This window comes from Nicotiana tomentosiformis, chromosome 1, assembly GCF_000390325.3.
Source record: "Nicotiana tomentosiformis chromosome 1, ASM39032v3, whole genome shotgun sequence".
Lineage (NCBI taxonomy): Eukaryota > Viridiplantae > Streptophyta > Magnoliopsida > Solanales > Solanaceae > Nicotiana > Nicotiana tomentosiformis.
The window spans coordinates 9176359-9320537 of record NC_090812.1 but is presented as its reverse complement, the minus strand read 5'-3'; the positions used below and the strand labels follow the sequence as shown (position 1 = coordinate 9320537).

The following is a 144179-nucleotide window of genomic DNA, read 5'->3' as shown; positions in this document are numbered from 1 at the left end:
CTCTGAAAGGGGCAAGAACCGATACTATTATCCTCCGAAGTCTATAACACATGCGTGGAGCATATCCTCCAAGATTTGAATAGTACACTCGAACTGTCCGTCCGTCTGAGGATGAAACGTTGTGCTCAACTCAACCCGCGTGCCCAATTCATGCTGTACTGCCCTCCAGAAGTGAGAGGTGAACTGCGTACCTCGATCAGAAATGATAGATATGGTCACACCGTAAAGAAGGACGATCTCGCAGATGTAAATCTCTGCCAACCGCTCCGAAGAATAAATAACTGCCACATGAATGAAATGTGCTGACTTAGTCAGCCTGTCCACAATGACCCAAATGGCATCGAACTTCCTCTGAGTTTGTGGGAGTCCAACAACAAAGTCCATAGTGATACGCTCCCACTTCCACTAAGGAATCTCTATCTGCTGAAGCAAACCACCGGGTCTCTGATGCTCATACTTTACTTGCTCACAATTTAAGACACCGAGCTACATAAGCAATTGTATCCTTCTTCATCCTCCTCCACCAATAATGCTGCCGCAAGTCCTGATACATCTTGGCGGTGCCCGGATGAATAGAATATCGGGAACTGTGGGCCTCCTCAAGAATCAACTCAGGAAATCCATCCACATTAGGCACACAAACATGATCCTGCATCTTCAAAACTCCGTCATCTTCTATAGTAACCTGCTTGGCACCACTGTGCCGCACTGTGTCCCTAAGGACTAATAAATGAGGGCCTTCATACTGTCGATCTGTGATATGCTCAAACAAGGAAGACCGAGCGACTGTACAAGCTAGAACATGACTGGGCTCTGAAATATCCAACCTCACAAACTGGTTGGCCAAAGTCTGAACATCTGATGCAAGCGGCCTCTCACCAACTGGAATGAATGCAAGGCTGCCCATACTCGTTGCCTTTCTACTCAAGGCGTCGGCTACCACATTGGCTCTCCCGGGGTGGTACAAAATACTGATATCATAGTCTTTCAATAGCTCTAACCACATCCTCTGCCTCAAATTGTGATCCTTTTGCTTGAACAAATACTGAAGGTTCGATGATCCGTGAAGACCTCACATGACACGCCGTAAAGATTATGCCTCCAAATCTTCAGCGCATGAACAATGGCTGCCAACTCTAAGTCATGGACCGGGTAATTCTTCTCATGAACCTTCAACTTCCGTGACGCATATGCAATCACCTTGTCCTCCTGCATCAATACCGCACCAAGCCCAACACGGGATGTATCACAATATACCGTATAAGATCCTGAACCTGTGGGCAACACCAACACCGGTGATATAGTCAAAGTAGTCTTGAGCTTCTGAAAGCTTGCCTCACACTCATCTGACCATCTGAAAAGGGCACCCTTCTGGGTCAACTTGGTCAACGGGGCCGCTATAGATGAAAACCCCTCCACAAATCGGCGGTAATAGCCCGCCAAACCCAAGAAACTCCTGATCTCTGTAGCTGAAGTAGGTCTAGGCCAGTTCTGAACTGCCTCAATCTTCTTAAGATCTACCTGAATTCCCTCTACTGATACAACGTGCCCCAGAAAGCGACTGAATCTAACCAAAACTCGCACTTTGAAAATTTAGCATATAATTGGCTGGCTCTCAGAGTCTGAAGTACAATCCTAAGATGCTGCTCGTGCTCCTCTCGACTGCGGGAGTAGATCAAGATATAGTCAATAAACACGATCACAAAGGATTCCAAATAAGGCTTGAACACTCGGTTTATCAAATCCATGAATGCTCGTGGGGCATTTGTCAACCCAAAGGACATCACCAGAAACTCATAATGCCCGTACCGAGTCCGAAAAGCTGTCTTAGGGACATCAGATATCCTAATCCTCAACTGATGATAGACAGATCTCAAATCAATCTTCGAAAACACCTGGGCACCCTGAAGCTGATCAAATAAGTCATCAATCCTCGGCAATGGTACTTGTTCCTGATGGTGACTTTGTTCAACTGCCAATAATCTATGCGCATCCTCATCGATCCATCCTTCTTCTTCACGAATAACACAGGTGCACCCCATAGCGAAATACTAGGTATAATGAAGCCCTCATCAAGCAAATCTTGCAATTGTTCCTTTAATTCTTTCAACTTTGGCGGGGCCATACGGTATGGCGGAATAAAGATGGGTTGAGTGCCCGGAGCCAAATCAATACAGAAATCAATATCCTTGTGGGGTGGCTTCCCCGGTAGGTATGCAGGAAACACTTCTGGAAACTCACAAATAACTGGTACTGAATCTATGGAAGGAAACTCCGCACTAGAATAGCGAACATAAGCCAAATAAGCTAGACACCCCTTCTCAACCATACGCCGAGTCTTCATATAAGAGATAACCCTGCTGGTAGAATGGTCAGGAGTCCCCCTCCACTCTAATCGAGGCAACCCCGGCAAGGCTAAGGTCACTGTCTTAGTGTGACAGGCCAATATAGCATGATAAGGTGACAGCCAATCCATACCCAAGATAATATCAAAATCAACCATATCAAAAAGTAAAAGATCTACACTAGTCTCAAGACACCGAATGGTGACCACACACGAACGATAAACATGATCTACAACAATAGCATCTCCCACAGGTGTGGACACATACACAGGAGCACTCAAAGAATCACGAGGCACAACCAAATATGAAGCAAAATAGGATGACACGTAGGAATAAGTAGAACCCGGATCAAATAGAACTTAAACATATCTACTATAAAATGAAACAGTACCTGTGATAACAGCGTCAGATGACTCAGGCTCATGCTTGTCTTGAAATGCATAACATCGGGGCTGGGCCGCACCACTCTGAACTACATCTCTAGGACAGGCCCTAGTTAGCTGGTCTCCACCTCTAGTGGCCTGACCTCTACCTCTAATGGCCTGATCTCCACCTCTAGCTGCCTGACTCCTATCTCTAGCTGGCTGAGAGGGCGGTGCAGCACCCGGTGCCGGGACCATGGCACGAGAACCCTGATGTTGTGAGCTGCCTGATGCCCGAGGGCAAAATCTAGCAATGTGCCTCGGATCACCATAAGTATAACAAGACCTTGGCTGCTGTGACTGCTGACCATGAAACTAACCCTGTCGACCTGAGTAACCACCCTGAAAACTCTGGAGTGGAGGTGCACTAATAGGAGCTGGTGGTGCACTAGGCAAGCTGGTCGAAATAAGGCATATGAGGGCCACGACCACCTGAGGCACCGTGGGATGCCTGGAGTGCTAAATGAAATGTCCTGGGAGGATGGACTCTATCAAAAGTACACCTGCCTCCAGATGAGGCACCGCTGAACCCCCCAGAATGACGTGGTCTCTTGTCAGACCCCTGCAATCTCGACCCGCCTAACGACACTAGCAGCCGCCTGAAAAGAAATCTCACTCCCAGTGTCCTTAGCCATCTGCAATCTGAGAAGCTGAGCAAGTCCGTCAATAAACCTTCTCATCCTCTCTCTCTCGGTAAGAAGAATAATAAGAACATGACGGGCCAAATCAACAAAACGGGTCTCATACTGAGTAACAGTCATACTGCCTTGCTGGAGATACTCGAACTGACGGCGATACTCCTCTCTCAATGTGATAGGTAGAAACTTCTCCAAGTAGAGCTGAGAGAACTGGTCCCAAGTAAGAGCAGGCGATCCAGCTGGTCTGGTCAACAAATAATCTCTCCACCATTTCTTGGCAGGACCTGACACCGAAAATGCAGGAAAATCGACCCCAATGGTTTCCACTATACCCATGTTCCGTAGCACCTCATGACAGCTGTTAAGATACTCCTGGGGATCCTCTGAAGGAGCTCCACTAAAGTGAACTGGGAAGAGCTTGGTAAACATGTCCAATCTCCATAAAGCCTCAGAAGACATAGCTGACCCATCGCCGCCCTGAACTACTCTGACTGGATGAGCTGCTAGAGTCTGATACTGGGGAGCCATCTGCTCCGGAATGTGGGTAGCGGGAGTCTGTGCTCCTCCTCCAGCCTGAGAGATGGCTGGTACCATGGGGAATGCGTTAGTCTAGGCCACACTCTCCATAAGGCCCACCAAACGGACCAAAGCATCCCGAAGCACTGGGGTGCCAATGAACCCCTCCCAGACCTGAGCTGGTCCGACAGGCACAGCCTGGGCTAGAACCTCCTCATCAAACTCTACCTGAGGCTCCACCATTGGTGCTGCTGCTCGAGCCTTGGGCTGAGCTCTGCCCCTGCCTCGGCCTCGACCCTTGCCCCTCGTATGAGCTGCCACTGGAGGCTCTGGCTGCTGCTCAGCTGAAGATGCGGTATGAGTTCTCGCCATCTGTGGGAGGACAAGAATAGAAGAATTCAATCAACAATGATAGAATAAAATCACACGACAGAGGAGAAAAGAAGTGAAATGATTCCTAAACTTCATAACATCTAGAAGATAAGCACAGACGTCTCCGTACCGATCCTCCAAAATCTACTAAGCCTGCTCGTGAATTGTGAGACCTAGGTAACCTAGTGCTCTGATATTAACTTGTCACGATCCAGAATTTCCACCATTGGAACGGTGATGGCGCCTAATATCCCACTTGCTAGGCAAGCCGACGTTAGAGAATTATTAAGCCAATCCTTATTCAATTCAGTAAATAACAGCAAGGAAGCTAAAATGAAATACAGCGAGTGCGAAATAATATAACAACTTCACTAATTACTACCACCCGGATCTGGAGTCACAATTCACGAACTTTTAGGATTTACTACAAGTAAAAATCTGAAAGAAATACATATGTTTGAACGAAAGAAACAGTAAAAAAAACTGAAAAGATAGACGGGGACTTCAAGGTCGGCGAACGCCAACAGATCTACCTTGAGTCTCCGATGAACCAGTCCGAGCTGCTACGCCTCTCGATCAACTGGGACCAATACCAAAATCTGCATAGGAAGTGCAGAGTGCAGTATCAGTGTAAATGACCCCATGTACTGGTAAGTGTCGAGCCTAACCTCGACGAAGTAGTGACGAGGCTATGACAAGTCACCTACATAACAAACCTGTGCAATTTAACAGTATATGTACAAATAAAAGCTAGACATGTACTATTGGGAAGGGGAACATGCTGAGGAGAATACGAGTTAGAGAACTACAGCAGAATGGTAACTTGAACAGCCAATATACTATGAACCAATAAGAACAAGTAAACATAGTAAAGGATAAATGCACGGCAGTACCATTCGTGCATTAACTCTCATAACATGGCACGACATCACCCTTCGTGCATTAACACTCACGATATGGCACGGCATCACCCTTCGTGCATTAACACACACAATATGGCATGGCATTACCCTTCGTGCATTAACACTCTCCCTTACCATAATGCAATCAACAAATAACAACAGGGAGATAGAATAACAAATACAAGCCTTACTTCAACATTTGGTTCCACAAAATCAACCTCAACTTTGGAATCAATACTCAATTATCACCAGAAGATTCGTAAACATGATAAGAACAATCAATTTAACAATACTAGTCTAAACACTGATAACATAAACAAAGGAAGCTATAATTGCAAGAAACCAAGCCCCACCCGCTTGCTTTAACCCGACTACAACGCATAAGTACTTGTCACCTCACATATACGTTGTTCCCCAACATTTAAACATGTAGCAAATAGACAAACAAGTCATATTCCCACATGTCAAGCTTAACCACGACACTTACCTCACTCCAAAGGCCAATCAATGCTCAATTACTGCTTTTCCTCTAGAAACCACCTCCAAACCACTCGTATCTATCCACAAATGATTCAATAATATCAAATATTGCTAAAGAAATAATTTACAATGCATAAATTTAGATTCCCCAAACTTTCCCCCGAAAAGTCAAAAACTAACCCCGGGCCTGCTTGGTAAAAACCCGAGGTACGGACCAAAATCCATTCACCCATTCACCCCCGAGCCCGATTATGTAATTAGTTTCGAAATCCGACCCCAAATTAAGGTCTAGATCCCTAATTTGCAAAAAACCCCAATCCTTTTTAAATCCCTAGTTTTCTACCATGAAAGAACAAAGATTAGGGCTAGGAATTTAATGGGTGATGTTAGAAATGGAAGAAAATGTGTTAAAGAGTACAAATCTATGAATTAATGTTGAGTTTTCTCTTCAAAATAGTTCCTAGGCCGAGTTCTAATGGAAGGGTTATGAAATTTTGGGAAAATCCCGCTACTGTTCTATTTTAAGTCACAGGCATCAGGCCTTCTTCGCGTTCGCGAAGGGCCTGCCGCGTTCGCGATGAGCAGCAGTCCGAGTGGCTTTCGCGTTCGCGATTCCTCCTTCATGTTCGCGAAGGTTGTTCCCCCTGGCCTTCGCGTTCGCGGGCCAATGCTCGCGTTCGCGTAGAAGAATGACTGACCCCTCCCCCAGGTCCCTAAAGCTTTGTGTTCACGAGAAGCTGGTTGCGTTCGCGAATGGTAAGGCCCCCATTCCTTCGCGTTCGTGACCTAGGTACCGCTTTCGCGATTAAGAAAACCACCCTGTCCTAGTTTACTCTTCGCATTCGCGAGAGTACCTTCGCGAACGCGAAGAAGAAGACACCAGATAACAGTTGAAGCACAAAAAACCAGATTGTCTAAGTTTCAAAATACCCGTAGCCTATCCGAAACTCGCCCGAGCCCTCGGGGCTCCAAACCAATTATGCACACAAGTCCAAAAACCTCATACAAACTTGCTCGCGCGAACAAAACACCAAAATAATGCCTAGAACTACGAATCGGACAACAAATCAAATAAAATTTTCAAGAAAACTTTAAAGCTTCTATTTTCACAACTGAACGTTCGAATCACGTCAAATCAACTCCGTTTCTTACCAAATTCGATAGACAAGTCATAAATATTATAGTGGACATGTACCGGACTCCAAAACCAAAATACGGACCCAGTATCAACAAGACCAAGTATCAGTCAATTCTTAAAAACCATTAAACTTTCAGACTTTCAATTCTTTTAAAAAAAAATCATAACTCGAACTAGGGACCTCTGAATTCGATTCCGGGCATACGCCCAGGTCCCAAATTATGATACAGACCCACCGGGACCGTCAAAAGACGGATTCGAGTCCGTTTTCTCAAAACGTTGATTGAAGTCAACTTAAATGAATTTCTAAGGCAAAATTCTTATTTTTATCAATTTTTAACATATAAGCCTTCCGGAAGATACCCGAACTGCGCACGCAAATCGAAGAAGACTAAAATGAAGTTTTTGAGACCTCGAAACACAGAATTAGGTTCTAATAGATAAGATGACCTATCGGGTCATCACAGCATTTCACCAAGATTATTTTTTACACAAGATCTTTAAAAGAATGGTGATATCAATGTGCAACACATTCATTCAAGTGATAATATGGTTGATTTGTTCACCAAATGTCACGACCCAAAATCCAACTAGTCGTGATGGCACCTAACCCAACCCGCTAGGTAAGCCAGTTAACCACTAACCAATTCCAATAACAATCAATAAAACAATTAAGTAAAGAAATTATCTGAATCTGATACATTTCCCAAGAACTGGTAGTACAAATCATGAGCTTCTAAGAATAGAGTTTATAAAACTAAAATGAAATAAATACATCGTCTGTTTAAAAAGTACATAAACAGAGTTTTACAGATCTAAAGCTACCACGAACAAGAGGCAGCTACAACCGGGACGCATGTATATCTTCAATCCAGCTCCCATCGATAACAACAACATCAGCAGCCAACATCTGCATGCAAGGTGCAGAAGTGTTGTATGAGTACAACCATGTACTCAATAAGTAATAAAACTAACCTTAGGTTGAAAGTAGTGACGAGCTAGCAAAAAGGTCGAGTCCAACACCAATATTCCACAACAGTTCATAACTGCATAGTACAAGTAACAAAAGAGTATCTCAGAAATAAAAGGCTCAGTTTGTTCACAGTTCCAGAAAAGTAGGCATTTCTTTTCAAGTATCTCAGTGAAAACCCAAATCTTTTACCGAAAATGCCAAAAATACGAGTAAGTATGAAACTGTGATTTTTCCCAAAATCCTTTCAACAATAAGTAAGATGTTTCATTTTCTGATAGTATGAGGAAAGTACTTTTCTATGCCTACATGTCAAGATACAGGTAAAATCATAAATGTCCCCAAAACTGGGTAGCAGAAGGAAATGCACCTCTATGCATGTATCTCAAGTACGCATGTCAAATGCTATGCATCTCGATGATGAGCTCATGTACTCACACTCTCAGAGTACTCAATCTCACTGTCTCACATTCTCTCTCACTATGCTCAACACACTCAATCACTCAGCGTTGTACAATACCCGCAGCGGCGTGCAGCCCGATCCATATATGACCATAAGGCCCGTTGCGGCGTACAACCCGATCCACATATATATAGTCGACTGCGCTCACTGGGGGTGTGCAGACTCCGAAGGGGCTCCTTTCATCCCAAGTTTTATAATCTGCTTGGCAATTCTCGTGCCATAATATCAATATCTGGAATCGCACGGACAACTCACGTGCCGCACGGACAACTCACTTGCTATAATATCAACATGTGGAATCGCACGGACAACTCACATGTTGCACAGACAACTCACGTGCTATATAGACAACTCACATGCCATAATATCAATATCTGGAATCGCACGTACAACTCATGTGCCATAGTGACAACATCCTCACAAATAGGCCCCCGGCATCACTCAGTCATCAATCTCTCCAGTATCACTCACGGACACACAATGTCATGAAACTAGCCCGACAACAATGATATGATGTATCAATAAATAACTGAGACTGAGATATGATATATATGCATGAATATGACTGAGTACGAAATATCAATAAAATCAGTGAGATGACAGTAAGAAACGACTACTATGGGTCCAAACAGTATCGGCATAATGCCTAATCATGATATCTAACATGATTGACAGCTCAATTACTTTATCACAAGGTGAAAACATGGATATCAACAAAATAGGACCATTATACAGTGCCATAGAAACAACAGAGTCCCAATTCACATGGTGCACGCCTGTCACCTAGCATGTGTGTCACCTCAACACAAATCACATAACACGTATTTCAGGGTTTCATACCCTCATCACTAAAATTAGAAGAGTTACTTACCTCGAACAAGTCAATACCAATGCCGAGCAAGCCAAGCGATGCTCCAAAGATGCCATCCCGCGCGTTCCAACCTCCGAAAGGCTCAAAACTAAACAAAAATAACTCAAATGCATCAAACAATGCTAAAGGAACCAATCCTGATCGAAAAAGATCAAATCTTGAATCAAAATCCCATAATCGGCCAAAAGCCCAACCCGGGCACGCACCTCGGAACCCAGCAAAATTTACAAAATCCAACAACCCATTCAATTTCGAGTCCAACCATACTAGTTTCACTCAAATCCGACTCCAATTCCATGTTCAAAACTCAAAAATTCATATTATAAAACTTTAGGCCAAAACCCCCAATTTCCTCTATAAAAATCACAATCCAATTACCAAAAACGAAGGTAGATTCGTGATATAAGATTAAAAAAAATGAGTAGAGAACACTTACCCCAGTCCACAAGATGAAAATTGCTCCAAGAATCGCCTCAATCTGAGCTTGGAAATGTTAAAATGAAGTCAAAATCGTGAACCCTTGTATTTATCATTTTGCCCAGCACTTTCGCACCTGCGACACATTAGCCGCTTCTGCAGCGTCGCATTTGCGACCAAAAACACGCTTCTGCGGAGAAGCACTAGAGGTCTGTCTTCGCACCAGCGGTAAAATACCCGCATCTGCGCACTCGGAGGTGCGCGCCCACTTGACGCTTTTGCGCTTCCAACCGCTTCTGCGCTCAACTCACAGCATCCGCGCCTTCGTAGATGCGAAGCAATCTCCGCTTCTGCGGAACCCTGCTCCCAGCAAAATTTCCTCTCCTGCGACCCCTTCGTCGCTTCTACGACCCTCGCACCTGCGCAAACCATCAGCAAGTGCAGTCACACTAGAACCAACAATAGCAACATTGAAGAAAATGATCCGAAATCAATCTGAAACACACCCGAGCCCCTCGGGATCCCGCCCAAATATACCAACAAGTCCAATAACATAACACAGACCTACTCGAGGCCTCAAATCACACATAACGACATCGAAACGACGAATCGCACCTCAAATCAAAATCTATGAACTTTGAACTTTCAAATTCAATAACTCGTGCCGAAACATATCAAATCAATCCGGAATGACTTCAAATTTTATGTACAAGTCCCAAATAACATAACGAAGCTATTCCAATTCCCGGAATCATAATCCAAATCCGATATCAAAAATTCACTCCTACTCAAACTTTCCAAAATTTCAACTTCCGCCATTTCAAGCCAAATTCCACTACGGACCTCCAAATCACAATCCGGACGTGGTCTTAAGTGCAAAATAACCCAACGGAGCTAATGGAACAATCAAAACTCTGTTCTGGGTTCAAATTCACAAAAAGTCAAACTGGGTCAACTCTCCCAATTTAAAGCTTCAACAATGAAATCCATGCTTCCAATTCGATTCTGAATAACCTGAAAACTAAAACCGATGATTCTCACAAGTCATAATACATCATAAAGAGCTACTCATGTCCGTAAACTACCTAGCAAAGTGCAAATGCTCAAAACGACCGGTCGGGTCATTACATCCTCCCCCACTTAAACATACGTTCGTCTTCGAACGTGTCCAGAGTTGTTCTCAAAGCCATTAAACTGTCGTATAACCTTGACATGCACATACCCGGGGGTGATCTCATGTCACCCTATCCCATATAGGCCCGACAACACAGCATAACTATATTTTCTTAATTCAACCCAGCCCATAAACCTTAGAATACAATTTCCAACATCCGAAATTTCTATAATATCAGAATCTCGCATCTACACATTGTATAAGTCTGAACAAGTTGTACCAAAAGTCGTAACCATAACTCAAATACTCAAAACTCAAACACCATATAGTCAAATGCTCGAAGCAATGATTTTTAATCACAGTAGCTGCTCAAATCAACCCAATGCCGGTAATAAACCTCATATCAAACAAAACCTCGTTCTAAAAACTTCGTACACTGCCGATGATGAAAGAAACACGCAGAGCTCATAACCATTCATCAAATCAACCAGTCATGGAATTCCCTCTCATTCGACAAGAACTATAGCAAATTCTAAGCTGACTTTCGATATTATCCTTCCAAATGTGTTGTAATCAATTCCGATAGTATCCATCCTAGGTCCAATGATCTCATCTCATCCAACACGACCACTCTAGTGACACGCCACATCAATACAATCTGACGCCATAACCCGTGGAATCCGTGCACTAATAAGAACCCTTCCAAATATACTCAAATCATGGAAAACTAATTCAGACGGGAGAACTGTCCCGCAAGCTCCACAAGTACCACCACAACGTAATGCTAAGAACCTATCACACACCGTAGAACCAAAACACACGAATCTAACACAAAGGGTCATATCTCAACATAACTCCGCTGCAATGTGTGACCCCATCCAAACACAGATCCATATGAAATACCTCAGCCACCGCGCTCAAAATCAATAACCACGCGCAATCCGATATCAAGTACTCAAAGTGAACTACCATAACCATGGAGAAGCAAATTACACAATGCCACACAAAACCCGAAAGAACATAACCAATACTCTATCAACCAAGCAATACCCAAATACTCATCTTGCTCAAATTCCGCTATAAAGCCCAAATAGAACCACACCGTGTGTGCATATAACCAACGGATCACAACTCCTCGTAGAATAGAAGAGGAACTCACAGATCATCTCAAAGCATGAATAAGCTCAACAACAACCGAATGGCACATCCCTCAACAATAGCAGTATGGAGCCAATCAATCCGGCTCGGTGTAGAATACACATCCTAATTGGGCCTACTAATGGACCCCCAAATCACTAATTGGGCCTTCCATTTGATCTCATCCCGGATAAAATCACTATACACCACATACTCCTCACGCCAGTAGGTAATATACCCCTCGAACTGTGGTAGAAACTATTCAGAACCCTTCAAAATCCATTTGCACAAAATCAAGCCATAAGAACTAAATCTCTCTAACTCAACAAAGCCACGCAAGTCACAAAAACCCAAGAGCATTACCACGGAATACCTGTAGAGACTAGCTATATCAGAAGTACCCAAAGAACCGATTATATCCATTACTGTGCTGATCCAATCTACTACCACGCTGTCCTATTTCTCCAAGTCCCTACCAAATTGCCTTCAAATTGATACTTCTCTTTGCTGGAGCACCACGATCCTTAACCAAAATTCACCACACGAGAGACCCTAGTATAAAACCACAATTCCTTAAGGCCCATAAGCCGCTGACTTCCCTCTTAAGCACCCCAAAGCACCACAACCGCTACCCCCACTATAAAGAGACCTTATGTGAACCTAAAACTATTTTTTTTTCACCTTCTCGACGCAGAAATGCATAATCCACAATGGTATAAAAATGCCATAAGTCTCGACACCATCCAATGTAACTCTCAGTTTCTAGCCATATACCAATCTTGAAAATTCCAAATCGCTACATATAATGCTTGAATCCATTAGAACATTCTCGAGAGTCATCCACTCTGCTCAATTCTCAATTGCACTGCCCCAAACGGGCAAAACGACTAGTACCCCATTGGCACAACGATACCCAAAGGAGTAACCCACACTCCTAGCAAATTCCTACTCCAGGTACACTACATCCTTCGTAAATAACCACTCAATTATTTTATGATTCCCATATACCCATAGAGTGTAATATAACTTGTATCCAAAAATTCCTTTACCCGAGTCATCCTCAATCTCAACCCCTGCAGTCATAGTTAATTCATCAGTATACCTCAAACTGAAACCAATACAACACATAATCGTGCAATAAACTCGTCAATAGCAGACTCCCCCACTTGGCTCAAAGCCATAGAACCAAACAATCGATAACATCACGATACCCATACTCTATTGCTGCCAAAATCCCGCACCGAAATTCAACTAAATCCTTCGTAAGCTCATGTAACACAAACCATATAATACCTCAAATCATCTGTAAATCTTACATTCATCCTCGTGATAATCAGGTCAACTGTTACAACCGATCCAAACTCAAATCGCACAAATATACCCAACTGGTAGAAAAGAACGCCTCCATATATCATTATAAAATTCACACATCCATAGATTACCTCGTAAGTTATAACCCACCTGCTCAGCCTCAAACTGGCATCTCTTTATACCCTTTCACAACCACAACTACTAAGCAATCACTTAATCTTCTCGATTCTGAACTCGTCAACAAGACATGAAAATCTACTTCACTCCATAATTAAACAACGTGAGAGATACCTCAACACACCCATATATAACTCGAGACCATACGCCAAATCAAGACAGAAATCAAACACCCCATAGTCCTTGCTACATCTCAAGTAAACTCTTCTCGTCACATTCGAACAATCTGAACACATTTCGCAGCCTCATCATTATCTCACCCCATAGTCATCCAATCACAAATTCCTCTAACATGGACACCACCGGACATATAAGTCCCAAAAACACACACAACCGAAATCTAAGTGCTCAAGAAACCATCAAAACCCGGTCTCAAGTCTTCCAGACTGACCCATCATCAGCACGCCAAAATCACATATCGTACTTCAACCATGGAATCATAAGCCATCGGCGCACAACCGATACCGAGCGCTCCCATGTGCATACGATTGCGTGGAAGGAATTCAAAGAGTTACGCTTCAAGCTAAATCAATGTCGCACGATAAGGAAAGAAAGATGGAAAGTATATTCTAAATGTCCTGAAGCCTCTCGAAGATAGGTATGGACGTCATCATACCAATCCACAAGACTCTACTAAACACTTGCTCATGACTTGTAGAATCTATGAACCTAGAGCTATGATACCACCTTGTCACGATCCAAAACCCAACTAGTCGTTGTCGCGCCCCTTTTTTCTCGCAAAATCGGGCCTCGACGTGTGACAACTCTTTTAAATGAGGTATTAAAAGAGGAGAGTCACCACCTAACGATTTTTAAGGTGCGTTAGGGCACCTATTTGCAAATAACTCTATTTCAACTAGTCAACGCCACCAAAGATCGGGTAAAGGCTCAAGTTACCTCAAAGAGAAAGTGTTAGGCACTCCTCGAGATCCACAACTGTGGGTCCTGGTCAAACTTAAATTATATGGATTAGTCTATGTGATCAAGTAAGAAAAGAGAGTACAAAATCTAAGAATTTTATTACAAAGAGATCTTGAATAGGGAGGTGCAGCTATTTTTTCATTCTAATAGAAAAGAAAGAAAAAAAGGGGGGACCGGAGGGAGGGGTCCTAAGTTTTTTAGCCTAAAGGATCACCCTGTGCAACATAAATAATTCGTAACTTACTTGAGATAGGGTGTTACTCATATTATCCAGCGAGCATAGACTATCATCTCCTGCGACCCGATTACTATGTTAAAGTTGTTTACCTAAGAGCGCTCTAATTCGATTTTAAGTCATACCCTACGCGTGCACTACCCGTCCCATACCTATGGTCCAGGAGGTTTTGGACCTCTATTTGGATGGTTCTAAACCTTATCTAGGCTGCTCAAAAATGCAAAATTAGGCGACAAACAAAACACATATTGGACTTCAAATATGGCAGTTAAGGGCTCAAGTTAGCCTCCACATTTAAGCAACAAATGCACGCGAAACAGGTTTTCATGTTAGGCCATTTCAGAATTAAGAACCTTAAGCCCTATAGACATTATTTCTATGTGACTATGCATTAAAACATACAAGAGGTTTCAAAGGCCAGGCGTTGCTTATCTCCAAATAATTATACGATTGTTGCATGCTGATTTGAGATTGCAGATTTTCAGTTATTTAACCTATAGATGTTGTGTCTAGGTGTGAATCACTAAGTGACAATGAAATCTATTGGAGGAACGCCCGGGATTATTCATGTTTTTTAACAATAGCATACTTGAAAGAGTGTTTGAGCAATTTAACATTAACAAATTATGGCGAGTAATTATATCCTATAGGCAGGATCTCTAATGTTCAGCACTTAGAACTGATTTTATCGTCATACCTTAATCTTATAGGCATATTTTCTAGGTGACAGTGGCAAACGGAATAGTCAGAATACTGTAGGCATGATTTCTAGTGAATGCTGATGCGAATTGAAATCAATGACATTTATTCCTATAGGCAAGTTTTCTAGTAGCACGTAGCAGTAAGCATAATTTGCAGCACTTTGAATTCATGTTTGCTAGCAGACTCTGTGTGTGTGTGTGTTTTCCCTAATGGCATGATTTCTATAGTGCACATAGTGATGGAATAGCATATATATAACAAGAAAATCAGTGAGTCCTATACGCATATTATCTACCCATTTGGTATGCAAATATTAGAAATCTACCCATTCCCCATTTTACTAACACCCCAATCATTTATACAAAGTTATTACAGGCCCATTAATGAGTAAGATACAAATGTTATACAAATAATGACAATAGGCCCACAGTCGGCCCAAATGAAATACCCAGCACTGTCTGGGCCTTCAGCAATTCTCACACAGCATACCCAGACTTCTAACAAGGAGTCGTATTCATCAACACAACCCCAGAATCCATAAGGGAGCCCAAAGTCAATTCACGTAACCATATTGCCAAGCATTGCATCATTTAAACCAACTGACTTAGACGTACAGCAGATAATAGGAAGAAAGGGGTTGAATGGGGGTAGTTTAAGTTTAAGGGAATGACTAAGGACCCAAATCCTAGTGTGTCAGAGTTCACAAGGGCCTCAAATGGACCCCGAGCAGTGCTCACACTAGGGAGGTCAGCAGTAAAGCCTAGGTAGCCCTGGCTTTCAGCCGGCTAAGAATGAGAAATTTTAAGAGAGCATAGGTAACAAGTGAAGGAGAGGACCAAGGTTGAGAGACAGGAACTGAGGGATACAATTATAACTAAAAACAGACATGGCCAAGTTGAGCATATAGAGCAGATAATCGAACAGGTCACAGGATTTAAAAGCATGTTTAGTAAAGATTTAGAAGCAGGTTCGACACTTAGCACATAGGTAGTCACATATTGGCAGAGTTAAGGGAATAACAAGTTTGCAGGATTGACAAAGATTATCATGCACAGATGCCCAATACCAAACAGGTGAAAACCTAAAGGTCCAAATTATGCTAAGTATATATCCTAGTGTCATAAAATAGCCATGTTAATTTCACATCAGACAGCAGAACTGCATTAGACATGATGGGGAAAACACAGATTATGACAATTACTGGTGGATCAAGTGGGCCAAAAATATGTTGAGGGACATATTAACAAGGAACTAGTCATGGTAGGTAGAGAAGAATCTTAACACAGACTTAAAACATACTACATGGCAAGATTACCATTATAGAGATTCATAACAGAATGGGAAAACAAGCTCATGTCAGATAATAAATGTAAACATTCAGATTTTGGACACAATAAATTAATTAACTAAAGAAAGTACAAATTATGCAGATGAAGCATATTCATATAACAGAATTGACATTTTAAGCAGAACTAAACACTAAAGAGATGTTAACAAGTGCAAAGGTCACACACGGCAGTAGTTTAGAAACATTGGCTTAACGGGTTTAAGGGAATCTAAATTGCTCAAATTAGGCAAAGGCATGTTTCAGAGTAGCCACATTATGTGAAATTAAATGCTAAAGAGACCTAAAACTGAGGTAAAGCTAGCAGAATTGCACACAGGGGCAGTCCAGAAACATATTAAGCTATGTATTTCAGATGTGAGAACGTGTACGAATCACAGACACATAAGAATGAAATTGCAGAAGTCCAGTAACTTACCAGTTAAACGAATAACAGTAAAGAGAAAATATTTCACAAGAACCTAGAATCTCAATGCGTCAAAGTTCCCAGGAGATTCGAAATAACTCTGGGCAATGCTCGCACCAAGAGAAGGTTGAATAACAGAGTCTTAGTGGCCTTGGCTTTCAGCCGGCCAAAAACAAAATACAGAACAAGAGAATAGCATAACAAAGCCTCGGGTTTTTAGTGAAAAAATGTCGATTCCAGTCCGTCCTAAAAGTGGAATGGGGAGGGGTTTATATAACAGTAAAAATTGAACGAACAAACAAGGAAACAAAATAAATCAATCATAGAATAAGGAAAGAAGGCATGCAAAATCAGTTCAAAATCAATTTAGGAGATAAATCCGGTAAACCCTAGTTTTTTTAGGGAAAGTGTAAATCATAGAAATTCAAACGAAATCGGACTTACATAATACAGTGTTGAACGTATGTAGACAAAACACTGCTCAAAATCAAAGATTCGAACCCTTTTTGTTAGATTTCGGAGATTAATGCTTTCCATGTTTAGGCAAGCACTTAGGTAACACCACAAACGGACAACTAGTAGTGACAGGAGACCAATAAGGTAAGTGAATCAATGATTGATTCCATTTAAGAGCCGGATTTGGAGAAGTTGAGTGATACAGTGGCTAGGGTTTCTCAGAGAAGAAGAGAGAGTAGAGAGGATTTAGGGGCGGCGGGTTAAAAGAGAATGATAGGGTTTGGGCGGGTTTAGTTAATTAAATAAGGAGAGTGACCGAAGGCCGTTGATCTTGAGAGATCAACGGTTGGTATTCAAAAACGAACGGGGCGGGTCATAAAATCAGGTACCGGGCGGGTATTTTACAAAGGTCGCCTGGTTTGGGCTTGGAGTCTATTGGGCTAAGGATATTGGGCTAATTTGGTTCAAAAATTAGTTTAAAGCTAGGCTATTATTTAAACACACAAAAATAATTTATAAATATGCTTGACAAATAAGTAAAAATATTATTTATACACTAAAATGCTTAAAAATAATACATTTATATTATAAAAATGTAAAATGCTATTTTGACACCAATAATATAAATAAAGAGCATTTCTGTACAAATATAGGCTATTACTGCAAAATTGCGCAAATAGATTAAAAATATTAATGTAATTACATAAAATGAAGTAAAATATTTGAAACATGTATTATAGGTGCAAATATAATAACTTTAAGTAGTTAAGTAATCATAAAATAATTTGAAGGAGTAATTAATAAATATTCAAGCAATTTAAATACAGAAAAATCAATTTTAAAGCTCTTAAAATTATAGGAAATTATAGAAAAATAATTTTATAGATTTTTAAACTAAATAATGATGTAAAAATGATGTTTTGAAAGTATATATATATATTTTGAGAAAATATGAGGGCAAAATTGGGTAAAGAAAATGATGACCGATTTTGACTAAATGAGGTAATTTGAAAAAATGGAGGCCGAACCCTGGTTCCTGAGTTGCCTACATATTCCTGGTGTTACGAGAATCAGGTTGTGTGTAGTTCTAGATCCAACAGTGAACTGAACCGATGGAGTTGTTATAGGAATGGTCGTATGCTTCGAAAAAGGTTTTTTTGGGGTAGGACAGTATCGGATGAATTTATGCGGAGTCATCGATGTGAATCTGAAACGTTATGGATGTATCACTGAGCAAATATCTGAACGGTCATAGAGTAAAAGGCGGGTAATTGATGGTGGTTGGTTACGTTTGAAATAATTGCACGATGTGAACATTGAACGGAAACCGGAGCAAAGATTGCTCCCGTTAAGCGAATGGTTACTTCCTGGATTACCTGCAAAACTTAAAACACGATGCATGCAAGTATATATGGATTATTGTGAGAATTTAAACATGATGCAGATTCCTTTCGGACCATGAGGGTTGTCTTTGAACGGTGAGGATGGTATCCTTAGACCATGACGTCCTGGGCCATGAATCATGTGATAAGGGATTCGCAGGCTATGAAATGATGTCTTCGGGCCATGAGAATGGTGCCTCCGAACCATGATACCTTTGAATAATGATGTGCACTTTTTAGAGATCCTCGGGCGATGGAATGGTGTCTTCCGGCTATGGGGATGATGCCTTCAGACCATGACGCCTTTGGACAAAATGGCGATATTTTAGCCCATGAAATGCAAAATATGATGTTTGGCCGTATGTGAAGATGAGGCAAGACAAGGCTTAGTCTTGGGTAAGATAAGGGCAATGCTTAGCCCTGGGTGAGTAGAGGATAATGCTAGGTCTTAGATGGCGTAATGGAGATAGCATTTAATCACGAGGAAAAGGCAGTGCTTAGCCTTGTAGAATTAGGGAGGCAATACTTAGCCTCACGCAGGTAGAGGAGACAATTCTTAGTCTCATGCAAGTAAGGGAAGCGGTGCTTAGCTTCATGCAGGAAAGGCAGTGCTTAGCCTTATGCAATTAAGGAGGTAGGGCTTAGCCTCATGCAAATAGGAGAAAATGCTTAGTCTCATGCAAAGAAAGGCAGTGCTTAGCCTTATGCAGTTAAGGAGGCAGTGCTTAGCCTCATGCAAATAGGAGACAATGCTTAGTCTCATGCAAACAAAGGCAGTGCTTAGCCTTATGCAGTTAAGGAGGTAGTGCTTAGCCTCATGTAAATAGGAGACGATGCTTAGTCTCATGCAAATAAAGGCAGTGCTTAGCCTTATGCAGTTAAAGAGGCAATGCTTAGCCTCATGCAAATAGGAGACAATGTTTAGTCTCATACAGAAAAGGCAATGCTTAATCTTATGCAATTAGGGAGGCAATGCTTAGCCTAATGCAAATAGGAGACACTGCTTAGTCTCATTGGGAAAAGGAAATGCTTAGCCTTATGCAGTTAAGGAGGCAATGCTTAGGCTTATGCAAATAGGAGACAATTCTTAGTCTCATGCGGAAAAGGCAATGCTTAGCCTTATGCAAGAAGGGAGGCAGTGCTTAGCCTCATGCAAAGATGGAGACAATTCTTAGTCTCACGCCGAAAAGGCAATGCTTAGCCTTATTCAAGAAGGGAGGCAATGCTTAGCCTCATGCAAAGAGGGAGACAATGCTTAGTCTCATGTGGAAAAGGCAATGCTTAGCCTTATGCAAGAAGGGAGGCAGTGCTTAGCCTCATGCAAAGAGGGAGACAATGCTTAGTCTCGTGCAGGGAAAGATATTGCTTAGCCTTATGCAAGAAGGGAGGAAATTCTTAGCCTCATGATGAGTGATAGTGAGAAAGCAAAGTATTTCTTAGCTGGAGATGTTTGCGCTAGATAATTTGTTATCTTGAAGGTAGTGACCTGATGTGTCTGCAGATATTGTTGTCTTACTGTGCCTGCATCCAAAGAAAGATTGTGAGTTTTGTGGTGGAAGGTTGGTTTGTGCTTTCACCTTCTTGCTTTGCTTTTGCTTCTGTCTTGAGATCCTGATTGAGTTACCCTGGGCAGCATCTGGCTGTTATAGAAATAAAAAAAAATCGAAAAATATGCGTGCATTTGATGAGTGTAGTTATTTGAAATATGGTAATATGCAATATTAAGTAATCTAGATGAGCCAATGACTGTGACATTTTTAGAGACATTGCGACCTCCTTGCTTTAGAATTATGAGGGTCCTTCTCAAAATTCTGCCCCAGTTTAAAAAAAATCCTTTGACTGTTCTGCGTATGACAAACTTGGCTGGACTAGCTTTAGAGTTTTGAGGGTCCTCCTCAAAATTCTGCCCCAGTTTCTGACCATGGAAAAAATGAAGATTTTATTAAGATGTGACCGAACTCACAAGGCTGCCTACGCATCCCCTCTTAAATGGGAATCAGCTCGAGCGTAGTTCAGTTACATCAGATAAAGAAATGTAAATAGTCTAAACATAGTATCTCTTGACTGCGTCTGAGTTGATAGGTTTTAGCCAAATTTCTCTGTCCATTTCTGCAAGTATGAGTGCTCCTCCTGTTAGTACTTTGTGAACCATGTAGGGCCCTTTCCAATTGGGTGAAAATTTCCCTTTGGCTTCATCTTGATGCAGGAAGATCCGCTTTAGTACCAACTGCCCCGGTGTGAATTGTTTAGGCCTGACCCTTTTGTTGAAAGCTCTAGACATTCTGTTCTGGTAGAGTTGACCGTGACATACCGCATTCATTCTTTTTCCATCAATGAGATCCAGTTGTTCATAGCGACTTCGTATCCATTCTGCATCAGTGAGTTAAGCCTTTTGTATGATTCTTAAAGAAGGAATTTCTACTTCGGCGGAACTAACGGCTTCAGTACCATAGACCAGCAAATAAGGAGTTGCCCCGGTTGATGTGCGAACCGTGGTATGATATCCAAGTAGGGCAAATAGTAGCTTCTCGTGCCATTGTTTGTGATTATCTACCATCTTCCTTAATATCTTCTTGATGTTCTTATTGGCGGCTTCTATAGCTTCATTCATTTGCGGCTTGTATGCTGTGGAATTCCTATCCTTGATCTTGAAGGTTTCACACATGGATCTCATCAAATCACTGTTAAGGTTGGTGGCATTGTCGGTGATGATTGATTCCGGCACCCCGAACCGACAAACAATACGATCCCTAATGAAATTTGCGACAACCTTCTTAGTTACAGCCATGTAAGATGTGGCTTCAACCCATTTGGTGAAATAGTCTATGGCCACTAGAATGAACTTGTGCCCATTTGTAGCGGCGGGTTTGATTGGACCGATGACATCAATCCCCTAAGCGGAGAAAGGCCAAGGTGCACTTGTTGCGTTGAGACCATTGGGTGGCACTCGTATCATATCAGCATGTACTTCGCATTGATGACACTTTTGGACATACCTAATGCAGTCTGTTTCCATAGTCATCCAAAAATATCCTGCTCTTAATATATTCTTAGCTAAGACAAAGCCATTCATGTGCGGTCCGCAAGTTCCAGCATGTATCTCTTCGAGCAATTTGTATGCTTCCTTGGCGTCGACACACCGTAATAATCCCAGATCTGGAGTCCTTCTATACAGAACTCCTCCGCTTTGAAAGAAGTGGTTGGATAATCTTCGGAGTTTGCATTTCTGAGTATGATTTGCGTGCTCCGAGTACTCTCATTTTGCCAAATATTCTTTGATGTCATGGAACCATGGATTTCCATACATTTCCTCTTCAACGTGAGCACAATAAGCTGGCTGATTATGAATCCCTACTGAGATAGGATCGATGAAATTCTTGTCTGGGTGTTGTATCATGGAAGATAAAGTGGCCAATGCATCTGCGAACTCATTCTGGATTCTCGGAACATGTTTGAACTCTATTTTTGTGAATCTCTTCATCAACTCTTGTACACAGTACAGATATGGTAATATCTTAGTGTTCTTCGTGGCCCACTCTCTTAAAACCTGATATACTAAGAGATCGGAATCTCCAATCACCAGCAACTCCTGAATGTTCATGTCAATGGCCAACCTGAGTCCCAAGATGCAAGCCTTATATTTTGCCATGTTGTTGGTACATGGAAACCTGAGTTTTACGGATACTGGATAGTGTCGGCCGGTTTCTGATACTAATATCGGGATAGGTAATAATAATGTTGTAGAGAAAAAATGTAAAGAATAATAATAAATACTAAAAATAACAATGCATTAAATAAATCTTGAAAATGTCAAACAAGTACGGCTCGATGACTCGAGCAATTATTTCAAAACAAAATATGCTTAAAACAAAATACTGAAAATGTCTTAGATGCTCATAAAATTGCTTTCAAAAATAAATGATGCTAATTGTCAGGCTACCCAGGAACTCGACGGGCCCTTGATGGTGCAGCAGTCCAGTTCTTGAGAAGCTCTTCCTTCTCCACGGTCTGAATAATAAGGCCTTCCTCCTCCTCCTCCTCCTCAACTATCGCACTGCAATCTATGTCTTCATTATCCAGAAACAAATTCTTTATGCCAGCTAAAACTTCATCTTCTTTGGACCCCCACATCATGTCAGCTTGATGAAATGACTGATGCAAATGTGGTACTGGTTGTTCAAGAGGTTAATAAGGACCACGCCATGGTGGCGACCAATTCTGACACTCTTGCCAGGTGTATTCATACCCAAGCCCAAACGTTGTGCCATGACGCTTTAGTTGTATCGGTTTGTTGATCCCTTGGAGATTCTTGCCGAGACCCTTGTTGGGTTCATACCCTGTCCATGACAGTATGCTTTCTATCTTACTTCTCCACTATTTGTCTTTCTCAATTGCGTTAATGCGCTCGATGCTATGGTATGTTTCTCCACCCAACTTCCTTCTATTCTCGACGACCAGAACAGTCTGATTGGTATAAATGGGATTACTTCCGTCTCCATGGATAATCACTTCCTAATAGTTCCACTCAAACTTCACGGCCTGATGTAGAGTAGAAGCTATGGCCCCAGCGGCATGTATCCAAGGTCGTCCCAACAATAGGTTGTAGGTAGCAGATATGTCCAATACTTGAAACTCAACATCAAACCAGGTTGGGCCCATCTGTAGGCTGAGGTTGGTCTCCCCAATTGTGGCCCTTTGAGACCCATCAAATGTTTTTACATTCATACTTCCTGCTCGTATCTCATGCAGGTCCTTCACCCAATCTTTTCAGAGTAGTTAGTGGACATATGTTGAGACTCAAACCCCCGTCTATCAGAACTCTAGCAATGAATTTGTCCTCAAACCGCACTGTGATATGCAGTGCCTTATTGTGACTTAGTCTATCCGGTGGTAGCTCGTCTTCATGAAAAGTGATCTTGTGGCTTTCCAACACTTGCCCTACCATGTTGGCCATTTCTCCACTAGTGATGTTATTGGGTACATAGGCTTCATTCAACAACTTCATCAGGGCTTTCCTATGTGCCTCAGAGTTTTGCAGTAGTGATAAAATGGGTATTTGAGCAGGGGTTTTGTTCAGATGATCAACCACAGAATATTCTCTTGCTTGCACCTTTCTCCAAAGGTCATCTAGGCCAGTCTCAATGACAGACATCTTAGATGCAGCTTCTTTGCTCGTTCCTCCCAAATGCTCGGGTGTATAAACCCTACCTGTTCTGTTCATGCCTTGCTTTGCACCTATTTCTTCCATTTTTGCTTTTCCTTTCCTTTTTGCTTCCTCAACATAACCCCATGGTATAGCATTAGACTTATAAGACGGCGTAGGTGCTACCATCACGGTGAAGGGTGTTGTTACTTCAACATCAGATGGAGTTGGTGCGGCTACCTCAACTTCAATTAGTGCCTAAGTTTGTACCACGATAGGTGTGAGAGTGACTGGAGATGTTTTGGGATTATCTCCTTCTCGAATGAATCCAATTGACCCTTCCAAGTCCCATTCTTTATCGGTCTCTATCACGTTTACCCCTTCACCCCTGTGATGCGGGAGAGGATTATTACGGACATTGGGTGCAACCTCCTTTACATGTATGACATTGGTGTCAATTAATGTCTGAATCTTATCCTTTAAAGTACGACACCTGTCAGTAGTATGACCTTCCATGCCTGAGTGATAGGCACATGTCTTATATAGGTTAATCCACTGGGAAGAGTTTTCCATAGTAACAGCGGGAATGGGAGTGACATAACCGGCAGCCTTTAGCCACTCGTATAGTTGGTCTATGGGTTCAGCAATTGGAGTGTATTCTTTGGGTGGTCTGCGGTCGAAATTTGGTCTTGGTTTTCGGTAATTTTGGCGGGCTGGTGGTGAGTGGTAATATGCTGGTTGGGTGTTATAGGTATGGTAAGTGGCGGCAAGTTGTTGGTATCTGGGAGGTGAAGGCTGATATGTGGGTAGAGGTGTTTGGTATATGAGAGGAGACTTTAGACCTTGGGCTACCATTACTGCACCCACTTCTTTCTTCTTGGAGATACCTCCTGACTACAAAGCTTTATTTGTAGCTTGGAGTGCTTCAAAGTTTGTCATCATTCCGCTTTTGATCCCTTCTTCTATTCTTTCTCCCAACATGATGATGTTAGAAAATTTATGGTTTTCAATAACCATCAATCTTTCATAGTATTGCGGGTCCTAAGCTCTGACGAAGAACTTATTCATCTGTTCTTCTTCAAGTGTCGGCCTTACTTTTGCGGCTTCAGACCTCCACCGAGTAGCATACTCACGGAAAGTTTCCGTTGGTTTCTTCTTGAGATTCTGAATGTAGAAAATGTCTGGTGCATTTTTGTGTTAAACCTGATCCGGTCCATGAAATTCGATGCCATGCTCGCCTAATTAGCCCACTTCTTTGTGTTTTGACTGATGTACCAAGACAAGGCGTCTTCGGTGAGTCTCCTCATGAACATCTTCATACGGATTCGTTCATCCTTGCCAACCCCTACAAGTTTGTCGCAATACGTTCTCAAAAGCACCTTCGGATCATCAGTTCCGTCGAACATTTCAAACTTAGGAGATTTGTAACCCTCTGGCAGTTCTACATCTGTCTGAATACACAAATCCTCATAATTCAAACCCTCGATGCCTTTGCCACCTTCGACACTTTGAACTCTGCCAGTAAGCTTCTTGAGTTCTTCCGTCATGTTCTTGATGAGCAGGTCCTTCTCGGGGAATTCGGGTATATATAGGGTATGTTATAGGGTATGGGGTAAAGTTTCCACATATATGGGATTGCTTTGAAAGACTCCTGGAATCTGGGCAAAATGGTGGTCATTGGTTGAGTTTTGGGGATCATGGGGGTAGGCTGTGGTGCGTTCTGAGGAGTGTGATAAGTGGTGGTTTGTGGATATTGAGTCAGATGGTGATGGTGTTGTGGAGGGGTAGGTACTGGTGGAGGATTATGGTTTTGAGGAGGTGTGGCGTATTGATGAGGCGCGGGAGGAGTTTGCGGATTTTTGTTTTCTGTGTTTTGGGGAAGTACCGGGTTTTGGGCATTTGTGTTTTGTTGGTTGATGTCTGGGACGTTTAGGATGAGGGAAGGTTTGCCAAGTTTCGGGCCTTCTCAAGCTCCCCTTGTAGCTCCAATATTTTTTGTTCCGGACGTAGGACCAAATCATTTTGTGTTGGTGTACTCCGGCCGTCTGAAGTTTTAATGTTCTCTGCGTGGGTAGCATTGTCTTTTCTAATACCACTCATATCATCCATTTTTGCTTTTCCTTTGTTCTTGGGAACACTTGGTGGAGGAGGAGGTGGAGGACCTTTGGATCTAGTGTGATATGTTGACAATACCAGTATGCATGAACCAACCTTGCGGAATGAGAATAAACAAAAAAAAAGAAAAAATAAAAAGGTAACCAAGTCAGTAAGGAGTATTAAAAGAATGTTTGCGATATTGAACATGTGTTGCAGAATTAATAAATTTGCATCCTAATTTGAGGGACTTCATTGTGCCCGAGGTAGGCCTAAGCGACACATAGACTTGGAGACAATAGATGCCAATAATTGTGTCATTTCATTTATGCGAAAATGAGTCAGATCTTTACTAAAACAACAATAATGAGAAAGTCACTAATGGAATTTGCCTTATTACAAAAAATTTGAACGAATCTAGAAAGCAATAAAGACATTGTTTCCTAATCTATTTGGCCCCAGAAGGATCTTATCCATGCTTGGCCTTCTTGGATCCGTCGATCAGGTTCCCCAGGTCGCGCATATCCAATAGTAAGTAAGCCCTTGCTAGATGCCCTCCTTCATTGCCTTCCGTGTTCTGACAATCCGAGAGTCTCTTTCTCATCTTTCCCTCAAGTTCCATTATCCCTTGCTCTAAATATTCCAATCTCTCTGTTGATTTAGTAGCAATTTCTCTCCATTCGTTGATCGCTTCCATATCCACTTTGTGTTGTTCCAAATGCCTAGCTTCAGACTCGAGGACCCTCTTGCGCAGCATCCTATACTTGACTTGTGCTTCAGCAGCATCATCTATAACCCTATTTTTTAGATTAATTCCTGGCTTGACATCCCCCGCTATATCATCTACCAACCATGATGGGTAGAAGTACACATGGCCGGCATGATACCTGTCTGGATCGATAGTATCTTTCTCCATAATGACCTTTTGATTCCACATATGATGTGCCTCGAACTTGAACGGAATTATGTTCCCTTTAAAATCTGCTTTGTATTGGACCATGTTGGAAACCCGAGGTATAACCTGTTTTCTTCCCGCTTGCCTCATTACCCTTATAGGAGCATAAGGATAGATCCCTCTTAACCCGATCAGCACTAGATGAGTAGTTTCTCTTGATCTGATGATGAACTCACTACTAGGGAACCATTCAAACATCCAATGTACCTTTTCGTCAGTCAGATTGCTGGAGAAACGCACCCAGCTCACAGCACTTCCAGGTTGCGCAAACCTATCTGGGATAAATGTCATTCTCTTTGGATGATGGTAAGTTATGTAGTCATTCAATGGTCGTTGCTGAAGCTCTTGGCGATATTCACCTCTCTGAAAATGTTCTAATAACCAAACCTGCAGCAACAGATTACAGCCCTCGAAGTGTCTTTACCCGTGCTTGCATCGATCTAAAGCGCGATACATTTCGGCCAAGATCATGGGGGTGATAGTGTAAATTTGTCCCTCGATTCCTTCCATTAGAGTCCTAGAGACCATGGCTAAGCGAGTGTGGATCCTTCCCCATTTCATCAAAAATATCAGCAATTCCAATAAACAGACAATGAACACAAAAACTCGGCGGTGCGTCCAACCTAAGGAAGTGATGGAAAGTTCATTATGATGAAGGCGATATGACTTGCTATGCCCATAACATTCGTAAAGGAAGTCAAATGGGATGTATGACTTCTTCAGACAGAGTACTCATTATTTTTCTTGAAACCCAACATTTTCAAAAAATCGTGGGGATTGCGATTTTCTGGTACTAATAAACTCGAACTATCATATGGCAGCTTAGCGAAGCCTCCTATTTCCTCTAAGAGAGGAGTCATTTCTATGTCACCAAAGTGGAAGACAGCTCTTTTCTCATCCCAAAACATAGTGGCGGCCTCAATCAATGCCCTATTTGGTCGAATGTCCAATAAGGAAGGTAAATTACCAAGGACCCTTTTCACATGATTCTTGTCACTAGGTGAGAGGTTCTTCCACCAATCAAGCGGCAAAGGTGGGATGTTTTGAATCATGCTGAACATGGGGACTTCGTGCTTCATTTTCTGCAAACAAATAGAGTTAGCCCTTTCCCCCTCTGGATCTGACTATTTACACATTAATGATCAATATACCGGCATGTTTTCTCCAAGTAATGCACATAACGTGATGGTGTCCATTAAGATTATGGAAATTCCGTCGGACTTTGGACAAGGCTTATCTTAGTGGATTATCACGTGGAAAACGTTCTAACCCATACTAGGTTTGACATAATACATGTATAGTTGATATTGGAGTGAGGTTTCTAGAAGCGTTTAGACCGGTACTCCCAAGTGGAAAACTTGAGAGGGAAAGGCACGGGACCGTCGACTGTACCGATGATCGACTAGTTTACCGCAAGTAAGCCTTTCCAATTTTAAAAGGATAATTTTGGAAGAGCGCGGACACTCATCAAGTATCGCTATGTTATTAATCAGGCACGAGTGGAATATGGTGTGGAGCATGCTTTATGCAAAGATAATAACATGTTGCTAAGTATTTGCATGATAAATATATAAAAGCAATAAATACAGTATTAAGGTAAAACATAAAAGACGTAAAAATAAAGACAAAGGAAGAAGTTAGTTCATGGAATATAGGGAATGTAATAAAGTAAGCAAGGGAGTAGGGGTGGGAGAGACATGATGTAGCAATCTTTAAGAAAATGAAGAGCAATTTAGAGCAAATCAAGGTGAATAGGAAAGGGATATGCATGTTATAACCAATTTAAGCAAAGGAGAGTGGAGCATGGACGGGATGTGCATATTACAAAGAATTTAAACAAGTAAAAGGAAAATAGGAGAGGAATGTGCATATAGTAGCAAATAAAAACGGAAAAGGGAAGATCGTTTATATCAGAGAAGACTAATCCATATAATCTAAATTCGCTATGGTAAGAGCCTAAGTGTAATTCCCCAGCAGAGTCGCCATGATGTCGCACCATTTTTTCTCGCAAAATCGGGCCTCGACGTGTGACAACTCTTTTAAATGAGGTATTAAAAGAGGAGAGTCACCACCTAACGATTTTTAAGGTGCGTTAGGGGACCTATTTGCAAATAACTCTGTTATAACTAGTCAACGCCACCAAAGATCGGGTAAGGGCTCAAGTTACCTCAAAAAGAAGGTGTTAGGCACTTCTCGACGTCCACAACTGTGGGTCCCAGTCGAATTTAAATTATATGGATTAGTCTATGTGATCAAGTAAGCAAAGAGAGTACAAAATCTAAGAATTTTATTACAAATAGATCTTGAATGGGGAGGTGCAGCTATTTTTTCATTCTAATAGAAAAGAAAGAAAAAGGGGGGGGGGGGGTCCTAAGTTTTTTAGCCAAAAGGATCACCCCATGCAACATAAATAATATTTCGTAACTTTCTTGAGATAGGGTGTTACTCATATTATCCAGCGGGCACAGACTATCATCTCCTGCTACCCGATTACTATGTTAAAATTGTTTACCTAAGGGATTGAATAGGGGTAGTTTAAGTTTCAGGGAATGACTAAGGACCCAAATCCTAGTGTGTCAAAGTTCACAAGGGCCTCAAATGGACCCCGAGCAGTTCTCACACTAGGGAGGTCAGCAGTAAAGCCTAGGTAGCCTTGGCTTTCAGCTGGCTAAGAATGAGAAATTTTAAGAGAGCATAGGTAGCAAGTGAAGGAGAGTGGACCAAGGTTGAGAGACAGGAATTGAGGGATACAATTATAACTTTAAACAGACATAGCCAAGTTGAGCATATAGAGCAGATAATCGAACAGGTCACAGGATTTAAAGGCAAATTTAGTAAAGATTTAGAAGCAGGTTCGACACTTAGCACATAGGCAGTCACATATTGGCAGAGTTAAGGAAAGAACAAGTTTGTAGGATTGACAAAGATTATCATGCACAGATGCCCAATACCAAACAGGTGAAAACCTAAAGGTCCAAATTATGCTAAGTATATATCCTAGTGTCATAAAATAGCCATGTTAATTTCACATCAGAAAGCAGAATTGCATTAGACATGATGAGGCAACACAGATTATGACAATTGCTGGTGGATCAAGTGATCCAAAAACATATTGAGGGACATATTAACAAGGAACTAGTCATGGTTGGTATAGAAGGATCTTAACACAGACTTAAAACATACTACATGGCAAGATTACCATTACAGAGATTCAGAACAGAATGGGAAAACAAGCTCATGTCAGATAGTAAATGTAAACATTCAGGTTTTGGACACAATAGACTAATTAACTAAAGAAAGTACAAATTATGCAGATGAAGCATATTCAAATAACAGAATTGACATTTTAAGCAGATCTAAACACTAAAGAGATGCTAACAAGTGCAAAGGTCACACACGGCAGTAGTTTAGAACACATTGGCTAAACTGGTTTAAGGGAATCTAAATTGCTCAAATTAGGCAAAGGCATGTTTCAGAGTAGCCACATTATGTGAAATTAAATGCTAAAGAGACCTAAAACTGAGGTAAAGCTAGCAGAATTGCACACAGGGGCAATCCAAAAACATATTAAGCTATGAATTTCAGATGTGAGAACGTATACGAATCACAGACACATAAGAATGAAATTGTAGAAGTCCAGTAACTTACCAGTTAAACGAATAACAGTAAAGAGCAAAAATTCCACAAAAACCTAGAATCTCAATGCGTCAAAGTTCCCAGGAGCTTCGAAAGAACCCTGGGCAATGGTCGCACCAAGAGAAGGTTGAATAACAGAGTCTTAGTGGCCTTGGCTTTCAGCCGGCCAAAAACAGAATACAGAACAAGAGAATAGCATAACAAAGCCTCAGTTTTTTAGTGAAAAAATGTCGATTCCAGTCCGTCCTAAAAGGGGAATGGGGAGGGGTTTATATAGCAGTAAAAATTGAACGAACAAACAAGGAAACAAAATAAATCAATCATAGAATAAGGAAAGAAGGCATGCAAAATCAGTTCAAAATCAATTTAGGAGAGAAATCTGGTAAACCCTGGTTTTTTTTAGGGAAAGTGTAAATCATAGAAATTCAAACGAAATCGGACTTACATAATACAGTGTTGAACGTATGTAGACAAAACAGTGCTCAAAATCAAAGATTCGAACCTTTTTTGTTCGATTTCGGAGATTAATGCTTTCCATGTTTAGGCAAGCATTTAGGTAACACCACAAACGGATAACCAATAGTGACCGGAGACCAATAAGGTAAGTGAATCAGTGATTGATTCCATTTTAGAGCCGGATTTGGAGAAGTTGAGTGATACAGCGGCTAGGGTTTCTCAGAGAAGAAGAGAGAGTAGAGAGGATTTAGAGGCGGCGGGTTAAAAGAGAATGATAGAGTTTGGGCGGGTTTGGTTAATTGAAGAAGGAGAGTGAACGAAGGCCGTTGATCTTGAGAGATCAACGGATAGGATTCAAAAACAAATGGGGCGGGTCATAAAAACGGGTACCGTCCAGGTATTATACAAGGATCACCTGGTTTGGGCTTGGGGTCTATTGGGCTAAGGATATTGGGCCAAATTGGTTCAAAAATTAGTTTAAAGCTAGGCTATTATTTAAACACACGAAAATAATTTATAAAAATGCTTCACAAATAAGTAAAAATATTATTTATATACTGAAAATCTTAAAACTAATAACTTAGTATTATAAAATTATAAAATACTATTTTGACACAAATAATATAAATAAAGAGCATTTCTGTACAAATACAGGCTATTACTTCAAAATTGTGCAAATAGCTTTAAAATATTAATGTAATTACATAAAATGAAGTAAAATATTTGAAACATGTATTATAGGTGCAAAACTAATAACTTTAAGTAGTTAAGTCATTATAAAATAATTTTAAGGAGTAATTAATAAATATTCAAGCAATTTAAATACAGAAAAATTAATTTTAAAGCTCTAAAAATTATAGGAAATTATAGAAAAATAATTGTATAGATTTATAAACTAAATAATGATGTAAAAATGATGTTTTGAAAGTGTGTGTGTGTGTATATATATATATATATATATATATATATATATATATATATATATATATATATATATATATATATATATATATAAAATATGAGGGAAAAATTGGGTATCAACAGTCGTGATGGCACCTAACCCAACCCGCTAGGTAAGCCAGTTAACACTAACTAATTCCAATAACAATCAATAAAGCAATTAAGTAAAGAAATTATCTGAATTTGATACATTTTCCAAGAACTAATAGTACAAATCATGAGCTTCTTAGAATAGATTTTAGAAAACTGAAATAAAATAAATACATCGTCTGTTTAAAAAGTACATAAACAAAGTTTTACAGATCTAAAGCTACCACGAACAAGAGGCAGCTACAACCGGGACGCATGTATATCTTCAATCCAGCTCCCATCGATCACAACAACATCAGCAGCCAACATCTGCACGCAAGGTGCAGAAGTGTACTATGAGTACAACCATGTACTCAATAAGTAACAAACCTAACCTTATGTTGAAAGTAGTGACGAGCTAGCAAAAAGGTCGGGTCTAACACCTATATTCCACAACAGTTCATAACAGCATAGTACAAGTAACAAAAGAGTATCTCAGCAATAAAAGGCTCAGTTTGTACACAGTTCCAGAAAAGTAGGTATTTCTTTTCAAGTATCTCAGTAAAAACCCAAATCTTTTACCGAAAAAGCCAAAAATACGAGTAAGTTTAAAAACTGAGATTTTTCCCAAAATCCTTTCAACAATAAGTAAGATGTTTCATTTTCTGATAGCATGAGGAAAGTACTTCTCTATGCCTACATGTTAAGATACATGTAAAATCATAAATGTCCCCAAAACTGGGTAGTAGAAGGAAATGCAACTCTATGCATGTATCTCAAGTACGCATGTCAAATGCAATGCATCTTGATGATGAGCTCATGTACTCACACTCTCAGAGTACTCAATCTCATTGTCTCGCATTCTCTCTCATTATGCTCAGCACACTCAATCACTCAGTGTTGTACAATACCCGCAGCGGCGTGCAACTCGAAACTAACCAAAAACAACTCAAATGCATCAAAGAACGCTAAAGGAACCAATCCCGTTCGAAAAAGATCAAATCTTAAATCAAAAGCCTAAAATTGGACAAAAGCCCAACCCATGCCCGCACCTCGAAACCCGATAAAATTTACAAAATCCAATAACTCATTCAATTATGAGTCCAACCATACTAGTTTCACTCAAATCCGACTCCAATTCGATGTTCAAAACTCAAAAATTCATATTATGAAACTTTAGGCCAAAACCCCCAATTTCCTCTATAAAAATCATAATCCAATTACCAAAAACAAAGGTAGAATCGTGATATAAGATCAAAAATGAGTAGAGAACACTTATCCCGATCCACAAGATGAAAATTGCTCCAAGAATCACCTCAATCCGAGCTTGGAAATGTTAAAATGAAGCCAAAATCGTGAACCCTTGTATTTATCATTCTGCCCAGCACTTTCGCACCTGCGGCACATTAGCCGCTTCTGCGGCGTCGCATTTGCGACCAAAAATACGCTTCTGCGGAGAAGCACTGGAGTTCTGCCTTCACACCTGCGGTAAAATACCCGCATTTGAGCACTCGCAGGTGCGCGCCCATTTGACGTTTCCGCGCTTCCTACCGCTTATGCACTCAAATCACCGCATCTGCGCCTTCGCAGATGCGAAGCAATCTCTGCTTCTGTGAAACCCTGCTCCCAGTAATATTTCTGCTCCTGCGACCCCTTCGTCGCTTCTGCGACCCTCACACCTGCGCAAACCAGCCGCGGGTGTGGTCACATCAGAACCAGCAATAGTAACATTGAAGAAAATGATCTGAAATCAATTTGAAACACGCCCGAGGCCCTCGGGACCCCACCCGAATATACCAACAAGTCCAATAACATAACACGGACCTACTCGAGGACTCAAATCATGCATAACGACATCAAAACGATGAATCAAACCTCAAATTGAAATCTATGAATTTTGAACTTTCAAATTCAATAACTCGTGTTAAAACATAGCAAATCAATCCGGAATGACTTCAAATTTTGCGCACAAGCCCCAAATAACATAACAAAGCTATTCCAATTCCCGTAATCACAATCCGAATCTGATATCAAAAAGTCAACTCCCGGCCAAACTTTCCAAAATTTCAACTTCCGCCATTTCAAGCCAAATTCAACTACGGTCCTCCAAATCACAATCCGGACGCGCTCCTAAGTTTAAAATCACCCAACGGAGCTAATGGAACAATCAAAACTCTGTTCCGGGTTTAAAGCTTCAAATTTGGTCAACTCTCTCAATTTAAAGCTTCAACAATGAAATTCATTCTTCCAATTCGATTCTGAATAACCTGAAAACCAAAACCGACTATTCTCATAAGTCATAATACATCATATAGAGCTAATCATGCCCGTAAACTACCGAGCGAAGTACAAATGCTCAAAATGACCGGTCGGGTCGTTACACCAAATCTCTACCGACATCAACCTTCGAGAAACTAGTGTACAAAATTGGGATGCAAATGCTCAAGGATGTGAACTGATGCTCTCATTAGGGGGAGTTAATGCGCGCTGTACTCTTTTTCCCTTATAAGATTTTATCCCACTGGGTTTTCCTTGCAAGATTTTTTATGAGGCAACCAAAAAAAGTATTTCTAAATATGTGCTCTTTTTCTTTCACTAGAATTATTTTTTCTAATAAGGTTTTAATGAGGCACATTATCTATGGACATCCAGGGGGTGTTATAAGAAATATCAAATTATGGTGGATATCTACTCTTCCTCCATGATCTTCATCTCAAATGCTTAATGACATATTCAATGACATATTTTTTATGTTTAATGACATATTCAATGACATATTTTCTTCATTTTTTATGCCTATAAAAAGGCCTTGTAATAGATAGAAAAATACACACAATTGAAGAAGAAATAAGAATCTTTTCTCTCTTTCTCTCTATATCTCTTAGCTTGATTTTTCTTATTCTATATTGTTAATTTGAGTTATATTTCATAACGTCCTGGTTCTATGAGAACTTAAAAAGTACGGAAAAGGGTAAAATATGCCCCTAAACTATTGAAAATAGAGCAATTATGCCCTCCGTTTGTATTAGAGTACAAAATTGCCCTTGCCGTTAATAAAGTGGTTCACTTTTGCCCCTCCCCACTAACAGACTCCACATCAAGGATAATTTTATATCCAAATACAAATGGAGGGCATAATTGCTCTATTTTCAATAGTTCAGCGGCATATTTGACCATTTTCTGTATAAAATAATACTTTTTTGCTGAGTTGAAAAGGTTCAAATATGCTCCTAACTATTAAAAATAGAGCAATTATGCCCTCCATTTGCATTTGGGTACAAAAGGAGGGCACAATTTTGTACCCAAATACCCACATAAGAGAAATATAAAAGTAAAATTTGTGATAGTAACTTATAGATGTATCGATATGCGGTTGCAAATTAAAATAGGAAGACGAAACGAAAAGAAATTTACCATTAATTACTTGGTACTCTAATAATAAGATTTTGTATTAAGAATTGATATTACAATGTAAAAGGTCATTTTATTACGGATACATCAATGATGAACAATGGCATTGTATCCTTTGAGCAGATCCGGATTCGAGTCCCTCTAATGGGGTATTGTTTGGTTATCTTACATGCTAGGACTTAGGAGTTCAAAGAATATAAAAATCAAATCACACAAATTTGATCCAGTAAGAAAATAATAAGTAAAAAAAGTGAAGCAGGAGGTTGTGATCAGCTGGCCGGAGGGATTTTTCGGTGAGATTTCTCGTCATTGTAGTAATTACTACGTAAAAGATATGGCAAGACATTCTTTTTCCTCTTTTTTTTTTTACATATAAGACTTTTTCTCCAACATGGATTTTCAACTCAGCAAAAAGGTATTATTTTATACGAAAAAGGGTCAAATATGCCCCTGAACTATTGAAAATAGAGCAATTATGCCCTTCATTTTATTTGGGTACAAAATTATCCTTGATGTGGAGTCTGTTAGTTGAGAGGGACAAAAGTGAACCACTTTATTAACGGCAAGGGCAATTTTGTACCCAAATACAAACGGATGGCACAATTGCTCTATTTTTAATAGTTCAGGGGCATATTTGACCATTTTCCGTAAAAAGTATTGCTTCATTTATGTAGGGAAAACCATTAACTAAAAGTAATCAATTTTCATTAAATATGGGATATATATATATATATATATATATATAGAGAGAGAGAGAGAGAGAGAGAGAGAGAGAGAGAGAGAGAGAGAGAGAGAGAGAATAGTTTCTCCCCGAAAGAAAAGGGGCTTTTAACATATTTGGTGTATCAGTTAAAAACATATTAAACCATACATTAATTATATAATATATATGTATCATATGTATCTTATAAATTATTAATGAATAAGAAATATACATCTGTCAATTATTATTTTTGGGGACGGCTATACTGTAAAGATCTCCCAAAGAAAAACATAAACAAATAAAACCAGAGGAAAAAACATATTTCGTTCGAGGTATAGCTCAATTTAAATTTAAATTTTTATATAGATATGCTTAATTATAAATATATTTACCACTTTTATAGAGGCTCCTTACATATCTTATATATAATTACCAATTGTATACAAAGTAATGTATTAGGCTTTAATCGTTCTCATTTTCTCTTCCTTTCTTTCTTCCCAAAATTCAAACCTCTTTACCCAAAATTGAATACACTAATTCTACCATTAGAACTGAATACACTATTAGAACTGGGAATTATGAAATTGGCAACATACAGGGCAGAAAGGAAATTTTGTTAGGGACCAAATGCATAGCTTTTTAATGTTAAAAGAGTGAATGACTGGGTGAATTTTCTTTTTGCGTTGTAAACTTAGTTGAACTTTCAAACATCCAAATTGGAATTCGCTCTTATGCACAACGTAAACAAAATCGTGATAGTTAAGAGAACTCTATTGACGGCCATTAAAAAATTTTAAAGTTTTCAATGTGAAATTTAAATTTACAAAATTATTATTTATTTGGATTGTGTGTTATTACAAATAATTAAAAATATCCTTTGAAGTTTATATCTCGATTTTGAGATGGTTTGGTGAAGAATGGAGTTGATTTTAGTTGAAAATTCTCACTGAAACTCGAAAAAGAAGAAAAATAATGTTGTATAAATAAGTTGTATGTTATTTTGTATGCAAGTTGTATATTATTATGTATGTTTAATGTATCACTGGACATATACTGATATACACACGACATACAAATGACATATAAAATACATACAACAATATAATAGTATGCAAGTTGTATGCAACAATAATTTTGTATGCAAATTATAGTATATTTTAGCTAGTGGTTGATCCAGTATTTTAAAGTAATGGGTGCTCGCCGACAAACTTTTTGAAAGAAGGGGAAAAATGAATTTAAGTCGTGGATGCTTATTCAATATTTATCCAAATATTTTTATTATTGTCTATTAATTTACTAAATTTGATCAAAGATAATGAGTGCTTGAGCACCCACAGATGACCATGTAGTCTGCCACTGGTTTTAGCTGCTGATTGGTGGGTTTGAAGTGAGAAGCTTGAAGTTCTATACTGGTTTTGTGTTGCTCGTATAACTTACAAAAATTTGTGAATTAACATTTAAAATTTAAACTACTAAGGAATCTATGACTGCAAACGTAACCCCAAGTTGAGCTAAACCTTTTTAGATCGAGAAATTTCAAACTCCAGTTCCTGATTTGAATTCGAACAGCTGCAGATCTATTTTTTTTTTAAAAACTAAAAATCAAGTGGTTTACGTTGGTTTGCTGCTGTTCCCAAATCCTTTATGTGTTTGCCCATTGATTTGGAGCGAAAGTAATTGAAGAAGAGCTTTCTACCATTAATAAAGTTTCAAGGCTTCGAGCTCAATAATTGGATTTTCGAAATTGGCTTCGGTTTTGATTGAGCATTGTGGCAAATAATTGAAAATACTTTAAGGAGCTTATATCAATTATGGTGGATGTTTACTCTTCTTCCATGATCTTCTCAAATGTTTAATGACATATTTCTATGCTTAATAATATATTCAATGACATATTTTTCTTCACTTTGTATGACTATATAAAGACCTTGTAATAGATAAGAAAATATACACAATTGAACAAGAAAATCTCTTTCTTCTCTCTATCTCCATTTCTTGTTCATGTTTTACTAAATTGCTTTTATTTTATACACGTTATCAGCACGAATTGCTCATTTCATGATCTTCTACGTAAAGACTATGTAAATTATAAGCAGACAATGAGATCTAGTACAATGAAAAATGTCTTGGATGATAATACAAAGATAAGCTTTACATCCATCTAAACTCATTCATACTTTCATATCTTTGCATTAACTTTATGTGCAGTGTTTAGTTAAAATATTTTTTTCAATTGTATCGAGTGAAATAAAGAACTGGAAAGGTATGTCTTTATTTGCTACATCTTTTATAAGACAAAGATAATATTCCAACGTATATATATATATATATGTTCTGACCGTTTACATACTATGTTAGATAATTATTAAGGTAATTTAGCAATAATATTTTTACCATCACATGATGTATTTCATTGAAAGCAAAATTATCAAATATGTAGGCGATTTTACAGTACCTTGCAAATTTGATATTCGAACATACAATCAATATAAACTCATTATAGTTATAATTTATAATAGTCACGGTTATGCATTAAGCCTTAAATACTTTTGCTGGAAACATAAGGCTCAGTCCTCCGTATTAGATTTTTTTGGTGAAGTTCTAATAGTCTTTGAAATATAAGTGGTTATAGGTTATCTGCACCTTTCCTCTAATTAATTTATTAAAATATAAAATTGATTGTATCATTTTTTTAAAAAAAAAAAATTGGCATATATCCTAACTAGCATTTTTGTTGCAGAGGAACTGTTTCAAGATTGAAATAGTTATATATGTCTTCTTGAAAGTTAATTTACTTATTCCTATAATTATGAAGTAATAATATTTTAAAGGCTCGAGTGCGAGTCCTAGTGAATTTTGGCCTATTATGCCAAAGATTGAGGGTAAGACGATGGGTTCATGTCCCAACGCACTATGTTGATGAAAAGACATTGGATTCAAGTTCCAACGCATTATGGCCTAGCAGCATTATGGCCTAGCATACCTTTATATGGGTAAGACATTGGGTTTTAGTCCTAATATACCATATTGATAATAATAATAATAATAATAATAATAATAATAATAATAATAATAATAATAATAATAATAATAATAATAATAATAATAATAATAATAATAATAATAACTAAAGAAAAAATAATGTATTTTTCATGAAAAAGTATGAAGCTTGTCCCACTTGATTTGCTCCATTCTTAAAGTGAATGTGATAGCAGTGCATGATAAGTCTAAATAAAGACAAGTGGTTGACCAATGAATGTGGGCGTGCGAAGGGCCATAATAATAGTTATCACTATGGTAATTATAAAAGGGAGAACAAGACAATATTTACCATCAAATTAGTGTGAAAAAAATAAAAATAAAGCACATTGTATGACTATACTCCATTCTTTGAAGAGAATGTGACTTGTGATAAACATTGAGAATGCATACTCATTCTTGAAAGTGAATGTGAAAATATATATGTGATAAAGATTATGCATAATAATGTACTTGTGCATGATTGGATAAATACTACAACTCACCTCTAAGGGAGGTTTGAGACAAAGAAAGATAATGAATATTACTGTGTAGTTACATGAATATATCATTGGTCGCATACATGTGATACGCCAAAAAATATTTTGTCATGCCTTATGAAAGTTATTAAAAGCAAAATTAAAGCAAAAAATTATTTTGCTTATGATGATTTTGAACATGACAATTATTATGATATAATTCTCTTTATGAAGGAGACATTCATTAAATGGATGGTGTGACAAAAGATCTTGTAGTACAAAAGTATTTAATAGCTCTGAAAGAACTAATTTGTTACTACCCGGATGAATAAAATTGTTCATGACATTAATATTGTAGTAAGTCTCAATAAAAATATTTTGATTTGAAAATATATTAGCCAAAATGGTTGGCATATTGAGACTATAAATGAAAAGAAGATTGAATATCTTTATATTACTATAATCAAATCGGGTAAATATGAAAGGTTATCTGACTTTTCTTCTATTTGTACTACACAAGTATAAGCATGATAATGCAATCACAAGCCACAAGTAAACTAGAGGTTTACTGAAATAAATATTAGTTGGCATGACCGGTTGACCATCTCGGTTCAATTATGATGTGAAAAATTAATTGAGAATTACATTGGCATATATTAAAAAAAATATAAGATTCTTCAAGAATTCTCTTGTGCTGCTTATTCTCATGATATACCAGTTAAGGTTGGGATTGAATCCCTTGATTTCTGGAACGAATAAAAGGTGATAAATATATGGGCCCAGTCACCTTCCATGTGGACCGTTTACTATTATATGATTTTAATATATGCATCTATTCTATGGTCACATGTGCATTTGTTATCAACTTGCAGTTTGGCTTTTGAAGATTGATTGCTCAAATTATTAGAGCACAGTTCCAGAATATAATTATGATGATTTATCTTGATAATACTGATTTAAATCCAAGTTGGTTTAGCAGAAATTATATGCCTCCAATTATATCTAAACCATTGGTTATGAGAACAAAACTGCCAAAATAAAATTTGGTATGTGATGTATTATTTAATATACAACATCACTTGTACGCATCTAGCCAAGTTATGATAAGTTCTCCCTATCACAATTGGTTGAGGGTCAGGAACTAAATAATTTCCATCTAGAAATATGAATGCACTATATGATTTAATTGTTCCACCACAATGCACAAAGATGGATCCCCGAATAAGGCTAGGGATATGTGTTGGTGATCCCAATAATATGGAGAGAAAATGGACAGCTGAAAAAGTAACGCATGTAATGAATTATTATGAGTACATCTAGATTCTCGTACGAGAAAATGTGAACTTGAAGTTCAAGTGATAATTCATTTGCAAAATATTGCCAGGCGTATTTGCTGACCCAAAGCTAAATGTCATATTCAGCTGCTAATGCTCCAAATAAAATAAAGTTCATAATGAATAGAGTCTATGGCATGCATGAAGCATAATAGACTAATCGGTTCCAAAGATAAAACTCCTTGAAGAAGGAGAGAGGCAAATGTTCAAGATGGTCAAATTAAGAGGCAAGTGCTCTAGAATAGCACCACGACATAACACTTCATAAAACCTCATGGGAGAGGCTCAGGTACCTGAAAATAATAAGATAAAGAGATCTCAATAAGTTATGTCTTTATTGGGTAATAGTAGAACTGATATAAAATGATCGTCGACGATATTGTTAATATAATGTAGCGCTCAATATTATTAATATTGACGAGGATCTTGAGCTCAAATCTGTCATAAAATTTGGATAGATAAATTATTGGCCAAATGAAAAATACACAATAAAAATTGATTTCACCTGAAAAATATGAAGTTGGACGGATAAATGTATAAATGTGTTCTTGTGCAAAAAAAAAGAAGGTCAAGTCGATAAACATAAAGACGACTTGTGTCACAAGAAGATTTGTAAATATCCTAGCATTGATTATATAGAGACATGTTCTCCTATGGTGAATGTCGCCATTTCAGGTTTTAATCTGGCAATACAAGAAAAATGTGATATACGTATAATGGAAATCATTCAAGGATTTAAATTGTTCTGAAGAATATTAAGGTTTCCAAGAAATTTATTAAATAAAACTTCAAAAATCCTTATACAGATTGAAACAATCGGGGCGCATGTGGTATAATCGCCTGAGTGAGTACCTGCTGAAAGAAGGGTACAAGAATGATTCAATTTGTCCTTGTGTCTTTATAAAAATATCTGGATCTAAATTTATTATAATCACCGTGTATGTTGATGATTTAAATATCATTGGAACTCCTAGGGAGCTTTCTAAAGCAGTAGACTATTTAAATAAATTTGAAATGAAAGATTTGGGAAAGACAAAATTTTGTCTTGGTCTACAAATTGAGTATATGAAAGATGTCCATCAATCAGCATACACTAAAAAGATTTTAAAGCGATTCTATATGGATAAAGCACATCCATTCCAACCTCATGAAAATAATAAAGAGCTTCTTGGTCTCGAAGTACCATATCTTAGTGCAATCGGTGCACTAATGTATCTTTCTAACATTACAAGGTCTGACATAACTTTTTCAGTTAATGTCTTAAAAAGATATAGCTCTACTCCTACAAGGAGACATTAGAATGGAATCAAACACATATTGCGGTATATAAAAGGGATTACCGATATGGGATTATTTTATGGCAATGATTGCAGTCCCGATCTTGTTGGTTATGCCGATGTTGGGTATTTATTTGACCCACACAAGGCTCGATCTTAAACAGGCTATGTGTTTACATATGGAGGCACTGCCATATCTTGGCAATCGACTAAGCAATCAATCGTGGCTACTTCATCTAATCATGCTGAGATAATTGTTATTCATGAAGCAAGTCGAGAATGTGTATAGTTGAGGTCTATAATACACCTTATTCGAGACAAATGGGGTTTGAAGTGTGACAAACTACCTATAATTTTGTATGAAGACAATGCAGCATGCATAGCCCAATTGAAGGGAGGATTCATAAAAGGGGATATGACAAAGCAAATTTCACCAAAGTTATTTTTCACACATGATCTTCAAAAGAATAGTAATATCAATGCGCAACAGATCCGTTCAAGTGATAATATGGCTGATTTGTTCACCAAATCTCTACCGACGTCAACATTCAAGAAACTAGTGTACAAGATTGGGATGCGAAGGCTCAAGGATGTGAATTGATGCTCTCATCAGGGGGAGTTAATACGCGTTGTACTCTTTTTCCCTTACAAAGTTTTGTCCCACTGTGTTTTCCTTGCAAGGTTTTTAACGAGGCAACCAAAAGACGTATTTCTAAACATGTGTACTCTTTTTCCTTCACTAGAATTTTTTCCCATAGGATTTTTTCCTAATAAGATTTTAATGAGGCACATTATCTATGGACATCCAGGGAGGTATTCTAAGAAAAATCAAATTATGGTGGATGCCTACTCTTCTTCCATGATCTTCTCAAATGCTTAATGACATATTCAATGACATATTTTTCTTCACTTTTCATGCATATATAAAGGCCTTGTAATAGATAAGAAAATATACACAATTGAAGAAGAAAATCTCTTCCTTCTCTCTATCTGCATTTTTTGTTCATATTTTACTAAATTGCTTTTATTTTATAACAATATCTAAATTTTTAGGCAATTTGTTGAAGACTTTGAGCAGGTTTAATAGGATTTTCAGTCATAGGTCGAAGGAGGAAGAAAAACGTGCTTCAATTTAATGAATTGTACACATTTTTATAACTGGAATGACCATCCAAGAAATTAATTCATTTATATTTACGCTATTGTTTCTTTCAGTTAGGAGCTACATTCTGATTTTTGTGGTGAGAACCAGTCAAGAAATAGATAATACTTTAAAAAAGCAAAACTTTTGAATTACTAAAATACCTGCAACTGAAATCATCCGAATATATAGAATTTTGTATATGGGTGAAACCAAGCTCTTTGGACGCCTCGGTTCCCGATGAAGTAAACGGAGCACATATGTGACTGTAAGGAACTGGAGTCGGGGCAAGGAGCCCCTAGAGTCGGGGTCCGGGCAATACACCTGCCCTCATAAGAATCGAGGCCACGTCCCCCAGGTCCGATTCGAACCCCAAAACTTCTAAGAGCATTACCAGATAATCGATCACGACAAACAAAGGGTCGTGATATATGTGCCCAGCTGTATATTACGGCGTGAATCTCGGCACGTATCGGCAGAAAATCAGTGATTAGTAAAACGGAAGATTTTTACCTCTTTTGAAATTGTACTTAGGATAACCCACCCCCCTTCCCCCCCCACTACATAAAGGGGAGTCTAACTATTCATTAGGCATCATTGTTGTCACGACCCAAAATTTCACTATAGGTCGTGATGGCGCCTAACGTCACCGTCAGGAAAGCCAACCTTGATTTATCAATTTATTCATGCATTTTATTACCTTGGAATTTCTAATTACAAATAATTTAACAGTATAAAATATAATTTACAGAGTAAATGGTGATAATTATGTGATCTACGATAACAACAACCAACAAGAACTCCTAAAAATCGGTGTCACAAGTGCATGAGCATTTTTCTAAGGAGTACAACAATAATACACATTTGTCCCAGAGGTAATAAGACAGGGTAAAATGAAAGATGCAATGGATACTCGGTGGACTACAGTGCGTAACCTAGATTTGCAGCTCACATAAAGTCTCCCCAGCATGTGCGCCTACACGCCAAGATGATCACCAAGCGACCTGTCAGATCCTGCACATTTAGTGCAGAAGTGCAGCATGAGTACGTAAATCAACGCGTACCCAGTAAGTATCCAACCTAACCCCTGAGAAGTAGTGACGAGGGATCGACATTGACACTTACTAGAGGTCCAAATAAATAAGTGATACGATAATTCATAACAAATATGAAGTGCATAGCAATAGTGGAGTAAATCTGAAATCTCATAATTTTTCTGATTTCCTCTTTTAAAACATAAATCCTTCGATCTTTTATTCTACTATAAGAGCTCAGAAAGATGCCAAGTGCCAATATCAAATAAATAAGAAATACCATAAAAAATTCTGGGCATCAGTGAAAGGTTTATCTCGTGAATATTTGGACTAGTAACGATATAACGCACGATTGTACCGACGTCGTTCGGCCCGATCCAGAGTGGTATGTACACTGTCGAGGGTCGAACGGAACGAAACAGAGATGTACCTCTATATACTACCGAGGCATTCGGCCCGCTCCACAAAAAAGGAAGGAAGTTTCTGAATCACGAGACACGTGTTTACAACATAGTACATGAGCACAAAGTGAATATAACCTTTACTGTTTTCTCAATTTTTCTTGCCAACAATTCAAGTGATAAGATTGGGCCTAAGATGTATGAAATTTCTAAATCAAGTTCAATCATATTTCCAATTAATTAAGTCAACAGAATAAGTTCAAGAAATTCAGATATTGCATGATAAAATCCTAAGTCTACTCGGGCATAAACACGCTTTAGCTACGTATGCACTCTCGTCACCTCGTGCGTACGTAGAACCCACAACTAGTAGCACATGACAATTAATATCACCTAGGGGTAGTTTCCCCCTCACAGGGTTAGACAAGAGACTTACCTCGCTCCGAAGTTCCATAGCCGGCTCCAACGCCACTCTAACACCTCAAACCAATGCTTGACTATCCAAAACTATGAAAATAATGTGAAAACCAATCAAAATGTGTTCTAATACCCATAATTACTTAATTTAAACAATTTTCAACTCCGGTCGAAAGTCGATAAAATCAACCCTCAGACTCACGTGCCTGGATTCCGAAAATATTCGAAGATAAACTTCACCCATAACACCACGAACTCAAATATATGATTTATTCCAAATTCCATGTCCAATTTCATGGTAAAAATCCAAAATTATCAATTCTAGGTATTCTCACCAAAATCCCACAAATTTTCCTAAATTCTCTTCTATAAATCCACATATAAACCTTACGCTCACAATAAGCGGAAAATTACTTACCTCATGTTACATGATGAAAACTCCTCAAAATTACTCAAGAACCGAGCTCTAAAAATCCAAAACGAAGTGGGAAAAAAGACTAAGTTCGACCCCTTAATAATCTGCCCAGTTTTGCTTATGCGGCCAATTATACGCATATGCGGACCCGCTTCTGCGGTTAAACCTCCGCTCCTGCGGAATTCACTTACCCAGCATGCCTCCGCTTCTGCGACCCTTGCCCCGCATTTGCGCAATCGCAGGTGCGGAATTCACCATCGCACCTGCGAGCATTCCGCTCATACGCCCCTAAACCCGCATCTGCGTTCACGCAGGTGCAGAAAATGACCTCGCACCTGCGACTTCTGCCCGCTTCTACGGCCCTCTTCTCGCTTCTGCGAGCTTGCACCTGCGGTGCCCACTCCGCAAATGGGTTTACACTAGCAGTGGCAAATTCTTCAGCAACTCTTCAACTTCAAACCTTATTCCGAAAATCATCCGAAATCAACCCGACGCCCACGGGACCTCGACCAAACATACCAACAGGTCCTATAACACAATACGAACTTAGTCGAACTCTCAAATCACCTCAAACAACATCAAAAACACGAATCGCACATAAATTCAAGCCTAATGAATTTTGAAACTTCCAATTTCTACAACCGATGTCGAAACCTATCAAATCAAGTCCGATTGACATCAAATTTTGCACACAAGTAATAATTGATATTATGGACTTACTCCCACTTCCGGAATCAGAATCCGACCCCGATATGAAAAGTCCACTCCCAGTCAAACTTCCCAAAAATTATCCAAATTTCCAACTTCCGCCAATTGACATCAAAATGACCTACGGACTTCCAAATCAACATCCGGACACACTCCTAAGACCAAAATTACTATACGGAACTATTCCCTGGCTCGAAATCCCAAACGGACATCGATAACATAAAGGTCCACTTCAACCCAAACTTAGGGAATTCAACCTTCTGTAATAAGCGCCGAAATACCCTCGGGCCACCCGATACTCGACCCGAACATACGTCCAAATCCGAATTCATCATACAAACCTATTGGAACCTTCAAATTCCGATTCCGACTTTGTTTACTCAAAAGTCAAACCTTAGTCAATTCCTCCAATTTAAAGCTTCTAAAATTAGAATTTTCTATCCAAATCAACTCCGAACTTCCCAGAATTCAATTATGACAACACATACAAGTTATAATACCTGAAGTGAAGCTACTCAAGGACTCAGACCGCTGAACGACGTGCTAGAGCTCAATTCTCCCCCGTAATTTCACGAATCTGATGCCCACAATAGACCTCATGACGCATGTAAGTCATGTTCCAACTCTCGCAATTCTGCCACGACGGAAGAGCTATGTAGAAATTCATAACCACCTGCCGAATCACCAAATCAGTGAGTCTCTCCTCCTGACAAGAACCATTACCTCATTCTGAACTACATAACGATATTTGCTCTTTAATATGCCTTATATAAATCCGATCGCACTGATCCCAGGTCCAATAATATCGTCTCACCCAGTACAAGCTGCTCCAGCAATAAGCCACCGCAAACACTATCTAAGATTTCATATGACTCCATCAATGTGCCAATAAGCTACAACTTGAATATGACACATAAGGAAGAACGAACTCTGAAAAGGAACTATCCAGCCCGTGTAACGAATAAAATGGCCATCAAATACTATGAGCCTTTCTCAAAGGTAAGAAATAGGACATCCAAAATAAATATATAGAATTGTGCTTAACATCTTGCTGTTGCAACGTGCAACCCGATCCAATGTGACACTATTGCGGCGTGCAACCCGATCTAAACATAACAATATTGCGGCTTGCAATCCGATCCACATTACATACCCGTGGCGGCATGCCACCCGATCCAAACAATATACATGTGGCGGCATGCCACCCGACCCGTACATAACAATCAAAAGTAAACACACATCAAGCTATAACACTTACACTCACGAAATGTCTGAATATCAACCACAAGTACGCTAAGTGCATAATACAAATCCTGGGGAGACGGATAGCGCCATACGCTATGAAACGCAAGCACAACTAAGGTGCGATATATGATCTGCATCCCGAGAGTCATCCTGCTCACATAACACCACAGCTATACGGGACCTCAACACATATGCGAATAATCAAGTTGTTTCACAACCCACATGGCACCATAGAGTATTACATAAAATAGCCGACGACAAAAACAACATCCATTGCTCGAAGACTCCTCCATAAGGAATTTTTATGTTGAATGAACACACTTGGCCTGGCGTAGGCCACACATCCACATTTGGATTCATAACGGACCTCAAGCCGATATTGATCATACTATACTGGGCTAATAACCTTTCAAGGATCCACAATAACCTATTCATGACACATAAGAACAGCCATCAATTTCGGAACAAACTCACACGACCCACAACCCAAGGAATAGAACGCCTCTCAGGCATAAACTCTCGCATTTTCGATATTACCATAACCTCCATACTTGGTTTCAATCTTTAACGATCAAGTGACTAACATGCCACACTTATACAAATCTCTTCTTGGGGGTACACTCCCACGACCTTCCGCTCAGGTAGCAAAGTCTGTACATCTATACCACCATCCTCTCAAATTCTATAAAGCAAATCAAAATCCGTAAGTCAATACACAAAGCCTCTTCCACAGAACACCATTCTCAGGTGACACTAAAGAAAATGCCAGCTTACTCTGAACATCTGTATTCACCCCTGTTCATCCGAGCTCGTGACATTCTATCAACACCGAACCGCAACCTTGACCTTCAACCTCTAGTTCCCATGCCGCTCACTGCACTTATCATGCCGCTACGCGAGAATACCAGAATCCATCATACCTAATGAACTACTAGTAGAATAAACATTTCATTGGCTGGAAAGCCTTTCACTTAGCTCATTTCAGAAGAACCAACGCAACACGCAACTGAACTCTCAAACCGCAAAAAATACAAACCTCAAGTTGTGATCTAAACCGCCATAACTCTTTCGGAATTCCATTTACATAATAAAGCCACTCAAATCAAATACCTCCAAAATCAACCAAGTTGTGGCGGTGCTCAAGCCCAAGTGTACAACCACCAACTACATGTATAACTTCACGCTGAAGAAATTGATCTTTGCCACGATCATACTGATTCAACCATTACTAACCTACCTAACTTCTTCCAATTTATTCTCGACATGCCTTAGAAATAATAATAATAGCTCCATTCAAAATATAACGAACTCAATCTGCACTCATCCCGAGTGACCCGCATCACGAGACCACATCGTCTCATTACTCATGAATCATCTCTTATTCTCTTTACGCGCACAATAGCATCACCAACAGGTACGCCCAGTCTGCAAGACCTTTCGCGAATACGAATCTATTTCGTCCCTTCCTCCAATACTGCACTGCATACCCAGTGATAATGTAAATCATTCCAAGTCCTTAGGCACTGCACTTAAATTCTTGAACCCACTAGGACCACTGTTGAGAGTCACCCACTTTGACTTGGCCCCGAATATAAGCGAAACTCTAGTACGTTGTTAGCACGGGAACACCCTATCAAAGAAGCACCCGACTGAATTATTTTCCTTGTACATTACCCCCACAAGAGACATAAACTCTGAGTTTTCCCAAAACCTGAACATGAATCGATAAGGCCAAGTATAGCACACACTCCTCAAATCCTTTGCTCGAATTACCACTAATATTTTCTTTCGTTAGTCATAATAACCCACCAATACACCGATGACCAGAAACCACACCAGAAGACAACCACGTGATCCAAACATTGATGGTAGGGCTCCCTAACTTAGCTTGAAGCTATAATTTCATAACCCTGGAACCCGCCAAGATTCCTCCTTCCCAATTACCATGATCTCGCACAATCAACCCGCCAAATTTATCGAAATTTTTCTGTTAAACATTTCATGAACATTCTGAATCACTAGCCACATTCACATATTCGACCTATTACCGGATAGCCAGTACATTCTTCGTAGAAGCTTCATCAACACCATACAACCGCTAACCTGCTTACAGGAGATAACTCACCTGTGGAAATTCCATGACGATATCTCCCAACGACGCTGCACTGGGTACAATTACTATGAAATCAGTAAACCCTCCTGAGCCCGTGCTCACTCACTAGTTGTACAAGTCCGTTCACTCCCCATTGACATCAACTAAAAGTATGACAATACATTCCAATCCAAAGTCATGTTGCATTCCCCTTCATATCAAGCAAACTCCTTTTTGTCGTATCCAATCTTCCTCAGTATAGTACCCAACATTCCAAATTAAGTTCGTAGACCTAGTCTCTATCCACAAAGATTCCCAAATCACTCTAAACATTTCTCAAGTCATGTGGCTATCCTACCACAGAACCTATACGCTACTCTGTCACTCCCACTTCGGTTAAACCATCTCCTTTAAGCAACTTCTCGACCTCAGTTTATCATACTTGACCTTCTAGAAATTCAACCACCGCAAGACACCTCCCACATGTCCTTCCTCATCCTTCACTGCCCAATTATTGTCTAAAATCAAAATCCATCTCTGTAGCACTTGAACTTATAAGTCGCTACCAATTCTAAACCTCTTCGAAGATCATCTCTCTCGTTCCATCGGCATTAGAAACACCGATTCGATTATGAAACCGCCATACTCTGCTACCCTAACAACCGCTTCTCAAGCACCACTCCACCACACCCTGCCCCGAAGGCGAATCAAAGAAGTCCATAACACTGGCGAACATTAATACATTCAAACAAGGACAACGACACCACATAATTAATGAAAATTCTACCACACTCAAAATATCAAGTCTCAGTACCCCACCAACTCAAGCCTGAACAGTTATAGCTCGATCGCATTTCTTTTGCTAGAATGAAATGCTGAACCTCCAAATCGTGCACTGAGAAATCCTCCTTTCAAGTCGTTCACTGCTTCGACGCATTAACAAGCACCCTACCACTACATCAATACTGTGAGATAACAACTCATGAACATAATAGCAACCCGTGCATAGCCTCAAAACCATCAGAAATACAGCTACTGAGCCGAAATGATAGAACATCCTTCCGTAAGAAGACGATAATAACCTGCTCCAATGAGTAGGGAGAAATATCCTCCTCCACATCTGTAGTACCACTGCAACTCCTCGAGGCCCAATTGACATGAGTGCTCAACACCGTACAAGAATGAATAGGAAGGAAATAAAGGCATAAGCCTCGAAGGAATCAAATCGCACGATGAGGAATCAAGAAGGGAAGTGCTCCTAACAGCCTTGTAACCTCTTGAAGATAAGTACAGACGTCTCTGTACCGATCCGCAAGACTCTACTAGACTTGCTCATGACTCGTGAGATCCAAGTGAACCTAATGCTCTGATACCAAGCTGTCACGACCCAAAATTTTACTATAGGTTGTGATGGCACCTAACACCGCCGTCAGGTAAGCCAACGTTGATTTATCAATTTATTCATGCATTTTATTACCTTGGAATTTATAATTACCAATAACTTAACAGTATAAAATATAATTTACAGAGTAAATGGTGATAATTACCTGATCTATGATAACAACAACTAAGAAATCCCAAAATCCGGTGTAACAAGTGCATGAACATTTTTCTAAGGAGTACAATAATAATACATATCTGTCTCGGAGGTAATAAGATAGGGTAAAATGAATGATGCAATGGACACTCGGTGGACTGCGGTGCATAACCTAAATTTGCAGCTCACATAAAGTCTCCCCAGCAGGTGCGCCTAGGTGCCAAGATGATCACCAAGTGATCTGTCAAATCCTGCAAAAACTTAGGGAATTCTTAAACCTTCAAAATGCCAACCTTCCGTAATAAGCGCCGAAATACTCTCGGGCCACCCGATATTCGACCCGAACATATGCTCAAATCCGAATTCATCATACGAACCTATTGGAATCTTCAAATCCCGATTCCGAGGTCGTTTACTCAAAAGTCAAACCTTAGTTAATTCCTCCAACTTAAAGCTTCTAAAATTAGAATTTTCTTTCCAAATCAACTCCGAACTTTCCGAAATTCAATTCCGACCACACGTACAAGTCATAATACCTGAAGTGAAGCTACAAAAGGCCTCAGACCGTTGAACGGCATGCTAGAGCTCAAAACAACCGGTCGGGTCGTTACATTCTCTCCCACTTAAACATACGTTACTCCTCGAACGTGCTAAGAACTACTCCGGAGTTGTCCGAAATCACTGTTTAACACCCCATGTACCTACCCGTGCCACCACATTCTAGTTGAGCACATTAGCTCAAGCTAGTCAGAAGATCCCTCCCTATTATTTAGTCAAGTAATCCAAATTCCAACATCCGAAATTCTCTACCAGGCCTATTCCCAAAATACGAATACCGTATCAATCACTACACATTGTACCAAAACATGATTATATACCTTTTCCGAATTCACACCATGCACCGCATAATTCACATGACCATAGTAACATCCGCTGGCAACAATATGAATTCCCCTTCATATCAAGCAAACTCCTTTATGTCGTATCCAATCTTCCTCAGTATAGTACCCAACATTACAAATTAAGTCTGTAGACCTAGTCTCAGTCCACCAAGATTCCCAAATCACTCTAAACTTTTCTCAAGTCACGTGGCTATCCTACCACAGAACCCGTACGCTACTCTGTCACTCCCACTTCGGTTAAACCATATCCTTTAAGCAACTTCTCGACCTCAGTTTATCATACTTGACCTTCTAGAAATTCAACCATCGCAAGACACCTCCCACATGTCTTTCCTCATCCTTCGCTGCCTAATTGTTGCCTTAAATCAAAATCCATCTTTGTAGTACTTGAACTTATAAGTCGCTACCAATTCTAAACCTCTTCGAAGATCATCTCTCTCGTTCCATCGGCATTAGAAACACCGATTCGATTCCGAAACCGCCATACTCTGCCACCTCTAACAACCGCTTCTCAAGCACCACTCCACCAGACCCTGCCCCGAAGGCGAATCAAAGAAGTCCTTACCACTAGCAAACGTTAATGCATTCAAACAAGGACGACGACACCACATCATTAATGAAAATTCCACCACACTCGAAATATCAAGTCTCCGTACCCCACCAACTCAAGCCTGAACAGTTATAGCCCAATCGCTTTTCCTTTGCTGGAATGAAAAGTTAAACCTCCAAATCGTGCACTGAGAAATCCTCCTTTCAAGTCGTTCACTGCTTCGACGCATAAACAAGCACCCCACCACTATATCAATACTGTGAGATAACAACTCATGAACATCATAGCAACCCGTGCATTGTCTCAATACCATCAAAAATACAGCTACTGAGCCGAAATGATAGAACATCCTTCCACAAGAAGACGATAATAACCTACTCCAATGCGCAGAGAGAAACATCATGCTCCATGTCTGTAGTACCACTGCAACTCCTCGAGGCCTAATAGACACGAGTGCACAATACCGTACAAGAATGAATAGGAAGGAAATAAAGGCATAAGCCTCGAAGGAATCAAATCACACGATGAGGAATCAAGAAGGGAAGTTCTCCTTACAGCCCTGTAGCCTCCCGAAGATAAGTACAGATGTCTCCGTACCGATCCGCAAGACTTTACTAAACTTTCTCATGACTCGTGAGACCCAAGTGAACCTAATGCTCTGAAGTTGTCATGACCCAAAATTCCACTATAGGTCGTGATGGCGCCTAATTACCAATAATTTAACAGTATAAAATATAATTTACAGAGTAAATGGGGATAATTACCTCATCTACGATAACAATAACCAACAAGAAATTCCAAAACTCGGTGTCACAAGTGAATGAGTATTTTTTTAAAGAGTACAATAATAATACACATATGTCCCGGAGGTAATAAGATAGGGTAAAATGAATGATGCAATGGAGACTCGGTGGACTGCGGTGCATAACCTGAATTTGCAGCTCACATAAAGTCTCTCCAGCAGGTGCGCCTACGCGTCAAGATGATCACCAAGCGATCTGTCAGATCCTGCACATTTAGTGCAGAAGTGCAGCATGAGTACGTAAATCAACGCGTACCCAGTAAGTATCCAGCCTAACCCTGGAGAAGTAGTGACGAGGAGTCGACGTCGACACTTACTAGAGGTCCAAATAAATAAGTGATACGATAATTCATAACAAATATGAAGTGCATAGCAATAATGGAGTAAATCTGAAATTTCATAATTTTTCGATTTCCTCTTTTAAAACATAAATCCTTCGATCTTTTATCTACTATAAGAGCTTAGAAAGATGCCAAGTGTCAATATCAAATAAATAAGAAATACCATAAAATTTTCTGGGCATCAGTGAAAGGTTTATCTCATGAATATTTGGACTAGTAGCGATATAGCGCACGATTGTGCCGACGTCGTTCGGTACGATCCAGAGTGGTGTGTACATTGTCGAGGGTCGAACGGCATGAAACAGAGATGTATCTCTATATACTACCGAGGCATTCGGCCCGCTCCACAAGAAAGAAAGAAAGTTTTCGAATCACATGACACGTGTTTACAACATAGTACATGAGCACAAAGTGAATATAACCTTTACCGTTTTCTCAATTTTTCTTTCCAACAATTCAAGTGATAAGGCTAGGCCTTAGATGTATGAAATTTCTAAATCAAGTTCAATCATACTTCCAATTAATTAAGTCAACAGAATAATTTCAAGAAATTCAGATATTGCATGATAAAATTCTAAGTCTACCCGGACATAAACATGCTTTAGCTACATACGGACTCTCGTCACCTCGTGCTTACGTAGAACCCACAACTAATAGCATGTGACAATAAATATCACCTAAGGAGTAGTTCCCCCCTCCCCCTCCCCCTCCCCCCAGGGTTAGACAAGAGACTTACCTCGCTCCAAAGTTCCATAGCCGGCTCCAACGCCACTCTAACACCTCAAACCAATGCTTGACGATCCAAAACTATGCAAACAATGTGCAAACAAATCAAAATGTGTTCTAATACCCATAATTAATCAATTTAAACAACTTCCAACTCCGCTCGAAAAGTCAATAAAATCAATCGTCGGGCCCACGTGCCCAGATTACGAAAATTTTCGAAGATAAACTTCACCCATAACACCACGAACTCAAATATATGATTTATTCTAAATTTCATGTCCAATTTCGTGGTAAAAATCCAAAATTATTAATTCTTGGTTTTCTCACCAAAATCCCACAATTTTTCCTAAATTCTTTTCTTTAAATCCACATATAAACCTTACATTTAGCTCACAATAAGTGAAAAATTACTTACCTCATGTTACATGATGAAAACTCCTCAAAATCGCCCAAGAACCGAGCTCCAAAGAAAAAGACCAAGTTCGACCCCTTAATAATCTGCCCAATTTCGCGTCTGCTGCCAATTATCCACACCTCCGGACCCGCTTCTACGGTTAAACCTCTGCTCCTACGGAATTCACTTACTCAGCATGCATCCACTTCTGCGACCCTTGCCCCGCATCTGCGCAATCACAGGTGCGGAATTCACCATCGCACCTATGAGCATTCCGCTCATGCGCCCCTAACGTCGCATATGCGTCCACGCAGGTGTGGAAAATGACCTCGCACCTGCGACCTCTGCTCACCTTCTCATTACCCGCTTTTGCGGCCCTCTTCCCGCTTCTACGGGCTCGCACCTGCGGTGCCCACTCCGCAGTGCGTTTACACCAGCAATTGCAAATTCTTCAGCAACTCTTCAACTTCAAACCTTGTTCCGAAAATCATCCGAAATCAACCCGAGGCCCCCGGGACCTTGACCAAACATACCAACGGGTCCTATAACACAATATGAATTTAGTCGAACTCTCAAATCACCTCAAATAACATCAAAAACATGAATCGCACATAGATTCAAGCCTAATGAACTTTGAAACTTTCAATTTCTACAACCGGCGTTGAAACCTATCAAATCAAGTCCGATTGACCTCAAATTTTGCACACAAGTCATAATTGACATTACGGGCCTACTCCCACTTTCGGAATCGGAATCCGACCCCGATATCAAAAAGTCCACTCCTGGTCAAACTTCCCAAAAATCATCCAAATTTCCAACTTCTGCCAATTGACGCCGAAACGACCTACGGACTTCCAAATCAACGTCTGAACACGCTCCTAAGACCAAAATCACCATACGGAACTATTCTCACGCTCGGAATCCCAAACGGACATCGATAACATAAAGTCCACTTCAACCCAAACTTAGGGAATTCTTAAACCTTCAAAATGCCAACTTTCCGTAATAAGCGCTGAAATACTTCCGGGCCACCCGATACTCGACCCGAACATACGCCCAAATCCGAATTCATCATACGAACCTATTGGAACCCTCAAGTCCCGATTCCGAGGTCGTTTACTCAAAAATCAAACCTTAGTCAATTCCTCCAACTTAAAGCTTCTAAAATTAGAATTTTCTTTCCAAATCAACTCCAAACTTCGTGAAATTCAATTCCGACCACACGTACAAGTCATAATACCTGAACTGAAGCTACTCAAGACCTCAGACCGCTGAACGGCGTGCTAGAGCTCAAAACGACCGGTCGGGTCGTTACAATTGTAATACGCATATTAAGATAATATACTCTTATTTTCTTTGTTATTCAAAGTTCTTACTTTTGTTCATTAGTTCTTCGTTATCAAATTTACATATCACCAATGCAGTTGCGTCTAACGGTCTAACCTTGCAATTAATTTTCCCTCCCAGTTTTAAGGTTGGCATCATAGTAATGAATGACATTGTTTCTCCAGCACCCACTAGCAGATGGTGACAATACTACACCTTTCTAGTTGCTAGTCATGGAATCTTGGGAACACATCTTTCTAGTTGCTAGTTCCTGAATCTTGGGAACACATCGTATAATATAACAAATCTTTAATCATGATTCTATCAAGGAAGATCCTTTCATCTAAAGGAGCGTGAAGCTTTAGGTTGGTAAATCTGTCGGCCCAAAGGAGATAGATTTGGTAAAAATAGCAGTCTAATGCACAAAGTATCTCGCGTTCACACAAGGTACAGGGAAGAGCCGCACCCCATGCATATGGTATGGACAACCTACCCTAATACAAACATTAGTGGTTGCTTCTACGGCTCGAACACATAACATATAAATCACACGAGGACAACTTTACCGTTGCCCAAAGGCTCCTATCCACGAGATAGATTTGGTAATACTAAAATATTTTCTCATTATCTGCCCAAAGGGGTACTATTTGTCAACGTCATAAACCAAATACACAAATAATGAAAAGTTGCAATTTATCATAGTTCCCTTCCTTTCTTTTTCTTTCATACGGTGTTTTTTTTTTTTTTCGGTTCTGTTATGTTCATTCATTTTTTATTTTGGCAAGGAGAACAGAAAAGTCATAATTTGGACTAATGTGAGATGGTAAAAGCACTTGATTTTCAATTTGAATTTGGACATAAATTCTTTAAGTTTTTGGGAATAAAATTTGCATATATGAAGACTATATAAAAAATATCATAAGTCAAAAAATTTAATAATTCAAAATATTAAAACAAACGTGGGCAAAGAAGAATCTTCTAACTCTTCAAATAGTAAAGTGAAATAGGGGAGTATGTATTTATTGTAAAGATTTTTACCTGCTTATACTATATTATAAACTTATTTACCACTATTCTTTAGATTTCTTAAAAATTATATTGTGTATTTATATTTACTATTTATATACAAAACATAATAAAATAAGGATTCCTTAAATTTAGGGATTAAACTGTAACCCCCCCCCCCCCCCAACCAAAATTCCCACGTCTATCAGCTTAATTACCCCCTTAAAATCACGATTTTTTTCCAATTTCAAAATTATTCTATCTTTTTCATAAAAATCAATCAAAACCTCTCTTTCTTTCACACAAATCAAGCGCCTATCTCTCTAAAATTGTACATCATATGTTTCTTTGAATCAATTCCACCAACAACCATTCAAAAGCTTCAACTATTGATAAATTCATCGATATTATTTCTTAAATTGTAGCAGTAAAGGGTTTACCATTAATAGCTATTAAAAAAAAACTTGAAGCTTTGAATTCGATATTTGGATTTTACAAATTTGTGATTTGTTTGGATTGGGTGTTCTTGCAAACGATTAAAAATATCCTTTGGAGTTTATATCTCAATTTTGAGTGAGATTGGTTAAGTCTAAAGTTGATTTTAGGTGAAATTTCAGATTGAAGAAGAAGAAGAAGAAGAAGAAGAAGTTGTTGGAATTGTATGATAATTGTATCGTAATTGTATCATAATTATATGTGATACATCAATTCCTAAAATATAATTGTATCATACTTGTATCAGAATTGTATTTAACTTGTAGCAAGTACATTAATACCCAAAATAATTGTGTTTGGGTAATTGTATCAAATTTGTTTCAAAATTGTATCACAAATGTATCAAAATTATATGTGACTTGTATATGATACATCAATACCTAAAACAATACATGATACAATACTAGTACAATTATAATACGATGTTATATTATATTTCAAGTTTAGAGTTGTGATTGAAACTTGAAGAAGATGAAGATCATAAATGTATCATAATTTTTCAAAAATGCATCGCGATTGTATCATAGTTGTATTCGTATCATAATTATTGCAGGAATTGTATTACAAATGTATGATAAATGCATATTAATTGTATATCATTACAAGCAGTTGTGAGTTTGTAACCAATTTCATAGTGTGTATCACAAATATATGATAATTGTATATTAATTGTGTTAGTATTATATCAAGTATTATTTTTTAGTATTAATGTAACAGATACAAGTTAGATACAATTATGATACAATTATGTTTTAGGCATTGATGTATCAGATACAATTCTAATACAATTACAATACAATTATCATACAATTCCTATAACTTCTTTTTCTTCGAGTTTCAATATGAAATTTCACCTAAAACCAACTCTACACTTAACTAATCTCCTCAAAATTGAGATATAAACTCCAGAGGACATTCTCAATCATTTGCAAGAACACCCAATCCAAACAACTCACAAAATCGTAAAACCCAAATATCGAATTCAAAACTTTTTAATGGAACGACATTGAAAATAATTCTAACAACAATCTCAATGATTCTTCATTTTCAGTGTTGTCCAGAGCGATGCAATTGACAATTTTTTTAGTAATACAGAGCTATCGTCAATGATTTTTTTCCTCGAATCTGTTATGCGTTGAACTTTGTTCTTCAATTGTAGCAAAATACCGATTCAATTGATGTTATTTTGATTATACAGAGGTATTGTTAATGGTAGGAAAGAAGAAAGGGAGATTTTGGGCGCAGATCAATCGATTTTGAGGTAATATGAATCCAATCTTTTTCGCTTGTAACTGATCGCGCATATCACAGTCGTATTAAAGGAAAATAATACGGGCTGGGACAGCTAATACAATAATTGTATATAAATTGTAAAAAACCTAGGGTATTTGTTGAAAACTACTAAACCTAAAGAAAATAGGTAATAAAGTCCTAATTATAGTATATCTAAGAAAAGTTCCCTTGTAGTGTACCTCCATGTAAAAGTCTAGTCCAATAGATCTTCGAATACAAGAAGAAAGATGAGTGCCCAAAAAAAAAAAAAGGGAAACGAATTTCTATATTTGGTTAATTTGATTTATAAATTTAGTAAACTAACATAGGGAAGCAAATATAAACATGAACAACCTTACTCGCAATGCAACGAATTGAAGGAGTTAAAACTCCAGAGAGCGCTTACTGCTTACATCCTCAACAAAAGCAAATGGCAACCTTACGTACCCCACGTTTAAATATTTGGATAACTTCTCCCTTATGGCGCGTGGGTTACAGCCACCTGAATCTAACACAATCTCTGTATTCAATTACATTCTGGATTTCTTTTCCCCACATTCTGGATCAACTTGTGAAACCAACAATTACCGTCATCTGACATTTCTCGGCCTTCAAAAATAACAATATTATACAATAATAATTCATTGCATACGCTTTTCATCGCTTATAGTCATGGTATCATCACATATTCATTGCATAACCGGATAAATGATTTTAAATATATATAAGTAAATCTTCATATTTTCTGCTTATAAATAAGGAGTTAAAGCCATATTTGAAACAAGGAAAAAAAAGGAGGAAAAATGGAAAAGAGCTCAGCTTCACCAAATGATTCATTTACTAGTGCCATGACACTTACCGAAGAGGGTCTAACCAATGTTCCCAAACGTTACATTCTTCCGGCATCCTTACGCCCCGATGGAACCCTGTCTAACACATGCCTGCCAATTGTAGATCTATCCTTTCTGCGACACCCTCTTCATCGGCCTCGGATAATCGAGAAAGTACACCTGGCTTGCAAGGAGCTAGGTTTCTTCCAGGTGCTTCTCTCGTGTCATGTCACCTGCAATCATGTACTAAAATGATATAGTTTTTTATCCTATTTTGTTACATATAAAGTTCCTTCATGCTGATATGATTCAAGGAAGAACAATATACACACACCACGTAAATAGAAGATGTTGTCAGATTCCCCACAGAGAGACAAAAGCATTTGGAAATCAAGAAAAAGAAACTTCATGCAGCACACATGGTGCATTTGGTTTCTAGACATATCTCCTCCTCTTCCTCCTCCTTCTCTCTTCCCTTTATTTTCAGTTGATCAGTTAAAAGAGATGTCCTAGATTTTACATACATAGCGGTTTAACAGGAAAGAGAATAAGATCACGTGCTTCGCTAATTCAACCTGGACGTAAAATAACAGCATGCATGCAATAAATGACTCTGTAGGTAGTCAACCATGGAATCCCATTGTCAGTCATGAAAGATGCCTTAGAAGCTGCGACTGAGTTCTTCGATTTACCAAATGAAAAGAAAATGCATTTCTTGTCTTCAAATGTTCATGATCCCGTAAGGTATAATACCAGCCTAAATGATATCAAAGACAAAGTATCCTTTTGGAGAGACTTCCTCAAGCACTATGCTAATCCAATCTCAAATTGGATTGATTTGTGGCCATCGAATCCCACAGGTTACAAGTTTGTTTTGCACCCTTATCTGAAATGATTTCTGATATATTTTCTCACCATTCAAGAATGATATAATTATAGGTGCCTAAAGCAGTTTATCATGCAGGGAGAAAATGGGAAATTATACTATGGCAGTACAACAGTTGCAAGAAGAACTCATGGGAGTGATATTTGAGAGCTTAGGACTAAACCCTAGTTACTTACATGAAGACATTGCAGAAGGCTCCCAGGTCATGGCCGTTAACTGCTATCCAGCATGTCCTGAGCCAGATCTTACACTAGGCTTGCCACCACACACAGATTATGCTTTGCTATCAATCATTCTTCAAAATCATCAGGGCTTACAAATCATGGATCATGACGGAAAGTGGCATTCAGTTCCAGTCATAGAAGGAGCCCTCATTGTTCAGCTGGGAGATCACATGGAAGTATTAAGCAATGGTCGATACAAAGGTGTTCTCCACCGAGCAACAGTTAACTCAGAGGAAAAGCGCCTTTCCATTGCCAGCCTTCTCAGAGGAGATTAACTAGTCTAAAACCAACTCTACACTTAACTAATCTCCTCAAAATTGAGATATAAACTCCAGAGGAGATTCTCAATCATTTACAAGAATACCCAATCCAAACAACTCACAAAATCGTAAAACCCGAATATCAAATTCAAAACTTTTTAATGGAACGACATTGAAAATAATTCTGACAACAATCTCAATGATTCTTCATTTTCAATGTTGTCCAGAGCGATGCAATTGACAATTTTTTTAGTAATACAGAGCTATCGTCAATGATTTTTTTCCTCGAATCTGTTATGTGTTGAACTTTGTTCTTCAATTGTAGCAAAATACCGATTCAATCGATGTTATTTTGATTATACGGAGGTATTGTTAATGGTAGAAAAGAAGAAAGGGAGATTTTGGGCGCAGATTAATCGATTTTGAGGTAATATGAATCCAATCTTTTTCGCTTGTAACTGATCGCGCATATCGCAGTCGTATTAAAGGAAAATAATACGGGCTGGGACAGCTAATACAATAATTGTATATAAATTGTAAAAAACCTAGGGTATTTGTTGAAAACTACTAAACCTAAAGAAAATAGGTAATAAAGTCCTAATTATAGTATATCTAAGAAAAGTTCCCTTGTAGTGTACCTCCATGTAAAAGTCTAGTCCAATAGATCTTCGAATACAAGAAGAAAGATGAGTGCCCAAAAAAAAAAAAGGGAAACGAATTTCTATATTTGGTTAATTTGATTTATAAATTTAGTAAACTAACATAGGGAAGCAAATATAAACATGAACAACCTTACTCGCAATGCAACGAATTGAAGGAGTTAAAACTCCAGAGAGCGCTTACTGCTTACATCCTCAACAAAAGCAAATGGCAACCTTACGTACCCCACGTTTAAATATTTGGATAACTTCTCCCTTATGGCGCGTGGGTTACAGCCACCTGAATCTAACACAATCTCTGTATTCAATTACATTCTGGATTTCTTTTCCCCACATTCTGGATCAACTTGTGAAACCAACAATTACCGTCATCTGACATTTCTCGGCCTTCAAAAATAACAATATTATACAATAATAATTCATTGCATACGCTTTTCATCGCTTATAGTCATGGTATCATCACATATTCATTGCATAACCGGATAAATGATTTTAAATATATATAAGTAAATCTTCATATTTTCTGCTTATAAATAAGGAGTTAAAGCCATATTTGAAACAAGGAAAAAAAAGGAGGAAAAATGGAAAAGAGCTCAGCTTCACCAAATGATTCATTTACTAGTGCCATGACACTTACCGAAGAGGGTCTAACCAATGTTCCCAAACGTTACATTCTTCCGGCATCCTTACGCCCCGATGGAACCCTGTCTAACACATGCCTGCCAATTGTAGATCTATCCTTTCTGCGACACCCTCTTCATCGGCCTCGGATAATCGAGAAAGTACACCTGGCTTGCAAGGAGCTAGGTTTCTTCCAGGTGCTTCTCTCGTGTCATGTCACCTGCAATCATGTACTAAAATGATATAGTTTTTTATCCTATTTTGTTACATATAAAGTTCCTTCATGCTGATATGATTCAAGGAAGAACAATATACACACACCACGTAAATAGAAGATGTTGTCAGATTCCCCACAGAGAGACAAAAGCATTTGGAAATCAAGAAAAAGAAACTTCATGCAGCACACATGGTGCATTTGGTTTCTAGACATATCTCCTCCTCTTCCTCCTCCTTCTCTCTTCCCTTTATTTTCAGTTGATCAGTTAAAAGAGATGTCCTAGATTTTACATACATAGCGGTTTAACAGGAAAGAGAATAAGATCACGTGCTTCGCTAATTCAACCTGGACGTAAAATAACAGCATGCATGCAATAAATGACTCTGTAGGTAGTCAACCATGGAATCCCATTGTCAGTCATGAAAGATGCCTTAGAAGCTGCGACTGAGTTCTTCGATTTACCAAATGAAAAGAAAATGCATTTCTTGTCTTCAAATGTTCATGATCCCGTAAGGTATAATACCAGCCTAAATGATATCAAAGACAAAGTATCCTTTTGGAGAGACTTCCTCAAGCACTATGCTAATCCAATCTCAAATTGGATTGATTTGTGGCCATCGAATCCCACAGGTTACAAGTTTGTTTTGCACCCTTATCTGAAATGATTTCTGATATATTTTCTCACCATTCAAGAATGATATAATTATAGGTGCCTAAAGCAGTTTATCATGCAGGGAGAAAATGGGAAATTATACTATGGCAGTACAACAGTTGCAAGAAGAACTCATGGGAGTGATATTTGAGAGCTTAGGACTAAACCCTAGTTACTTACATGAAGGCATTGCAGAAGGCTCCCAGGTCATGGCCGTTAACTGCTATCCAGCATGTCCTGAGCCAGATCTTACACTAGGCTTGCCACCACACACAGATTATGCTTTGCTATCAATCATTCTTCAAAATCATCAGGGCTTACAAATCATGGATCATGACGGAAAGTGGCATTCAGTTCCAGTCATAGAAGGAGCCCTCATTGTTCAGCTGGGAGATCACATGGAAGTATTAAGCAATGGTCGATACAAAGGTGTTCTCCACCGAGCAACAGTTAACTCAGAGGAAAAGCGCCTTTCCATTGCCAGCCTTCTCAGAGGAGATTAACTAGTCTAAAACCAACTCTACACTTAACTAATCTCCTCAAAATTGAGATATAAACTCCAGAGGAGATTCTCAATCATTTACAAGAATACCCAATCCAAACAACTCACAAAATCGTAAAACCCGAATATCAAATTCAAAACTTTTTAATGGAACGACATTGAAAATAATTCTGACAACAATCTCAATGATTCTTCATTTTCAATGTTGTCCAGAGCGATGCAATTGACAATTTTTTTAGTAATACAGAGCTATCGTCAATGATTTTTTTCCTCGAATCTGTTATGTGTTGAACTTTGTTCTTCAATTGTAGCAAAATACCGATTCAATCGATGTTATTTTGATTATACGGAGGTATTGTTAATGGTAGAAAAGAAGAAAGGGAGATTTTGGGCGCAGATTAATCGATTTTGAGGTAATATGAATCCAATCTTTTTCGCTTGTAACTGATCGCGCATATCGCAGTCGTATTAAAGGAAAATAATACGGGCTGGGACAGCTAATACAATAATTGTATATAAATTGTAAAAAACCTAGGGTATTTGTTGAAAACTACTAAACCTAAAGAAAATAGGTAATAAAGTCCTAATTATAGTATATCTAAGAAAAGTTCCCTTGTAGTGTACCTCCATGTAAAAGTCTAGTCCAATAGATCTTCGAATACAAGAAGAAAGATGAGTGCCCAAAAAAAAAAAAAGGGAAACGAATTTCTATATTTGGTTAATTTGATTTATAAATTTAGTAAACTAACATAGGGAAGCAAATATAAACATGAACAACCTTACTCGCAATGCAACGAATTGAAGGAGTTAAAACTCCAGAGAGCGCTTACTGCTTACATCCGCAACAAAAGCAAATGGCAACCTTACGTACCCCACGTTTAAATATTTGGATAACTTCTCCCTTATGGCGCGTGGGTTACAGCCACCTGAATCTAACACAATCTCTGTATTCAATTACATTCTGGATTTCTTTTCCCCACATTCTGGATCAACTTGTGAAACCAACAATTACCGTCATCTGACATTTCTCGGCCTTCAAAAATAACAATATTATACAATAATAATTCATTGCATACGCTTTTCATCGCTTATAGTCATGGTATCATCACATATTCATTGCATAACCGGATAAATGATTTTAAATATATATAAGTAAATCTTCATATTTTCTGCTTATAAATAAGGAGTTAAAGCCATATTTGAAACAAGGAAAAAAAAGGAGGAAAAATGGAAAAGAGCTCAGCTTCACCAAATGATTCATTTACTAGTGCCATGACACTTACCGAAGAGGGTCTAACCAATGTTCCCAAACGTTACATTCTTCCGGCATCCTTACGCCCCGATGGAACCCTGTCTAACACATGCCTGCCAATTGTAGATCTATCCTTTCTGCGACACCCTCTTCATCGGCCTCGGATAATCGAGAAAGTACACCTGGCTTGCAAGGAGCTAGGTTTCTTCCAGGTGCTTCTCTCGTGTCATGTCACCTGCAATCATGTACTAAAATGATATAGTTTTTTATCCTATTTTGTTACATATAAAGTTCCTTCATGCTGATATGATTCAAGGAAGAACAATATACACACACCACGTAAATAGAAGATGTTGTCAGATTCCCCACAGAGAGACAAAAGCATTTGGAAATCAAGAAAAAGAAACTTCATGCAGCACACATGGTGCATTTGGTTTCTAGACATATCTCCTCCTCTTCCTCCTCCTTCTCTCTTCCCTTTATTTTCAGTTGATCAGTTAAAAGAGATGTCCTAGATTTTACATACATAGCGGTTTAACAGGAAAGAGAATAAGATCACGTGCTTCGCTAATTCAACCTGGACGTAAAATAACAGCATGCATGCAATAAATGACTCTGTAGGTAGTCAACCATGGAATCCCATTGTCAGTCATGAAAGATGCCTTAGAAGCTGCGACTGAGTTCTTCGATTTACCAAATGAAAAGAAAATGCATTTCTTGTCTTCAAATGTTCATGATCCCGTAAGGTATAATACCAGCCTAAATGATATCAAAGACAAAGTATCCTTTTGGAGAGACTTCCTCAAGCACTATGCTAATCCAATCTCAAATTGGATTGATTTGTGGCCATCGAATCCCACAGGTTACAAGTTTGTTTTGCACCCTTATCTGAAATGATTTCTGATATATTTTCTCACCATTCAAGAATGATATAATTATAGGTGCCTAAAGCAGTTTATCATGCAGGGAGAAAATGGGAAATTATACTATGGCAGTACAACAGTTGCAAGAAGAACTCATGGGAGTGATATTTGAGAGCTTAGGACTAAACCCTAGTTACTTACATGAAGACATTGCAGAAGGCTCCCAGGTCATGGCCGTTAACTGCTATCCAGCATGTCCTGAGCCAGATCTTACACTAGGCTTGCCACCACACACAGATTATGCTTTGCTATCAATCATTCTTCAAAATCATCAGGGCTTACAAATCATGGATCATGACGGAAAGTGGCATTCAGTTCCAGTCATAGAAGGAGCCCTCATTGTTCAGCTGGGAGATCACATGGAAGTATTAAGCAATGGTCGATACAAAGGTGTTCTCCACCGAGCAACAGTTAACTCAGAGGAAAAGCGCCTTTCCATTGCCAGCCTTCTCAGAGGAGATTAACTAGTCTAAAACCAACTCTACACTTAACTAATCTCCTCAAAATTGAGATATAAACTCCAGAGGAGATTCTCAATCATTTACAAGAATACCCAATCCAAACAACTCACAAAATCGTAAAACCCGAATATCAAATTCAAAACTTTTTAATGGAACGACATTGAAAATAATTCTGACAACAATCTCAATGATTCTTCATTTTCAATGTTGTCCAGAGCGATGCAATTGACAATTTTTTTAGTAATACAGAGCTATCGTCAATGATTTTTTTCCTCGAATCTGTTATGTGTTGAACTTTGTTCTTCAATTGTAGCAAAATACCGATTCAATCGATGTTATTTTGATTATACGGAGGTATTGTTAATGGTAGAAAAGAAGAAAGGGAGATTTTGGGCGCAGATTAATCGATTTTGAGGTAATATGAATCCAATCTTTTTCGCTTGTAACTGATCGCGCATATCACAGTCGTATTAAAGGAAAATAATACGGGCTGGGACAGCTAATACAATAATTGTATATAAATTATAAAAAACCTAGGGTATTTGTTGAAAACTACTAAACCTAAAGAAAATAGGTAATAAAGTCCTAATTATAGTATATCTAAGAAAAGTTCCCTTGTAGTGTACCTCCATGTAAAAGTCTAGTCCAATAGATCTTCGAATACAAGAAAGAAAGATGAGTGCCCAAAAAAAAAAAAAGGGAAACGAATTTCTATATTTGGTTAATTTGATTTATAAATTTAGTAAACTAACATAGGGAAGCAAATATAAACATGAACAACCTTACTCGCAATGCAACGAATTGAAGGAGTTAAAACTCCAGAGAGCGCTTACTGCTTACATCCTCAACAAAAGCAAATGGCAACCTTACGTACCCCACGTTTAAATATTTGGATAACTTCTCCCTTATGGCGCGTGGGTTACAGCCACCTGAATCTAACACAATCTCTGTATTCAATTACATTCTGGATTTCTTTTCCCCACATTCTGGATCAACTTGTGAAACCAACAATTACCGTCATCTGACATTTCTCGGCCTTCAAAAATAACAATATTATACAATAATAATTCATTGCATACGCTTTTCATCGCTTATAGTCATGGTATCATCACATATTCATTGCATAACCGGATAAATGATTTTAAATATATATAAGTAAATCTTCATATTTTCTGCTTATAAATAAGGAGTTAAAGCCATATTTGAAACAAGGAAAAAAAAGGAGGAAAAATGGAAAAGAGCTCAGCTTCACCAAATGATTCATTTACTAGTGCCATGACACTTACCGAAGAGGGTCTAACCAATGTTCCCAAACGTTACATTCTTCCGGCATCCTTACGCCCCGATGGAACCCTGTCTAACACATGCCTGCCAATTGTAGATCTATCCTTTCTGCGACACCCTCTTCATCGGCCTCGGATAATCGAGAAAGTACACCTGGCTTGCAAGGAGCTAGGTTTCTTCCAGGTGCTTCTCTCGTGTCATGTCACCTGCAATCATGTACTAAAATGATATAGTTTTTTATCCTATTTTGTTACATATAAAGTTCCTTCATGCTGATATGATTCAAGGAAGAACAATATACACACACCACGTAAATAGAAGATGTTGTCAGATTCCCCACAGAGAGACAAAAGCATTTGGAAATCAAGAAAAAGAAACTTCATGCAGCACACATGGTGCATTTGGTTTCTAGACATATCTCCTCCTCTTCCTCCTCCTTCTCTCTTCCCTTTATTTTCAGTTGATCAGTTAAAAGAGATGTCCTAGATTTTACATACATAGCGGTTTAACAGGAAAGAGAATAAGATCACGTGCTTCGCTAATTCAACCTGGACGTAAAATAACAGCATGCATGCAATAAATGACTCTGTAGGTAGTCAACCATGGAATCCCATTGTCAGTCATGAAAGATGCCTTAGAAGCTGCGACTGAGTTCTTCGATTTACCAAATGAAAAGAAAATGCATTTCTTGTCTTCAAATGTTCATGATCCCGTAAGGTATAATACCAGCCTAAATGATATCAAAGACAAAGTATCCTTTTGGAGAGACTTCCTCAAGCACTATGCTAATCCAATCTCAAATTGGATTGATTTGTGGCCATCGAATCCCACAGGTTACAAGTTTGTTTTGCACCCTTATCTGAAATGATTTCTGATATATTTTCTCACCATTCAAGAATGATATAATTATAGGTGCCTAAAGCAGTTTATCATGCAGGGAGAAAATGGGAAATTATACTATGGCAGTACAACAGTTGCAAGAAGAACTCATGGGAGTGATATTTGAGAGCTTAGGACTAAACCCTAGTTACTTACATGAAGGCATTGCAGAAGGCTCCCAGGTCATGGCCGTTAACTGCTATCCAGCATGTCCTGAGCCAGATCTTACACTAGGCTTGCCACCACACACAGATTATGCTTTGCTATCAATCATTCTTCAAAATCATCAGGGCTTACAAATCATGGATCATGACGGAAAGTGGCATTCAGTTCCAGTCATAGAAGGAGCCCTCATTGTTCAGCTGGGAGATCACATGGAAGTATTAAGCAATGGTCGATACAAAGGTGTTCTCCACCGAGCAACAGTTAACTCAGAGGAAAAGCGCCTTTCCATTGCCAGCCTTCTCAGAGGAGATTAACTAGTCTAAAACCAACTCTACACTTAACTAATCTCCTCAAAATTGAGATATAAACTCCAGAGGAGATTCTCAATCATTTACAAGAATACCCAATCCAAACAACTCACAAAATCGTAAAACCCGAATATCAAATTCAAAACTTTTTAATGGAACGACATTGAAAATAATTCTGACAACAATCTCAATGATTCTTCATTTTCAATGTTGTCCAGAGCGATGCAATTGACAATTTTTTTAGTAATACAGAGCTATCGTCAATGATTTTTTTCCTCGAATCTGTTATGTGTTGAACTTTGTTCTTCAATTGTAGCAAAATACCGATTCAATCGATGTTATTTTGATTATACGGAGGTATTGTTAATGGTAGAAAAGAAGAAAGGGAGATTTTGGGCGCAGATTAATCGATTTTGAGGTAATATGAATCCAATCTTTTTCGCTTGTAACTGATCGCGCATATCGCAGTCGTATTAAAGGAAAATAATACGGGCTGGGACAGCTAATACAATAATTGTATATAAATTGTAAAAAACCTAGGGTATTTGTTGAAAACTACTAAACCTAAAGAAAATAGGTAATAAAGTCCTAATTATAGTATATCTAAGAAAAGTTCCCTTGTAGTGTACCTCCATGTAAAAGTCTAGTCCAATAGATCTTCGAATACAAGAAGAAAGATGAGTGCCCAAAAAAAAAAAAGGGAAACGAATTTCTATATTTGGTTAATTTGATTTATAAATTTAGTAAACTAACATAGGGAAGCAAATATAAACATGAACAACCTTACTCGCAATGCAACGAATTGAAGGAGTTAAAACTCCAGAGAGCGCTTACTGCTTACATCCTCAACAAAAGCAAATGGCAACCTTACGTACCCCACGTTTAAATATTTGGATAACTTCTCCCTTATGGCGCGTGGGTTACAGCCACCTGAATCTAACACAATCTCTGTATTCAATTACATTCTGGATTTCTTTTCCCCACATTCTGGATCAACTTGTGAAACCAACAATTACCGTCATCTGACATTTCTCGGCCTTCAAAAATAACAATATTATACAATAATAATTCATTGCATACGCTTTTCATCGCTTATAGTCATGGTATCATCACATATTCATTGCATAACCGGATAAATGATTTTAAATATATATAAGTAAATCTTCATATTTTCTGCTTATAAATAAGGAGTTAAAGCCATATTTGAAACAAGGAAAAAAAAGGAGGAAAAATGGAAAAGAGCTCAGCTTCACCAAATGATTCATTTACTAGTGCCATGACACTTACCGAAGAGGGTCTAACCAATGTTCCCAAACGTTACATTCTTCCGGCATCCTTACGCCCCGATGGAACCCTGTCTAACACATGCCTGCCAATTGTAGATCTATCCTTTCTGCGACACCCTCTTCATCGGCCTCGGATAATCGAGAAAGTACACCTGGCTTGCAAGGAGCTAGGTTTCTTCCAGGTGCTTCTCTCGTGTCATGTCACCTGCAATCATGTACTAAAATGATATAGTTTTTTATCCTATTTTGTTACATATAAAGTTCCTTCATGCTGATATGATTCAAGGAAGAACAATATACACACACCACGTAAATAGAAGATGTTGTCAGATTCCCCACAGAGAGACAAAAGCATTTGGAAATCAAGAAAAAGAAACTTCATGCAGCACACATGGTGCATTTGGTTTCTAGACATATCTCCTCCTCTTCCTCCTCCTTCTCTCTTCCCTTTATTTTCAGTTGATCAGTTAAAAGAGATGTCCTAGATTTTACATACATAGCGGTTTAACAGGAAAGAGAATAAGATCACGTGCTTCGCTAATTCAACCTGGACGTAAAATAACAGCATGCATGCAATAAATGACTCTGTAGGTAGTCAACCATGGAATCCCATTGTCAGTCATGAAAGATGCCTTAGAAGCTGCGACTGAGTTCTTCGATTTACCAAATGAAAAGAAAATGCATTTCTTGTCTTCAAATGTTCATGATCCCGTAAGGTATAATACCAGCCTAAATGATATCAAAGACAAAGTATCCTTTTGGAGAGACTTCCTCAAGCACTATGCTAATCCAATCTCAAATTGGATTGATTTGTGGCCATCGAATCCCACAGGTTACAAGTTTGTTTTGCACCCTTATCTGAAATGATTTCTGATATATTTTCTCACCATTCAAGAATGATATAATTATAGGTGCCTAAAGCAGTTTATCATGCAGGGAGAAAATGGGAAATTATACTATGGCAGTACAACAGTTGCAAGAAGAACTCATGGGAGTGATATTTGAGAGCTTAGGACTAAACCCTAGTTACTTACATGAAGACATTGCAGAAGGCTCCCAGGTCATGGCCGTTAACTGCTATCCAGCATGTCCTGAGCCAGATCTTACACTAGGCTTGCCACCACACACAGATTATGCTTTGCTATCAATCATTCTTCAAAATCATCAGGGCTTACAAATCATGGATCATGACGGAAAGTGGCATTCAGTTCCAGTCATAGAAGGAGCCCTCATTGTTCAGCTGGGAGATCACATGGAAGTATTAAGCAATGGTCGATACAAAGGTGTTCTCCACCGAGCAACAGTTAACTCAGAGGAAAAGCGCCTTTCCATTGCCAGCCTTCTCAGAGGAGATTAACTAGTCTAAAACCAACTCTACACTTAACTAATCTCCTCAAAATTGAGATATAAACTCCAGAGGAGATTCTCAATCATTTACAAGAATACCCAATCCAAACAACTCACAAAATCGTAAAACCCGAATATCAAATTCAAAACTTTTTAATGGAACGACATTGAAAATAATTCTGACAACAATCTCAATGATTCTTCATTTTCAATGTTGTCCAGAGCGATGCAATTGACAATTTTTTTAGTAATACAGAGCTATCGTCAATGATTTTTTTCCTCGAATCTGTTATGTGTTGAACTTTGTTCTTCAATTGTAGCAAAATACCGATTCAATCGATGTTATTTTGATTATACGGAGGTATTGTTAATGGTAGAAAAGAAGAAAGGGAGATTTTGGGCGCAGATTAATCGATTTTGAGGTAATATGAATCCAATCTTTTTCGCTTGTAACTGATCGCGCATATCACAGTCGTATTAAAGGAAAATAATACGGGCTGGGACAGCTAATACAATAATTGTATATAAATTGTAAAAAACCTAGGGTATTTGTTGAAAACTACTAAACCTAAAGAAAATAGGTAATAAAGTCCTAATTATAGTATATCTAAGAAAAGTTCCCTTGTAGTGTACCTCCATGTAAAAGTCTAGTCCAATAGATCTTCGAATACAAGAAGAAAGATGAGTGCCCAAAAAAAAAAAAAGGGAAACGAATTTCTATATTTGGTTAATTTGATTTATAAATTTAGTAAACTAACATAGGGAAGCAAATATAAACATGAACAACCTTACTCGCAATGCAACGAATTGAAGGAGTAAAACTCCAGAGAGCGCTTACTGCTTACATCCTCAACAAAAGCAAATGGCAACCTTACGTACCCCACGTTTAAATATTTGGATAACTTCTCCCTTATGGCGCGTGGGTTACAGCCACCTGAATCTAACACAATCTCTGTATTCAATTACATTCTGGATTTCTTTTCCCCACATTCTGGATCAACTTGTGAAACCAACAATTACCGTCATCTGACATTTCTCGGCCTTCAAAAATAACAATATTATACAATAATAATTCATTGCATACGCTTTTCATCGCTTATAGTCATGGTATCATCACATATTCATTGCATAACCGGATAAATGATTTTAAATATATATAAGTAAATCTTCATATTTTCTGCTTATAAATAAGGAGTTAAAGCCATATTTGAAACAAGGAAAAAAAAGGAGGAAAAATGGAAAAGAGCTCAGCTTCACCAAATGATTCATTTACTAGTGCCATGACACTTACCGAAGAGGGTCTAACCAATGTTCCCAAACGTTACATTCTTCCGGCATCCTTACGCCCCGATGGAACCCTGTCTAACACATGCCTGCCAATTGTAGATCTATCCTTTCTGCGACACCCTCTTCATCGGCCTCGGATAATCGAGAAAGTACACCTGGCTTGCAAGGAGCTAGGTTTCTTCCAGGTGCTTCTCTCGTGTCATGTCACCTGCAATCATGTACTAAAATGATATAGTTTTTTATCCTATTTTGTTACATATAAAGTTCCTTCATGCTGATATGATTCAAGGAAGAACAATATACACACACCACGTAAATAGAAGATGTTGTCAGATTCCCCACAGAGAGACAAAAGCATTTGGAAATCAAGAAAAAGAAACTTCATGCAGCACACATGGTGCATTTGGTTTCTAGACATATCTCCTCCTCTTCCTCCTCCTTCTCTCTTCCCTTTATTTTCAGTTGATCAGTTAAAAGAGATGTCCTAGATTTTACATACATAGCGGTTTAACAGGAAAGAGAATAAGATCACGTGCTTCGCTAATTCAACCTGGACGTAAAATAACAGCATGCATGCAATAAATGACTCTGTAGGTAGTCAACCATGGAATCCCATTGTCAGTCATGAAAGATGCCTTAGAAGCTGCGACTGAGTTCTTCGATTTACCAAATGAAAAGAAAATGCATTTCTTGTCTTCAAATGTTCATGATCCCGTAAGGTATAATACCAGCCTAAATGATATCAAAGACAAAGTATCCTTTTGGAGAGACTTCCTCAAGCACTATGCTAATCCAATCTCAAATTGGATTGATTTGTGGCCATCGAATCCCACAGGTTACAAGTTTGTTTTGCACCCTTATCTGAAATGATTTCTGATATATTTTCTCACCATTCAAGAATGATATAATTATAGGTGCCTAAAGCAGTTTATCATGCAGGGAGAAAATGGGAAATTATACTATGGCAGTACAACAGTTGCAAGAAGAACTCATGGGAGTGATATTTGAGAGCTTAGGACTAAACCCTAGTTACTTACATGAAGACATTGCAGAAGGCTCCCAGGTCATGGCCGTTAACTGCTATCCAGCATGTCCTGAGCCAGATCTTACACTAGGCTTGCCACCACACACAGATTATGCTTTGCTATCAATCATTCTTCAAAATCATCAGGGCTTACAAATCATGGATCATGACGGAAAGTGGCATTCAGTTCCAGTCATAGAAGGAGCCCTCATTGTTCAGCTGGGAGATCACATGGAAGTATTAAGCAATGGTCGATACAAAGGTGTTCTCCACCGAGCAACAGTTAACTCAGAGGAAAAGCGCCTTTCCATTGCCAGCCTTCTCAGTCTAGCTCTAGGTAAAAAAGTTAGACCTGCACCAGCACTTGTCGATGAACAACATATCTTGTCCTACAAAGAAGGAGGCTTCAGTGATTTCCTTGACTTCATTTCTGGAGAAGATATTGTGGAAGCAAAGTACATAGACAAATTAAAAATAAATCCATGACTAGTCCATGGACAGCAGAGCAGGGCATACACGAATTCTCATTTTTACACTCTTCACATCCACGTCATACAATCTGTTTGCACTTGTTAAAATGCAAAGGTTATAACCAGTAGCCATCTTTCCTATGTACTTTGTTCAAACATCGCTGGTGTGAGGCTCTTCTTTCTTCAATTTTTTTTTTGAAAAAGAAAAATAAGGGCTCTTCTTTCTTCATGCTAGGAGGCCTCACTGTGAAAAATAAATTTGGAACAGACTTTACCAGTCATTTCATCTTAATTAGGGTTCCCTCAAGGCCACTTATGATTTAAGGATCCATAATGTTTGCACCACCAACAAAATTAAGATGCATCATCAGGATCTTCACTAAACCCAATGATACCTCGGTTAGAAGCCAGCAACTGGAAAATTCAAATAATTTCCAAATTGGAAAAGAGTTCTAATATTCACATCTAATCCAGTTTAAGCCAAATGTAGGTCATACCACAAGTTTAGAACTCAAGCCACATTCATCACTGGTAGATGGCTAGACGTGCTTATACGAGCATGTGCTCTCACAGAAGATAACATTTTGATGGTAAATTGACACAGAATGTTTAGTTAAGAACTTAAACTAATTAGGCATGCAAAGAACATTATATTGATTTACAACCACAACCATATACGGCCAAAATGACCTTCCAACAATACTATCTGTAAACATAGCGCAGAAATAGCCAGCACAACACCTGCTCTCATATTAATATTATCATTTTTTTATTCTTTCTGGTTTTGGGTTGAGAAGTTACCATTGTAAGCTAACAGGGACGCATGGCTTCAAACCCAAGTTCCATGACTCAGGTAATGCTCAGATATGATACCCAGCGCTAACTACCATATAATATTGTTTGTCAGTGTAGACCTCGCTAATGTTCAGACATCCAAGCTGTTTTTTCTCCAACATTATCCTACTCGTTTCCATCCTCCTTTAGACTAACTTGAAACTATATCAAACCAAGGAATAAATTTTCAGGCGAATACATCTGAATTTCTTTAACTAAATTGGTTGTTATACGTAGATTTGATTTCCTAGCTGCATTCATCACCTTTGTTAATCAGATAACATGGCAAACTTGCGATGCTTTACACCTCCTAAAAGGTTATCTCCATGCATCATCCGAATCGGTTATTAATGTTTCTATAAATGAACACATGCACTTTGTTTATCTTAATTGCTTCTATTTACTTCCAATTGATTCATTATATTACCACATGACAAATAGGATTCAGTCATCGTTAGTCCATAATTCAAGCTGATAACTTATCATTTCCTCCATAGAGTGCAAGCTTATCTCTTTAGAAATAAGCATGAAATATCCTCAGATCTCATAACAAAACCGTCATCTTTCCCCTATTTTTCTCAAGAGAAAATTTTAACTTGACAATTGATTTAAAATATAGCATGAATTTCTGTTTTTACCCATTCAGATAGGCACTGAAATCAGATTTTCCTCCCTTTTTGGTGCAATTAGTCGACTCTCGAGTTATACCTAATCAACACCAAATTATAATCTCAACTATCCTTTTCTGTCCGGTTTTACTAATTTCCCTAAGAGGATAATGGATAACATTAAATGCCAAAAACATCGGATTATTCAAGGAACAAGACGTGTTAATCATATATCAAGTGATTAATCATTCATTTTCCTCAGGGAAAAAAGGTATTCATTTTCCTCCTTGATCTTACTAAGGATTTCTAATTTCTTCAGCTGTTGACGCCAATTTTTAGAAACTCAGATTCTAGCGCAATTTTAAGTACAACAACAACGACCCAGTAAAATCCCACAAGTGGGGTTTGGGGAGGGTAACGTGTACGCAGACCCTCTAGCGCAATTTTAAGTATTTAAAAATTATTAAATCAAATTCCCCTCGCTAATTCAGTATTAAAACGTAGTTAAACAAACCAAAATCAGCTATTTTGAAGTTGCTAAAACGATTGCTCGATTTCTTCTCGATCTGATGATAAATTCTTATGTTTAATTTGCATATAATCTCAAGATATATGAATAGCAACAAATAAAATTGCAGATATACATGAATCTCACTATAATTAGTAAAGAATTTAACTACACAAAAAATCATTAAAAATACAGAAAATCTCAACTGATTCGAGGCACAAAAGAAAAGCGCGGGAAAAAACACTTACGAAGGGAAGAGAAAATTGATTCAAAAAATTAGCCGTAACTCTCTGCCTTTTTATAAGTCTCTGATCTTCTCTGTCCCTACCGCTAAAGCTCTCCTCCATTTTTACTTTTTTATGATTTTCAATTTTCAACGAAGGGGGCTTCGGAAATTCGCGGAGAGGTGGATTGATTTCCTGCTCCGCGGGTTTATCGTATGCGTTTTCAATTCGGCCCCTTAGTTAGTCACGTGTCTATTCTGACGGCTCACATTTGTATAGGCTTTTGAGCAGTTTTGAAGTGTTTGCGAAGATCAACTTCTAACTTTTTTAAGAAAATTTAAAATTAAAAAAAAAATCTAACTTTTTTTTAATCGAAAACTTAATTTTTAATTTTTGCAGCAACAACCACCTAATAAACACTTTTAGAAACATTACAACAACAAAAAAGTCACCAAGTTTCGGAGGGGCAACGAAGTGGTTACTGTTTTTCAATTAAATTTGATTCTCTGTTTAAGAACGGAAAAGAAAAAAAAAATAATGAACATCATGTTCGTCATTACAACTATCATTACGTCTCAAAACTATTTACATTATATCAAATAAATTACTTAATAATAAATTCTTCCAACTCGTTCTGATCCCAGTTTATACATCAAAATTCCATAGAACACCATATGCATATCTCATTAATTATGATATTAAAAGGGAAAAAATTATTTTAGCAAATTACATCATTTTTAGGAACGATAAAAAGATTATTAGGAAGAGAGGAAAGAGGTAAGAATAGGAATCGAACATTAGCAAGAGTTTCTAAAAAAATCATTAAAATTAGTTGTATGCTAGACAATCCTCCTCGGATTACAGGATACTGTTTAAATTGAAATAGGAATATTTTCAACACAAAGAAAGTTCTTAAAACCATTAACAATGCTTTTTTAAAAAAATAAAACAAAAGTTTTTGGAAACTTCAGAGAGTAAATAAAAAGAATATCAATTGTAGACAAGCTTTTCCTCGAGTGAGCTGGAACAGTCTTGAATCCAAAATAGATGCTTCTTATACTTCTACTTTTCACCTGAAAATGCCAACGTGTGCTTAAGAAAAGATAATGGAAAAAAATAATTCATGCATAAAGCATCATGTATTTATTAAGGAACCGGACAATGACCGCAGTCCAGTAGTAATAATCTACATAATTTACCTTGCAAGTATTAGTAATTGCTTTTGCCCAGAAGCCAAGCCAGAAGTTTAATTTTATGAGTTTTGAATTTTAAAACGATAATTTTGAGTTCTAATAATTGGGTTCTAAATGAATATTGGTGGTACATACTTAATGAATTTCTTAATACAAATATATTATTTGAACAAAAATATTGGGTTCGACCGAATCCGCACCCAAACTTTTAGCTCCGCCCCTACTTTTACGGCTCAAATGACTTATAGGTCACACGAAAAAATTTACCATTTTTTCAAGACTTCACTTCTAAAAGAAAATAATGTAACACATTAAAATACCAGTTCCATCAGCTCAACACAAGAATTCTAAAACGCATACACAAGGCCATGCATTCACATATATATCTTATTCTACCAACAACAAAAAACCATTTTTATATATCATATATTTTATCCACATATTATCTGTATTTATTCATAATCAAGAATTCTATTTTAATTTAATATTTATTTAAATTGATTTTATGCGGGCGAGTTACAACCTAAAATTTAAATTGTGGACAGCTTTTTTGGAGTTAGCTCCACTTTAACAGTGAAATTGGATCAAATAACAAGATAAAATAAATTTTTACTGCTCTAAAAGAACTTCCCCTGAATCAACAATGTGATTCACCAGTTATAGCATTTATCATCTAATTAACATTTAGAAAATACACTTTGAAGAAAAACTAAAAGTTGCAATTTATGTTGGTCTCTTATCAACTAGAGTATATACCACAATAAAATAGCAGAGTTCTCAATCAATTTATATTAATAACTTTTTAAAAAAATCAATATATGCAACTGAATATGTAGAAAATGCCTCAAAGAATTATTTTCCTACTTTAAGGAGAATTTAATATTTTATATTTTTTCAAGTGGAATAATCTTCCTGTTCTCTTATTGGCTAATCAAGCATCTCCATATTTCTTCGCCCTTGAGATATGCTAAAAGTTTTGAACATATATAAAGATCAAAAAGCAGAGTTTCCCACATATATGAGAATCAATTTTATTAAAGCAGAGTTTCTTCCAATAAATTAATAAGACAAATTAAACATCTAAAAATTTATCACCTGCTGTATCCAGTAGCAATACCAACTAATAAAAACCTGTTTATTCCAAAATTATAAAAAAATCAGAAAACAGGAGATCCCAAAGATAAATTTTCATTTGATGGAAATTATTAATATTGTTTCTTTTTAGAATTTCTATACTTAATTTGATCAAAGATAAATTTGCTTCAAAAGAAAGATAAATTGAAAGAAAGTCATGATTAACTTTACATATTTGGAAAACAAAATGTATATCAACAACAACAACAAATCCAATGAAATCCACAAGTAGGGTCTAAAGAAAATAGAATGTATATGTAAATTTAAAAGAATAATTGAATAAAAAAGTGTAATTGGCATGGCGTTTATTAATGATTATCAAACAAGTGAAAAATCAGAAAGAAAGGAAACCTGCAATAGTGGAAGTACTCAACAGAAAAGGGTAGAGATTATAATATAGAAGTGGAAATTAAGTTGTAAATGCATGTTTTTTTATCCCTAAATTCCATGCAAACGTACCATGCATAAGTAGTATTTATCAAGTACGTACACAAGCCACTGCTTCTCAAGAATCACTTTTAGCAGAATTTATATATCAAGTTGATGTTGAATGCTGCCTTGGTATACTTCTGTTTTCCTTCTTTCTCACTGGAGTATTATTTTCTTACCACCTTAGAAAGGCAAGAGCACTCTATACAATATTCTCCCACTCCCATCACATCACAAAGAATTTATATATATAGGCTCATGGCTGTACTCTTAGGTTGTACTTTGCCCAACAGTGGAGTGTGTTGAGGTTTTATTTTTTTAAGATGTAATATTCTTAAAATGAGGGTGAATGGGAAATGGAGGGAAAATGAAATTTTGAGTAAAATTTTAAGTTTCCCCCTCTTAACAATGAGACATTGTCCCATATTGGAAGTGGAAGACATTTTTGGTGGGTATATATAAAATTGCTCTTCTTGTAGCTCTTAAAGAGTTAAGAAGAAAGCAAGCCTCGCGCCGTCGTCGTCGTCGCTCGCTCGGCTACGGCTTCGGCTTCGGCTTCGGCTTCGGCTTTGGCTTCGGATTTGGATAGGCCGTCGTCGTCGCTCGCTCGGCTACGGCTACGGCTTCGGATTTGGATTTGGTCAAATGATTGATTGATTAATTTTTTGGACCAAATTTATTTGTTAATAGTAAATATTAACGTAAGATTATCCGTATTTATAAACGGATATTTTCCAATCCGTGTATTGATAATTTGGCAGCCGGATAATGGTCTTCCCACCATGAAGTGCTTGCTCCACAAATATGAAATGCTTGCTCCACAAATATGTAATGCTTGATCCACCATGAAGGGTGGACGTTTGGCCTTGCACTCCTTCTTGGCTGCTATATATATATGAGCAGCAAATGTTGAAGAAATACTCAACTCAACATACAATTCGCTCAACAAATTGGCTATACATTGCACTCCTTCCTCTCAGAACTTCCATACGTTTTTCTGAGTATATACTCCTTCGTTCTGCATTGTTTTTTTAACTTCAAACAAAGCAACTGTAAGTGTGATTTGCTACCGAACTTTGTGTTCGCCGAAACACTGGGGTTTGAAGTACCGCTACACCAGTGTGTTATTCGTTCTATCCTGGGAGGAAATAATCCATTACCTTGGGTACTAGGAGGGGATTAAATTCCTTAAGGAAACACTGTGAATTCAGTGGGCTCGAATTTATTATTATTGTTTCATTACGTTAACTTATATTTTGCAGAATTAATATTTACAAATACAGCAATATTGACCGGGAATAACAATCTTAAGGAATTTAATATTTATTTCTGTACTTGTGTTATTCTTATTATTCTGCAAACTAAAACCTTTGTGGTTTGTGTACTCCCGTTTTGGAGAGTTAAGCCTTCGTGGCATTTTGTTGGATATTAAAATCTACGTGATTTTTACTCCAGTTTGAAAACGTGTATTAAACGTTTGTTTGTGTCATTCTTTTCTGAAAAAGATGATGACTGAAAACGAAAACCAAGCTGTTCCGATGGCGACTGCCAACGCAACGACAAGCCGAACACCGGCGTTGGCACCGGCAGAAAAACCCGAAAAAATTTTTCGGGATTGATTTCAAACGCTGGCAGCAGAAGATGTTCTTCTACTTAACTACGTTATGTCTACAGAAGTTCATCAAGGAAGATGTTCCTGATCTGCCGGATAAAACTCCAGATAATGAACGCTTTCTCGTGATTGAAGCGTGGAAGCATTCTGATTTTTTATGCAAGAATTATATTCTTAGCGGACTGGATGATAATCTGTATAATGTATACAGTAGCATGGAGACATCCAAAGAATTGTGGAATGCGCTTGAAAAGAAATATAAGACTGAAGATGCCGGGATGAAGAAATTCGTTGCCGCAAAATTTCTGGACTACAAAATGATAGATAGCAAGTCTGTTATTACTCAAGTCCAGGAATTGCAAGTGATTATTCATGATCTACTTGCTGAAGGTCTTGTAATCAACGAAGCATTCCAAGTAGCAGCAATGATTGAGAAGTTGCCTCCGTTGTGGAAGGACTTCAAAAATTATTTGAAACACAAACGAAAGGAAATGTCCCTTGAAGATCTCATTGTTCGGTTGAGAATCGAAGAGGACAATAAAGCTGCTGAAAGGAGAGGCCGTGGAAATTCAACAATAATGGGAGCAAATATTGTTGAAGCTAACAAAAAGAGGAAGAAGGCTTCTGGTCCGAAATACAACCCAAGCAAGAAGCGGTTCAGTGGAAACTGCTACAACTGTGGGAAAACCGGACACAAATCTACGGAGTGTCGTGCTCCGAAGAAAGACAAGAAAAGGGGTCAAGCAAACATGGTAGTAAACCATGATGATGTTGATAACTTGTGTGCCATGCTCTCTGAATGTAACTTGGTGGGAAATCCTAAACTGTGGTGGTTTGATTCAGGAGCCACTCGCCATGTTTGTGCAGTTAGAGAGGCTTTTGCTACCTATGCTCTTGCTGAACCCGGAGAGACAGTTTATATGGGAAATGCTTCAACAGCAAAAGTTGAAGGATATGGGAAGGTATTTCTAAAAATGACTTCTGGCAAGGTCATGACTTTGAACAATGTCCTTCATGTTCCCGAAATGAGAAAGAATTTAGTCTCTACTGGACTTCTTGTTAAGCACGGTTTTAAGTGCATTTTTGTATCCAACAAGGTTGTAATTAGTAAGAATGAAATATTTGTGGGAAAAGGTTACCTCACCGAGGGCCTTTTCAACCTAAATGTAATGGTTGTTGAAAATAATAATAATATTTCAGCTTCTTCTTACTTACTTGAGTCAAATGATTTATGGCATGTACGTTTGGGTCATGTCAATTATAAAACCTTGCGGAAAATGATTAACTTGGAAGTACTGCCCAAGTTTGAATGCGAAAAATCAAAATGTCAAACATGTGTGGAATCTAAGTATGTTAAACATCCTTATAAGTCAGTTGAAAGGAATTCAAATCCTTTAGACTTAATTCACACATATATTTGTGACATGAAGTCAATACCATCTCGCGGTGGAAAGAAGTATTTCATAACTTTTATTGACGATGGTACTCGATATTGCTATGTTTACTTACTGAATAGTAAAGATGAAGCAATAGACGCATTCAGGCAATACAAAAATGAAGTTGAAACGCAACTTAACAAGAAAGTAAAAATGATAAGAAGTGATAGGGGTGGTGAATATGAATCTCCTTTTGAAGAAATATGTTTAGAATATGGAATTATTCATCAAACAACAGCCCCTTACACGCCCCAATCTAATGGGATTGCGGAAAGAAAGAATCGCACATTAAAGGAGATGATGAATGCGTTGTTGATAAGTTCTGGTTTGCCACAGAACTTGTGGGGGAAGCCATTCTTACGGCTAATCGAATATTAAATCGAGTGCCCCATAGCAAAACACAATCCATTCCTTATGAACAATGGAAAGGAAGGAAGCCCAACTTGAATTATTTTAAAGTGTGGGGGTGTTTGGCAAAAGTGCAAGTTCCTAAACCCAAAAGGGTAAAGATAGGACCGAAAACCGTTGATTGTGTTTTCATAGGATATGCGACAAATAGTAAAGCATATCGATTTCTGGTTCATAAATCAGAAAATCCCGACATTCATAATAATACGGTTATAGAATCAGATAATGCTGAGTTTTTTGAAAATATATATCCGTATAAAAAGGAATGTGAGTCGTTTGGTGAAGGATCTAAACGACCTCGGGAAGAAACAAAAGAAAGTACATGTAATCAGGAGAATCCAAGACGTAGTAAACGTCAAAGAACGTCTACTTCATTTGGACCAGATTTTGTGACTTTCTTATTGGAGAATGAGCCTCAAACATTTAAAGAAGCTATGACTTCTTCGGAATCATTGTTTTGGAAAGAGGCAGTCAATAGTGAAATAGAATCCATATTGAACAATCATACATGGGAATTGGTTGATCTTCCTCCTGGAAATAAACCTTTGGGTTCTAAATGAATTTTTAAGAGAAAAATCAAAGATGATGGCACTATTGATAAATTCAAGGCAAGGCTCGTAGTCAAAGGGTATAGACAACGAGAAGGTCTAGACTACTTTGATACATACTCTCCAGTTACAAGAATTACGTCCATACGGATGTTAGTAGCATTAGCTGCAGTGTATGGTCTTGAAATTCATCAAATGGATGTTAAGACGGCCTTCTTAAATGGAGAGTTGGAGGAAGAAATTTACATGGAACAACCTGAAGGGTTTGTGGTTCCAGGTAAAGAAAAGAAGGTATGTAGACTTGTTAAGTCTCTTTACGGACTAAAACAAGCACCCAAACAATGGCATGCGAAATTTGACCAAACAATGTTGTCAAATGGTTTTAAGATAAATGAATGTGATAAATGCGTGTACATTAAAAATGTTCCAAATCACATAGTCATTGTTTGCCTATATGTGGATGATATGTTGATAATGAGTAATGACATTGCCAACATAAATGCTACTAAGCGTATGCTCAATAGCAAGTTTGATATGAAAGACTTGGGAGTTGCTGATTTAATTCTGGGAATTAAGATCAATAAGACTCCTCAAGGTCTGGCATTGTCACAATCTCATTATATTAAGACAGTACTTGAAAAATTCAAGCACTTGGGCTTTAAAGTTGCAAAGACTCCAATTGACGTGAATCTTGCATTAGCAAAGAACAAAGGCCAAAGCATATCACAATTGGATTATGCTCGTGTATTGGGATGCTTAATGTATATCATGAATTGTACACGACCAGACATAGCTTGTGCTATAAGTAAACTGAGTCGATATACGAGCAATCCAGGCCAATCTCATTGGATGGCAATGAAACGAGTTTTGGGATATTTAGAACATACACAGAACTTTGAATTGCACTACAGTAATTTCCCTGCGGTGATTGAGGGATACTGTGATGCAAATTGGATCACCGGTTCAACTGATTCTAAGTCCACGAGTGGATATGTATTCACTATTGGTGGAGGAGCGGTATCTTGGAAGTCGTCCAAACAAACATGTATTGCCCGCTCTACAATGGAGGCTGAATTCATAGCCTTAGATAAAGCCGGTGAAGAAGCTGAATGGCTCCGGAATTTCTTGGAAGACATTCCATTTTGGCCCAAACCGTTGGCACCAATATGCATACATTGTGATAGTCAAGCGGCAATTGGAAGGGCTGGGAGCGTCATGTATAATGGTAAATCTCGTCATATACGACGAAGACATAAAACCGTTAGGCAATTACTCTCTAGAGGAATTATCACAATTGACTATGTAAAGTCAAGTGATAATGTGTCGGATCCACTTACAAAAGGCCTAACTAGAGAGGTAGTTGAGAAATCATCAAGGGGAATGGGGCTATGGCCGAGAACAAGTCATTGTGGCGGTAACTCTACCTAGAAGACTGGAGATCCCAAGATCTAGGTTCAAAGAGATCAAACAAAGTCATTAATGACGGTTCAACATTGTCAAATAAAATTTTAGTCCATTCTCGTGATGAGACAATGTTCAGTACCAAGGATAAAGCATTAAGGCTTTTTAATGATTTCTAAATTTGATACGGGGTATATCAAATAGTGTATCTACAGGATGACACGTTTAGGAATCACCTATTTAAGTGTGAAGTGTGAGCCGCTTCAAGGAGAACTTTGTAAGGCCAGTTCTCTACGCACTTATGAAACCAGGCGGTGTTCATGGCTGAAACGAACACAACAATGAGAACCAAAGACGGTTAAGGGTTGATTGTGTGACTTATGGTTGTCTAGGTATACACCAAAGATCGACGGTTCAAAGATATCAAATCTACCGATTGACCGAGTATATCCGACATAAGTTTACTACGGAAAGTTCAAAGGGAAACCTACTTATCCAGATGCAATTAATCCTTGCTTGTAAATCACACAGTTTTTTCATGCATACTTCCGTGATATAGCCATTCCCCATTCATGTGGGGGATTGTTGAGGTTTTATTTTTTAAGATGTAATATTCTTAAAATGAGGGTGAATGGGAAATGGAGGGAAAATGAAATTTTGAGTAAAATTTTAAGTTTCCCCCTCTTAACAATGAGACATTGTCCCATATTGGAAGTGGAAGACATTTTTGGTGGGTATATATATAATTGCTCTTCTTGTAGCTCTTAAAGAGTTAAGAAGAAAGCAAGCCTCGCGCCGTCGTCGTCGTCGCTCGCTCGGCTCGGCTTCGGCTACGGCTACGGCTACGGCTTCGGATTTGGATTTGGATTTGGATTTGGTCAAATGATCGATTGATTGATTAATTTTTCCAATCCGTGTATTGATAATTTGGCAGCCGGATAATGGTCTTTCCACCATGAAGTGCTTGCTCCACAAATATGAAGTGCTTGCTCCACAAATATGTAATGCTTGATCCACCATGAAGGGTGGACGTTTGGTCTTGCACTCCTTCTTGGCTGCTATATATATATGAGCAGCAAATGTTGAAGAAATACTCAACTCAACATACAATTCACTCAACAAATTGGCTATACATTGCACTCATTCCTCTCAGAACTTTCATACGTTTTTCTGAGTATATACTCCTTCGTTCTGCATTGTTTTTTTAACTTCAAACAAAGCAACTGTAAGTGTGATTTGCTACCGAACTTTGTGTTCGCCGAAACACTGGGGTTTGAAGTACCGCTACACCAGTGTGTTATTCGTTCTATCCTGGGAGGAAATAATCCATTACCTTGGGTACTAGGAGGGGATTAAATTCCTTAAGGAAACACTGTGAATTCAGTGGGCTCGAATTTATTATTATTGTTTCATTACGTTAACTTATATTTTGCAGAATTAATATTTACAAATACAGCAATATTGACCGGGAATAACAGAGTGAACAAAAGAAAACAAAAAACACATACACAAAAAGAAAAAAAAAAAAAAAAAAAAGGGAAAAGAACCTTTTTGATTCTCTCATGTTTAATTCTAATGGTTTAAACTAATCAAGATACTCCAATAAGAATGAAATGGACAGTGGTAAAAATAGAAAAAGAAGCATGTGTAAACGGTGTGTTGCTTGCGAAAGAGTTGAAATTCTTGAAAATTGCTGGCTACAGATATTTGCTAGATTCACGCATGTTCTTGGATGATATTTCAATGTCCTTTAGTGCGTTATAAATATTACTATTAAATGGTACTGTACATTCATTGTATTATTGCTTCTTCTTTTTTTATAGTATAGTACGTACATCAAACAAACTGAAACAAGCAGATTTACAAAACAGCTGCAAGCGGAATCTGCAGTGTAATGGTTTATTGGATTTCCGGAATTGTCAACTTGGTCACATGTGGACAAGAATATAACTTTATAGTGGTGAGAGACATATATATAATGTTTTTGTCATCTATATGGAATATTGTTCTTTTGCTATTAATAATGATATTGTTATGCCTAGCTCATATGCATCAACGCTTTCATGGATTAATTATACTTGATTTTTATTTTCATTTTTGAATGCATTTTTTAAATTTTTACCCTTTCTTTTGGATGGGGGAAAGCGGAGAAAATGAGATATTAAATTTCAGGGTTACGCTTGATTATTATGAATTAAAATCCTCTAAGTGCAATAGTTTAATTTTAACCATTCAACTTTTAAAAAAGGATAAAATCTCTAGAGAGAATACTTAGTGTACGTACCAAAATTAAAAAATAACATATATAATGAAATTAAGTTTATATTGCACTATTTACAATAGTTTACATAATTAAAAATTTACTAAACAATAGTATAAAGTTATAATGAAAAACACTCTTAAAACTTAATGAGTCAGTACTCTTAAATCTTCACCATGAACAATATAACAAAGGTTTGACATATTAAACGTAATAGGCATATAGGTAATGATGTTTGGCATATTTCGATATGTGTTGATGTTACTTTACCCATGTTTTAACCGCTTCTTGATGTTATTTGATCTTTAAAATGCCCAACATGGTTTAATTATTGATTTTATGACTAATTGAGTTGTGTGTGGTGAATTAGGGTGTTTGGAGTGCAAAAATATGAATAAAAGGTGCTCTAGGTAGAGGAAGAGAGATTGGATGCGTCGCATCCAATCTAGAAAAAGATCAGATTTCGTGCACCCTTAGCAGTGAAGTCGGCCCATAGCGTCCACCGTAGCATCCGAAGCTGAGAAGTGGAGGACGAGGTGGATGCGACGCATCCACCCTAGCATCAATCCCTGAAGCTGATTTGGATTAGAAATAGGAGAACTTTGGCCCACGACTTTGGTACGCAATATATAAGCCAAAAACGCCTCTTTTAGGTCATCTAACATATTGGGAAGGGGGAAAAAGCCACGACAAAGCTGTGGAGGCCGGAATTCATCAAGTTTCATCTTTCTCCCACCAAACTTAGTAATCTTTATGTTTCTTTGTATGATTTGTTGTTTGGCTACCATGTCTATATGGAGCTAAACTTCACGTTCTAGGGTTGTGGTTCTTTCATGACTATTGTTATTCGGATATTGATTTTGACTTCTTGATTTATCATATTAGTTTATTTATTCAATCTTGCACTTAATTATTTAATTGCTTGATCACCAATTGAATATTATCTACGAATCTAGAATTGAACTCGAAAGTGGGAATCCTATATTGCATACAGGATTGAGTAGGGCAAGTTCTTGAACTCGGGCATCGGGGAACGGATTCGTAGTTAGGATAGACATATACCTAATTGCCTTGCTTGGTTGATTTACAGGAATTATAAATGCGTTCTTGTTGATTCTAACTCCATAGACATATAGGCGTTAGGTTAGCTTGAATAGGCGAGTAAGAACTCGACAGATTCTTATGAGCATTAACCCTGTCAACCAATAAGCTAGATAAATCAGTCGGTCAATTAAATTGAAGAATACAATAAGATTGTTAGATAGCCCATAACCCTAGATCGTTTTCATTATATTGATATCATAAAAATCTGCTCTTTCTCTGTTCACAGTTTATTATTTATATTTTTCTTATTTAATTAGTTGGAATAAAATATTTTTAGATTTAATTCTTGTTTAGATAATAAGGATAGTCTAATTTAGTTAATAGTTAATTATAAGTCCTCGTGGGTTCGATATCCGACTTTTAGTCACTTTATTACTTGACGACCGCGTATACTTGCGTGAGTGTGTTTGGTCGCAACAAGTTTTTGGCGCCGTTGCCGGGGACTTAGAAATTTGCTATTTTTCTAGATTAGACATTTTTTTTATCTATTCATGTTTTTTTTATTATTTTATTTTAGTTAGTATTTTTTATTTATTTTAGCATGGCATCTTGGAATAAAAATTGTTCGAATGATGGTTATTCTTATTTTGATGATCCTTGTCCATATTGTGGAGGACCCCACTGGTGGAAAAATTGTCAGAATGTTCCCAGGAGCGAGTTGTGCGCACAATCTCAATCCTTTGAGTGGAATATTTGTAATATGTGTGGTGGTCAAGATGGCCATTGGGATGGTTGTCCTAATTTTGTTCATCCTTCTCTGAGCCCTTATTATGATCTTTCTAATGATATTTCTGAGTTTGATAGGGACAATGAAGTGCAGGATATGGAGCCTGATGCATATATTAGGGATATTCTGAGGCAAGTAGCAGAGCAACAGGATGAACTCAAAAAAGATATGAAAAGAATGAGGGCAGCAATCACAAGAATGAAGGCCAATATGGAAGAATTGAATGAAGAGAGCGAGTACCAGCAAGAGAAAATTTTTGAAAAAGAGGAGATTTTGAGCCAAACTTGGCTGGCAGAACAGGCTGAAAAGTTAGAAATATATGAAGCTCAACATGAGGAACTTACTGATGGGATGAGACACTTTATAGAGGGAAGATCTAAACTGGGACAAGGGATCTATAAATTTGTCACTACTATTCACGACTTGCAAGATAAATTAAATGCAAAGGTTGTTGCGTCTATCGCCCAACAAAATAGTAATGAGTTGTCAGAAGCTGAAAAGGAGCTTATACGCCAAATTGAGGAGCTAAAAGTGGAGAGCCAATCATTCGAGCATATTTCTGTTGATGATGCCCATGTTGAGAAAAGTACACTAGAGCCATGCGAGGTAGCAGATAATGTTATATTTGAAGACTCTAATGTGTGCACATATGAGGATATAAATAGTAATACAATTCTAAAGTTGGGGCGTGTTGGTCCTCATTCTAAACATTTTTCGACATTGTATTTGGATGATGACATGGAAATCGAGTCATCTAAGCCTTTGGAGGAGTCGATGGAAGAGGAAGATGATGCCTATATTTTTGAATTTGTCATGCCAAAAAGAAAAAAATACATTCCTCATCTAAAGGCCGAGAAGTGTAGAGTGAAAAATTTATTACTTGGCCTGGTTATCTTTGTAGCCCCACCACTGGAGCATAGCCGCAAACTGGATGCCATGTTAGGGGCTCAATTCATAAGTTCGAGGTGGAGGCAAAAAGTGGTTCACGTCGTGCCGCTACGTTAAATCAGGCGCTTGTTGGGAGGCAACCCAGCGTTACTGCTTTCTTTTATTTTTGTTTACTTTTTATTTTATTTTATTTTTATTATTTTGTAGTATTTATTTTTGTTTTGTAGGATTATGAGCATAGGAAGCAAAGCCATTAGAAGAGTGCAAAAGCGAGCTAGATGGTGAGGACTAAGTGTGGGGTGCCCACACAAAGGACGATGCCTGGGGGAAGTCTGAGTACCTCGTGAGCCGCTATTGCTTCGGCCTTTGGCCTACCAGGGAGTCTCGTTTACCCTCTTATTATTTATAATGTGCATTGAGGACATTGCAAAATTTTAAGTGTGGGGTGAGGAGATCGTTTGGATGAGTTTCTGTGCTATTTTAGCTTAGTTATAGTACTCATTCTTAAGTGTAGTAGCTTTTGTGAAAAAAAAAAAAAAAAATTAAAAAAAAAAATAAATCAAAAAGTAGAAAAATTGGACTTTTCCCGACGATTGATCTCCTAGACAGTTTTCTTGAGGGATTAAAGTCTAAACAAAAATCCAAAAATATGTCTTTTAGCTTTCCTTAGGTAGTAATAATCCCCTGTGGTTTTTCTTTGTGCCTCGGTTCTTTTCCATGGGATGTAGTTTGAACCGGGTAGTTTTTTTCTTTCCGAGTAGATTAGGAATTTAGGGAATAAAAGGAGCAAGAATGATGAACCTAGGCGCCCTTGACTTGTTTGATAGTAACATATTTATACTTTCGCATGTGTAGTATCTTCTGTATGATTTGAATTTATTGATGATGCCTTGTTAAATTGGATAGCATGTTTTGTGGCGCCTATGTCTCGTTTACATGACTTATGTTCACCTTGTGTTTAATACTTAATATCTCGTGGCTCCGTGAATACTTGCATTGCTTAAGAGTCGGAATGTGACCGTCCTTAATGAGTCATGTGCCATGTGTGGTGAGGTTTTTGTGTAGTCCATGTATTGTACTTGTGTCTAGAACTTGCCCGGTATGTGAGTTGAAGCGAAATTTTAGGTGATGCTCGGTTTGAAAAATAATTTTAGGCTTTCTTTGATCTTTTTGAGCTTATTGCTTATCACAAATAAAATCTATCCCTAGTTAAACCTTTTGAGCCTGTAGACCTTTTATTTGGTACCCACATTACAAGCCTACACCCTTTTTATTCTTAATTGACATTGTTTTGATCCTTTTACCTCTTAAAGCACTTTAAGTGTTAGATGAGCGCTAAAAGAAGTAAGAAGGGACTAAGTGTGGGGTGACTTTTGAGTGGAACCAATGAAAGAAAGAAGGGTGCACTTATTTTGTAAAATAATACGCCACTAGCGAAAAGAAAAAAAAAAGAAAGAAAAATATAGAGGAATAAATTGTTGTCTTATTCTTGCTAGTGGGTATGAATTAAAGTAGTGCTTAAAAAAAGAGGAAATATTGTTGGGGTGATATTATTTGTGGAATTGAAGTGGTGTTGAAGAATTTGCGCTTAAGTTATTTGATGATGTGTTAAAGTGCTTAGGAGGTTGAGTCACTATTCCTAAAATATATCCTACCCGTCCCTTAGCCCACATTACAACCATGAAAAAGTCCTAATTGATTTTAGATCGAGCGAGCTTACATTAGTAGAGATTTACATTAAGGGCAAGCCTATGGTACCAACTACATGCATGTGACTTCTTTTGTGAGAGTGAGCGATTTTCTTTGTGAGCATGAGATTCGAATGTGTGGATTGATTCTACTCTCTCTGCTTTTGTTGTGAGGGCACATGGTTTCACGAGGGATAGGTAACGTTATTAGACTTCTCTATGATGTTGGTTGTTCAAGCCATGAGTGCATAGTGACATTGAGTCGGTTTTTGAGGTTAGGGTTGTTGTGAGCATGTTGTCTTTGTTCGAATATGTTTAAAGAAGGGCATAAGTAAAGGGAAGTGTATGTGATGCATAGTCTAGAGCCTAATTGTTGCAAATAACCATGGTCATAGGTGCAGTGTGCTTTGAATGATAAGAGCTTAATTTTGTTTCGTCTACTATATGATGGTTTGTTCGAGGACGAACAAAGGTTTAAGTGTGGGGTAGTGATGTTTGGCATATTTCGATATGTGTTGATGTTACTTTACCCATGTTTTAACCGCTTCTTGATGTTATTTGATCTTTAAAATGCCCAACATGGTTTAATTATTGATTTTATGACTAATTGAGTTGTGTGTGGTGAATTAGGGTGTTTGGAGTGCAAAAATATGAATAAAAGGTGCTCTAGGTAGAGGAAGAGAGATTGGATGCGTCGCATCCAATCTAGAAAAAGATCAGATTTCGTGCACCCTTAGCAGTGAAGTCGGCCCATAGCGTCCACCGTAGCATCCGAAGCTGAGAAGTGGAGGACGAGGTGGATGCGAAGCATCCACCGTAGCATCCGAAGCTGAGAAGTGGAGGACGAGGTGGATGCGACGCATCCACCCTAGCATCAATCCCTGAAGCTGATTTGGATTAGAAATAGGAGAACTTTGGCCCACGACTTTGGTACGCAATATATAAGCCAAAAACGCCTCTTTTAGGTCATCTAACATATTGGGAAGGGGGAAAAAGCCACGACAAAGCTGTGGAGGCCGGAATTCATCAAGTTTCATCTTTCTCCCACCAAACTTAGTAATCTTTATGTTTCTTTGTATGATTTGTTGTTTGGCTACCATGTCTATATGGAGCTAAACTTCACGTTCTAGGGTTGTGGTTCTTTCATGACTATTGTTATTCGGATATTGATTTTGACTTCTTGATTTATCATATTAGTTTATTTATTCAATCGTGCACGTAATTATTTAATTGCTTGATCACCAATTGAATATTATCTACGAATCTAGAATTGAACTCGAAAGTGGGAATCCTATATTGCATACAGGATTGAGTAGGGCAAGTTCTTGAACTCGGGCATCGGGGAACAGATTCGTAGTTAGGATAGACATATACCTAATTGCCTTGCTTGGTTGATTTACAGGAATTATAAATGCGTTCTTGTTGATTCTAACTCCATAGACATATAGGCGTTAGGTTAGCTTGAATAGGCGAGTAAGAACTCGACAGATTCTTATGAGCATTAAACCCTGTCAACCAATAAGCTAGATAAATCAGTCGGTCAATTAAATTGAAGAATACAATAGGATTGTTAGATAGCCCATAACCCTAGATCGTTTTCATTACATTGATATCATAAAAATCTGCTCTTTCTCTGTTCACAGTTTATTATTTATATTTTTCTTATTTAATTAGTTGGAATAAAATATTTTTAGATTTAATTCTTGTTTAGATAATAAGGATAGTCTAATTTAGTTAATAGTTAATTATAAGTCCTCGTGGGTTCGATATCCGACTTTTAGTCACTTTATTACTTGACGACCGCGTATACTTGCGTGAGTGTGTTTGGTCGCAACAGGTAACCCCATTTCAAAATGAAGATAGAGCTTTTAAACAAAGGAAAGAAACTTTACATGCACCCATGAAATTAAAAGATTGATGTGTTATAAATAGAATTGTATTTAAGGTGAATGTCTATATTTTAGAGAGATTTTAGGGTTTGTTACTTGGTAGCTAAGTCACTTTTTTCTTTATAAATAGAAGGGTTCTATTCCATTTTAATTAATCTCAAATCAATGAGAATTCTATCCCTCTACTTTTCTTTGCTATACTTGTTTCTTCTTTTATTATTTTATAACACGTTATCAGTACGTGACTCCAACCAATTGAGTAGAGGCTCTGGGATGCATGCATGGCGCTCAACTTATACATAATATTGAGCATAATGATTGTCAATTATTCCATGAACGTCCTTCACAAATAAATTCTGGATTTAAGGTAAGTATTTTACCTTATTTTTCTCTTTTATATTCTTGAAATTCTATCATTTGATTTTAAATACAAGTAAAGACAATAAATTTTGATTATAACTCTAATGGAATTTGTAAGAAATTATAACCACCCGAAGTGGTAAAATTTTTCTATCTTGCCATGATCAAATTCATGTATGATTGTGAGCACAAAAAGTAAAAATCCATCCTATTGAATTTGCTTCATTCTCATTCCTTTAAGAGAATATGGTAGCAATATATAATAAGTCTAAAATAAGAAAAAATTATTACCGTGAAGGTATCAATGGATGTGGATGTGGCAATAGAAGAAATTATAATCGTCATCATTATTGATAATGAGAAGAATAAGGATTCTCAAAATAATCATTCACTATGGGAAAGTAATGTCATCGATTTGACATGAGATTTTGTAAAGCACATATAAATGATTATGGTCCATTCATGATATGAATGTGATAACATGTAATTTATGAATACGTATTTATTCTTGAAAGAATATGAACGTGCTAGTGGTAGTGAATATACCACACTCACCTCTAGAAGAAGGTTTGAGATGAAATAAGAAAATAATTTTATTATTATGGCATGAATGGTCATTGATCACGTACCTATTGTGATTATGCCAAAATATTATGGCAATGTGATTATTACAAGGATAAAAGTAATGGAAGCAATATAGCTTTATTGCCTACTATGATTTTGACCATGATCATAATGGTATAACTTTCTCCTTGAAAGAGATATTCATCATATGGATATTGATGAATATGTGGTAGTACAAAATTAATTGAGAGCTCTGAACGAGCCAATTATACTATTTTGGAAAAATAAAATTAATTATCAATAAGGTATTGTGTCGTAGTAAGTCTCAAAGAAACTTATTTAGTTTCTAAAGTATTTGCGAAAGCGGTTGGTTATATAGAGACTATAAATAAAGAAAATATTTAATATCTTCTATTACTATAACTTGTAGCGGGGGTAATATGTATGTGAAAAGTTACCCGCTTTATTCTCTAGTTTGTACTACCACATATTAGAGTATGCAACAATAAAGTAGAAGTTTATTGATATAAGAACCTATATCATAATAAACTTAGAGTTTATTGATAATTGCATACGTCATGTTGTAAACTTGAAGTTTGTCAATATTGATAATTTATCCGATTGGCATAATTGGTTTAGCCATGTTAATTCAAGTATGATGTGCAAAAATAAAAGTGAATTCACATAGGTAAATATTAAAGAACTAGAAAATTATTTACGAATTCTCTTATGTTGTTTGTTCTCTTTAATTAATAGACCAACTAAAATTGGGATTGAATCCCATGAATGCTGGAAATATCAAGGATGAATATGGGCACATTCACCTGTCATGTATACCACATAAGATGCATCTATGAGATGGTTACATGTAAAATTATTACTAACCCACAACCTGGTGTTTGCGAGGTAAGTTGCTCAATAATTAAATTTAGAGCATAATTTCCAAATTTTCTATTCAAGAAGTTCATCTTGATAAGTTGGTTTATATTATAGTTAATTTAGCAAAATAATTTATTGAGTGCCTCCACTTAATAGCTAAACTACTGCTCATGAGAACAAAGTTATATGTATGAGTGATATACATTATATACGAAAGTATATTATATTCTCCCCTCACAAATGGTTCAGGGTCATGAACCAAATAATTTCTTCTTATTATTATTGATGTGCGGTGTAAATTTTGATTAACACCATAACGCACAAAATTGATGAAGCATGTTGGTTTTTGTAACATGAGGGGGAGACAGGATAAACAGTTAAGAAAAAGTTATGGAATGAATTATCATTTTTACATCTAGATCTTCGAATAAAATAATATAAACTTGAAGTTCATAAATAGATAATTCATCTGCAATATGTTGCAAAGCATGCTAGATTTATTTGCTGACCCAAAGGAAGTAACTATATTCTCACTGCAAATGCTCCTATTAGAATAAGTCCTAGAAGGACAAAATCTATGGTACGCTTAAAGCGTATTAGACAAATCGGTTTCAAATAAAATTTTTGATTAAAAAAAATGAGCAAAGGATCAAAATGATCATAATAAATAGGCAAGTGCTCTAGAAGAGTACATGACATAATATTTCATAAAACCTCAAGAGAGGTTCAAGTACCTAAAATGAATGAAGAGGTCTCTATGTTATGTCTCTATGAAAAATATACTGGAACCGATATATAATATTCCTCGACTATATCTATGATAGCGCTAAGTATAGATGAGGATCTGAAGTCTGTCGAATACAGAAACAAAAATGGAAGAGACACAATTCGAATATAATTGGTTTCACAAGAAAGACATGTAGTTTTGGACATGTAGTTCAAACACTCGAAAGTATAAAGTCAATGATATGTGAAATTATTTTTATCTATCTTATATGTCTGGCATGACATGAAAACTTGATATGCATCTAAAGTCCATTTATATGGCTTATAAAGACTTATGACAATCCCCGAAGGATTTAAATCGTTTAAAACATAAATAATTCTTGGTCCTGAAGTACCACATCCTAAGTGCAATTTGTATACATATGTATCTTGCTATAACTAGAAGCATGATAATATGATAGCGAGAATTTTTACCTTTATGGAGATATTGAAAAGGACATTCCACGGCATTATATGAAGACATTACATATCTATCAAGAATGATGATTTCAAGGTGCAACATATTCATTCGAGTTAATATGACTGATTTATTTATCAAATCTCTACCAACGATATTTTGAAGATGCTGTATAAGATTGGAATGAGGCTCAAATATGTAAATTGATTGTCTCCTTAGAGAAAGTTAAATATGCGTTGTACTCTTTTTTCCTTACAAGATTTTGTTCCATTGGGTTTTCCTTGCGAGGTTTTTAACGAGGAAACCAAAAGTCATATTTCTAAACATGTGTACTCCTTTTCCATCTCTAAAAAAAATTTTCACTGGATTTTATTTTTGTTAAAGTTTTAACGAGGCACATTATCTGTTGAATAGACATTCAAGGGGGAGTGTTATAAATAGAATTGTATTTAAGTTGAATGTCTATAATTTAGAGAGATTCTAGGGTTTGTTACTTCGTGGCTAAGTCACTTTTTTCCTATAAATTGAGAGGTACTATTCCATTGTAATTAATCCCAAATCAATAAGAATTCTCTCTCTATACTTTTCTCTGCTATACTTTTGTAACGACCCGACTTGTCGTTTTAAGAATTAACGCCTCGTTCAGTGACTTAAGGTCTCAAGCAGCTTCACAATATGTATTATGACCCACGAGTGTGGTCGAGTTTGATTTACTGAAGATTCAGAATTAAATTAAAAGAACAATTCTTATTTAGAAGCATAAATGGAAAGAGTTGACCGGAGAGTTAACTCTTGAGTAAACGATCTAGGATTCAAATTCTCATGGTTCCAATAGCTCTGTATGGTAATTTTGGATGTAGGAGCGTGTCCGAAAAATTATTTAGAAGACCGTAGTGGAATTTAGCTTGAAATGGCGAAAATAAAAATTTTGAAAAGTTTGACCGGGGAGTTGACTTTTTGATATCGGGGTCGGAATCCAATTCTGAAAATTTTTATAGGTCCGTTATGTCATTTATGACTTGTGTGCAAAAATTTGAGGTCAATCGGACGTGATTTGATAGGTTTCGACATTAAATGTAGAAGTTGAAATTTCTTAGTTTCATTAAGATTGAATTGGGGTATGATTCGTGGTTCTAGCATTGTTCGATGTAATTTGAAGTTTTGACTAAGTTCGTATGATATTTTAGGACTTGTTGATATGATTTGACGGGTCACGAGGGGCTTAGGTATATTTTTGGATCATTGGTTGAAAGACAAAGTTAAGAAATTTGAGAGTTTTACCATGGTCAATATCGGGTTAAGACGACCTCCTTGCAGTATTTTGAGTGCGCGAGCAGGCCCGTAGCATGCTTTATGATTGAAATTCATATATGGTTTGTGTCCACGAGGTTCCGGATGAGTTTCAGGGTGGTTTCAGATCATTTCGGAGAAGTTTGAGTTTGCTGGTTTCTCGCGAAAACACTGTTCATTCGCAATTGAGAACCATTTATGGTAATTGCGAAAACACTGTTCATGTGAGGTACTGTTCATTCGCAAATGCGAAAATTTTGTCCGCAAATGCGAACCTGGGCAGAAACTTAAGGATTGAAAATCTGTCATTTCTTCATTTTCGATTGGGATTTTTGGAGCTCGGTTTTTGGGCGATTTTGAGGATTTCTTCACGACTTCGACTGGTGTAAGTGTTCTATATCCTAAAGTGATTATATTTCATGAATCTATGATTATATTCATCGTTTAATTCGGATTTAAATGGAAGAAATCAAGATTTTTACAAAATCTTCCAAAAACGAAAATTTAAGATTTGGAGGTCGAGTTGTTATTGAAATTCGATAAAATTGGTATGGTTGAACTCGTATCGGAATGGGTGTTCGCATTTCATAAAAATTATGTCGGGTTTAGAGGGGCAGGCCCCGCATTGACTTTTGTTGACTTTTTGGAATAAAATTTTAAATTGACGTATTATTATCCAGAATTGTTTTCGATGAATTTTAATGAAGTTATACAATTAATTTAGATAGATTTGAGCTGTCCGGATGCCAATTCAAGCAAAAAAGCTATTTTGGAATATCGGCCTAACTTCAAAAAGGTAAGTGTCTTGCTTAACCTCGAGTGGGGGAATTACCCCTTAGGCACTGAGTCTTATGTGCCATTTGTGAAATATGAAAAGCCGTGTACGCGAGGTGACGAGTACGTACTCGGGCTTATACATGCAAAATTCATTGAAATAAAGTCTTAGGCATTATTGCGTAGTAAATTGGAAAATTGTAAAAAATTATTAAATCATCTATTTGCCATGCCTAAATCCTTATTGTTGAATTTGTTTTTATATGATAATTTGATGTGATTATTACTTGAAATATTTATGAAATTTAGTGAGTATTGTTGATTTAATATTTCTTGGAAATTAATTCCAATATGAATCTTCTTATGTAAATAATTAATTTAAGCGAGCTTAAGAATAAGTGTTAATATAATTATCTAAATTTGCATTAATGAAGGTTTTGCTTTATGCTGAGTAATTTCTATCTCAATTGATTGTTTTGGGTGTTATATACATTGTGTGGAGCCTTGGGATATTTGTTGTGAAATTAATTAATTTTGTTATATCTTTGAAATTTGGTTGTGGCCATTGGGTAAATTATGATATGAATTGATTTTATTATATTGTCGTATTAATTTCTCGTGTAAATTGTTGTGTTGTGTGAGTTACTATTTGGGGGAGATAAGGGTGCCATTTCACCGTTGATATTATGTGGGTATAAGGGTGGCATTTCACTGTTGTTGTGTTTGTTGGAATATTGTCTGGACGGAGCGATAAGGGTGGCTATAGGAGCGATAAGGGTGGCTATTGATATTGTCTGAGCGGAGTGATAAGGGTGGCTATAGGAGTGATAAGGGTGGCAATAGAAGCGATAAGGGTGGCTATTGTCAGGGACGATATGTGATGATGTGGGGTTGTGGTATTGATAATTTTCATGTGATGTGATGATTTTCTTGTGTTTATTTTTATACCTTGTGCAATTTGTCTTGTTGTTGGTAAATTGATAACAATCTGATTTATGTTGAAATTGAGAGCATGTGGCTATTGCCAGGCGGATTATAAAATAAAATGTGGGCACGAGGTGCCGTGAGTAAATAATGAGAATATTTGGCACGTGAATTGTCCGTACAATTGTGATATGAAATGTGGGCACGAGGTGCTGTGATGAAATGATAATGATAATTGGCACGTGAATTGTCCGTGCAGCTGTGATATGAAATGAGGGCACGAGGTGCCGGAAAAATATGATGATTTAATTATGGGCACGAGGTGCCGTGAAAATATGAAAATGGTTTGAGACCCGTGTTTACGAAAAATATGAAAATGGGTTGAGACCCGTATTTTTATGATTATGAAATGAGGTGTCACATGGTGACTTTTTAATTGAAAGAATTATATTCAAAATATTTATTTGGAAGGATTTTTACTTAGAAAATATTATATGAAAGAATTTTATTTGAATGATATTTATTTGAGGAAATTATATTTGAAAAGATTTATTGAAAGAATTATATTTGAAAAATAATTATTTGAGAAAATTATATTTGAAAGAGAGTTATCTGGAAGAATTATATGTGAAAGACATTTATTTGAAGGACTTGATTTAATTGGGTGTACTTATGTTTATTAATTGTTGAGTGATATTTATGGTATTCTTGTTGTCTTGCTGCGCATACCACTGGTTGTTCCATGTTGTCCTATTGTTATTTATTTTCTATTATTTTGTATATTATATTGCACAGGTTATTAGACTAGTGAGTGTCTTGATTGTACCTCGTCTCTACTCCATTGAGGCTAGTCTTGATACTTACTGGGTACCGACTGTGGCGTACTCACACTACACTTCTGCACATTTTTTTGCAGAGCCAGATATTGAAGATATCGGACTTGAGCAGAGTTAAAGCGCGATCATAAGGATTCAAGGTAGAGTTGCTTGGCCGTCGCAGTCCCTTGGAGTCTTTTCATTTCATTGTACTGTTAATTTGTAATCAAACAATATTGTATATTCGGTCTTCGTGATCATTCCATGTATTCAGTTAGAGTTCGTGACTCAGTACTACCAGTCTTGGGAGGTTGTGTATTGTAATTATTTTCGCTGTTAGATTTTAATTCAAAAAAAAAATGGCTTCAAAATGTAATAGAAATCAGCTTACCTAGTCTTAGAGACTAGGTGCCATCACGACGCATGTGGTGGGATTTTAGACCGTGACAACTTTTTTCTTTCTTTTATTGTTTATAACATGATGGAAGTTTTATGTACGGAATAATTTGATTAATGGATTTGCTCATAAAGTGAAAAATAAGGAAAGGAAGTAACTCTCAGGAATCAAGCAAAGATAATTCCAAAAGCTAACTGATCAAGAGGTGAGAATTACTCAAGCCGTGTTAAAGAGACCTTACATCCCTTAGGAACCCAATATGGGACTCTATAGATTAGAGATGATGTCTTTATCTTATTTTTATTAGGCAAAGTACATATTTTACCCATTAACCTTGTACTCAAATCCCTCTTACACACTTGTTAAATATGAAAATAGTATTACACCTCAAAACTTTTAAAAGTGTATCAATTATACACCTCTTTTGCTATATGTCACACGCGTGTATTACACATAAACGAGGTGCATGAAAACCAAAAAATTCATTTGAAATTAAGTTTTTTTTCCTTTTTAAACTATTTTCCTTTTTAATTAAGGAAAAAAATATAACACGTCTTCTTCCCCAAACCCAAACCCCAGTCCCCCTCTCCCCCCCCCCCCCAACACACATTTCATCTTCTTCCCCAACCCCATCCTAGTTTTGTCTACCCCTTCATTTTTCGCCTCTCCAACCCCATGACTAAGAATAAAAAGAAGAAGAAGAAGAAAAGATGAGCTATTGGGTCTTGTAAAAATCACCATTATTGACCTTTTAATAAAGCTTGAAAATTTAATCGGGTCTTGTTGATTTTTGTGTTCCATGACCTAAAAAATTAGTTTGAATTCGTGATTATTGTTGAGTAAACATTTACTAAAAATATGCTGAAAATTTGGTGATTAATTTTGATGAAATTCAGAAAACACCATTAACAAATTTGAAGCTTTGGTTTTGAGCTTGAATTTGAAATTTGTATAAGGATTTGTGATGAATGTTATTAAAACTTATTAAAAATCGGCAAAGAGTTGAATCTATAGTTAGGGAAGAAGGTGCTTGTGGTGGAAGGGTTGGTGGTAGTATGGTGGTGGTGGAGAAGATGATGGGGTTGGAAAGATGAGGAGGGACAGGGTTTTTTCTTTTCTGTATTTTTTTCTTTGGGAAGATGAGGAGGGGGGAAGTGATTTTTTTTCTCGATTTATGACACGTGTCAGATGCTGACTGGTGCGTGTAATAGCAATCTTTAAGCAGATGTGGTCAAACACTGAAGTGGTGTGTAATTGACACACCTTTAAAAGTTTTAATGTGTAATATTATTCACGTATTTAATAGGTGTATAAGAGAAATTTGGAAAAAAGATCTACGGGTAAAGTATGTATTTTGGCTAATAGGTATCGTTATTGAGACATAAGTGTACAGATGAATTCAACAAATTAACTGGGGCAATGTGACCCGATCGATCAGTCGGGTAAATGAAATAGCTGAGACTTGAGAGCCATGATGTAGATGTGGGAGTAGTACACACTACACATACACAGCATAGCTTTTCTATTGTTAAAGAGTACAGATCCCCTTGCAAAATTGTTCTTAATTAGCACAATGGCAGAGTACGTATATATAAATATATATATATATATATATGTATGGATGAGCAATAGGGAAGAAATCATCTTTCAAGCTACGCATTAATATTATGAGATTTTACACAAATAGCCCGTCGAATTAATTTTTTTCTTTTTTTAGTCGGTATACATAGATTATATAAAATTATACACATATTATATAGATTATACATATATTATATATCTGCCGGCTATTTTTAGTTTAAGTGGTTGGGTGAGCTGCTATTTGGACTAATACTTCTAATATTATAGCACTATTCTAATGGCCATCACTGTTGAAGGAGTGTGTGTGTGTCAGAGGTGTAAAGTAGATTGTAGTGTTGCATTTCAAAGTACTTTTGGTTATAAGACAAATGATTGAGTCAACACTGAACGTATGTATTTTATAAATTACTATTAGATTGAGTCAATACTGAACGAAAGTCTTTAGACTCGTAAGATGAATTCACTAAGTTATCCAAAGATGAAATTAGTATTAATTAGTAGTAGTTGATTTTGACATTAATTTAAGGCTTTTATTTTCTTTACTTGAAAATTCTAGTTTCTCTATACATTTCTTGTTTTTAAATTGAAGAATTTGTGTGTTTTCTACGCCAAATGTATTCTTTTCAATGGAATATTATTCTTGTTCATTTTTAATTTCATAATTTTTACATTGAAATCAAATACTACTTCTAATAAATAAAATTAAAAAAAAAAACTCAAAAAGAAAGAAATCAAGGCGGACTAGTCATCAAAGGCCAACGCTTACAGTCCAGTGATATCGTCGTACCCTTTTAACATATTTTACGATCGATTAAAAATAATTATAATTTCTATTTAAATATATGAAAATTATACATTGATTATATATAAAAATATATTTATTATATAATATAATATTAATATACAAAAAGATACATTTATCGGCTATTATATTGAGGTACGGCTATAATGTGTTAATAAAAGTTTACTTTTAATTCATAATAGTTCGATTTAGTTCTGTTATCGTGAAGAAATTTTTTTTAAAAAAAAAAAGGAAAATCAAATCCACTGCAGCAGTTTTTTCATATCGACTGTGTTAGTTTTTCCAATTTTTTTTAACATAAATACGAACGCGTCATTCAATCTATTAGTATTATGGATAAACAATTCTATTAGTCAATATATTCTTGGCAAGAATTAAACAAACGGACAAACTTATTATCAATTAAATTATTATTATGTGAGAATTTTTCTCCGCAACACCTGCTAATGACGCCTAAAAATTTCTCAATATAGGACACAAAATTCAATATGAAACCTAAATAATAATATGCTACATTTAATTTTAAGAACCATTAGATAAGCAAAAATGGATTATTCAGAATAATCATATTAAAGATAACATTACAAATAAGGATCATGAATATATACGGAGTAATTATTAAAGAAAAAAATCACAGAATTTTTGTGAATTGTCTATGAGAAAAGATATACTGTATTTAAAAGTCAGCTCACAGAAATTTTCTTATTCAAACCATAATCAAGTCCAAAAAAAAGAATTTCAAACCAAATCAAACCAGAGACATGTTAACTTTTTATTTCATTTGATTTTTCGATTCAGGAAAAAAAAAATAACAAATACTATGAGGATTGCCGCCTTAGTAATTTACTCTGTTTCCTCCACGTCTCGTCACCACATTGAGTAGGAAAAATGCACCTGATAGGAAATTAGCTCACCATTCTCCCTCATGGCGCGTGGGCTCACCCCCACTTGAATCTGAACACTGTTACTCTATCGGATGCAACTATTGGAACCGACAATTACCTTCACATGAGAGTTACAAACCTATAATGTTCATTCTGTGGCTCTTCATGTATGAGTTTTCTCCATTGGTTATAGTCATGGTACCATCACATTGTGCGTATATTCGTTACATATATAACTGGATAAATAATCAAAAACTCCAACCTTATCTTCACATTTGTTGCTTATAAAAAGGGAGATAAGCCATTAACATAAAGGGCAAAAGAGCACAATATGGTTGGAAAAATGAGAGATAGCTCAGCTTCACCAAATGGTTCATTTACTAGTGCCATGACACTAAATGAAGAGAGGATAACCTATGTTCCCAGGCGTTACATTCTTCCCCCATCCTTACGCCCCGAGCGAACCCTGTGTGACACATGCTTGCCCGTTGTGGATCTATCCTTTCTGCAACACCCTCTTCTTCGGCCTCAGATAATCCAGCAAGTACACCTGGCTTGCAAGGAACTAGGTTTCTTCCAGGTACCCTACTTGTCGTGTTACGTCCATGTCACCTGCAATCACGCACTAAAATAAGATAGTCTTGCCCTATTTATTTACTTCAGTATACATAAAGTTCCTCAAGATAGGATCCAGTGAATAATATTCACACACCAAGTAAAAAGATGTTAGATCATCCGCATATAGAAAAAGCATTTGCAAATCAAGAAGAAGAAAGAACTTCATGTCATGCACATGGTAGGGTTCTAGGCTTCAACTCCTCTGTCTTCTCTCTTCCCTTTATTTTCAAATTTTTTAAAACAAGTGTCCAAGAATTCAGCTACTTTAGGTTGTCTAACAGGAAGGAAATACAACATCCTTCATAATTTCAACCTGAACATTAAATAACAACATGCATGTGATAAATGACTTTGCAGGTAGTTAACCATGGAATCCCATTGTCAGTCATGAAAGATGCCATAGATGCTGCGAGCGAATTCTTCGATTTACCAACTGAAGAGAAAAAGCATCTCTTGTCTTCAAATGTTCATGAACCCATAAGATATGGTACTAGTCTAAATCATGTCAAAGACAAAGTACACTTTTGGAGAGACTTCCTCAAGCACTACGCTAATCCAATCTCAACTTGGATTGACCTGTGGCCATCAAATCCCACATGTTACAAGTAAGTCTCTCATTTTCCTTTGCAATATGCTTTTGCTATCTTATAGATGCATATTCTTACTGTTCAAGAACGATATAATTTTTTCAAGTGCCTAAAGCAGCTTATCATGCAGGGAGAAAATGGGAAATTACACAAAGGCAGCGCAAAAGTTGCAAGAAGAACTCATGGAAGTGATATTTGAGAGCTTAGGACTAAACCCTAGTTACTTACATGAAGACATTGCAGAAGGCTCTCAGGTCATGGCCGTTAATTGCTATCCAGCATGTCCTGAGCCAGATCTTACACTGGGATTGCCACCACACACAGATTATGGTATGCTATCCATCATTCTTCAAAATCATCAGGGCTTGCAAATCATGGACCGAGATGAAAAGTGGCATGCAGTTCCAGTCATTGAAGGAGCTCTCATTGTTCAGCTGGGAGATCACATGGAAGTATTGAGCAATGGCAGATACAAAAGCGTTCTCCACCGAGCAGCAGTTAACTCAGAAAAAAAGCGCATTTCAATTGCCAGCCTTCATAGTCTAGCTTTAGGTAAAAAAGTTAGACCTGCACCAGACCTTGTCAATGAACAACATATCTTGTCCTACAATGAAGGAAGTTTCAGTGATTTCCTTGACTTCATTTCTCAAGAAGATATCATCAAAGGAAAGTACATAGACAAACTAAAAATAAAGTCATGATGATTATGGTCCCTGAGAGAGCATATGTGAAATCTCTTCTTCACACTCAAACTCCATGCTGCACAACCTCTGTGTTTGTACTTGTTTAAATGCACAATCAAATTATCAGTACCTATTTTTCCTATGAGTCAATCTAATATCAATGGTGAGAGGCTCTTCATTCTTCACGTAAGAGACCTCACTGTGACAAATAAATTATGGGACAAAGTTTACCAGTCTATTTATTTTTAAGTAGGATTCTCGCGAGAGGCTTTTCATTCTTCGCGACGGAAGTTTGACTGCAAGTTCAAGTTCCATAAGTCTGGCATGTCAATTGATGAGTCTTTAACCATAGAAAACTGTTTATCAGGGTGATCTCGCTAAATTTCAGAGGTCCAAGCTGTCTATCACAATCTACTTTATCATTTCAAAACTCCTTTCAACTAATTAGACATTATGACAAATACATCTACAGTTTCTTAAACCAAATCGCTTCTTTTTACGTATAACTAGTTCCTTACTGCACTTAATGGAATAAATGATGCGGTCATCACCTTTGCTAATCAAGTTGATTAGTCGCTATATTTTCACACTATAAAAGGAAAATATCAGAATCCATTGTTAATGCTACTCTAAGTGCCTGCAATTTCTCTATCTTAATTTTTTTGGTTTTACTTACAAATAATTCTTTATACCACCAAATGGCATAAACGATTTAGTTATAAAAAAAAAAAGGGCAGCCCAGTGCACAAGGCATCCCGCGTTCACAAAGGCTACGGGGAAGGGCCGCACTCCTAAGGGATATGATATAGACAACCTAATCTAATGCAAGCCGAAACCATGAGACAACTTTACCGTTGCTCCAAGGCTCCCCTTCAAACGATTTAGTCATCATTAGTCCTAATTCAAGCTGATACTTCATGTACTTAATAGAGTGAAAGGTTATCTCCTTAGAAACTAAGTAAAAGTGCTAATATTACTTGACAACAATATTTTCTTCAATCTAACAGATAAAAGAACCATAAATCCAGGATAGTGATATATATATATATATATATATATATATATATATATATATATATATATATATATATATATATCTTCCTCTCTCTCTCTGTATCTCTCTGACAAATTTAGAAAATGGCATGTTATATGTTTTATCTATTCAGAAAAGTACAGAGAAAATTCTGATTTTCCTCCATTTTGGGACAATCAGATTCCCCCTGGATAATTTTGTGAACATCATAGTATAATCTCAACCATCGTGTTAACGATTTTGCAAAGAGAATAACGGGATAACTCTAGAAAGCTAAAACCATCAACTTATTCAGAAGCGCATTAATCATAAGTGAGTAAATTAAGTAGTTTTCTTCCTCATTGATTTAATTTCTAATTTCTTAGATATTGATCCCATAGTTCAGAACTTAGCTTATCATGCAATTTAACATTGTTAAACCTAATTTTCCAAGTGTATGCTCGCCGGTCATATTATTAACTTAGTAACTAAACCACTATGAGCTTGAATTTGCAGTTTAATGGCTCCATTTCAATTATAAACAGTGATTTTTTGCTTGATTTCCATGGAATCTCATATTATATGAATAGCAACAGTTAAAATTGCAGATATACATGAATCTAAGTATCATTAGTAAAGATTTAATTACAGGAAAAAAATAGAGAAAATTTCAACTGATTCTTGGGGGGAAAAGCGCGGGAAAAAAAATACTTACGAAGCAAAGTGAAAAATTAATTCAATAAATTAGCGAGTTACTTCTCTCTGTCTTTTTACATCTCTGATCTTCTCCATTGGCGCCTTCTTTCTACTGATTCTCAACCGAAGTGAGCTTCGTAAAATGGGAGAACGGGTGATTGATTCCATGCCACGCGGGTCTACAAGTAAAACTATTCACTTTGGTCAAGTAGTCTGACACGTGTCCCTATTTGCGGCCCACAATTTTATAGCTTCTTTTTTTTTTCCATGTTAGAAAAAGCACATTGCTAATACGTTTCAAGTTTCAACATTTCAAAAATATGTTTCACAAAAATTTGAAGATATGTTTGCTCTTAGTTATTATCCACTAACTTAAAATCATATATAGATTCTACATCCGTTTTATAGCAATATATGAACTCTATAGATTTGTGCACTAGCTCTTCTTCTAGTGTGTTGGAAACGGTCGAGATTTTGGCACTTGATCCAAAATAGATGCTTCTTCTTATGTTTTAATTACCAAATATCGTGACTCCTGTAACAGAGAAGAAAACACCAAAATTATGTTTTTAATTCATTTCATTAGCTAAATAAAAAAAGAATTAGCTATAAAAATACAATTTATTGGTTCCTTACAAAGTACGATATGAATCATATAGTGTGAAGGGATAATTGTACTTTTGATCCCTCAATTATTAATAAATCCTAATTTAATCTTTAATTAATCAAGGACCATGTCTTTGTTTCCTTTACATAGGAAATATGTCATTTTTAGATGATTTATAAATCGAAGTCCTTAAATACAGAATAAAGTTTCAAGTAATTGAAAGTTAAATGCGTTTAAACAAATATCAGGCGGAGCCAGGGATTTAAGTGTGTGAGTTCTAAATTTTAAAATAAAATATTGCTTTTCAGGGGGAATCGAACCCTCATCTTTTCCAGCGAACCCACAACCCTTACCATTGAACCAAGACCTCTTTTGTTACTAGGTTCGGCAGTATATATTTATATAGATTTAGTAAATATTTCAATACAAATACAAGATTCCGGAAAAAGTCACTGGGTTCGCCCGAACCCGCACCTACTACTGTAGCTCCGCCCCTGATCACATGTTCAACTTCATTAGGGACTAAAATATCATAAGTTCAACACTTCATCAGGGACTAAAAGTGCTAATTTCCCATAGTAAAATTACACTTTTCAATTTATTAACTCCAAAAAATATTCTTAAATTATACGTATAGCTGAGTATAAAATAAATGCGTTCAAAAGTTATCTTCCCATTATAGAGCAAGCAGTATTCTATGTTTTTAAATGAAAAAATCTTTTCCTACCCTCCCATTGGTTAATCAACCCCATAGTCGGCGACTTTCCCAAGATATCACATTTTTTTATATACTAGATTTATGCACGGATCCAATATTGTGAAGTCTGGAATCACTGTCTGTGAATAATTTTATTTTAATATGAAATTGCAAAAAGAGACGAAAATTGAGGCATTATTGGAAAGTGGCACAATATTCATATCATGAGAATACTACACATATATACATAAATCTATTTACATATTGATAAAATGAGATGCATTTTACTACGAAAGTGGCATAATTTTTATATCCATGAGAGTACTACTTATATTCATAAAAGGTGATTCTTTCTCCATAATGTAATTGTTCTTCTTCTTTGCAGTGCAACAAAAGTATTTGCATTGACACCTGCAAAATCACAGAAAAAAGATCAAGTTTCAGTACCCATATAGCATAATGTATTATATGTTTTAGGGCAATAACAATCCAATTGATTCTTTTTAAAATATTTTTTAAGTCTGGTATGCTCTTTCTACCAGATCTAAACAGTTCAAATTTCAACGATATTCGAAAAATTGTTTTAAAAAAATTATGAAACACAGTTGCCCATCAATATCTTATTTTTAACATTATTTCAATCACAAGTGTTCAATTACAACAATCATGAGAATGATTTTTACAATATTCTAGATGTTTTCTCTGCATAGTCCTGGATTTCAGTTTCTATGTCAGTGGAGTAATATGTTCCCATGCTTGTAGTAATAACATGTATGTAAATATAGGATAATGGCAGTATGTGTTATTAAGCTTCCCTCTCATCTTTAAAGAAGAGATAATGGCAGTATATGTTATTTAAGCTTCCCTCTCATCTTTAAAACTTCTTTAGCAACAAATATCCATTCGGATAAATGGAAGTGTAATAGATGTTTGCACATTTTAGCTGTGAATGACATACCTTTTTAAATATTGTCGTTCTTTGCACATATGGTTGTAATTGTGTGCCTGTTTGAAAAAGAAAGTTCATTTATTGAGCTTAGAACTTTAATCAGCAAAAGTTAAAAGAGGACAACAGTATTGACAATACCAAAAAAGCCAAACAAATAAAAAAATAATGGAGTTAGCAGCAAGACAACTTTCAAAGTGACAAATACAGCTTTATCTATTAAATAAATGATAGTATTAAGTCATTCCATAAATTCAAAAGTCCAATAAATACATAGCTAGAATGCTTACTCCATTATTAATAACTCAATCTTTGCCTCTAAAAAGATGGTATAACCTGATGCAGTTCTAAGATGAAAATTAAAGACTAAGTTATTATGTTCTTATGGAGACACGATAGTGAATCGAACACTTGGAAAAAAATATATAATACTTGGAGAATGAGTTAATTAAGTAATATGAGAGATGGGGTAGTACCGTAGGCAGATTGTAAACAAGTAAACTTACCTAATATCACAGCAGCAAAAGTGGCTTTAGCCACATCCAGAAATAGCATCAAAATGCCTTCAACCGCATTCCAAAATAGTAACAAAATAACTTTTACCGCATCCAAAAATAGCAGCAAAAAGTGGCTTCAAATACACCGCAAAACAACAGCATAGGCGCTTATTGAAACATTTAGAAGTGGTAACAAAAATGTGTTCAACAATGGTCAAAAATAGCTGTAAAATCTCTGCCACAACACTTCAAATCAACAACAAAATTGCTTTTAATTATAAATTATATATTTCTGGTGTGGACCTCTACTATAGACTCCTTGGCTGTATTGACATTTATTTTTGCAAGAAAAACTTCCATACATGAGTACTCTTTCATCACATGTATTATATGTGTATCTCTATGAGATACAGAAATCTGATCGCAGCACTGTGGTGCCTTAGTGCTAGTAATAATCTGGCACTATTCTAAATACTATAACTTTATATTAGAAGCTAGAGATCGATGGTTATACGAAATCAAACTTCTTTCTTTCATAATTTTTGGATGTAATTTCATTTTAATCTATATCGCTCTTGCCACCTAAAACAAAACAAAGCATTTAGTAAAAAAGTTATAAAATTAAAGATCGAGGAAACAATCCATAAACTAATAATTGGAATGTTTTAGAGTTATTACTTTATGCACTTCTAATTTGAGATTAGAAAGCAAACAAAACTAAGTAAATATGTTGTACATCAATTAAAATTGCTAGAACTTTGCAAGAAAAAATTAAACAATGCTAAAAGATGTAAGAACATGTGTATGTAGAAACTACACATGTATTGGGCTATTTTTTAGAACTATTGTATTAATTACATCTCAAAACTAATAATATGAGCAGATAAAGGAACAACAACTGAATGTAAATTATATACTCGTTGATCTAAACCAACATTACTTTTAAGCGCAATGTAAAAATTAGATAATTGTGAAATATTTATTAAGGATTTTAAAAACATTGAGTATGGATTAATTTTTAATATATCCATCAAACTTTTTACAATATCTTCATTCAGTTTGTTTGAACATGCCATTCGATTTCTTACTTCATTTTCACTATCAAAGAAGTATAACTGAAGGTTTTTTCCTTTTTGATTAGTTGGTATCAAGTCATTTATAAAGTGATACATCTGTCCTTGAACACGAAATGTATAAATACCATTATTTCTCTTTGCTAGCTCTTTATCATATGTTACTCCAAGAGATGTGAACACAAATATATTATTGTATGTTCTGATGTAAGTTGAAAATATTTTGATTCCTCACTATTTCTCATATAAAGGTTTCTTAACTCTGTTGGCATTTCATGGGATATTAATTGAATAAAACTGTTGCCACAACAAAATACAGGCGGTTCATATTAAAACTTTGTTGCTCCACAAAATTGGCATTTCGGTGCATCTTTTAATTTGACATACGATTTTCTGCTTGCATACTACTCGAACAACCAGGTTCTGTGAAAACATACCCTGCATATGAGAACTCTAGTTATGAGAAAATTTCAACCTATAAAAGAGGTAATTACTATTGTTTTTAATAAATGCAGTTTAAACAAATTTTGAATTTTAATCTTACATGTTCTTCTTCTTGAAAAAGGCAATGAGTCTCTTACATTAAGAGAGCCCTGATTGGTAGAAACATTGGTAGCATTAGAGGTTGATGCGTTAGCAGCATCAACACTAATTGAACTTTTCGTAAGCCGTCGTCTTTTCAATTCAGCTATGTTTGCACGTCGTCGAGCCAAAAGGGCCTCTTTTTTATCAGGTGGCATAAGTCTATATAATTCACGTCTCCTAGCCCTTTTGTCATCACGTGTTTTTCCAAAGGTCTGGTTATTTTCATGATTTCTATCCGCCATTAAGGCGACTTTTCTATTGCCTGAATATTTTTCTATTGACCAAGGCTTAAAAAAGGAAAAAACTATAATTTTAGCTATATGTTTATCATCGATGAATGATATACATAATTACATAACTAATTTTAGAGAGAATATATTACCTTGTAATCGAAAAGAGTTAAAGTATGATCATTTGATAACCAGAGCAAATGGTATTTAAAAAATGAACAACTTTTGATGCTTTGGCCAACACCTCCTTAATACGAAGAAGCTACGTGAAAAAAATTAAATCCAACAAAGAGCAGTACTTACCATACAGTGATTTTGTCACGACCCAAAACTAACCACTGCCGTAATGGCGCCTATCGTGGAATTAGGCAAGCCGACTCATTTATAAAACAAACCGATATTTTTATTTTAAAGATAATTCCAAGGTTATTTAACATAAAACCTCCATTTAAAGAGTTCAAATCAAAGAAAAACAGAAGTGCGGAAAAGAAAAACCCGACATCGGGGTGTCACTAGTTATGAGCATCTACTACAATCTGTCTAACAATATCAAGGCTAACTCAGCCTGAAAAATAGCTAAATATAACTAGAGGAAGATAAGAGGGAGAGGAGCAGGGGCTGCAATCGCCAAACAGCTACCTTGCTATCTCTAAGAAAATCTGCAACCAGAACACTCAATAATCGCTACCGTGTCTAGCTACACCTGAATCTGCACACAAGGTGCAGGGAGTAACGTGAGTACGCCAACTCAGTAAGTAACAAAAATAAATAAAGACTGAGCAGTAGTGACGAGCAATAAAGCATATAACATTCATATCATGAAATCTCTGTAAAGTACAACATGCTTTAAAATCGGTGTTTGAATCAAATCATCTCGTTTAAACCCGGTTCCAGTAAAAATTATTTAAATATATTTTTCCAACAGTTTTTCAAACAAAGGCTCAATGCAAAGGTGAGCAAAAATGATAAAATCATAAACAGAAGGTGAGCAAAAATGATGAAATCATAAACAGGCCCTCGGGCAAACCTCACAGTCACTCGTGCCACTCGGGCATACCTCATAATCACTCTTGCCACTCGGGCATACCTCACAATCACTCATGCCTCCCAGTCACTCAGCACTAGCACTTAGTAGGTACCTGCCCTCACTGTGGGTGTGTACAGACTTCGGAGGGGCTCCTTTAGCCCAAGCGCTATAATCTGCACGGACAACTCACGTGCTGCACGGACAACTCACGTGTTGCACGGACAACTCACGTACTATAATAATAAAGTATGCTGCAGGCGGGCAGCCCGGATCCACACTCATCCTCACAAATCAGGCCCTCGGCCTCACTCAGTTATAAATATGCTGCAGGCGGGCAGCCCCAATCCACACTCATCCTCACAAATCAGGCCCTCGGCCTCACTCAGTCATAAATCTCTCGAGCCACTCGGGCATTTCAGTAAAATGGGGCATTCGGTCCAAAATATTTATATGCATCAAAAGAAGAGTCATAAAACTGAGTTATGCGGTAAACAAGTATAAACATGACTGAGTATAGATTTTCAATCGAAAACAATGAGAGGATAGTAAGAAAAGGCCCCTAAGGGTCCAAACAATACTGGCACAAGGCCCAAACATGGTATTCAACCCAATTTACATAAACTCTTTCTAAAATATATAAGTATCATATAGTTTCAACAAAATATGCAACTTTACAGTTGCTACGGGACGGACCAAGTCATAAATCCCCAACGGTGCACGCCCACACGCCCGTCACCTAGCATGTGCGTCACCTCAAAGTAGTAAAATGATACGAAATCCGGGTTTCATACCCTCAGGACTAGATTTACAATCGTTACTTACCTCAAACCATGAAATTCTTATTCTGCAATGCCCTTTCCTCGTGAATTGGTCTCCAAACACCTCGAATCTAGTCATAAATAATTCGTTTCAGTCAATAAAATTTATTGGAATTAATTCCACAAGATAATAATGAGTTTCCATAAAAATCCAAAAATTAGCTCAAAAACACGTCTCGGAACTCGACAAAATTTATAAAATCGGGAAACCCATTCAACCACGAGTCTAACCATACCAATTTTACAAAAATTCGACCCCAACTCGAATCTTCGATTTAAACCAAGAGGGTTTTTAAATTTTTCCAACTCAATTCACCAATTAAATGATAAAAATAACCATGGATTCGGGTAATTTAACCAATATTGAGTTAAGAACACTTACCCCGTTGTTTTCTCTGAAAATCACCCAAAATCGCCTCACTTCCGAGCTCTAAATCGCCAAAAATTGAAAATGGGACGAAGTGCCTCGCAAAACTCACTGCCCAGACTTTTTTTCTTCGCGAACGCGGTCAGTGCCTCGCATTCGCGAAGCACAAAATAGCTCCCGTCCAAATTCCTCCTTCGCGAACGCGACATCACCCTCGCATTCGCGAAGCACAAAATGCCTCTGCCTCAATGCCTTCTACGCGAACGCGTTCGAGCCATCGCGAACGCGATGATTCTTTCCCCCTCACTACGCGAGCGCGACACCCCCTACGCGAACGCGTAGACCAATTGCCTGGGGTCTTTGGCTGCTTCCTCTCTTCTTCGCGAACGAGTAACACCTCCCGCGTCTGCGATGCACACCCAGTCCACCCTTTGCGAACGCGAGCTTCTTTTCGCAAACGCGAAGAGAAAATATTGCCAGCCGCTTAGTTCCTCTTCGCAAACACGAGGCTCCACTCGCGAACGCGATGAAGGAAACCAGATGGTGTATCGGAAAAATTCTAGCAGAGTTCCAAGTTCAAAATCCAACCCGATAACCATCCGAAACTCACCCGAGCCCCTCGGGACCTCAACCAAATATACCAACAAGTTCTAAAATATCATACAGACTTAGTCGAACCCTCAAATCACCTCAAACAACACTAAAATCATGAATTACCCCCCAATTCAAGCCTAATGAACTTTGAAATTTCTAATTTCTACAAACAACTCCGGAACCTAACAAATCACGTCTAATTGACCTCAAATTTTGTACACAAGTCCTAAATGACATAACAGAGGTATTCCAATTTTCAGAATCGGATTCCGACCCCGATATCAAAAAGTCAACCCCCTGGTCAAACTTCTCAAAAATAAAACTTTCGGCATTTCAAGCCTAATTCCTCTACGGACTTCCAAATAATATTCCGGACACGCTCCTAAGCCCAAAATAACCATACGGAGCTATTGGAATCATCAAAATTCAAATCAGAGGTCGTTTACACATATGTCCATATCCAGTCCACTTTTCTAACTTAAAATTTTTAATTATGAGGCTAAGTGTCTCATTTCACTCCGAGTTCCTTCCGGACCCAAACCAACTAACCCTATATAACATAATTTAGTTGAATAACACAAAAAGAAGTAGGAATGGGGAAAATGGGGTTATAACTCTCGAAACGACCGGCCGGGTCGTTATATCCTCCCCCTCTTAAACATCCGTTCGTCCTCGAACTGGTCTAGAAACATACCTGGAGTCTCGAATAGGCGTGGATATCTGCTCCGCATCTCCCGCTTGGTCTCCCAGGTGGCCTCCTCCACAGGCTGACCTCTCCATTGCACCTTCACTGAAGTTATATCCTTTGACCTCAACCTTCGAACCTGCTGATCCAAAATAGCCACCGGCTCCACATCATAAGTCATATCACCCTCCAACTGAACCGTGCTGAAATCCAAAACATGGGACGGATCTCCAATATACTTCTGGAGCATGGAAACATGAAACACTGGACGCACACTCGACAAGCTGGGTGGCAAGGCAAGCTTATAAGCCACTTCCCCTATTCTCTGAAGCACCTCAAAAGGCCCAATGAACCGAGGGCTCAACCTGCCCCTCTTCCCAAACCTCATAAAACCCTTCATGGGTGATACCTTCAGCAAAACCTTCTCCCCAACCATAAAAGACACATCACGGACCTTCTTATCCGTGTAGCTCTTCTGCCTAGACTGCGTCGTGCGAAGCTGCTCCTGAATCAATTTCACCTTATCTAATGCATCCTGGACCAAGTCTATACCTAAGAGCCTAGCCTCACCCGACTCAAACCTTCCAACCGGAGATCTACACCTCCTCCCATACAAAGCCTCGTGCGGAGCCATCTGAATACTCGACTGATAACTGTTGTTATATGCAAACTCCGCGAGTGGCAGAAACTGGTCCCATGAACCCCCAAAGTCAATGACACAAGCACACAACATGTCCTTTAATATCTGAATAGTGCGCTCGGACTGCCCGTCCGTCTGAGGGTGGAAAGTTGTGCTCAACTCAACCTGAGTACCCAACTCTCGCTGCATGGCCCTCCAAAACTGCGATGTGAATTGAGTACCCCTATCTGAAATGATAGAAACTGGGACACCATGCAGGCAAACGATCTCTCGGATGTAAATCTCAGCCAACCGCTCTGAAGAGTAAGTAGTACCAACTAGAATGAAGTGCGCGGACTTGGTCAACCGATCCACAATAACCCAAATAGCGTCGAACTTCCTCGAAGGCCGTGGGAGCCCAACTACAAAGTCCATAGTGATCCACTCCCACTTCCACTCTGGGATCTCTAACCTCTGAAGCAAGCCACCCGGTCTCTGATGCTCATACTTAACCAGATGATAGTTTAGACACCGAGCCACAAACCCAACTATATCCTTCTTCATCCGCCTCCACAAATAGTGCTGCCTTAAATCCTGGTACATCTTCGCAGTACCCAGATAGATGGAATACCGCGAGCTATGGGCCTCCTCAAGAATTAACTCTCGAAGCCCATCTACATTAGGCACACATGTCCGGCCCTGCATTCTCAACACGCTGTCATCACCAATAGTCACATCCCTAGCATCACCTCTCCGAACCCTGTCCTGAAGAACGAGCAAGTTAGGGTCATCATACCGACGCTCCCTGATACGGTCATAAAGAGAAGACCTGGATACCACACAAGCCAATACCCGACTAGGCTCCAAAATATCCAATCTGACAAGCTGGCCCGCTAAGGCCTGAACATCCAATGCCAAAGGTCTCTCTGCTGCTGGAAGATATGCTAAACTCCCCAAACTCTCTGCCCGACGACTAAAAGCATCGGCCACCATATTGGCCTTCCCCGGATGGTACAAAATAGTGATATCATAGTCCTTAAGAAGCTCCAACTATCTCCGCTGATGCAAATTAAGATCCTTCTGCTTTAACAGATACTACAGACTCCGGTGATCAGTATAGATCTCACAATGAACCCCATACAAATAATGACGCTAAATCTTCAAGGCGTGAACAATGGCTGCTAACTCAAGATCATGGACATGATAGTTATTCTCATGGGTCTTCAACTGGCTCGAGGCATAGGTGATCACCCTACCCTCCTGCATCAAAACACAACCAATGCCTATCCTCGAGGCAACACAATACACACTGTAAGAACCTGAAGCTGATGGCAGAACTAACACTGGAGCTGTGGTCAAAGCAGTCTTGAGCTTCTGAAAGCTCTCCTCATACTCATCCGACCACCTGAATGGAGCACCCTTTTCGGTCAATTTGGTCAAGGGCGATGCAATAGATGAAAATCCCTCCACAAAGCGACGGTTGTAACCCGCCAAACCAAGAAAGCTCCTAATCTCCGTGGCTGAGGACGGTCTGGGCCAACTCTGCACCGCCTCTATCTTCTTCGGATCCACCTGAATACTCTCATTGGACACCACGTGCCCCAAGAATGCTACTGAACTGAGCCATAACTCGCATTTGGAGAACTTTGCATAAAGCTTCTCCTCCCTCAATCTCCGTAATACAATCTTCAAATGCTGAGCGTGCTCCTCCTGGCTACGAGAGTACACCAGGATGTCATCAATGAATACAACAATGAATAAGTCCAAATAGGGCTGGAATACACTGTTCATCAAATGCATTAACGCTGCTGGGGCATTAGTCAGCCCAAAAGACATCACCAAGAACTCATAATGGCCATATCGGGTCCTGAAAGCTGTTTTAAGAATATCTGAATCCCGAATCTTCAGCTGGTGATAATCGGACCTCAAATCAATCTTGGAGAACACCCTCGCTCCCTGAAGCTGGTTGAATAAATCATCAATACGAGGCAAAGGATATTTATTCTTGACTGTGACCTTGTTCAACTGCCTGTAATCAATACACATTCTCATGGAACCATCCTTCTTCTTCACAAATAGAATCTGTGCACCCCAAGGTGACACACTAGGCTGAATAAACCCCTTATCAAGGAGTTCCTAAAGCTGTTCTTTCAATTCCTTCAACTCTGCCGGTGCCATACGATATGGTGGAATAGAAATGGGATGAATGCCTGGCACCAAATCAATACCAAAGTCAATATCCCTGTCAGGCTGCATGCCCAGCAGGTCTGCAAGAAACACATCCGAAAAATCACGTACCACCGGAACATAATCAATGACAGGAGTCTCTGCACTAACATCCCTCACAAAAGCCAAATAAGATAGGCAACTCTTCTCAACCATGCACCTTCAAATATGAAATCACCCTACTTGGTACATAATCTATAGAACCGCTCCACTCAACCCTTGAAATTCCTGGCATAGCCAATGTCACCGTCTTAGCGTGACAATCTAGAACAGCATGACATGGAGATAACGAATCCACACCCAATATCAAATCAAAGTCAACCATATTGAGCAACAATAGATCCACTCGGGTCTCAAGACTCCCAGTAGTCACCACACATGATCGATATACGCAGTCCACAATAATAGTATCGCCCACTGGAGTAGATACATGTACAAATGAAACTAAGGACTCACGGGGCATATCCAAAAAATGGGCGAAATACGAGAAAATATATGAATACGTGGAACCATGGTCAAGTAATACTGAGGCATCTCTGTGGAAAACTGAGACAATACCTGTAATCACAGCATCTGAAGCAATAGCATCTGAACTGGCAGGGAGAGCATAGAAACGGGCCTGACCACCTCCTGATCTGCATCTCCCTCTAGGACGACCCCTAGCTGACTGACCTCCACCCCGAGCTGACTGAGCGGGTGGTGAGGTAGCTGGTGCTGTAGTCGGAGGCTGACTCCTCTGCTGAGATAGACCTCCATGATGACGAGGACACTGCCTCCACATATGCCCAAGCTCCCCACACTCAAAACAATTTCCTGATGTTGGCGGCGGAAACTGAAGGGAACCCCAAGCACCGGGATGACTGGTAGAAGAACCTGGCATGGAAGAGCCCTGAACAGGTGGATCACGGGACGAACTCTGAACTGGAAGGGTACTAAGTGATGAGTGGCCCTGATGAGAACTGTGAGAACCATGGCCAGATGATGCACCCCGATGAAATGGCTAAGCTGACTGAGCCTATCTGAAATGACGACCTCTACCGTGCTGGAACTGACCCCCAAAAGGAGCACCACTAAATCCACCCTGACCACGAGGCCTCTTGGCCTCCCTCTCAACCCTCTCCTGACCGCGAACCATCTCAATCTACCGAGCAATGTCGACAACCTCATCAAAGGTAGCACCCGAAACCCGTTCCCTGGTCATGAGCAACTATAGCTGATAAGTGAGGCCATCAATAAACCTCATGATCCTCTCCCTGTCCGTGGGAACCAACCAGATAGCATGACGGGCCAACTCAGAGAACCGCATCTCATACTGTGTCACAGACATATCACTCTGACGAAGCCGCTCAAACTGTCTGCGCAGCTCCTCTCTGCGAGATCGAGGCACGAACTTCTCCAAAAATACCACGGAGAACTGCTGTCAAGTAAAGGGTGCTGCGCCAATAGGCCTACGCCTCTCGTAAGTCTCCCACCATCTGAGTGCAGCCCCATAAAACTGAAAGGTAGTGAATGAGACCCCATAAGTCTCCAAAATACCAGTAGTACGGAGTATCCTTTGACACTTGTCCAAAAACTCCTGAGCATCCTCTCTCTCGGTGCCACTAAAAGGTGGTGGCTGGAGTCTCCCAAACCTCTCCAACCTACGCTGATCATCCTTAGGCATAGCAGGAACCACATAATCCTGAGCAACAGCAACCGGCTGGGCTGGTGGTGCCTCCGGTGTCTGAAGTAGCTGAATAACCTGCTCGGGTGTGCGAGCGACAAGAGTCTGAGTACCTCCCCTGGCCTGAGAAGTGGTTGCGGCAGTCAAAATAGAGACCGCCTGAGCAAGGCCAGTACACGCTGTCAGAATCTGAGCTCGGGCCTCTTGAAGGCCTGGAATCACAATAGGCACAGGTGGTGCCTGAGCTGGTGCATCGACAACTGGAACCTGGTCCTGATCTGGGATAACCGGTGGATTTTTAGGTACCGCCCCAGCTGTTGTACTGGCTGCACCTCTGCCCCTACCATGGCCTCTACCGCGGCCTCAGCCTCTCGTGGCCCTGGCTGGTGGTACTGGTGGCTGGCCCTCCTGACCGGTAGCACGAGTCCTCACCATCTGTGAGAGAATGAAACAACACATGTTTAGTTACTAAAATCAACAAGTTCGCATGACAAGAATTCAAGAATGTGAAGTTTCCTAAAGGTTCTGCAGTCTCTCAAAGATAAGTACAGACGTCTCCGTACCGATCTGCAAGACTCTACTAAACCCGCTCATGACTCATGAGATCTATGTAACCTAGGCTCTGATTCCAATCTGTCACGACCAAAAACTAAACCCTGTCGTGATGGCGCCTATCGTGGAACTAGGCAAGCCGACTCATTTCCAAAACAAACCGATATTTTCATTTTAAAGATAATTCCAAGGTTATTTAACATAAAACCTCCATTTAAAGAGTTCAAATCAAAGAAAAACAGAAGTGCGAAAAAGAAAAGCCCGACATCGGGGTGTCACTAGTCATGACCATCTACTACAATCTGTCTAACAATATCAAGGCTAACTCAACCTGGAAAATAGCTAAATATAACTAGAGGAAGATAAGAGGGAGAAGAGCAGGGGCTGCGATCATCAAACAGCTACCTTGCTATCTCCAAGAAAATCTGCAACCAGAACACTCAATAATCGCTACCATGTCCACCTACACCTAAATCTGCACACAAGGTGCAGGGAGTAACGTGAGTATGCTAACTCAATAAGTAACAAAAATAAATAAAGACTAAGTAGTAGTGACGAGCAATAAAGCATATAACATTCATATCATGAAATCTCAGTAAAGTACAGCATGCTTTAAAATCGGTGTTTGAATCAAGTCATCTCGTTTAAACCCGGTTCCAGTAAAAATAATTTAAAGATATTTTTCCAACAGTTTTTTAAACAAAGGCTCAATGCAAAGGTGAGCAAAAATGATAAAATCATAAACAGCCCCTCAGGCAAAACATCACTCATAAACAGCCCCTCGGGCAAACCTCACAGTCGCTCGTGCCCCTCGGGCATACCTCACAATCACTCTTGCCACTCGGGCATACCTCACAATCACTCATGCCTCCCAGTCACTCAACACTCGGCACTCGCACTCAGTAGGTACCTGCCCTCACTGGGGTGTGTACAGACTCCGGAGGGGCTCCTTCAGCCCAAGCACTATAATCTGCACGGACAACTCATGTGCTATAATAATAAAGTAGGCTGCAGGCGGGCAGCCACGATTTACACTCATCCTCCCAAATCAGGCCCCCGGCCTCACTCAGTCATAAATCTCTCAAGTCACTCGGGCATTTCACTAAAACGGGGCATTCGGCCCAAAACATTTATATGCATCAAAAAAAGAGTCATAAAACAGAGTTATGCGGTAAACAAGTATAAACATGACTAAGTATAGATTTTCAATCGAAAACAATGAGAGGATAGTAAGAAAAGGCCCCTAAGGGTCCAAGCAGCACTGGCACAAGGCCCAAACATGGTATTCAGCCCAATTTATAGAAACTCTTTCTAAAACATATAAGTATCATATAGATTTACAATCGTTACTTACCTCAAATCGCGAAATTCTTATTCTGCAATGCCCTTTCCTCGTGAATTGGTCTCCAAACGCCTCAAATCTGGTCATAAATAATTCGTTTCAGTCAATAAAATTTATTAGAATTAATTCCACAAGATAATAATGATTTTCAATAAAATTCCGAAAATTAGCTCAAACATCGCTCGTGGGGCCCACGTCTCAGAACTCAAAAAAAGTTACAAAATCCGGAAACCCATTTAACCACGAGTCTAACCATACCAATTTTACAAAAATCCGACCCCAACTCGACCCTCAAATCTTCGATTTAAACCAAGAGGGTTTTCAAATTTTCCCAACTCAATTCACCAATTAAATAATAAAAATAACTATGGATTTGGGTAATTTAACCAATATTGAGTTAAGAACACTTGCCCCATTATTTCCTCTGAAAATCACCCAAAATCGCCTTACTTCTGAGCTCCAAATCGCCAAAAAAGTCCCATTTTCAGAACTTAAACTCACTGCCCAGACTTTTCATCTTCGGGAACGCGGTCAGTGCCTCGCGTTCGCGAAGCACAAAATAGCTCCCGTCCAAATTCCTCCTTCGCGAACGCGACATCACCCTCGCGTTCGCGAAGCACAAAATGCCTCTGCCTCAATTCCTTCTACGCGAATGCGTTCGAGCCATCGTGAACGCGATGCTTCTTTCCCCCTCACTACGCGAACGTGACACCCCCTACGCGAACGCGTAAACTAATTGCCTGGGGTCTTTGGCCGCTTCCTCTCTTCTTCGCGAACGCGTAACACCTCCCGCGTCCGCGATGCACACCCAGTCCACCCTTTGCGAATGCGAGCTTCTCTTCGCGAAGAGAAAATATTGCCAGCCTCTCAGTTCCTCTTCGCGAACGCGAGGCTCCACGCGTGAACGCGATGAAGGAAACCAGATGGTGCATCAGAAAAATTCCAGCAGAGTTTCAAGTCCAAAATCCAACCTAATAACCATCCGAAACTCACCCCGAGCCCCTTGGGACCTCAACCAAATATACCAACAAGTCCTAAAATATCATACGGACTTAGTCGAACCCTAAATCACCTCAAACAACACTAAAACCATGAATTACACCCCAATTCAAGCCTAATGAACTTTGAAATTTCTAATTTCTACAAACAACTCCGGAACCTATCAAATCACGTCCGATTGATCACAAATTTTGCACACAAGTCCTAAATAACATAACAGAGGTATTTCAATTTTCAGAATCGGATTCCGACTCCGATATCAAAAAGTCAACCCCCGGTCAAACTTCTCAAAAATAAAACTTTCGGCATTTTAAGCCTAATTCCTCTACGGACTTTCAAATAATATTACGGACATGTTCCTAAGCCCAAAATCATCATACGGAGCTATTAGAATCATCAAAATTCAAATTCGAGGTCGTTTACACATAGGTCCATATCCGGTCCACTTTTCTAACTTAAAATTTTTAATTATAAGACTAAGTGTCTCATTTTATTTTGAGTTCCTTCCGGACCTGAACCAACTAACCCGATATACCATAATATAGCTGAATAACACAAAAAGAAGTAGGAATGGGGAAAACGGGGTTATAACCCTCGAAGCGACCGGCCAGGTCATTACAGATTTGCTACTAAAACGCACGAACAGACAGCTATTACAACACAACAGAGAGTGAAACCTGTAATTAAAATAAAATAACCCAAAATAGGAAAGTGTCTATAATGATCTTGTATAAGTGATTTATATATGCTGAGTGCCAAAAGAAAAAAAAAGTATTTACGGGCTAATGAGAAAATAAATTAGTGTATAGGTATGGACTCATCAGATGTAGCCAACATATTTTGTCCAAAGAAGTCAAAGTAACAATTAGCCAATGAATACGTTAAAGAATTACCAACAACTAACCAACAATAACTTTCTTAAGCCAACCATTTCCCTCATACCTTTGTTTTCTGGTGAGAATTAACTTAATTTTTTAGACGTTTACCATGAGCCGTCTTCATGATTTTTAGAAATCACTAACACTAAAAGTGTAAACCACAACATATGAATCTCCTCCATTAATAAACATATGGCTCCTAAGTAAAACAATTACATACAAAGCACTCAATGTCGACATTACCAATTTTACTATATCAAAAGAGTAAAAAGAATTTAATTAAAAACACTTAGAATCTTGGTCATGGAAAATTAGGATTTCTACAAGTTCTACCATAGTAAGTAGTTCCCCTAGTCATTACTCATATATTGGGAAGATAGTTTAACATAAATAATCTCTTTCAAATACAATCACCCATATATTTCGAGGGGAGGGGGGGGAGAGTGGAAGAAAATCAGATATGGAATTGAAACACTTATAGTTGATGGAAATAATTGATAAAGTAGAAGAATTATAACCGAAACAATAAAATGAACAAAGAGGAAAAAATAACGGCAAACTACAAGGGTGAAGCTAACCGAGGGAGGGCACATAATCTATGTTATTTTTGAAGAACAAATATGCAGCTATTAAAAACCTTTAATATCTGAAAAACCTTTGCATCATCCGTGAAATTGGGGACAGAATAATAAGAACATCAAGCCATGAATTTCATATGTGAAATTTAGAGATCTGAAGAGAACCGGAAGAAATTTGGGCAAAATTGAGATAAAACTCAAAAAGTTATTCTTGAAAATGCCATGTAGAAGTGGAAGAAGGTTAGAGAAAGTTACTGACCTAATAGAAGATGAATCAACCTCACAAGTGCTTCAAAACATATTGTTAACTGGGAGTAAACACATATATAAAAGGAACTACCGGAGAGTTGTAGGATGTTGGGTTTGGTTGGATAAAAAAGTAGTTAGAAAGTGGCAGACACTTCTAGAATATTGCAGGGTTGTGGGATTTATAGAAAATATACCTATTTTTTATTATTATTTTTACCATGTAGAAAAGGCAAAGATGGTGACAGGTATAATGACAAGTCTATCCTTGGTCGACATCTTTGCCATTTCTATATAGTATAAATACGCTCTTTGATTTATTTACTTATTAAAAAGTTTAAACGTGTAAAATAACTCATGAGTTCAATTTTATTCCCCTCTTAAAAGAAATTTTTTTGTTAAAGCAACAAAACACTCCTCTCTATTTTTTATACTCTCCTTTTTTTCCAAATTCCTACTTGGTTGGTGTAACGACCCGACCGGTCGTTTTGAGTATTACAATCCCGGTTCTCCCATTTTATTTTCAAATTATACTTTATAGTTGTTGTGCGACTTGTCGGGGCAATTGGTTCGGGTCCGGTGAATTTTTGGAATGAATTGGAACACTTAGTTCCAAGGTTTAAAGCTTAAGTTGAAATAGTTGACCAGATATTGACTTATATGTAAAAGACCTCGGAATTTAATTCTGATGATTCCAATAGCTCCGTATGGTGATTTTGAACTTAGGAGCATGTACGAAAAATATTTTGGAGGTCCGTAGAGGAATTAGGCTTGAAATGCCGAAAGTTTAATTTTGAGAGTTTGACCGGGGGGTTGACTTTTTGATATCGGGGTCGAAATCCGATTCTGAAAATTAGAATGTCTCTGTTATGTCATTTATTACTTGTGTGTAAAATTTGAGGTCAATCGGACGTGATTTGATGTGTTTCGGCGCAAGTTATAGAATTTGAAGTTTTAAAGTTCAATGATTTCGAATTGAGGTGTAATTCGTCATTTCGATATTGTTACGTGTTATTTGAGGCCTCGAGTAGGTTCGTGTTATATTATGGGACTTGTTGGTATGTTCGGACGGGGTCCCGAGGGGGCTCGGGTGAGATTCGGATGGTTAACGGATCAAATTTGAACTTAAGGAAATGCTAGGGTTGCTGCCTACTAGTGTGATCGCAGGTGCAAAGCTTTTGATGGCAGGTGCGAAGCCGTATGTGCACGAGATCACTCACAGAAGCGGCCAAGTGTGGAACTGGGCAGTGCTCGCAGGTACGAGGAATTTGCCGCATCTGCGAAGCCGCAAGTGCGAAGGTATTGGCGCAGATGCGGACTGGGGCTTGCGTGAGGCGACCGCAGGTGCGAAGGGGAATGCGCATCTGCGAAGCCCGCAGATGTGAGAATAGCGCCGCAGATGCGAGATTTTAGAGGGGCGGCTGTTTCCGCAGGCGCGCATTTTTTTCCATAAAAGCGGATGCGCAGGTGCGAAAATGCCTGGGCAGTGTTTAAAATGAGGGTTCCGAGATTTTTTCTCATTTTGGACATTTTGGAGCTCGGTTTGGGCGATTTTAGAGAGGAAATTTTTCACACAACTTGGGGTAAGTATTCTTAACTCCCTTATGATTATTTTTCATGAATTAATCTTCATTTTTGGTGTAAGATTATTAAATCTTCAAGAGAAATAGAAGGAAATTTCTATAATGTCACAAAACGAATTTTTCAAGTTTGAATACCGATTTGGAGTCGGATTTGAGTGAAATTAGTATGGTTGAACTTGTAATTGGATGGGTTATCGTATTTTGAGAGTTCATCGGATTTCGAGATGTGGGCCCCACGGGTAATTTTTGGGGCGTAATTTCGAATTTTTGAAAAATATTAGTATTTTGATATGGAATTAATTCCTATAATTTTTTTGAGCTGAATCAAATTAATTGTGACTAGATTCGAGCCATTTGGAAGTTGATACGCGCAGAATGGAATTTCTGGAGCATTGCTTAGCTTGCTCGACATTGGATTTGGCTTGTTCGAGGTAAGTAACTCTTCTAATCTTGGAGTTGAGGGTATGAACCCTGAATATATGTATTTCGTGAATTGTTGGGAGGTGACGCACATGCTAGGTGACGGGCGTGTGGGCGTGCACTATAGAAATTGTGACATAATTATTTCTATGGAATTTTGTAGTTAAATGATCTTGGCGTTTTCCATGCGATTTTATGAGTTAAAGAAATTGAGCTGAAAAGCATATTAAAAATCATGTTGAGGCTATGTGTCAGTATTATTGGGACCCACATAGGTTATATTATTGTGAAATATTTATTTTAAATTGAAAATTCATACTCAGTCATATTCATTTCATTGCATATCATATCTCAGTCTCTGTTATTATTTATTAATACATCATATCATCATTTTTGGGCTATTCTCGTGACATTGTGAGCCCATGAGGGAGAGACTGGAGATATTGATGACCGAGGGAGGCCGAGGGCCTGATTGTGAGGATATTTTGGGATCGGGCTGCACGCCGCAGCCTGCCATGTTGGCTTTATATATATTATTATTGCACGTGAGTTGGCCGTGCGGATCTTTATATTATTATTGCATGTGAGTTGGCCGTGCGGATCTTTATATTATTATTGCACGTGAGTTGGCCGTGCAGCACGTGAGTTGGCCGTGCATATTCTTATATTATTATTGCACGTGAGTTGGTTGTGCGGATCCTTATATTATTATTGCACGTGAGTTGGCCGTGCGGATCCTTATATTATTGCACGTGAGTTGGCCGTGCGGATCCTTATATTATTATTGCACGTGAGTTGACCGTGCAGTACGTGAGTTGGCCGTGCGGATCCAAATATTTATATTATGGCACGTGCGTTGTCCGTGCTTATAGCGCTTTGGCTGTAGGAGCCCCTTATGAGTCTGTACATACCCCCAGTGAGCGCAGTCGACTATAAACAGGGATCGGCCTGCACGCCGCAGCAGGTATTGTATAGCACTGAGTGATTGAGTGTGCTGAGCATAGTGAGAGAGAATGCGATACAGTAAGATTGAGTACTCTGAGAGTGTGAGTACATGAGTACAATCTCTGAGATACACTGCATTGACATGCATACATGACATATATGCATAGAGTTGTGTTTTCTTCATGCTGTACGGTATCACATTTTCATATTTCTCACACATGTTAACAGATGGGCATAGTGATGCATTTGTTTTACACTAGTTATCTGGAAAGAAAATGAGATATTTTATTCATTATTGAAAGGATTTTTGAAAAATTACTGTTTTCAAACTTATTCATATTTTTGGTATCTGCGGTAAACGATTTGGGTTTTTATTGATGTACTTGAAAGGCATAACTATTTTCAGAAGTCATGATTTAGCTGAGTATTTATTCTTTGAGTTACTTCTGGTATTACTTGTTTAATATTGTTATGAACTATTGTTGGTTATGGAAGTTGGATCTGACCTTGGTACAAGTTCGTCACTACTTTCAACCTAAGGCTATGTTTGTTACTTACTCAGTACATATGGTCGGTTGTACTGATACTACACTTCTGCACATTGCGTGTAGATATTGGCTGTCGTTGTTGCTGTGTTCGATGGTTGCCGGATTTGAAGGTGTACCTGCATTCCTATTGTAGCTGCCTCTTGTTCTGGGTAGCCTTAGATTTATAAAAGCTCTGTTTATGTATTATTCAAACAGACTATGTATTTATTTCATTTCCGCTTTGTATAGTCTATTCTTAGAAGCTCATGATTTGTACTACCAGTTCTTGGGGAATGTATAAGGTTAAGATAATTATTTGCTTAAATTGCTTTAATAATTGTTATTGGAATTGGATAATTGAAAGTTAGTTTACCTAGCGGGTTGGTTAGGTGCCATCACGACTAGTTGGATTTTGGGTCGTGACAAGGTGGTATCAGAGCTCTAGGTTCATAGGTTCTACAAGTCATGAGCAAGTGTCTAGTAGAGTCTTGCGGATCGGTATGATGACGTCCATACTTATCTTCGAGAGGCTACAGGGCATTTAGGATATATACTTCCCATCTTTCTTTCCTTATCGTGTGGGATTGATTCAGCTTGGGTCATAACTCTTTGAATTCCTTCCACGTTTTCGTATGCGCACATGAGCGCTCGGTATCAGCTGTGCATCGCCAACTTGTGATTCTATGAACGAGGTTCAAGATGTGTATTCTATGTTTTGGTGATGGGCTAGTCTGAAGAACTTGAGGCCAGGTTTAGACCACAGCTTAGGCTCGGTAGCTTCAGTTGTAACCTGTACAATTGGACTCATATGTCCGGTAATATCCCTACGAGTGGAATTTGTGGCTCGATGAGCGGTGAAATGGCTTTGTGATGAGTATGTTGTAACTGCGGGATGTGTCAAGACGATTTGAATATGACGAAAAGTGTTTTCTTGAAATGTAAAGGAAGGCCATTGGGTGCTTTATTTTCATTTTGATGTGACGTACAATCTCAAGTGTGAATATTTTCAAAGATCTTTCACGTTGTTAAATTTTGGGGCAAATTAAATTCTCGTGTCTGGTTAATGAGTTTGGACTCAGAAAGATTAAGTGATTTCATAGTAATTGTGGCTGCGAAAGGGTATAACAATATACCAATTTGAGACTAAACAGGTGTGCAGTAATCTATATAGGTGTGTTCCTTATGATGTGAATAGAGAGTTTCATTTCTACCACCGGGGCGTATATGTTGAGATTTGAATTTGAATTGGGTTGAGAAAATTTGACTTGAGAGTAAATGCTAACTTAGCGGGTGATTGAGGTATTTTATGTTGGGTGTTGCATAAGCTTGAAAAGCATTTTCGTTGAACTAACTGCAATATTATGGCAATAATGAAGTATGGGTATTATGAGCTATTGAGTGTTTTGTTCTATGGCTTTGAGCCAAGTGGGGGAGTCTGCAATGGACAATTCAATTTCATGGATATATGTTAAATTTTAATTTTGGTTTGAGGCATACTTGTGGGTTAGTTATGACTTACAGAGGTGGAGATCGAGGATAACTCGGGTAAGTAAATTCCTGGATACGAGTTACATTGAAATTTAAACTTTATGAAAACATGAAAATTATGGAATGATTAAGTTGTTAATTTGAAGGATGTAGTGCGCATGAAGTATGAATTCGATTGGTCGTGTTAAGGTAGGGTTACTTCTTTGAGTGTTGATCGTGCTAAAGGAGCACATATCTTTTGGCCCGTTTGGGGCGGAATAAATTAGATTTGAGCAGAGTGGATGACTCTCGAGAGGGTTTAAATGGATTCAAAATATATATGTGGAAATTGAATTTTTTTCGAATTTGTATATCACTAAAATCAGTTACTTACATTGGATGGTATCGGGACGTGCGGTAATTCTGTTGACTATGGATTCTACATTTCAGTATAAGAAAGAAAAAATGAATAATTTTAAATTCGCATAAGGTATTTTTAGAGTGAGTGTTACAATTGTGGTATTTATGGAGGTGCTTAAGAAGAATACAGTGGCTTATGGGCCTTAGGGCGGTGTAGTTTTATGTTAGGTTGTCTTGTAGTGAGATTTGGGTAAAGTAGTGGTGTTCAGACAAGGAGAAATGGCAACTTAAGGATAATTCAGAAGAAACTCGAAGAAAATAGGACAAATGGGTAACATGCTAGATCAATATGTTAATGGTATGCTCGGTTCTTTTAGTTCTTATGATGAAGTGAGGCTTTACGGGTGTTTAGTGGCAATACTCTCGGATTTGGCAACTTGTGTGGCTTGGTGGAGTTATAGGGATTTAGTTGTGATAGCTTGGTTATGTGCAAATGGATTTCAAAGTATTCTTAATGGTTTCTACCATGGGTTGAACCGGATATATTCTACCGGTGTAGGGAACGTGTTGTGTATTATGAATTCCTCCTGGAAGGAAGCAAGATGAAGGTTACTGAATGACCCGGTGTGTAATTTGCTGGTTACCCAAAGTTGATAATGAGATTCTCATGCTTGTCATATGATGACATGATAGATGTGGTGTGTGGCGCGGGATTAAGATTTACATGTACAAGGTGGCAGTTCATTCTTGAAAGGAAGATCACAAATTTTAGACAGAATGGTCAATTTCAGATAATTAGATGGATGTTATAACTGCTCGGTAATCCCTGCGAAGAGTGCGCATTTCAAAAGGCGCATTGTGTTTTGACTTACGGATGTTCATTGGTATTGTAGTACTCACCTGGTTGATAGACTGCTGATATTCAAATTATTGCTATGTGGCACGGAAGAATTATGAAAGTATTCCTTATGGGAAGATCGTGAATGGAAGATGTGTCAGTCATTCTAGTGCTGGAGTTGAGATCAGTTACGGTGATTTATGTGTTTGATGAATTTGGAGACTGGGAGTTCTCAGAAGTATATTGTTTCGGGTTGCGGCCTGTTTTAGATGAGTATTTTCTTTAAACTCAGTGGAGGCACTAGTTGCGTTAATTATTTATGATAGCTACGCGCTATAAGTGTGCATATATGAGAGGTTTGAGCCAATATGCGAGCATCCGGGCATGTATTCATACTCAAAAGGATGCTTAGGCTATGATATGCCTAGAGTTGACTGTTAAGCGTAAAGTTATGACTTTTCTCATGTTCATACCTTTATTGAAAACTATCTGGGCTACATTTGAGGTTACAAAGAGGCTAATTTCCTTGAATAAACAGGGTAGTTATTATTTCTGTGTTAAATTACCGATTTGAAGTGTGATAGTAGACTTTGCACATGCTTACACTATGGCGTGCTATTTATACCGGTTCAGGAGCATGGGAATCTTATTCCTGTATGATATGCTGGACTGGAGGCTTGTGACCATGCCAGGCGATTCATATTATTGGCACGTGAGTCGTCTGTGTCGTATGTGGGAATTTTATTTTTATGATACTTTATCTGATTCATTAATTTCCTTCCTCTACAATTGTGCACATGCGCCTACGGCTTCACTAAATTTGAGGAGTTGGTTGTAATATTGCGGTTGTGGTGGTGCTTGTTGAACTTGCAATACGATTCTCTTCCTTGAGACATCTCTCATATTTGGGTGCACGGATGGCACGGGTTGTGGCTCTGAGTTATATTGGTATGGCATGTCTGTGAAACAGTTGTGTTTAGTAATATAAGGTCATTAGACTTGGAATAGGTACTATCAGGTTTAATTTCGGTATATTCGGGAGTATAATATTAAAAGTCGGCTCAGAAAGCGATTACGGTTCTGGTTGGGGCGAGAGAGCTCCGTGACTTGTTGATCTGATGAGTGGTCATGAAATTTCGCGTGTTTCTTTTATTATCAATAGTGTACGAAGGTTTTGGAATGAGGTTTGGTTCAATATGGGTTTAATACTAGTATGTGGTTGGTTTTGGAGTAGTTACTGCTATCAGGAATGGTGCTACGAGCATGCGGGTTGTGTAATATATTGGTTGATTATATCCTTGGTTATAGTTATAGCTCGATGCAACTTATTCAGACTTATACGGTGTATAAATATAAGATTTGTGTCTTGAAAGAAATTCTAAAGGTTGGAAATTAAACTCTAAGGTTTTTGGGCTAAGGTTAAATTAATGATTTTCAGTTGCATTGTGTTGTCAAGCTTATATGGAACAGGGTGACGTAGGTTCACCCCAGGTACGTCTGTGGTGAGATGATTTAATGGCTTGGAAACAACTCTTGGCACGTTCGAGGACGAACGTATATTTAAGTGGGGGAGAATGTAACGATCCGACCGGTCGTTTTGAGTATTACAACCCCGGTTCCCCCATTTTCTGCTCAAATTATACTTTGCAGTTGTTGTGTGACTTGTCGGGGCAATTGGTTCGGGTCCGGTGAGGTTTTGAAATGAATTGGAACACTTAGTTCAAAGGTTTAAAGCTTAAGTTAAAACAGTTGACCAGATATTGACTTATGTGTAAATGACCTCGAAATTTAATTCTGATGATTCCAATAGCTCCGTATGGTGATTTTGGACTTAGGAGCATGTCCGGAAAATTTTTTGGAGGTCCGTAGAGGAATTAGGCTTGAAATGCCGAAAGTTTAATTTTTGAGAAGTTTGACCGGGGGGTGACTTTTTGATATCGGGGTCGGAATCCGATTCTGAAAATTGAAATACCTATTTTATGTCATTTATGACTTGTGTGTAAAATTTAAGGTCAATCGGACGTAATTTGATGTGTTTCGGTGCAAGTTATAGAATTTGAAGTTTCAAAGTTCAATGATTTCGAATGGAGGTGTAATTCGTCATTTCGATGTTGTTAGGTGTGATTTGAGACCTCGAGTAGGTCCGTGTTATGTTATGGGACTTGTTGGTATGTTCGTACTGGGTCCCGAGGGGGCTCAGGTGAGATTCAGATGGTTAACAGATCAAATTTGGACTTAAGAAAATGCAGGGGCTGCTGCCTACTGGTGTGATCGCACCTGCGAAGCTTTTGATTGCAGGTGCGAAGCCGCATATGCGCGAGATCACTCGCAGAAGCGGCCAAGTGTGGAACTGGGCAGTGCTCGCATGTGCGAGGAATTTGCCGCATCTGCGAGGCCGCAAGTGCGAAGGTATTGGCGCAGATGCGGACTGGGGCTTGCGTGAGGCGACCGCAGGTGCGAAGGGGAATGCGCATCTGCGAAGCCCGCAGATGTGAGAATAGCGCCGCAGATGCAAGATTTTAGAGGGTCGGCTATTTCCGCAGGCGCGCATTTTTGTCCGCAAAAGCGGATGCACAGGTGCGAGCCCAGGCACCGCAGGTGCGGAAATGCCTGGGCAGTGTTTAAAACGAGGGTTCCGAGATATTTTCTTATTTTGGACATTTTGGAGCTCGGTTTGGGCGATTTTGGAGAGGAATTTTCCACACAACTTGGGGTAAGTGTTCTTAACTCCCTTGTGATTATATTTCATGAATTAATCTTCATTTTTGGTGTAAGATTGTTGAATCTTCAAGAGAAATAGAAGAAAATTTCTATAATGTCACAAAACGAATTTTTCAAGTTTGAATTAGGGGTATTCAAAACAGAACCGAAACCAAAAATCGAACCGAAACCGAAGCTTAATGGCTTATTGGTATCGGTTTAACGGTTTAACGGATAGGGAACAGATTGAAATTTTTTTATTAACGGCTTATCGGTTTGGGGGCGGATTATTCAATTTTCTTAACGGATAATCCGTTAACCCGTTAAGAATATATATATATATATATATATATATATATATATATATATATATATATATATATATATATATATATAATAAAATTTATTTTTATCCATATATATATTAAATAATCAAAAACCCTTCTTCCACTTCCAGTACTCTATCTATTACTAATTTACTATTAGACATTTAGTTATAATTTACTATTCCAGCTAGTTACTATTAGATAATTTTGATGTCATGTGTTATACCCAGTGTTCTCTTCTATTTCTTCTGATAGTTATAAGTTGTTAATAGGCTCATCCCCAGAGATGATTCTACTGGGAAATACGCTGGAATGTAGCTCTATATTTCTTCTATTTAGCTCTCTTCTTAGGTGCCATATTCTATAGACTGGAATGTAGTCTGCTGAGCATATGAATTTTATTTTGAGTCACAGCAGTCAGCAAACAATCCGATAAACCGCCCGATAAAAGTTAAACCGATACCAATTCGTCCGATATCTTATCGAGTGGCTAGCGGATTAATACATTTAAAAGCCGATAATTGATAAGCCAAATCGTTAAGAGTAAATAACCGCCCAATCCGCCCGATAAGCAGCCCTAGTTTGAATACCGATTTGGAGTCGGATTTGAGTGAAATTAGTATGGTTGAACTTGTAATTGGATGGGTTATCGTATTTTGAGAGTTCATCGGATTTCGAGATGTGGGCCCCACGGGTAATTTTTGGGGCGTAATTTCGAATTTTTGGAAAATATTAGTATTTTGATATGGAATTAATTCCTATAATTTTTGTGAGCTGAATCAAATTAATTGTGACTAGATTCGAGCCATTTGGAAGTTGATACGCGCAGAATGGAATTTCTGGAGCATTGCTTAGCTTGCTCGACATTGGATTTGGCTTGTTCGAGGTAAGTAACTCTTCTAATCTTGGAGTTGAGGGTATGAACCCTGAATATATGTATTTCGTGAATTGTTGGGAGGTGACGCATATGCTAGGTGACGGGCGTGTGGGCATACACTATAGAAATTGTGACATAATTATTTCTATGGAATTTTGTAGTTAAATGATCTTGGCATTTTCCATGCGATTTTATGAGTTAAAGAAATTGAGCTGAAAAGCATATTAAAAATCATGTTGAGGCTATGTGTCAGTATTATTGGGACCCACATAGGTTATATTATTGTGAAATATTTATTTTAAATTGAAAATTCATACTCAGTCATATTCATTTCATTGCATATCATATCTCAGTCTCTGTTGTTATTTATTGATACATCATATCATCATTTGTGGGCTATTCTCATGACATTGTGAGCCCATGAGAGAGAGACTGGAGAGATTGATGACTGAGGGAGGCCGAGGGCCTGATTGTGAGGATATTTTGGGATCGGGCTGCACGCTGCAGCAGGCCATGTTGGCTTTATATATATTATTATTGCACGTGAGTTGGCCGTGCGGATCTTTATATTATTATTGCACGTGAGTTGGCCGTGCGGATCTTTATATTATTATTGCACGTGAGTTGGCCGTGCGGATCCTTATATTATTACTGCACGTGAGTTGGTCGTGCGGATCCTTATATTATTATTGCACATGAGTTGGTCGTGAAGATCCTTATATTATTATTGCACGTGAGTTGGCCGTGCGGATCCTTATATTATTATTGCATGTGAGTTGGCCGTGCAGCACGTGAGTTGGCTGTGCGGATCCAGATATTTATATTATGGCATGTGAGTTGTCCGTGCTTATAGCGCTTGGGCTGTAGGAGCCCCTCATGAGTCTGTACACACCCCAGTGAGCGCAGTCGACTATAAACAGGGATCGGGCTACACGCCGCAACAGGTATTGTATAGCGCTGAGTGATTGAGTGTGCTGAGCATAGTAAGAGAGAATGCGAGACAGTGAGATTGAGTACTCTGAGAGTGTGAGTACATGAGTACAATCTCTGAGATACATTGCATTGACATGCACACATGATATATATGCATAAAGATGTGTTTTCCTTATGCTGTACGGTATCACATTATTCATGATTTCTCACACATGTTGACAGATGGGCATAGTGATGCATTTATTTTATACTGGTTATCTGGAAAGAAAATGAAATATTTTATTCATTATTGAAAGGATTTTGGAAAAATTACTGTTTTCAAACTTATTCATATTTTTGGTAACTTCGGTAAACGATTTGGGTTTTTATTGATGTATTTGAAAGGCAGAACTATTTTCAGAAGTCATGATTTAGCTGAGCATTTATTCTTTGAGTTACTTCTGGTATTATTTGTTTAATATTGTTATGAACTATTGTTGGTTATGAAAGTTGGACTCTGACCTTGGTACAAGCTCGTCACTACTTTCAACGTAAGGCTAGGTTTGTTACTTACTCAGTGCATGGGGTCGGTTACACTGATACTACACTTCTGCACATTGCGTGCAGATATTGGCTACCGTTATTGTTGCGTTCTATGGTTGCCAGATTTGAAGATGTACCTGCGTTCCTGTTATAGCTACCTCTTGTTCAGGGTAGCCTTAGATTTATAAAAGCTCTGTTTATGTATTATTCAAACAGACTATGTATTTGTTTCATTTCCGCTTTGTATAATCTATTCTTAGAAGCTCGTGATTTGTACTACCGGTTCTTGGGGAATATATAAGGTTAAGATAATTATTTACTTAAATTGCTTTAATAATTGTTATTGGAATTGGATAATTGAAAGTTGGCTTACCTGGCGGGTTGAGTTAGGTGCTATCACGACTAGTTGGATTTTGGGTCGTGACAGTTGGAAGCCACATATCATAAGTAAAACTTAAAGATTGATTTAATTAACTAAATAAGGTCCTAACTATGGTTTGGATAATTAATATTTTCTTATCTTTGTAGAATTTTACTGGTTCATTGTTGTTATCTTTGTTCTAAATATTTTTGCAATCCCAATTTTAGATGCACATTATCTCTCTCCTAAAAGAGTATTAAAACAAATTCTCTCTCTTTATTGGAGTAAATTCTTTTCGGTGCATCGTTCATTTTGCAATTTCTACGAGATCTTCTTACAATTATGATATATTCAGATTAAAATTAGAAAATGTTTGCACAAACATTTCCCCCCTTAATATGTTTACGAGATCTTCTCACAAACATTGTTCTTATTGTTATTATTTTGTATTCGAAAATATATTCAAAAATAAAATGATATAAAATCAGAAATATAGAAGAACAGAATTATTCCGAGCCCACTGAATTCACAGTATTTCCTTAAGGAACTTAATCCCCTCCTAGTACCCGAGGTTTAGGATTATTTCCTCTCAGGATAGAACGGATTACCCTCACTGGTATAGCGGTACTTCAAACCCCAGTGACAACGAACACAAAGTAGTAAATCACACTTACTGCTTTCGTTTCTGTTAAAATAATGTAGAAAGAAGAAGGATAAATCAGAATTTCGTAAGGAAAATCTGAAGGAGAGTTCATGTATTTATAGCCAAAATACGTTGGGTTATACTGAAAAGTTACAACTCTTCATGTAAGGTTGCACCTCAAAATAGTTGTTTCATAAAACGACCATTTATGCAAACCGCCAAATTCAAATTATAACGAAAAATTTAAAACAGAGGAAAATTGAATTATCGTTATAGAAACGGTCTAATTTGGATTATTTAATATTGCATTAATATTAACAAATAAATTTGGTCCAAAAAATTAATCAATCAATCATTTGACCAAAGTCGAAGCCGAAGCCGAGCCGAGCCGAGCGAGCGACGGCGCGAGACTTACCTTTTTCTTAACTCATTAAGAGCAAGAAAAAGAGAAATTGTATATATACCCATCAAAAGTCTTTTCTCCTCCAATATGGGACAATGTCTCTTTGTCAAGGAGGGAAAATCAAATTTTTATTTTTCCTTCAATTTTTCATTCACCCTCATTTAAGCACTAAGAGGCTTCTTTTAAGATCTAAGAAGCTTAAACCCAATAATCCCCCACATGAATTGGGAATGGCTATATCACGGAAATATGTATGAAAAACTGTGTGATTTACAAGCAAGGATTAATCGCATCTGGATAAATAGGTTTCCTTTGAACTTTTCGTAGTGAACTTATATCGGATATACTCGATCAATCGGTAGATTTGATATCTTTGAACCGTCAAACTTTGGTGTATACCTAGACAACTATAAGTCACACAACCAACCCTTAACCGTCTTCGATTCTCATTGTTGTGTTCGTTTCAGCCATGAACATCGCCTGGTTTCATAAGTGCATAGAGAACCGTCCTTACAAATTTTCCTTGAAGCGGCTAACGCTTCTCACTTATATAGGTGATTCCTAAACGTGTCATCCCGTAGATACACTTTTTGATATACCCCGTATCAAATTTAGAAACCATTAAAAAGCCTTACTGCTTTATCCCTGTCTCATCACGATAATGGACTAAAACTTTAGTTGACAATGTTGAACCGTCATTAATGACTTTGTTTGATCTCCTTGAACCTAGATCTTGGGATCTCTAGTCTTCTAGGTAGAGTTACCGCCACAATGACTTGTTATCGGCCATAGTCTAATTTTCCTCGATGATCTTTCAACTACCTCTCTAGTTAGGCCTTTCGTAAGTGGATCCAACACATTGTCGCTTGACTTTATGTAGTCAATTGTGATGATCCCCCTAGAGAGTAGCTGCCTAACGGTTTTATGTCTTCGTCATATATGACAAAATTTACTGTTATACATAATACTCCCATCCCTTCCAATCGACGCTTGACTATCGCAATGTATGCATATTGGTGCCAACGGTTTGGGCCAAAATGGAATATCTTTCAAGAAATTCCAAAGTCATTCGGCTTCTTCACCGGATTTATCTAAGGCAATAAATTCAGCCTCCATTATAGAGCGGGCAATACACGTTTGTTTGGATGACTTCCAAGATACCTCTCCTCCACCAATTGTGAATACATATCCACTTGTGGACTTAGAATCAGTTGAACCGGTGATCCAATTTGCATCACAGTATCCTTCAATCACCGCAGGATAATTACTGTAGTGCAAAGCAAAGTCTTGGGTATGTTTTAAATATCTCAAAACTCATTTCATCCCCATCCACTTAGATTGACCTTGATTACTCGTGTATCGACTCAATTTACTTATAGCACAAGCTATATCTAGTCGAGTATAATTCATGACATACATTAAACATCCCAGCATACGAGCATAATCCCAATTGTGATATGCTTTGGCCTTTTTTCTTTGCAAGTGTAAGATTCACGTCAATTGGAGTTTTTGCAACTATAAAATCTAAGTGCTTGAATTTTTCAAGTATTGTTTTAATATAATGAGATTGCGACAATGCCAGACCTTGAGGAGTCTTATGGATCTTAATACCCAGAATTAAATCGGCAACTCCCAAGTCTTTCATATCAAACTTGATAGTTAGCATACGCTTAGTCGCATTTATATTGGCAATGTCATTACTCATTATCAGCATATCATCCACATATAAGAAAATAATGACTATGTGATTTGTAACATTTTTAATGTACACATATTTATCACATTCATTTATCTTAAGACCATTTGACAACATTGTTTGGTCAAATTTTGCATGCCATTGTTTGGGTGCTTGTTTTAGTCCGTAAAGTGACTTAACAAGTCTATATACCTTTTTTTCTTTACCTGAAATCACAAACCTTTCAGGTTGCTCTATGTAAATTTTTCCTCCAAATCTCCATTTAAGAAGGCCATTTTAACGTCCATTTGATGAATTTCAAGACCATATACCGCATCTAATGCTACTAAAATTCGTATGGACGTAATTCTTGTAACTGGAGAGTATGCATCAAAATAGTCAAGGCCTTCTCGTTTTCTATACCCTTTGACCACAAGTCTTGTCTTATATTTGTCAATAGTACCATAATCTTTCATTTTTCTCTTAAAAATCCATTTAGAACCCAATGGTTTATTGCCTGGAGGAAGATCAACCAATTTCCATGTATGGATTCTATTTCACTATTGACTACCTCTTTCCAAAATAATGATTCGGAAGAAGGCATAGCTTCTTTAAATGTTCGAGGCTCATTTTCTAATAAGAAAGTCACAAAATCTGGTCCAAATAAAGTAGACGTTCTTTAACGTTTACTCCGTATTGGATCCTCCTGATTATACGTACTTTCTTTTGTTTTCTCCTGAAGTCGTTTAGATCCTTCACCAATCGACTCACATTCCTTTTTATACGGATATATACTTTCGAAAAATTCAGCATTATCTGATTCTAAAACCGTATTATTATGAATGTCGGGATTTTCTGATTTATGAACCATAAATCGATATGCTTTACTATTTGTTGCATATCCTATGAAAGCACAATCAATAGTTTTCGGTCTTATCTTTACCCTTTGGGGTTTAGGAATTTGCACTTTTACCAAACACCCCCACACTTTAAAATAATTCAAGTTGGGCTTCCTTCCTTTCCATTTTCCATATGGAATGGATTGCGTTTTGCTATGGGGTACTCGGTTTAATATCCGGTTAGCCATAAGAATGGCTTACCCCTACAAGTTCTGTAGCAAACCAGAACTTATCAACAAAGCGTTCATCATTTCCTTTAATGATCGATTCTTTCTTTCCACAATCCCATTGGATTGGGGCGTGTAAGAGTCCGTTGTTTGATGAATAATTCCATATTCTAAACAAAAGGAGATTCGTATTCACCACCCCTATCACTTCTTATCATTTAGATTTTCTTGTCAAGTTGCGTTTCAACTTTATTTTTATATTATTTAAATGCATCTATTGCTTCAACTTTACTATTAAGTAAGTAAACATAGCAATATCGAGTATTGTCGTCAATAAAAGTTATGAAATAGTTCTTTCTACCGCGAGATGGTATTGACTTCATGTCGCAAATATCTGTGTGAATTAAGTCTAAAGGATTTGAATTCCTTTCAACTGACTTATAAGGATATTTAACATACTTAGATTCCACATATATTTGACATTTTGATTTGTCGCATTCAAATTTAGGCAATACTTCTAAATTAATCATTTTTCGCAAGGTTTTATAATTGACATGTCCCAAACGTATATGACATATATCATTTGAACCAAGTAAGTAAGAAGAAGCTGAAATCTTATTATTGTCAACAACCATTACATTCAGCTTAAAAAGGTCCTCAGTAAGGTAACATTTTCCTAAGTACATCTCGTTCTTACTTGTTACAACTTTGTCTGAAACAAAAACATACTTAAACTCGTTTTTGATGAGAAGTGAAATAGAAACTAAGTTCTTCCGTATTTCAGGAACATGACAAACATTGTTCAGAGTCACCACCTTGCCATAGGTTATCTTCAGGAATTTCTTTCCATAACCTTCAATTTTGGCAGTTGCAGAATTTTCCATAAAAATGGTCTCGTCGGGTCCAGCGGGAGCATATGATGCAAATGCTTCTCTAACAACACAAATATGGCCGGTGGCACCAGAATCAATCCACCACTCCTTAGAATTTTCCACTAAGTTGCATTCAGACAACATAGCGCACAAGTCATCAAATATCATCATTTGTTTCAACCATATTTGCTTGTCCCTTTTTCTTCTCTTTCTTTGGAGCACGACATTCTGCAGCTTTGTGTCCACCCTTTCCACAGTTGTGGAAATTTCCCTTGAATTTCTTCTTGCTGGGATAGTTGTTTGGTCCAGAAGACTTCTTTCGCTTCTTCAGATTAGTTGGAGCAGTTTCAACAATATTTGCTCCAATAATTGTTGAGTTCCCGCGTGTCTTCTTTTTTGCAGCTTTATTGTCCTCTTCAATCCTCAATCGAATGATGAGATCTTAGAGTTTCATCTCCTTGCGCTTATGTTTCAAGTAGTTCTTAAAGTCCCTCCATAAAAGAGGCAACTTATCAATCATTGATGCAACTTGAAATGCCTCATTGATGACTAAACCTTCAATGAACAATTCGTAATTAATGACAAAATTAATACTTTCAACAAAAGCATCAATTCGGATTATACCTTCAGCAAGGAGATCGTGAATTATAACTTGCAACTCTTGAACTTGGGTAATGACAGTCTTGCTATCTACCATCTTATAGTCCAAAAAATTGGCTGTAACAAACTTCTTTAAACAGGCATCCTCGGTTTTATACTTCTTTTCTAACGCATCCCATAGTACATTAAAAGTTTCTGCATTACTATAGACGTTGTAAAGATCATCTTCCAGTCCGCTAAGAATGTAAGTCTTGCACAAGAAATCTGAGTGCTTCCATGCCTCAGTCACTATAAAACGTTCATTATCAGGAGTTGATTCCGGCAGAACCGGAACGTCCTCCTTGATGAATGTCACGACCCGGAATTCCCACCGTCGGGACCATGATGGCGCCTAACATTCCACTTGCTAGGCAAGCCGACGTTAGAGAATTATTAAGCCAATCCTTATTTAATTCAGTAAATAACAGCAAGGAAGCTAAAATGAAATACAGCGAGTGCAGAATAATATAACAACTTCATTAATTACTACCACCCTGATCTGGAGTCACAATTCACGAACTTCTAGGATTTACTACAAGTAAAAGTCTGAAAGAAATACAACCGTTTGAACGAAAAAAACAGTAAAAAAAACTGAAAAGATAGACGGGGACTTCAAGATCTGCGAATGTCAACAGATCTACCTTGAGTCTCCGATGAACCAGTCCGGCTATGCCTCTCGATCAGTTGGGACCAATACCAAAATCTGCACAGAAAGTACAGAGTGCAGTATCAGTACAACCGACCCCATGTACTGGTAAGTGTCGAGCCTAACCTCGACGAAGTAGTGACGAGGCTATGACAAGACACCTACATAACAAACATGTGCAATTTAACAGTATATGTACAAATAACAGCTAAACATGTACTATTGGGAGGGGGAACATGCTGAGGGGAATACGAGATAGAGAACTACAATAGAATGGTAACTTGAACAACAAATATACTATGAACCAATAAGAACAAGTAAACACAGTAAAGGAAAAATGCACGACATCACCCTTCGTGCTTTTACTCTCAACCTCACCATAAAATCAATAGAAACAGCACGGCATCACCCTTCGTGCATTAACTCTCATAACATGGCACGATATCACTCTTCGTGCATTAACACTCAGAATATAATACAGCATCACCCTTCGTGCATTAACACTCACAATATGGCACGGCATCACCCTTCGTGCATTAACACTCTCCCTTACCATAATGCAATGAACAAATAACAGCAGGGAGATAGAATAACAAGTACAAGCCTTACTCCAACATTTGGTTCCACAATATCAACTTCAACTTCGGAATCAATACTCAATTATCACTAGAAGATCCGTAAACATGATAAGAACGGTCAATTTAACAATACTAGTCTAAACATGGATAACATGAATAAAAGAAGCTATAATTGCAAGAAACCAAGCTCGCCCGCATACTTTAACCCGACTACAATGCATAAGTACTCGTCACCTCACATATTCGTTGTTCCCCAATATTTAAACATGTAGCAAATAGACAAACAAGTCTTATTCCCTCAAGTCAAGGTTAACCACGATATTTACCTCGCTCTAAAGGCCACTCAATGCTCAATTACCGCTTTTTCTCTAGAATCCACCTCCAAACCAATCATATCTATCCACAAACGACTCAATAAAATTAAATATTGCTAAAGAAATCAATTACAATGCATAAATTTAGATTCCCCAAACTTTTTCCCAAAAAGTCAAAAAATCGACCCCGGGCCCGCTTGGTCAAAACCCGAGGTTCGGACCAAAATCCATTCACCCATTCACTCTCGAGCCCGATTATATAATTTATTTCGAAATCCGACCTCAATTCGAGGTCTAAATTCCAATTATGCAAAAATCTCTAATTCTACCCAAACTCCCAATTTTCACCATGAAAAACTTAGATTTTAGGTTGAAAACTCATGAAATATAACGGGTAATTAAAAGAAAGTAGGTTAGAATCACTTACCAACAAATTGGGAAGAAAATCTTATGGAAGAATCACCTCTAGGTCTTTTAGTTTTAACATTTTTGAAAGAATGGCAAGAATCCCGTAATTGGGACTGTTTTATCACTCGGCCTCAGTGTTCATCGCATTCGCGTGAACACTGACGCGTTCGCGAAGCGCAGAGCCCTAGTAGCTTACGCGATCGCAAAAGACACCACGCGTTCGCGAAGGTATAGCCCGCCTCACCTTCGCATTAGTGAGGCAGAGCTCGCATTCGCATAGAGTCACCTTAAGCCCCCTGCCCAGCCTAGCTA

The 144179-nt window shown here is 37.9% G+C and overlaps 6 protein-coding genes and 4 long non-coding RNA genes across 35 annotated transcripts; 7 read left to right on the top strand and 3 right to left on the bottom strand.

The window, feature by feature from the left end:
• Nucleotides 1-3321: 3321 nt before the first annotated feature.
• LOC138899427 (uncharacterized) lies at nt 3322-3741 on the bottom strand. Its single transcript, XM_070185787.1, has one exon. It carries the CDS (start codon nt 3739-3741, stop codon nt 3322-3324), a length of 420 nt encoding a protein of 139 aa, XP_070041888.1.
• Nucleotides 3742-59126: 55385 nt separating this feature from the next.
• LOC138893287 (uncharacterized) lies at nt 59127-77036 on the bottom strand. Of its 26 annotated transcripts, none has more exons than XR_011408411.1 (10): nt 76794-77035; nt 74139-74514; nt 71502-73309; nt 68865-70672; nt 66226-68035; nt 64781-65396; nt 63588-63793; nt 60951-62758; nt 59918-60121; nt 59127-59667 (listed from the first exon to the last, which is right to left on the bottom strand). It is a non-coding gene; the product is annotated as an uncharacterized lncRNA (long non-coding RNA). The 26 variants fall into 26 exon arrangements; XR_011408409.1 differs by lacking the exon at nt 59127-59667 and having other exon boundaries at nt 59751-60121; nt 60951-62304; nt 62555-62758; XR_011408412.1 differs by lacking the exon at nt 59127-59667 and having other exon boundaries at nt 59751-60121; nt 64781-64942; nt 65193-65396.
• On the top strand, nt 60119-61369 carry LOC138893281 (2-oxoglutarate-dependent dioxygenase 21, chloroplastic-like). Its single transcript, XM_070177169.1, has 2 exons — nt 60119-60755; nt 60853-61369. The coding sequence occupies exons 1-2, from the start codon at nt 60538-60540 to the stop codon at nt 61271-61273; spliced, it is 639 nt and encodes a 212-aa protein (XP_070033270.1). The 5' UTR covers nt 60119-60537; the 3' UTR covers nt 61274-61369.
• On the top strand, nt 62756-64006 carry LOC138893295 (uncharacterized). Its single transcript, XR_011408440.1, has 2 exons — nt 62756-63385; nt 63490-64006. It is a non-coding gene; the product is annotated as an uncharacterized lncRNA (long non-coding RNA).
• LOC138893282 (2-oxoglutarate-dependent dioxygenase 21, chloroplastic-like) lies at nt 65394-66644 on the top strand. Its single transcript, XM_070177171.1, has 2 exons — nt 65394-66030; nt 66128-66644. The coding sequence occupies exons 1-2, from the start codon at nt 65813-65815 to the stop codon at nt 66546-66548; spliced, it is 639 nt and encodes a 212-aa protein (XP_070033272.1). The 5' UTR covers nt 65394-65812; the 3' UTR covers nt 66549-66644.
• Nucleotides 68033-69283, top strand: LOC138893294 (uncharacterized). Its single transcript, XR_011408439.1, has 2 exons — nt 68033-68662; nt 68767-69283. It is a non-coding gene; the product is annotated as an uncharacterized lncRNA (long non-coding RNA).
• LOC117281349 (probable 2-oxoglutarate-dependent dioxygenase SLC1) lies at nt 70413-71920 on the top strand. Its single transcript, XM_070177177.1, has 3 exons — nt 70413-70649; nt 71059-71306; nt 71404-71920. Exons 1-3 carry the CDS (start codon nt 70413-70415, stop codon nt 71822-71824), a joined length of 906 nt encoding a protein of 301 aa, XP_070033278.1. The 3' UTR covers nt 71825-71920.
• LOC117275847 (flavanone 3-dioxygenase 3-like) lies at nt 73050-74848 on the top strand. The gene is made up of 3 exons (XM_033655179.2): nt 73050-73286; nt 73696-73943; nt 74041-74848. Exons 1-3 carry the CDS (start codon nt 73050-73052, stop codon nt 74609-74611), a joined length of 1056 nt encoding a protein of 351 aa, XP_033511070.2. The 3' UTR covers nt 74612-74848.
• A 27034-nt stretch (nt 77037-104070) lies between the features above and the next one.
• LOC108944425 (uncharacterized) lies at nt 104071-107673 on the bottom strand. Its single transcript, XR_001968456.3, has 3 exons — nt 107555-107673; nt 105373-105748; nt 104071-104551 (listed from the first exon to the last, which is right to left on the bottom strand). It is a non-coding gene; the product is annotated as an uncharacterized lncRNA (long non-coding RNA).
• Nucleotides 104271-105845, top strand: LOC104092177 (flavanone 3-dioxygenase 3-like). Its single transcript, XM_009597710.4, has 3 exons — nt 104271-104519; nt 104915-105162; nt 105275-105845. Exons 1-3 carry the CDS (start codon nt 104271-104273, stop codon nt 105843-105845), a joined length of 1068 nt encoding a protein of 355 aa, XP_009596005.1.
• Nucleotides 107674-144179: the final 36506 nt, after the last annotated feature.

Excerpts from the sequence above, each read along its gene's own strand:
- LOC138893282 (XM_070177171.1), top strand. The coding sequence starts at position 65,813 with ATGAAAGATGCCTTAGAAGCTGCGACTGAGTTCTTCGATTTACCAAAT. Across the intron at positions 66,031-66,127 it reads TCGAATCCCACAGGTTACAA|GGAGAAAATGGGAAATTATA; the intron begins GTTTGTTTTGCA and ends TTTATCATGCAG.
- LOC138899427 (XM_070185787.1), bottom strand. The coding sequence starts at position 3,741 with ATGGGTATAGTGGAAACCATTGGGGTCGATTTTCCTGCATTTTCGGTG.
- LOC117275847 (XM_033655179.2), top strand. The coding sequence starts at position 73,050 with ATGGAAAAGAGCTCAGCTTCACCAAATGATTCATTTACTAGTGCCATG. Across the intron at positions 73,287-73,695 it reads AGGAGCTAGGTTTCTTCCAG|GTAGTCAACCATGGAATCCC; the intron begins GTGCTTCTCTCG and ends ATGACTCTGTAG. Across the intron at positions 73,944-74,040 it reads TCGAATCCCACAGGTTACAA|GGAGAAAATGGGAAATTATA; the intron begins GTTTGTTTTGCA and ends TTTATCATGCAG.
- LOC138893281 (XM_070177169.1), top strand. The coding sequence starts at position 60,538 with ATGAAAGATGCCTTAGAAGCTGCGACTGAGTTCTTCGATTTACCAAAT. Across the intron at positions 60,756-60,852 it reads TCGAATCCCACAGGTTACAA|GGAGAAAATGGGAAATTATA; the intron begins GTTTGTTTTGCA and ends TTTATCATGCAG.
- LOC104092177 (XM_009597710.4), top strand. The coding sequence starts at position 104,271 with ATGGTTGGAAAAATGAGAGATAGCTCAGCTTCACCAAATGGTTCATTT. Across the intron at positions 104,520-104,914 it reads AGGAACTAGGTTTCTTCCAG|GTAGTTAACCATGGAATCCC; the intron begins GTACCCTACTTG and ends ATGACTTTGCAG. Across the intron at positions 105,163-105,274 it reads TCAAATCCCACATGTTACAA|GGAGAAAATGGGAAATTACA; the intron begins GTAAGTCTCTCA and ends CTTATCATGCAG.
- LOC117281349 (XM_070177177.1), top strand. The coding sequence starts at position 70,413 with ATGGAAAAGAGCTCAGCTTCACCAAATGATTCATTTACTAGTGCCATG. Across the intron at positions 70,650-71,058 it reads AGGAGCTAGGTTTCTTCCAG|GTAGTCAACCATGGAATCCC; the intron begins GTGCTTCTCTCG and ends ATGACTCTGTAG. Across the intron at positions 71,307-71,403 it reads TCGAATCCCACAGGTTACAA|GGAGAAAATGGGAAATTATA; the intron begins GTTTGTTTTGCA and ends TTTATCATGCAG.